The following is a 144,179-nucleotide window of genomic DNA, read 5'->3' as shown; positions in this document are numbered from 1 at the left end:
GATAAGAAGAAGAAGAAAGAGGAACACAGCTAAAAGAATAAAATGCCAATAAATATGTACCTATCAGTAATCACTTTAAGTGTAAATTGCTTAAATGCTCCAATCAAAAGTCATAGGGAACCTGCACTGATAAGAAAACATGATCCACGAGACCCATTTAAGAATGAAAGAAACACACAGCCTAAAAGCAAAGGGATAGAAGATGATATTCCATGCAAATGGAAAGGAAAGAAAAAGCTGGGGTAGTAATACTTATATCTGAGCAAATAGACTTTCAAACAAAGGCTATAGTAAGAGGCAAAGAAGGACATTACAGAATGATAAGGAAGCAATGCAACAAGAGGATATAACCCTTATAAACATTTATGCACCCAACAAAGGGACACCTAAATATATGAATCAAGTCTGGATGGACATGAAGGGAGAGATTGACAATAATACAGTGATAGTAGGGGAATTTAACACCCTAGTGACATTAATGCATAGATCTTCCAGACAGAAAATCAATAAGGAAATGGTGGCCTTAAATGACACAATAATTAGATGCATTTAATTGATATCTTCAGAGCATTTTACCCCAAAGCAGTAGAATATACATTCTTTTCAAATGCACATGGAACATTTTCTAGGATAAACCACATGTTAGTACACAAAACAAGTCTAAATAAATTTAAGATGATTTAAATTATATCATGCATCCTTTCTTACCACAATGGTATAAAACTAAAAATCAATCACAAGAAAAAAACCTGAAAAACACACAAAGACATGGAGGCTAAATAACATGTTATTAAACAACATATGGGTTAATAATGAGATCAAGGAAGAAATCAAAAGGTACCTTGAAACAAATGAAAATAAGAACACAACAACCCAAAATCTATAGGACACAGCAAGAGCAGTCCTAAGAGGGAAATTTATAGCATTAAAGGCCTATCTCAAGAAACAAGAAAAATCACAAATAAATAATTTAACCCTACACCTAAAAGAACTAGAAAAATAACAACAAACAAAGTCTAGAGTAAGTATAAGGAAGGAAATAATAAAGATCAGAGTGGAAATGAATGATATAGAGACTAAAAAAAAAAATACAGATTAGTGAAACCAAGAACTAATTCTTTGAAAAGATAAACAAGATTGATAAACCTTTAACTAAACTCATCAAGGAAAAAAGAGAGAGGATGCAAATTAATAAAATCTGAAATGAAAGAGATGTAGCAACTAACATCATAGAAATACAAAATATTGTAAGAAAATACTATGAATAACTATATACCAATAAATTGGACAACTGCGCAAAATGGATAAATTCCTTAAAACATATTTCTTCCAAAAGTGAATCAGAAAGAATCAGAAAACCTGAATAGACCAACTACAACTAATGAAATTGAAGCAGTAATAATAATAATAAAAAACTCCCAGCAAACAAAAATTCTGGAGCAGATGGCTTCACAGTTGAATTTTACCAAACATTCAAAGAACAAACACCTATCCTTCTCAAACTATTCAAAAAAAAATTCAAGAGGAGGTAGGACTTTCAAGCTCATTTTATGAGGCTAGCATTATCCTAATTCCAAAACCAGAAAAAGGCACTATAAAGAAAGAAAATTACAGGCCAATATTCCCAATGAACATATATGTTAAAATGCTCAATAAAATATTAGCAAACCAGATCCAGCAATACATTAAAAGATCATACAACATGATGAAGTGGGATCTATTCTGGGCATGTGAGGTTGGTACAATATTCACAAATCAATAAATGTGATACATCACATAAACAAAACAAAGAATAAAAATCACATGATTCATATCAATAGATGCAGAAAAAGCATTTGATAAAATCCAGCACCCATTTTTTTTGTTAAAAACTCTCAGCAAAGTGGAAATATAGGGATCATACTTGAATATAATAAAGGCCATATATGACAAACCTACAGCCAACATCATACTCCGTGGGCAAAAACTAAAAGTATTTTCCTTCAGATCAGGAACAAGACAGCGATGTTTGCTTTCATCACTCTTATCCAACATAGAACTGGAAGTCCTAGCCAGAGCAATCAGACAAGAAGAAATAAAAGGCATCCAAACTGGAAAGAAGGAAGTAAAACTATTATTATTTTCTAGATGACATGCTATTGTACATAGAAAACCCTAGAGACTCCACAAAAAAGTACTAGATCTAATAAACAAATTTGGCAAAGTAGCAGGATACAAAATTAATATTTAGAAATCCATGGCATTTTTATACACCAATAATGAACTATCAGAAAAAGAAACTAAGCAAACAATCCCATTTACTATTATAAGGAAAAAATAAGGTACCTAGGACTAAATTTAACCAAGGAGGTAAAAGACCAGTATTCAGAAAAGTATAGGACACTGAAGAAAGAAATAAGTGGAAGCATATACCATGCTCATGGATTGGAAGACTTAACATCGTGAAAATGCCCATACTGCTTAAAGCAATATATAGTTTTAACACAATTCCTATTAAAATACCAATGGCATATTTCACACATTAGAACAAATACTCCAAATACTTATAAGGAACCAAGAAAGACCCTGAATAGCCACAGCAATCTTGAGAAAGAAGAACAAAGTTGGAGGTATCACAACACCTGATATCAAACTATACTACAAAGCCATTGTAATCAAGACAGCCTGGTACTAGCATAAAAACAGTCATGTAGATCAATGGAACAGAACAGAGAGGCCAGCAATAATACCACGCCTATATGGTCAATTAATATTTGACAAAGGAGATGAGAGCATACAATGAGTAAAGACAGTCCCTTCAATTAATTTTTGCTGGGAAAATTGCACAAGTACATGCAAAAAAAATGAAACTAGACCACCAACTTCCATTATACAGAAGAATAAACTAAAAATGGATAAAAGACTTAAATGTAAGTTGTGAAATCATAAAAATCCTAGAAGAAAACATGCAGTAAAATTTCTGACATCTCTTGTAGCCATATTTTTACCATTATAACCTCAGGGCAGGGGAAACAAAGGGAAAAATAAACAAATCATATTACATCAATAAAAAGCACAGCAAAATAAACCTTCAACAAAATGAAAAGGAATCCTACGCTATGGGAAAACATATTTGCCAGTGAAACATCTGATAATGGGTTAATTTATATATGAATAACTTATGTGAAGATATATAAAATATATAAATATATAAAGAACTTATACAACTCAACACCAGAAAGACAAACAAACCAATTAAAAATGGGCAAAGAACCTGAATAGACACTTCTCCATAGAGGATATACAGATGGCCAATAGACATGAAAAAATGCTCAACATCACTAATCATCAGAGACTTGCAAATTGAAACCACAATGAGATATCAGCTCACATCCATTGATGATGGATTTCATCAATTAATCAACAAACAACAAGTGCTAGTGAGGATGTGGATAAAAGGTTCCCCGGTGCACTGTAGGCAGGAATGCAGACTGGTGCAGCCACTGTGGAAAGCAGTTCGGAGTGTCCTAAAAAAATTAAAAATGGAACTGCCTTTTGACCCAATGATCCCACTTCTGGGTATATACCAAGAATCCCAAAACACCAATGAGAAAGAATATATGCACCCTCTATGTTCATTGCAGCATTATTTACAATAGCCAAGATTTGGAAGCAGCTCAAGGGCCCATCAGTAGATGAGTGGATAATAAAGCTGTGGTACATTTACACAATGGAGAATACCCAGCTCTAACAAGGAAGGAAATCTAACCTTTTGCGACAGCATGGATAGACCTGGAGATTATTATGCTAAGTGAAATCAGCCAATCTGAGGAAGACAAATACCATATGATCTCATTAATATGTGGAATCTAATGAACAAAATAAACTTATAAGCAAAATAGAAATAGAGGTGTGGATACTGTACATGGAACAGGATGACAACTGTTGGAGGGATAGGGGTAGGGCAACTGGATGAAAGAAGATGAAGGGATTAGCCAAAAATCATATATATAAAATACATAGACAACAGTGTGGTAAGAGCCAGAGGGAAAGGGAATGGGGCCTAGGTAGAGGTGGGCAAACTGGGAGACAATGGGGATGGAAAGAGACTTTGGTGGGTGCATGATGCAGCATGCAGATGTTTATTGAAACCTGTATGGTTTTGTGAACCAATGTCACCCAATAAATTCAATAAAATAACTCAAAATGTTTGAAAACTGACTTACATTGAGGGCTCCTCATTATGAGATTTCAGTATATTGAGGACAAAGAAGATCATACACACTTTTATAAAGACAAAAAGTAGGCCACATCCGAGTCTCCTCAGAAGCCAATCATTCTGCACTGTCAATACCCCGTGCTGATGTCTGGTGGTGTTATGGGGGACCATTACTTGCAAGCTTGCCCAGCAATTGGAGCGGAACTTGCACTCTGGTACAATTGGCTATCCCTTTCACCTTGGCATATCATCAACCATTTTCAGCGGATAGATTAGAAAGAAGAGAGAGACTCCAGGGGGCTCCTTTGACCCCTATGTTTACATATATTCCATTGGGGTTCCAAGAGGAGACCAAAATGACTTCAGACATACAAATTCTCAAAACCATTTTCTTCCCACATACGCTTTCTTAGGAATCAGCTGTTAGATGTGCTCTGTAAAAATAAGGGTATAAGAAAGAAAGAGGAAGATATGAGACGCAGGAAACTGGGAGCACAAGGAATCCCCAGGACAGTAAAGGGAGACACCAGGAAGGCAGTGAGTGTAGCAGCCACTGAGAGACGGGAGCAGATCAGAAAGCTCCGGGACACACTTCTTCAGGAGGATGAAATTAACAGAGTATCCCATGAATCAAATGTTTTGAGAAGAGAGTTAGACAACTATCAAAGGTAGGTATTAAATTGATGATAGACATGTACAAAATCAAGTAGATGAAGACAATAGTCAATTGTTAATTCCAGGAAAAATAAAAGCCGTACAGAAAAGGAAAAGTAATTATAGATATTACATGGCTCATCTGTGACTAGTATTTACATAGTAATGATATTATAAACTCCAAATATTGGTCTATCTAAAAGTATGAAATTATAATTATGTTGGGAAGATGAAAAGATGGATAAGGTGCATGAGTATAGTGGGATGGAAAAAAGAAAAAGAATAAAAGCTTTATACTTCAGAGTAAGAAGTCAATAAATAATGCATAAGGCTGGAAGAAAAAACAACAACAACCAAGTAGTAGAATACAAAAATGTTATTTAGAGACCTAGAGACCAATTTCATTTAATTGGTGAAAAGATGTGAAAGTAATTACCTCATGAAAGGGGGAAATGCGACCAAGGGAGATAAGAAACTACCATCTTTTTGTAATATACATTGTAGAATTATTTGACTATTAACTTTAAACATGCATGTCTGATTAAAATATTAAAAAAGAACAATAAAAAGAAAATTAATTAAATAATTTAAAATATGCATACACCCCAGGCAATCATTGCTAAGCAGTTGGAATTGGCAAACAAAGCAAAAGCATCCTTATTTGGGCAACATGAAAACTATGAGGGTAGGAAAATCATTTTGAGTATTATGAGAGCTTTGCTTATTATGTTAAAAGACTTGTGGAGTTGGACTAATTATTAATTGCCACCCATCATATCAAGGTATTTGGGACACTATCTTCAGCATAGTTTGATCTTTTCATTGTGGGCAGAGATGAGACAGGAGCAGACTTTAGGTTGAGACAGAGAAGGGGTCCACTCTAGGGGAATCAGCTAAGGCAAGCACTAGAGATCCGGGCAGGTGGCATCCAAATGCTGCATAGTCAGAGACAGGAAGAGGGGCATCAGAAGGCAGACCTCAATTCGGTTCCTAAGGGCAGGGGGTTCAGAACTTGTGGACTGTTTGATATTGCTTGCCATGTATAGCTGTTCAGAGCCCAGAGCGCGTAGAGGCATGTAGACATTCTGCTTTCTGCCTCTGTGTTTCATCTCTTACGGTGACAGCTGGATTCCTTTACCTTTATCTGTGTGCTTAGCCCTGCTCCAGAATCTGAGCCCAATCCTACATCAGCATCTCCTTCCCTTGGCATCATCATTCTTTCAGGTCACCCTCCGATGTTGGCTGTGCAACTGGATTCCTGTCTTGTACCTCAAATTTCCAGTATCTGGGTGCCTTCCTCTGAGCTCTAGACTCCCCTGACTGTTCTGCTGCCTGATCTCCTAAATGCAACCACGTGGTAAATGGCCGCAGCACCTGAAAACTTGTTCCTGGCTGAGCAGAAAAATCTGTGCCACAGACCTTACGTTCACCTCTTCCCAGTGTATTATTTGTACCTTCTCTTCCTTTTCACTATGTAGACTGACCATCCAGCCTCAGGCCAAGCTTTATACCCAGGTCTTTGCTTGTCAGTCCCTTAGTCCAATAAGGCACAAGTCTTGACCTTATTTCTATGCTAGGAATTTTTTGTTGTTGTTAATCCTCACCCCAGAATATTTTTTCCACTGATATATATATATATATATGTATATATATATATATATATATATATATATATATATATATATATATATATATATATATATATATTATTGATTTCAGAAAGGCAGGGAGAGAAACATCAATGATGAGAGAGAATCAATGATCAGCTGCCTTCTGCACTGGGGATTGAACCCACAACCTGGGCATGTGCCCTGACTGGGAATTGAACTGTGACCTCCTGGTTCATAGGTCAACACTCAACCACTGACTCATGCCGCCTGGGCTCCATTGATTTTTAGAGAGAGTGGAAGGAATTTACTGAGCAACCTATGTGGACCCTCCAAACACTGTACTTTGCATATTTTACATGGATTACCTCATCTACCTGAGGTTGTAGCCATGATTACCAACACCATTTTATAGATGATGAAACTGTAGTTTAATTATATGAAGGGACTTGAGCATTGTTGCGTATGAAGACAAAGCGGTAATTCAAACACAGGTCACCTGGTTTCAGCATCAGGCTGTGATCACAAGGCTCATTGCCTCCTGAAGTCTTTGTTCAGACTTCAGATCTACTTCTATTCCCAGATCCAGCCTTCCCCGGCTTAATTTGTCTCAGAGTCATATGAGAGAGGCTGTAAGTCAATGTTCTTGAAAGCTAAAGAAAGCTAGAATCACACACTGATGCTTTGGTGTTACTAGTAAATGCCCAGATCTCTTCTTACAATTTATGTTATGTCACCTATAGCTGTTATAGTTGTTAGACACATCTTTATGGTAAAATAGTAGCCATCACAGTACTTTTCAGAAGTTATATATGAGGAAGTGGATCGAGGCTGAAAGCTGCGACTTGCCTTATTCTTAGAACAATATGATGCAGTTGTTAAATTTAATATTTTTTCTTTTTATGTAGTTCAGTGATCTAAATATAAAAAATAACATCTACCCATTCACTGATCTTCTTGGCATTTAGCCTTAGTTGTTTCCTACTGTTTTCTAGTTTGTACCTTGTCTACACATATTGGGGTATTTGACACCTGCTCCACACCGGGGCGAGAGTGGAAAGTCAGGGCTGCTCTGACTTTGGAAGAGCAAGCTTGCTGATACTGCCTAATTCCATTCTGAGTAGGGATTCCGTGATTGATGATGGGGAAGAGTAAATAAATTTCAGTAAGTACACACAAGAGTGGATCAGGACAGTAAGTGCTTACTATGTACAATCAATGGGCATTATTTTACAGGAGATTAAAATTTCCCGGACTTAATCCTCCTGCTAGAGCAGTGTTGGTGGCAGAGAATGAGTTACTGTTTTCTCCAGGGAGATCACAAGAAGAGCATCTGTGCCTTTTGAGTAAAAGCATGTAGTAAAATAAGCATTTTAGAAATCTGCTCAGTTTGGAACTCAATTTGCTGATAAAATATGTGTTTGCAGTATATGATGTGGAAGAAGGTAGTTCTGGACAGAAATGTCTGGCGATTGGAAGTGGCACAGCTTTATTTCTTCCTGTAACAGTCTTAGGCATTGTCATGGCCTCTTCATTTTACAATGTACATGATAGAGTCGGGTGCCTGTTGGAGGTTGGCGCTGGGTCTTTGAGCATGGACTTCACTCTCTGCACTCGTGAGATGCACTGATGCAATAGCAGCTCTTGGCTAAAACGTGAAACCTAATTGTCTACTAAACTTGATGATTTTGTTTTCAGAAGCTGGAAAGGTGATCGCTTAAAATTTAAGACAGTGTCCACTTCCTAAGAGGCGAAAGCTTGAACTTAGCTTTGGGACTACTTTTGTTCTGTCCATTGTTTGGGAGGAAAACTGAACTCTACCTCTTCCTGACAGTAGATGTTTAAATATGACTAATGTAAATTATGTGCATATTTTAGTGAAGTAAAGATTTCCAGACATCTTTATCTCTTTGTGAATAAACGTTTCTCTATTAAGATTTAAACTTCCCTATGCCTTTTATTAGGGGGTGGCAAACTATGGCCTGTGGTATAAATCTGGCCCACTGCCTGTTCTGTAAATAAAGTTTTATTGAAACATAGCCATACTTATTCATTTGCATATTGTCTATTTTTACCTTCCCACTACAACAGCAAGTAGTTGAAACAGAGACTGTATGGTTTTCAAAGCCAAAACTACTTGTTATTACACCCTTACCCTCTATTATTGCTTACTCTTATGTGTCCTTTCCTCAAAAAGTTGCTCACAGACATTGGAACTAGAGATCATAAAATGACAGGAAAGGTATGCAGGCCTGAACTTCATGTCATACTTGTGAAGAGACTGTGAAAATGACTTGAGTGTGGCTTGGCATATGTTGTACTAGCTGCACTGTGCTGTCTTGCACATGATATTATTCCCGGCTGAATAACCCTGACTGAACTGATATTGAACTATTATTTTTTTTTATTTTTTTATTTTTATTTTTATTTTTTTATTGCTTAAAGTATTACAAAGGGTATTACATATGTATCCATTTTATCCCCCCGCCCTAGACAGTCCCCTAGCCTCCCCTATCACCCAGTGTCTTATGTCCATTGGTTATGCTTATATGCATGCATACAAGTCCTTTAGTTGATCTCTTACCCCCCTACCTCCTGCCCCCCAACCCTCCCCGGCCTTCCCGCTGCAGTTTGACAATCTGTTTGAGGCAGCTCTGCCTCTGTATCTATTATTGTTCAAAAGTTTATAATGGTCTCTATTGTCCATGAATGAGTGAGATCATGTGGTATTTTTCCTTTATTGACTGGCTTATTTCACTTAGCATAATGCTCTCCAGTTCCATCCATGACGTTGCAAATGGTAAGAGTTCCTTCCTTTTTACAGCAGCATAGTATTCCATCGTGTAGATGTACCACAGTTTTCTAATCCATTCATCTACTGATGGGCACTTAGGCTGTTTCCAGATCTTAGCTATGGTGAATTGTGCTGCTATGAACATAGGGGTGCATATATCCTTTCTGATTGGTGTTTCTGGTTTCTTGGGATATATTCCTAGAAGTGGGATCACAGGGTCAAATGGGAGTTCCATTTTCAGTTTTTTAAGGAAACTCCATACTGTCTTCCATAGTGGCTGCACCAGTCTGCATTCCCACCAGCAGTGCACAAGTGTTCCTTTTTCTCCACATCCTCTCCAGCACTTGTCGTTTGTTGATTTGTTGATGATAGCCAGTCTGACAGGTGTGAGATGGTACCTCATTGCTGTTTTGATTTGCATCTCTCGGATGATTAGTGACTTTGAGCATGTTTTCATATGTCTCTTGGCTTTCTGGATGTCCTCTTTTGAAAGGTGTCTATTTAGGTCCTTTGCCCATTTTTTGATTGGATTGTTTATCTTTCTTTTGTTAAGTTGTATGAGTTCCCTATAAATTTTGGAGATTAGGCCCTTATCAGATATGTCATTGGCAAATATGTTTTCCCACACAGTGGGTTTTCTCGTTGTTTTGTTGATGGTTTCTTTTGCTGTGCAGAAGCTTTTTATTTTGATGTAGTCCCATTTGTTCATTTTTTCTTTAGTTTCAAGTGCCCTAGGAGCTGTATCAGTGAAGAAATTGCTTCGGCATATGTCTGAGATTTTGTTGCCTTTGGATTCTTCTAGAATTTTTATGGTTTCCTGTCGTACATTTAAGTCCTGTATCCATTTTGAGTTTATTTTTGTGTATGGTGTAAGTTGGTGGTCTAGTTTCATTTTCTTGCATATATCTGTCCAATTTTCCCAACACCATTTATTGAAGAGACTATCTTGGCTCCATTGTATGTTCTTGCCTCCTTTGTCAAATATTAATTGAGCATATTGGTTCGGGCCGATTTCTGGGGTCTCTATTCTATTCCATTGATCTATATGCCTATTCTTGTGCCAGTACCAGGCAGTTTTGAGAACAGTGGCTTTGTAATACAACTTGATATCTGGTATTGAGATCCCACCTACTTTGTTCTTTTTCAGGATTGCTGCAGCTATTCGGGGTCTTTTTTTATTCCAGATGAATTTTTGGAGAGTTCGTTCTAGATCTCTGAAGTATGCCGTTGGTATTTTAATGGGAAGTGCGTTGAATTTATAGATTGCTTTGGGTAGTATGGACATTTTAATGATGTTGATTCTACCAATCCATGAACACGGTATGTTCTTCCATCTGTTTATGTCTTCCTCTATATCTTTTTTCAACGTCCTGTAGTTTTCTGAGTAGAGGTCTTTTACCTCTTTAGTTAAGTTTATTCCTAGGTAGCTTAATTTTTTTTGGTGCAATGGTAAACGGGATTGTTTTTATAATCTCTCTTTCTGAAAGTTCACTATTGGTGTATAGAAATGCCTCAGATTTCTTGGGGTTAATTTTGTATCCTGCTACATTGCCAAATTCATGTATTAAGTCTAGTAGCTTTTTGATGGAATCTCTAGGGTTTTGTATGTATAATATCATGTCGTCTGCAAATAAGGACAGTTTTACTTCCTCTTTTCCAATTTGGATGCCTTTTATTTCTTCTTCTTGCCGAATTGCAATGGCTAACACTTCCAGTACTATGTTGAACAGGAGTGGTGAGAGGGGGCATCCCTGTCTTGTTCCTGTTCTTAGGGGAAATGGTGTTAGTTTTTGTCCATTGAGTATGATGTTGGCTGTGGGCCTGTCATATATGGCTTTTATTATGTTGAGGTATGATCCTTCTACTCCCACCTTGCTGAGAGTTTTTATCAAAAATGGGTGTTGAATTTTGTCAAATGCTTTTTCTGCATCAATTGATATGACCATGTGGTTTTTTTCTTTCAATTTGTTTATGTGATGTATCACGTTTATTGATTTGCGGATATTGTACCATCCTTGCATCCCTGGGATAAATCCTACTTGGTCATGGTGTATGATCTTTCTGATGTACTGCTGGATCCGATTTGCTAAGATTTTGTTGAGGATTTTGGCATCTATGTTCATGAGGGATATTGGCCTGTAATTCTCTTTCATTGTGTTGTCTTTACCTGGTTTTGGTATTAGGGTGATGCTGGCTTCATAGAATGAGCTTGGAAGTGTTCCTTCCTCTTGAATTTTTTGTAGTAGTCTGAGGAGGATAGGTTTTAGTTCTTCCTTGAATGTTTGGTAAAACTCCCCTGTGAAGCCGTCTGGTCCTGGGCTTTTGTTTGATGGAAGCTTTTTGATGACTGCTTCAATTTCTTCCATAGTTATTGGCCTGTTGAGATTTTTAGATTCTTCCTGATTGAGTTTTGGAATGTTGTATTTTTCTAGGAATTTGTCCATTTCCTCCATGTTGTCTAGTTTGTTGGAGTAGAGCTGTCCATAGTATTTTTTAACAATCATTTGTATTTCTGTGGGGTCTGTTGTTATTTTGCCTCTATCGTTTCTGATTTTATTTATTTGGGTCCTCTCTCTCTGCTTCTTGGTGAGTCTGGCTAGAGGTTTGTCAATCTTGTTTATCCTTTCAAAGAACCAGCTCTTGGTTTCATTGATTTTCTGTATTGTTTTTTTGGTCTCTATGTCATTTATTTCTGCTCTAATCTTTATTATCTCCTTCCTTCTGCTCACTCTGGGGTTTTCTTGTTGCTCTCTTTCTAATTCTTTGAGTTGTAGAGTTAGATGATTTACTACCATTTTTTCTTGTTTTTTGAGATAGGCCTGTAGAGCTATAAACTTCCCTCTCAGGACTGCTTTCATTGTGTCCCATAGGTTTTGGATTGTTGTGTTTTCATTGTCATTCGTTTCCAGGATGTTTTTAATTTCTTCTTTGATCTCATTGGTAACCCAATCAATATTTAATAACATGCTATTCAGCTTCCAGGTGTTTGAGTATTTTGGGTTGTTTTTATTGTAGTTTATTTCTAGTATTATGCCATCGTGGTCTGCGAAGATGCTTTTTATGATTTCAATCTTCTTGAATTTGGGGATACTTTGCTTGTGACCCAATATGTGGTCTATTTTTGAATATGTACCATGAGCACCTGAGAAGAACGTATATTCCCTGGCTTTGGGGTGAAGTGTTCTGAAGATGTCTATTAAGTCCATCTGATCTAGTGAGTCATTTAGGATTGCTGTATCTTTGCTGATTGTTTGTCTATAGGACTTATCCAGTGCTGTCAATGGTGTATTTAAGTCCCCTACTATGATTGTATTGTTGTCGATCTCTCCTTTGATATCTTCCAGGAGTTTTTTTATGAATTTGGGTGCTCCTACATTGGGTGCATATATGTTTACCAGGGTTATATCTTCTTGTTGTATTGATCCCTTTAGTATTATGAAGTGGCCTTCCTTATCTCTTGTTAAGGCCTTCACTTTGAGGTCTATTTTGTCCGATATAAGTATTGCTACCCCAGCTTTCTTTTCCTTTCCATTTGCCTGAAAGATATTTTTCCATCCTTTCACTTTCAGTCTGTGTGAGTCCCTTCTAATGAGGTGGGTTTCTTGTAGACAGCAGATGTATGGGTCATGTTTTTTTATCCATTCAGCCACTCGATGTCTTTTGGTTGGAGCATTTAGTCCGTTTACGTTTAAAGTTATTATTGAAAGGTACTTGTTTGTAGCCATTTCTTTTTGTGTGTGTGTGTGGCTGTTTTCTTTCTGAGCTTTTGATTTCTTCTTTTTATACCAGTCCCTTTAGCATTCCTTGCATTGCTGGCTTGGTGGTGACAAACTCCCTTAGCCTTTTTTTGTCTGTGAAGCTTCTTATTTCCCCTTCAAGTTTGAATGATAGCCTTGCTGGATAGAGTATTCTTGGATTCAGTCCTTTGCTTTGCATCACTTTGTAAATTTCAGTCCATTCTTTTCTGGCCTGATGTGTTTCTGTTGAGAAGTCATTTGACAATCTAATGGGAGATCCCTTGTATGTAACTTTCCGTCTCTCTCTTGCAGCCTGTAAGATTCTCTCTTTGTCCTGAACATTTGCCATGGTGATTATGATGTGTCTTGGTGTGGGTCTTTTCGGGTTCACCTTGTTTGGGACTCTCTGGGCTTGTGTGACTTTTTTCTTCCCCACCTCAGGAAAGTTTTCTGATATTATTTCTTCAAGTAGGTTTTCTAATCCTTGTTCATCCTTCTGTTGTTCTGGTACTCCTATTATTCGTATGTTGTTTCGTTTCATGTTGTCCCAAAGCTCCCTTAGGCTCTCCTCCTGTCTTTTAATTTTTTTCTCCAATTGCAGTACATTTTGGGTGTGTTTTGCTTCCTTGTCTTCTAATTCACTAATTCGGTCCTCCGCTTCTCCTAGTCTACTGTTGATACTTTCAATGGAGTTTTTCATTGCAGCTATATCACTCTTCATTTCTTCTTGGGTCTTACTTAAGTTGTTGATTTTTTCATCTGTTTCTTCTAGCTTCTTCCATATGTTATCGATTTTTTCATCTGTTTCTTCTAGCTTCTTCCATATGTTATCGATTTTTTCATCTGTTTCTTCTTGCTTCTTGAAGAGGTTGTCGATTTTTTCCTCCATCCGGTTTATGCACTCTAGGACCCTTATTCTGAATTCTTTATCTGTCATGTTGCATGCCTCTGCATTACTTAGCTTCTTTTCTGGAGAGTCCTCCTTCTCTTTCCTTTGGGGGTTTCTTTGTCTACCCATGTTTGATCTCACTGACATATCTAGATGTTGAGTCGTTCAGTGGTTGCTCCCTGGGTGGCAGTGACTCCTTGGTCTGTGGTTGCTCTTCGGGCGGTTGCGGTAGCTGCTGCTCTTCAGTTGTCAGCAGCTCCTCTGGTGGGTGCTGTTCACAGCTGTGGTGGCTCTTCTGGCTGGTGGGGCGAGGTTTCACGTACAGCTGCTGTTCCTCAGCAGAGGATGTGGTGCTCAGGAGGTTGCTGTTGCTTGGATCTGCTGCATTGATTTAAAGGCACAAAATACAACACAACAAGGCACCACGTACCAGGCACTCTACACAAATATATTCACGATATTAATAACTCCAAATAAAGGTGACCACCTGAATTAAGAGAATTAGGGGATAAGGAAGAAGGAAGAGAAAAAGATAAAAGAAAAAAAAGAAAAGAAAAGTAGGGACCAAAAAAAGGAGTGCAAAAATGAAATCGGGAAAAAGGAGGGGGGAAAATAAAAGCGAGAAAAGAAAAGAAAAAAAAAAAAAGAGCGAAAAGAGAGAATGAAGTGGAGGAGGGGAAGAGACTTTTTATATGAGGAGAATACTCCTATAGAACAGCCATTAATCCCAACAAATTCCAGCAACAGCTCCCTGGATATGAATGCAAACTAGAAACAACCAATAATATAACAATGAAAATAGAATGGAGAACACTAATCCCAAAATAAAATAAAGAGAAAATAAAATGGCACTTTAAAAAATGGTAAAATGGTAGCAGTAATAATACTGGTTAAAAAATAAGAAGGTAGTAATTAAAAGGGTAAAATCAGGTGATGGAAAAAGAAAAAAAAAAAAGAACAGAAAAAAAAATTGATTTCTTAGTTAAAAAGTGAAAAAAGAAAAAAAAATTCAGTAGTGAAGGTCCTTCGGTTATTCTATTCTTCAGTGTGGCTCGCCTTAGACCTTCCAGGTATTCAGGAGAGTGTTGAGTTTCCCTGCGATATACTGTTCCTCTGTGTTGTGAACCACAGTCTTTATTTTAAAGCATGTCGCATTTATTTCCCAGACTGCCTTATTTTGTGTTTAGCAAAGAGTCAGTTTGTGGGTCAGCCTCTGGGTGGCAGTGTTCTGGGGTTGGCCTCTGGGGCTATAGGGCCTCTCTTTCCAGTGGAAGTTCACTGCCCAGAGCTGACTGTGTAATAGTTAGTTACCAGCGCTATGTTGTTGCTGGGATTGAAAATCCCTCTATAGGCCAGACCCTGTTAACTCCCAGGGACTGATCAGGTTATTTTAATCCTTGATCTCGTACAGGGTGGAATCTGGGTGTGGCTGTGCTCCTTGCCTGGGGGCCGGGGGGAGGAGCCTCACTCTCTGGAGAGAGTGGCTGCCCCAGTCTTGGGCTCAGGGGTGCCTCAGCACTCAATTCGCTGCCACCTCTCCCGGCTCCCCCTCTCTCCCCAGTCTCTCCCCAGATTCCACTCCTCAGCACACTCTCCCTCTCTTCAGCATAGGTGAGTGTCTGTATCCGAAATGTCCCATGAACAGGATTCAGTGAAAACAAACAAACAAATGCCGGCCGCGGAAACGGGGAAGGCTTGGTTTCTGTAAGCTTCTTCTCTTACCGGGACTGTATGGTCAGGTCAGCTCTTCAGGCTGCCCCCTTTAGGCTCAGTCCTCCGCGGTCACAGAACCCAGCTCTCAATTTCCCTGGCGGCGCCAGGAATCCCGCGGTTCTCCTTTCCCCTGTCAGGGGCTGTGCCTGTCCCAGGGGATGCGGCTGTCTGCCACGCGGTCTCCCTCCGACTCTCTGGGCTCAGAGGTCTGGCAAACTTTCCTGCCCAAATCCCTGGTTTTTTTTTTTACCTTTCCAGGGGAGTTCTGCTCTTCCCGGCTGCAAACCCTCTCACCAGCTGAGCAATTTCGCCAATTCGGTGTGGGTGTTACTAGTTTCAGCTGTTCATTCCATTTGCTCCGGGACACGACCTGGGACGCATCTGCCTATATCGCCGCCATCTTGGTTCTCCTGAACTATTATTTTTAATTTTTATTTTTTTGTTAATCCTCACCCGAGGATATTTTTCCATTTATTTTTAGGAAAAGTGGGAGAGAAAGGGAATGATAGAGAGAAACATCAGTGTGAGAGAAACACATCGATTGGTTGTCTTCTGCACGAACCCTGACCAGGGCCCGGCTGGAGAGGAGCTTGCAACCAAGGTACATGCCCTTGACCAGAATCAAACCCGGTCTGCAGGCTGACTCTCTATCCATTGAGCCAAACTGGCTAGGGCTTAAATTATTATTTTTTGATGTGATTGTCTCATGAGAACCACAGAACCAGACTTTACTCCATGGCTTGTGGGTGGGTGCAAGTAAAATTTATTTTGAATGGAGTGGAGTTTTCTCACTGTCAATCATCTTGGGAAAAGGGCAATTCTGGAATAGAAAAGATGACTCAAGAAGCATGCCCTAGACTGAGTAAAGAGAAAATCCTCTGCTATTCACTGAATTATGTAGGTTGGGTGTGAGACTGAGGAGACCAGGAAGGCCAGAAAGACCTTCTTTTGTGGGGAGGTGGTTGCGTCATTGCTTCTTGTGCACACATGAGATGGCATCCTGGGGGGTCGCTCAGATATCTGAGAGACTTTGGAGTTGGTGAGAGGAGGTAGATGTTGGGAGTATACTGATGAGAGCTCATATCATTGCTCAATACTATCAATGGCCTATGCAACAGCTAACACCCTATTTTTTTCTTCTGGTTAACAGCACTCTGATTATTTCAGATATTGGGTGATCTTCAGGGCAGGGCAGGCCCTACCTCAGCTCCAAGATGAAGGATGAATTTTGATTAGTATAAGTCCATCATGGTAATTGCATCCCTCTTGCTGATTAAAAAAAAAAAAAAAAAAGGGCATACAATACAATTCTGGCCAAGAAACAAAGGGAAGTTTTCTGAATCACTTGTAAGAAAGGTTTCCTTGTTCTTAAAAATGAGAAGCAACAAGAAAAAGGTGTTGCCCTGTCTCCGATGTGGCTTAGCTGGTTGGACACTGACCTGTGGACCGAAAGGTTTCCAGTTTGATTTCCGTTCGGGGCACATGCCGGAGTTGTGACCTCAACCCCAATAGGGGGTATGCAGGAGGCAGCTGTTGGATGTCTTGCTATCACATCAATGTTTCTCTCTCTCTGTCCCTCTCCCTTCCTCTCTCTAAAAAAATCAATAAAAAATCTTAAAAAAAGAAAAGTATGTTTTTTTCTTGCTTTGAATGTGGTTGTGAAAGAATGTGATTCCAAAGAGCTAACACAGCTCATCTTGCAACTAAGAGAGAGATTTGCCATTGTGCTGAGTGAGATAGAGCAGAATATGGAAATAACCTGAGGCCTGGATGGCATCATAGAACTACTGAGTTACACAGGTGTGGAGCAGATGTGGAACTTAAAGAGTTGCAAGGAAATAAAGTCTTCTTATTGTTTAAGCCATTTTTCATTGGCTCTTCTATTACTTATAGCCAATCAATACTCAAATATTTAATGAAACATGATTTCTTTGTAATTACAGGTGAATCAGTGGTCTTCCCGTGTGCCTTCCCCGAGGCATATAAAAGGGCCTCTTAGCTGTGCTCTGTGCCCCCAGAGTGACTCTGAACTTTATTTTTGTTATCTCATCAGTTTTTAATTTTTTCTTCTGGTTGATTCTCAGTTATTCCTGTCTTTCTAGATTCTGCAAAGACTTGTTATGACACTTAAATAGTGTTTGGAGAACTTCTAAAATCATGTTTGTTTTTATGCCGAACCTCTGGGTTGTGTGTATTGAAAACACATTTGTTGGCAGGTAGCAAGTGAGAAATGGGCTCCGAGTCTGTGGAGAAAACTAAGTGATACTTGTTTAGGCTTCTCAGTTGTAAACCCTCCACTCTCCCCGGGGACCTGGCTGTTGGTGTGGGGACCACCTGGTGGACAGGGTTATATAAAATGTGTGGTCACTGGGCTCTATGGGCGTTGAAATTTATTTTAGGTATTAAGGTGTTTGCTTCCAGTAACTCAGGAACTAAGCCATTGATGTTGTTGGGGGAAAAAAATCCCTCAGCAGCAACCCTAAATTGTTTGGGTCTTAGTGCCTGAAAATTAACTTAAGAAAAAAGAAAATTTTCATAAATATGTGAAGGCTCTTACCTTGCACTTAAAGGGGAGAAGGGACTCTAAGGGCAGGAAAGGCACTTCTCACACTGCACGGGTATTCTTGTCTCTCCTGCCTGTTCCCCAGGATGAGAACCAAACGGGAGTACCTGGTGGGGAGCTGAGTCTCAGTTCTCTTTAGCAGCTGATCCTGTGGGTCTCTATTTGCTGCTTGGCCCTCGCTCCACTTTTTCTTGTTAAAGTAACCTTACTTGCTTTTCTTATCTTGGAGGTATATCTTGTATCAGGATATAGACTTTGTCAGTGAGCTCTTGCCAGTTCTCATCCCATCGCCCAGAATTCAATGACTTGGTCTCAGGTCTGACTTTCATAGGTAAAACCCCTAATAGAAGCTGCAAATTTTTACAGTTGCCCTTGTCAGCACCCCCTTTCCCTTTAGAAAGTGCCAGTAACAAGGTCATTGGGCATCAATTTAGGGTCTGAGTGGGCAGCAAGCCTCATCTCCCTGCACTGCAGTCTATGCAGCTAGTTGCAGGGCCCTGGGTGATATCCAGGGTGACGATTTTCAGAACTTGTCATGTTATGGAAATCGAATTTTGGGTTCTGTTATATTGGAAATCTACCGAAGTGCTCACAGGGAAAATGTGGTACACAGAAAGGAATATAGGCTTTTAGAGTCAACCGGACATGGAAGGCCCCAGCTCCGCTGAGAGATCATATAGTCAAGTGGTTCAGGACAGGGCTAAATCCAAGTTTCACTATTTACTCAGTATCTAAAATGGGTTAGTAATAGTGCCCTTTTCAGTGTTGTTTTGGGGATGAAATGAGTTAAAACATGTTAAAGTGTTTGGAACAGGGCATGACTCAATACTATATTTGCTATTTTTATTATTGTTATTATTATATTACTGACTGTCATCTGGGGCTAGTAAGTCAACTTCTCTAAGCCCAAGTTTCTTCACCTATAAAACCAAGATAGTAATAACAATCTCATATGGTTCTTGGAATTGAAGTATATAAAACTTCTAGTCCAATTTCTGGTATTTAGCTCTACTTAAGGATATTTAATTTTAATAAATGATTAATAACCTCTACCTGATTTTCCTTGTTATATTGGGGGTCTTGCAGGAGATGTAAAAGCAGAGGTAATAGCCTGATTATTACGGTGCTGGGACACAGAACTGAAATGGTCTCTGAGGCAGGGTTGCTGCTCTGCAAGTGAGGTCCTTGCTCCCCGAGCTCATTAGAACCCCCATTCCCAGCCAGTCTTGAAGTTCCATCAAATGTCTCCTCCTGGAACAAGTGAGTCTGACTCAGGTACTTGCTCCCGAATCTTTGTGATCATGAAAGAGAGAATAAAAGCCAAAGCTTCTTTTTAACCAGGGCTCCAGGAGCGACCTTTGTGAACTTCGGGACCCAGTGAGAGATCTTGACGATTTCTGCTAAGATCCTGTGACTGGCTGTATTACTCTAACCTGGGCAGTGACTAGTAACATTTAGCCCTGAAGCCTGGTTAGTGTGTGATAGTCACACCATTAGCTCATGTTGCTGCTGTTCATAAAATCCTTTCCTTGTCACTCTGAGATCTCTTGTCTCCTGCCCTGACCCCTCTCCATGTACATCTGAAATATTATTCATTATTCCTCTTAAGTTTGCTTGTTATTTCTCTGAACAACTTGGTCAATCTCTTGCCATTTCCAAAGCATGCTATTCTGTTTGCCCCACGCTGCCTCACCCTCCTCCGGTGCGTTCCAGATGGTTTTGTACCAAACAGAGCATATGCCTCTTTCTTCCCCTTGATTACTCTTTGCATTTCTTTGCTCCTCAGCATCGTCCTCCACTTGATTTACTTCTGGAGTATTTATTGCTGGGGTGACATGCATAATGAATACCCTTGGGCGTTCATTAAGTTTAGCTTTGAACAGTTTCTATTTCCCCTCAGTGTCCTTAATGTCTTATGCTTCTGGTCACTTGCTCTTATAAACCTCACAGTTTGCCAACATTTACTCGGAAAAAAATTTATACCTCTCTTTTTAAGGATATGCTGTGTTTTTTTTTTAAACCTCATGGAAATCCTTAGTTAAAAGTCATACCTTACTGATGACTTTTAGGATTTCCCTGTTTGTCCCATTCTGTGTAAAGGAATTGCTCCAGGAATCTGTTGCTGTGTTTAAACCATCTACAATCTTAGTGATTTAGAACACAATTATTTTCCTCTCTCACGGGCTTTGGGTTGGCTGGGCATAGCCGGATGGTTTTCACCTGGGGTTTCTCCTGCAATTGCAGTCAGATGTTGGGTGGGGCTGCAGTCATCTGAAGATGCGAAGAGGCTGGCCCCCCATCAGCCTCATGTGGCTGGCAGTTGGTGCTGGCGGAAGCCTCAGCTGGAGCTGTCCCACTTAAGTGACGACACAGCCTGTCCATGTGATGACTTGGATTTTGCAAAGCATGGTGACCAGGTTCTGAGAAGGTACATCCATGAGTGAGCGTTTTAAGGTGAGAGGTGAAAAGCTTCTTACACCTTCGTCTTGGAAGCCATGCAGCATGACTTTCATTGCGCCTGCCTGGTGTGAGTGGACGACAGAAGGGAGTGCAGGCTGAGGGGTGTGCTGCATGGGGGGAGACTAGCTACCACAAGAGTGAATAGTTATTCTGTTATTTTCATTGGTCCTTATTTTAGAATTAAACAGACTCTTTTGATGTTGGTTTTTCTCCAATCTTTTCTGGTATAGGCGGTTTTCCCTGCTAGCAAACCCCAGTTATGGCATTCCAACGCCATCTGCACCACCCATCTACTGCCAAAGTATCTATCTTCCTCTATGTGACTCCTGGTTAGCAACCCTCTGCTAAGCTAAAGAGGTGAAGTACAAGGCCAAGAGCCCTAGACTCGACCTTAAGAGACTTGTGTGTTAGTCCTGGCTTTGGAGCAGTGTGACTGACCTTGAACAAGTAACTCCATTTCCCTAGACTTGGGTCTTTTCTGAAGTCCCCCATATGCTCTGAAATTCTATAATTCTATGTAGCCTTGTAGGTGCATCTCTCTTGGTTGAAATGCTCTACTTCAAACCCCTGAGTCCGTCAAGCCAGATTTCGGGACTGAAAGAGGAAGTGTCACTGACCATCACAGTCTTTGCACAGAGTAGGCGTTCACTAAAAAATTGGTGGGGATGTAATTTAAATCTAGAAACCTAGATAATATCATTGTTTTGAAGATCTTGATGGTAAATATTGCCACATTATCTATTATTATTGTTTTATTTTGAAAGAGCATAACCTTGCCTATGTAACGCTTTGCTGTTAGAGCTTGGAACGTGTTTAAAAGGATCTCTACATGTGTCCCTCGCCATTTAACAGGCAGTTCTTTGTTCCTGTTGATAGATTGATATTTTGCAAGTAACCCTCATGCCCTTATTCTGCCCATGATTATTTCAAGCTGTAGCAACTGGAGGGATGCCAAGGGTGTGTGGTCATCTGAATTTGTGTGGTCATATGAATTTTTTTTTCTTTTTTAAGGTGCTGGGCTATTGAAATGTTGATTTCTCTCCCTTTGGGATAGTAGAGGGGAAAGAAAATAAATAAGGAAAACCTGTGGGAGGGGAGGAAGACCAGGTCAAGTGTAAATGAAAATATACACCCTGGCCTCCCAGCGGAGTGCGTCAGTTCCTAGGCTCGCTCCAAGTGGAAGCTGACCTTGGGTTTCCTGCCCTCAAAACCATTTAATGTTTGAGAGAACAAACAAAGGGCTTCATCAGGAAGAGGCTTAACCCTGTTAATAGCTACAAATCATTGCCCTGGAGAGCTGGCCCTGGAGAGTTGGGGTTCAGAGGGCTCTTTTGCTTTCTTTTTATTTTATGGGAATCAAGTTTCAAAGAGACTAACTACCCAAGCCTCCAGGGTCTCCTGATGGTCCATGAGGTTTCCAGGCCTCAAACTGGCCGGTTCCTTCCTTTCTTAAGATGACAGTTCCTTAAAGGGAAAACATAGCTCAACTCCAAAAGATACTTGGGATTTATAGAAAGACACAGTATCAAGTGGCCTCAATGGAAGGTTTTTAAATATTTTTTTAATGACAAATACATGAAAAGAGAAAAAGAAATCATCCTCAGTTGGCATAATTAAAATAGGCTAACATTCCCAGCAATTTCTTAAAAGCAGAAACAAACAAAAAAAGACAGGCGTTTTTGGGGGTGGGATGGGGTGGACTGTGGGCATTACCTCACCCAAGGGCTGTAGCTAAAAGACCTTTTGTGATTTGCTCGGCTCCCATCTTCACCCACCCCCTTGCCAGTCAATATTATTTGTTTTTGTTTTCAATGGTAGCAAACATTTTTTGTGTCGTTTATGCTTAATTAAATAAAATCTGAGCTGGAGGAACGCTCTGCCGGGCCTTGCTGAGCCCTGGTAAGCAGCGTGGTTCCAGCTCTCAGGCTGGAAAAGGCCTCTTTGACAGACAATGTTAATGGTTTTAACCTCTGAGGTCAAGTATTTCACCAAAAGTCCCTAATGTAAGAGGGAAAAACTAGAAAGCTGGTCCCTAAAGGTAAACTTTGACCCCCAAAAAGAAAAAGGGGAAGGGTAGAGTAATTCTGCTGAGGTAGGATAATCTGTACACTACAGGGTGAAGATAAAAACAAAAAAGAATTCACCTTTTCCCTAATGACTAAGAATTATTTGCAGCCCTGTGGTCTGCAGAACTAGAGCACAGACCTGGAGCCTGGAGGACAGAGGACGGATGTGTGGGAGCAGCCCTGGCTGCCCAGATGAAGCAATGTAAGGTTGGGGGTTTTATTTGCCTGGTGCTAGCAGGTGGTTAATTAGCATCTTGGGTCACAATGGACCTCTCTTGGGACCGCTGGAAACAGTTTCCCTCACCTCCAAAGTGTTGTAAAGCCCACCTGGAAACCTTGGGTATTCATCTCATCAAGAAATCCTGGGCGTGCTCTCCAATTTGCTCAAAGGCTCGAGGGAATATTTTTATTTTCTGTCTACCAGCTTGAGTTAACATCACCTAAAGGCCTTTCCCTTTGTTTATATTCTAGGGAAATCATTCCATCACAGAATAAATTACAAGACATTTCCAATAAACTCTTCAGTATTTTTTCAGATTGGAGGAAAGGTAGAGTGGGACGAGGATTGAGAAAGACAAGGCTGACTGGAATGATATAAATAATTTTAGTCAACAGTTTGACGGCATTTATTTATCAATGTCTCAGCAGCCAGAGCTAAGCCTCGGGAATAAATTTCTATCCAGAAACCTGTTTATGGCCAGCCCTTCAGGCCCTCACAGGCACAGTACTTCAAACCTTCCACCAAGTGGTTCAGCCCAGACCCGACCTAGTAATATTTACAAAGCTCCGTCAGTCACCACCAACAGGTAGGTAGTCTTCTACTTGTCTGCTCATTTAGGGTATTCCTGGGGTATATCTTACCCGGGACCCCAGCTACTGAAGCCCCTCCCCTCAACTCCATTGAGAATCTCCAGACAAGATAATGATGCTGATGAGGACATCTAGTTTTGAATGTTTCCTCTGAGTTAAAACACTACATTAAGTGTGTAATATAATTTGTTGTCATTTAATCTTTGCAACAACTTTGTGAGGGTAGTTATTGCTATTAATCCTGAAGCTGAAGAGATTAAGTAACTTTCCCAAGGTCATACAGTAAGTAGAAGTGTTGGGACCTGCAACCAGGCCTAACTGGTCCCCAAATCCATGCCCTTAAACACCATGTTATATTGCTGGGCACTTTCTTGATTTCTTTATCTTTACTCCACTTCCCATTAGGGGCTACCCCCTGCCCTGAACCCAAGACCATTTGGTTAGAGCCTTACTTAACTCTTACCAACTTCTTTCCCAAGAAGAGGATCCCACTATTGGCCAAGGACTCGTTCAAACTAGACTGACTTCCATAGAACCATGATTTGTCCACACGGATGGTTAGAAGAAATGATTATTTCAACCAGAAGCATCTGATACCACATCTCACCCACCAGATTAAACCTCTTGGGTAACATTGCTGGTCCAAATCAGATCCAACTTCTTTAGACATTGTGATTTAAAGTGTTGATCATTTTGTGGAAGCCAACACTATAGCCAGGTTGATTCCCAGCCCTGCCCATTCCTGATGTACTTTCTCTCCAATGCTTTGGGGCAGCTGGTCTCACTGGGAAGTCTACTTGGGCTATGGCAGACTCTGAGCTTTGCTGATTCCAAAACTCAGTTTATCAGTTTACGTGGGGCAAGTCATTTTTGGAAAATCTGGTCCATTCTAACCACTTCAGAAAAAAGATTATGACAAATAATATCAGCTTATTCATTTAGAATGGTTTTCCGTTTCCTTGTCATTTAGCCTTGTCCAGTGCATCCCATTTCAGAATTAGAACTCTAAGTCAGATTAGTCATCAGAAAGCTGCTTGATAAGACCAGAATTAAAGCAAAGAAAATACATTGTCTTAAATGATATTTCATTTAGACCTGTTTCTGACTTCTTGCTATGTCCAGTGAACAAAACCCTCTTCATTGCCAATAAATCTGAAGATCTAGTTCAAGTCCAGGATCAGCCATTTATTATTTTGTTTCATGGTCAGTAAAACGGAAGTAATAATGTTTTCTGTATGACTCACAATGTTTAAATCAAGGTTAGAAGTAATAATAGAGCTAAGTTGATTTTTTATTCTGAAACCTTGGGAAACCAATTGCTTGCAAGTTACTAAACTGATCATTCTTCCTAATCTGCCAGTTTTCTAGGGAAGGCTGTGGTTGCTTCACAAACTTTAATGTGCACATGGGTGGGTCAGGGGGTCTGCATTTCTAAGTGCCCAACTCATGGAGATACTTCTGGCCTTACTTCAAAGCAAGATTTTAGATGTTTTGCCAGGTTTCTATGACAATACTTAAAAGACCATGTATTTAAAGACCAATGCGACTTCTAAAAAGCCAAGTCCCAAGGTTACTTTGTGTACTCATCTGAGATGACTTCAACACTGTTGAACTTCCATGCTCTTTCTTTTTCCTTTGCCTTTCATGGCTTTATTATCTCTTTGTTTTCCTCCTACATTTCGGACTGCTCCTTCCCAGTGTCCCTCACAGATTCCCCTGGGTTTATCCTAGAAAGCTGGCAGTGTAGGAGTTTGTGTTGTTTCCTTGGGTTCCATCCTTTGCCTTCTGATCATTTTACTCTCCTGGATGATTCCAAGAGTTTTCTCCTGTGTAAAGTCTCCTTGTCTTGCCCAGGCCAACTTAATAGATCCTTCTCACACACTCCCATTGCATCTTGTTATAAGATTTGCGTTAGCATATGGTAGTTTTTATTTTCTGCATAATTAATTTTTCATGGTCTAGAGTTACTTTTTTGAGAGCAGAGGGTGCAGCTTTCCATCTTTGCTTCCTTTGTGCCTAGCACAGTGCTCAGATTCCATAAATGTTTGAACAATAAACAAAAGCAAACCCAGACTTTGGTGCAGATGTCAGAAACAGCCATCTGAGCAGGCCAGATGGCAAATGTTAGCATTTGGACACCCTGTGAAAACACAGCGTGCACTTAAATTCTGTTGTGGATGCATATATGTGTGTGTAAATTACCTTTCTGGATAGTCTCAAGATACCAATAGCAGCTGGTGAAGACACCTGAGCTACATTTCCTCTGTAAATTATTTCTGGGCTCCTTTTTCAGACTTAAACAATAGGCTGTCAAATTGTCAAAAAGAGGAAGTGTGTTTCTTATGGGAAAAATTATTTCTCATGCTCTTCTATTGTAATAAAACAAAGTAAGCCCTTTCAGAGAAGGGAGGTTGTAGTGTTGCCAAAACTGTGGTTTCCAAGGAAAGTTCTACTACACCCGCCCTCAAAGAGGACTCAGAAGACCAGGTAAATGACTTCCAGCAGGTGAGATGTTTTCAGTTCAAATCCGCATAGGTTTGGATTCAATATAATCCAACAAACAATATTCAGTAGATATTTTCTTTGCATCAGGCATAGGGATAGACAGGTGAGAAAGACATGGCCCCTTCCTGCAGAGAGCTCCTACTCTAGTTGAGGCATGGATATTTAGACAAATAAGAGCAGTGCAATGCGATGAGTATTTATTAAATATGTAAAAAGTACTATGGATCAGGAAGGACAGAAAAATTGGAAATATAGAAGAAAAATATTTGGGGAAGGTTCTCCATCTCAATATATCATCTTTTGGACTGCCCATCAAAAATTAAACTGCAAGTATTACCTTCCCCTTACTCATGAACACAAATCAGTTTTAAGTTAATGTTTTTAGTGCCTATAACAGTGATGGCTAACCTTTTGAGCTCGGCATGTCAGCATTTTGAAAAACCCTAACTGAACTCTGGTGCTGTGTCACATATAGAAATTTTTTGATATTTGCAACTATAGTAAAACAAAGATTTATATTTTTGATATTTATTTTATATATTTAAATGCCATTTAACAAAGAAAAATCAGCCAAAAAAATGAGTTCGCGTGTCACCTTTGACACGCGTGTCATAGGTTCGCCATCACTGGCCTATAATGTGACCATCATGCCCTCAAGAGGCTTTGGATGTAGCCTCTTGTACATAAGATTTAATAGAGTAAAAATGACAGGTCGTTAGCGGTATAAACAACATATATAGAGTGGACAGCAAGAAAATCTGACTGGAGATGTGGAAACCCTACCAGGGCATACTGGAATTTAGGATGTTTCAATCCATGAGCACATAGTGGCCAAGGGGTCTGCACCCATGTTTGTATGTGATTTTGGATCTTCTTGGTCAAACCTTATGAAATCAAAATTCTTAGGGGAGATGGCACAATGTTAGGGCATTACATTTTTCTGGAAATGTAGAATTAGGGCAGCTGAATGGTAGCTTTGTTGCTGGGAAGACATGAAGGAGGCTGGTAGAGCCATGTCTGGAGCTACAGGTTGTGCACTGTACCAGGGTCCATATCTAAGGAGTAGATTTACATATTTATTATTAAAATTTTCAACAGATACAAGTAAATGTCTTGGGGAAGGGATACTTCTAATTCTTAAAAAGGTCTGGCATGTCAGCAGATTGGCCTGAGGCAGAGTTCAGATTTCATTTTTCGTTCCCTCCATCAGTTTGAAACTATGGCTCCCAACTTAGTCTGGACTACGTGGTCACACTTGGAACAGCTGGTATAGCCCTGCTCTTTATACCTGTTCTGGAGCCCAGCAATAAACAATGGCTGAATTTTTATTAACCCCAAAGGCTCAGGAATAGCTGCTGCTGCTTAGACCGATTTCTAAACTAGCTCAGTAATCTGAGGATCTGCACTTCGCCAAGTCTAAGGAGGGTGATGCCTGAGCTACAGAAGGAGGCATAAAGGTATGTAGCAAGGAAGATAGGCAAGAGGGAAGTAAAGGTGAGCAGCTGGCAAGGGTAGAGCTGCATGTCTGGTAGACTGTTGTTGATTCTCACTGGGCCTTGAGGTGGAGAAATAACAAGCAGAGACACTGTCACAGTTAGCATGAGACCAAAACCACGGGCACGCCCTTCCTACCGAGAGATTTCCGCAGGATTTTAACTGATTCACACAAAAAATGCCAGAGAAATTCGGCCTTTGCTATGGAGAGCGCTGCTTCCACCCCCTCATCCTTTCCCTCAGGCACTAACCAGGCAGACGTGTTCTCACCCCTCTGGCCACTGCTTGTCAGCTCAGTTGGGGGAATGGAAGCAATCCTGTCGTCCAGTTTGGAGAAGTGATAGTTTAGAGCCACGTGGCTGAACAAATGGCTTATTTTAGCTAAAACTTGTCAATGCCCAGGAATAGCTTCCCCCCTTGCTACTGGATTCAGTCCCTGAGCAACTGGCATGAGAGGCTGAAATGCCCTATTTGATGGAAAGTTTGCATGGGAGGAGATTGCTGAGAGGCGTTCTCACCACATTTTTGTGGCACAAGCTGGTACAAGCCAGCACTGGGGAAACCAGGCTGTAGGGAGAGTGGTGACAGATCTGACCGGTGAGTGCTTTGTATGTGGGAAAACATACATTTTCTTAAAAGTAACCTGATCTGAAGAGTATCATAGAGAGTTGCTGTAGCTGTAACACCAGGGAAGCCTTTCCCTCTTGAACAAATAACCCCACACTTCACTACAGAAGGGAGCCGTTCGCCTCCTGTGTCCCTTCTGGCTGGCCAGCCTTCCCGCTGCGCCTCCTCCCCAACCAAAAAAACAAACAAAATCCCTGGAAAGCCACAGCTCACAGCCTTCAGGTCTTGACGTGCAAATCCGTACCTGGCTGGAGCCCTATCTGAGAGAATAGCGGAGGCAATATGGCCTACTTTCTCAACTGTTGCTCCTGAAGGGGCTGAATCACGGCAAGCGAAGTGTTTCCAGCGACCCAGTCAGGGAATTCAAAGAATGCGACTGTGATCAGACACTTGCTCCTATAATCTTGGATGACCACCTCGGTGAACCCGCTGTTTTGGGGGCATGTGGCTGGGTTTCCCAAGTGGGATGGGACAGACACTTCATCACTGTTCCCTTATGTGGGCAGCTCGGGACATGCTGCTTTGGTATCGAGCATGTGGCTTGGTTGTTGGTGACATCAGAGTTGGAGGCAAAGCTTCTCTAGAATGTGATTTCAGAACTCCAGGCAGGAAGCCGCCTGGGTCCACGGTGGTCAGGATGCCTCGTCCTTCAGTCTGGACCACTTCCCTCCCAGAACCAGGATTCATGCAGCCTCTTGCAAGAAGAAGGCTCATTTTGGGCTGTGGACATGTGCTATGTGACTCCAATGAGTGGAGGCAGAGCCATGGTTGAGAGGTGGCCGGGGGAGCCCAGAGAGCCCTTCTTCCTCACGCTTGCTCGCCAGCTTGCAAAGTGTAGAAGTCCACAACGATTTCACAAACTGAAATGAAATTTGGAAGCCTTTTTCCTGTCTTCAAATATGTCTTTTTATATTAGGGGGCAGGGTAAGTAGATGAACCCCATGGGACAAAAGTCCAAGTTCTGCTGGGGAGAGGGGGAAAGAGGCAAACCTACATGGAGTAAATTCTATAGACTTATATTCTTTGAGCCAAAACCCTGCGAAGTCTCTTGGGCTGCAAAGTCCAATTAAAACAGAGGCTAACAGGCGTGCATAATTGTGAGAACCAGGATTTTAGTAGGAAAGGAAAAAAAAAAAAAAAAGCCAAGGAGAAGCCAAGGCCAATTATCAGAACTGCTAATTTTTACCAACCTAATCATTAATGAATACCATGTTTCTGAAAAGAATGTTAAGAGACTAATTGTATTTCAAGGGCTTGAAAACTGCTAAACTCTGAAGTTGTACAATTTGTGCAAATTAATATGATAAAACGAGACAATTAAGTTTTATAATTAACAGATAAATACAAATGATCTGGTGAAGACAATCTGAGTTTCTGCTCTGTCTTACGAAGCAGTGTAATTGATTTTTATAAATGCTAATTTACAGTACATGCTCTGTTAACCATTAACACAAGGCAAAGAACGCGGAATAAATGAAAGTCAAGGGGAAATGCGAGCCAAGCAACTAACACACAACATCAAGCCCAAGGAGAAGAAAAAACATGCCAAATGTTGGAATGTGACTTTGAACGGGGACAGACACCATCCAACAGCAACCTTCCTCCAGTCTCCCCCTGATCATCCACTCTCTTGGGGCAAAAAACAAAACAAAACACCCCCCCCCCCCCCAACCCTCAAAAACCTATACAAATGCAATTAAGTTTTTCTCTATTTTTCTACACCATTCAGATTTGGCTAGCTGGATTTTCCTGCAGTTCACAGGCTGTGTACTGGTGGGTGGTCTGACTCAAATACAGGCCTTATGTGAAAAAAAAACAAAACAAAAATGAGCAGAGATGAGTTTCTTAGGGAAGGGCAGCTGAACTGTCCTGAGAGAGACATGCGTCCGGTCTGATCCGGAGCAGCCTGCCATGCGTAATTAGATGCTGTAGGCAGGGGACACCCACAGCGAATCACATGTGAGCTGCAAACCGAGTGTCACAAGGGCCCACGCTGGACTCAGGCAACGTGGGGCGGAGCTTCTTCTCTCACAGGCAACTCCTGCGGGGCGCTCCAGCCTCAGCACCGGCGGGGGCTTGGCTACTTAATGGTGCCTAAGGAGCCTCTGAGCCGCGCCGAGGAGGCCAGTTCACAACAAAAAACATTCTTTTTCTGAAGAGGAAGGGATGAGGGTGAAAAGAGCACAGGGAAGTAGGAGGGCACTGAGGGAAAAAGAGGATGGGAGAGAGGGAGTGCTCTGGAAGCGTGGCGTGGAGGTGTACACGTCAGACTGCGTGCCTCCTGCGGACAGGGACTGTGAGCCGCACCTTTGGTGCCTGGCACAAGGTTCTTCCTGCGATTGTAACTTGGAAAAGATTTTTTTTTTATAATAAATGCAGAGGTCTGCTGATTTATATTTTTGATAAAAGAAGTCCTGATAATATGACTTTTTACTTTGGCAGTACAAGAGCCTAGAGATTTTACCTGAGTTTGATTTTGAGTTTTTTTTATGGAAAATTTTATTTATTTATTTTTTAATTGCTTAAAGAATTACAAAAAGTATTTACATATGTCTCCTTTTTTTTTTTTTTTGAGTTTTTAAGGTGAAATCAGCCATGAGGCAAAAAAAAAAAAAAAAAAAAAAAAAAAAAAAAAAATGGCTGAAGAGGAGCATTAAAGGAAGTCTGGAGAGCAGCATCTTTGTCCTGACTCAGGTTTGGTAACATTGGGATTTGACTGTTAGTTACTGTTCCTTGTCGCATGCTACCATTAACCTGTTCCTCCAAGCATTTCCACATGCCACCTGCTGGTAACGTGACATCTTCCTTGAGGCTCCTGAAATTCCTGCGATGGAAGTGGCCTCAGTCTTCAAGTTTAGAGGTGATATTTTCCAGAATACCTTTCTCTGATCGAGAAGCAAAGGAGCATCTCCCTGGTAAAACAATACGCGACAACAAAAGACACAGAGTTGTCAACACAGCAGTACCAGCATCACACATCAAACCTGGTGATAAAATAAATGCTTTTGTAAAGCAAGTGGGCATTGCGTCGCCTCCTCTAAAGTATATGATAGAACTGAGACTCTCAATCTCAACTCTTGAGGACAATACTGCTTCTTGGGAACGAATTGATGGACTGTAGCTTCTGTGTGCTGGATACAGGGGAAGCACAGAGGACACACAAGCCCAGCAAGGGCCGTGCTCCCAGGATAATAAACATGTAATTGATACTGTTCCAGAAAGCAATGGAAGTGCAGAAAAGATGAGGGGGAAGCTTGAAGAAGTAGATATTTTCTGGTAAATAAGCACACACAAAGAAGTTATTTTAGGTGGAGTGTTGTATAAAAAAGGCAGAGGCACGAAGTGCCAAACCTGTTTGGGGATAAGAGACTCTAGCTCGGCCAGAGTTTAGGATAATGGAGGGCAGAGAAAGGCGAGGCTCAGGAGCAGGCTGGGGCCTTGTGAGGGATCATGGCGCTGCTGAGAGTTCGGACTTTTCCTCTAGGCAACAGAGAGCTAGAGACAATGTACGAGGCACAAGGGCCGAAGCGTGGTGTGGAGGTGTACAGAGGCCTGAGGTGGGTCAAGGGCACCAGACAGAGCCCCGAGAAGCCGGTGCCAGAAGCCAGAGGAACATAAGGGAGAGGATTCAACAGATTATCGATTGGGCAGCAGTTTCCTGGTCTGATGACCGAATGACTGAATGGAAGGGTCAAGAGGAAGGATAAGCCATGTTCTGGCAGAATTTAGAATAATCCACAAATCAAGTTAAACTTTCTTTGGCTAGCTGAAAATGAATCACGCTGGCTCTCAAAGTCCAAATTGCCAAAGAGCTCCACTTTATTTAATTAAGTCTTCAGAATCATATAGTTTCACACCATATTGGAAATTACTTGATCCATAACTTACTTTAACACAAATAATATGCCTTGTTTAAATGTCGACTTGAATCCCAGCTTGAGGCGCTCACAAAAGTTAGTTACTTTCTAAATATCACTAACGGTGCTAAAAGGTGCATACAGAGAGGTGATGGGTTGGAATGGTCACAGCTCAAGGCCCGGTGTTTCTAAGTCTGTTTGCTCTGGATCAGACCTGTGCTAATGATTGTAGGTGGCACATAGTTCTCCAAAGCATCTCATGTTCTCTGAAGTGATTTGTTTTTATTTCTTAAATTAATTTTATTGGGGTGACATTGTTTAATAAAATTATATAGGTTTCAAGGGTATGATTCGATGACACATCACATGTGTAGTGCATTGTGTGCCCACCTGCCAAAGTCAGATCTTGTTCTGTCACCACATATTGACCCCCGTTACCCTTTACTCCCCCTTAATCCCCCTTTCCTCTGGAAACCACCATACTGGCGTCTGTGTCTATGAGTTTTTGTCTGTTTATTTTTCTTGCTTGTTCATTTGTTGCTTTCAGTTTTATATGCCACAGATGAGTGAAATCATATGGTTTTTGACTTTTTCTACCTGATTCATATAGCCACTATGAAAAACAGTATGGAGGCTCCTTAAAAAATTAAGAATACAGTGATCATATGACCCAGCAACCCCTCCTCTGAGTATCTACCTGAAAAATTTGCAAACACTTATTTGCAAAGATATATGAACTCCTATGTTCATTGTAGCATTATTCATAGTGGCCATAACATGGAAGTGTTCTTTGATAGATGATTGGATAAAGAAGATGTGGTACATATATGTAATGGGTACTACTCAGCCATGAGAAAGGATGAAATGCTGCAATTTGTGACAACATGGGTGGATCTGAAGTGATTTTTACCATGTATTGTACAACATCAGCAAATTTTTCAGGTAGATACTTAGAGGAGGGGTTGCTGGGTCATATGATCACTGTATTCTTAATTTTTTAAGGAGCCTCCATACTGTTTTTCATAGTGGCTATATGAATCAGGTAGAAAAAGTCAAAAGTTCAAAAGTCGGGCAGGCAATGCTTTGGGTTGTAATTTTCTTCATGAAAAATAGAAGAGATTTAATTTGGTTTCCAGAAATCTCTGTAACTGAAGCTAGTGCTATGACACAAAAACTTCATCAGTCTTACCACTGGACTAAATTACTGGAGCATGCGCTGGAAGGAAGGGTGAGCGAAGGTCCCACATGCTCCATAGAAACCTCTCAGCAATGAGCATTTCTACAGATTCACTGGACGCCTTTAAGATTTTCAATGAACATGTTTTATATGTTAACATTGTTAGATTATTTTAGGCAGCATGGACTGAGTTTCACTTAATTGCAGCCCCTCTGGGGATCTGTGCCCAGGTACCATCTCCACTAACCACAGAGGATGACCTGATTGTGCCTTTAGTTTCCTCTTAATGCAACCTATTGATTTCCTTTCTCCCACAGGAATCAGGACGATCTTGGTTATTCCAAAGCAATTAGGTAGAGTATTTGCTTGGACTCTTCTTCAACCTTGAAGGATTCTATTTACTCTCCTCCATTATAGCCTTAAAGCGTTAATCCTTTACACAGCCAAGAGTTGCTTTTCTGCACCAGTAAGCAAAAGCATTACACTATTAATAAGCCTCGGCCACGGGTTTAGCCTCCTCACCTTCCCATGCTTGGATGATTTCCTCTGTATTTGAAGTAATCAATAGTGGCCTGAAATTCATTCAGGCTCTCACACATTCCATGAAGTTTCCAAAATAAGCCTGTGGCAAGCACTTAATTAGCTCATTTTGTTTCTGCCAGGGCAGAAATGCAGACTTGAGGAGTCCCAGAACTGGCATACAATAGAGCTGTTACAGAAACCTTCATGCCTTGTCAGTAAAGAGGAGTGGAATTCAGAAGGCTACACTTCTGCTCTTACCACCCCCTCTGTGGCTTTGGGCATGTTTCTTTGCCAGTCTTTCCTTTGGGTAAAAAGAGTAGGTGCCATTAGTCTTTCAGAGAGGTTTCTCCCAGTAGTAGAGTCCATTGTAAGTGCCATTCACCGTGCCAGCGCTGAGGATAAAAGATGCACAAGTCACAGCTACAGATGGTGGAGAGTACAGCGGGGTGTCTGCAGGGCTGTCCCTGGCACAGGAGCTGTGAGGCTTCTGCTTTTCCTGTGGTCTTCATAGCAGGGCAATATTTATTTTCTTCCCCATGCCCAGTCAACAATATTTATTTCCCTGCAAAGCCTCTGATAAAAAGAAGTGTCTTTTAAGATGCTTTTGTCAGGCTTTTTGCTGAAAGCTATTAGTGGTTTTGAAGTCATGGCACTTCCATCAAGATGAGCCAATAATGAATCCGATGCACACACAGGAAGAGGCTGCGGAGTTTTAAGTGGATAGGAAAGCGGGTATTAGATGGCCTGGCAAGGCCTCCAACTATGGACCAGCAGGAAAGCCCAAAAGGCTTTCAGTGTGGGAATCTAACCCATGTTTCCCCTGTGGAAAAACATCACACAGACAATAGGGCTCTGTTCCCTGCATCTAGTCCCACCTCCTCTCCTTCTTAATGTTCTACTTATGCTTCACCTTGACTCAGAGAGTAAAACAATGTACATAAACGCATACATAATAAAATAAAACAAAATAAGGAGGTACTGCTGAAGTATCTGTATGATTGCTGACTCTTCCAAAGTGTCCATGCCTTTTGACTTAGCAATGCTATTTCTAGAAGTTTATCACAAGGATAATAATTAAAGCCTGCTCAAAGATTTCTCCTCGTATTCCATATACCTGTAACTTAATTTCTCTGCTTTTAAATTGTGAAATACAGTGGGTCCTTGACTTACGAGTTTAATTTGTTCTGTGACGGAGCTCGTAACTCAAATTACTCGTATGTCAAATCAATTGTGAACAAGTGAGACACGTGATGCTGGGCTGATGTTGTGGCGTTCACTATGACATTCGCTGCGCCAACTAGCGGTGGGGTATCTGAAGCTGGCTCGTAACCCGAATTTTAGCTCACAACTCAAAGCAAAAAATCGGCCGAGAGACGGCTCGTATCTCGAAAAACTCATTAGTCGGGTCACTTGTAAGTCAAGGCCCCACTGTCTAACAATCTAAGAGTGTAAAAAATGTATACGTACAGTTAAGATAATAATAACGAAGCAAACACTTGAGTATCTACCATTCAGGTTTAGATAAAAAACACTGGTGGTGTTTTAGAAGCACACTTTGGACCTTCCTACAACTACTTCCCCACCCTATTCCCTACCAAATCTCTTTTACATGTGCGATAATGTTAAATTCAATTTTGTGACAACCATTCCATTGCTTTGCTTTTAATTGATACTACTTATAAATAATCCCTTCGCCTTTTTTTTTGAATTCTGTGATTGGCTTCTTATTCTAAATATGATGTTATTGAGATTTAAATTTCATTCATTTTCTCTGTTCTAGAGTATTTCATTATTTGAATATACCACAATTTATTTACCCAGTCTACTATTGATAGATATTTAGGTTGTTAAAGTGTTTGCTATTATCAGCAATGTAGCTATTACTATTATTGTATATAAAATATTGGAGTCTATATAACAGATTCCTTTAGGTACACACTTAGGAGTGAAATTGATGGGCTGTAAAGCACATGGCCAACTGTACTAGTTATGAAGAGACAAGTGTGATTGTCTGATAAATGCCCCTGAAAGTTCAGGTTGCCTAGCACCAAGACAGCTGGGATCAAGAGTTCCTCCTTCCCCTTAAGAAGGGGCTACGCTCCCATCCAATTTCCCACAAGGTCATGGAATGCTAGCAGTGGCTTTGCCAGCCAGCTCTGTAAATAGCTGGCATGTAAATTCAGATAGCTTGACACTAATCCCTTCCTCCCCTCTTTTACCTATTAGTAAGGCCATTCTTTTGGAGTCCTGCCTGTGGAGTAGAGCCCCATGGTATATCCAGCAGTAGTGCTGGCCCTTCACATTTCTTTGTGGGAGACTGAGCTATCAGTGAATCATGCATGTTTTGCGGACCCTCTGCTTTAAGTTTCCACAACAAAGCCTGTTCTGTGCCTACACATAATGCTCTTGCTTGGCTTTACCACCTTTCTATTTTAGATAATGCCAAACTAGTATTTGCCAAAGTGATTGCTTCAATTTAGCTCTCTGCAGTGCGTGAGGAATCTTTTTGCTCCATATCCTCAACAATGCATGTTATTTGAAAATTTAAATTTAAGGACTTTTACATTTTGTCAATGTTTTTAAAATATATATATTCTTATTGATTTCAGAGAGGAAGGGAGAGGGAGAGACAGAAACCTCAATGATGAAAGAGAATCATTGATTGACTGCCTCCTGCACACCTCCTACTGGGGATTGAGCCCTCAATTTGAGCATGTGCCCCCACCAGGAATTGAACCGTGACCTCCTGGTTCATTGGTTGATACTCAATCTCTGAGCCATACTGGCCAACATTATTTTGTACATCTTGTGACTATAAAATTGTAACTCACTGTAGTTTAATTTGTATTTCTTTAATCATTAATGAAATTGAGCGACCTTTCATTTATATATATATATATAAGAGGAGAATATGCAAAGTGTCCCCTCAGGAGTTTGACTGGGAGACCTGGAGTTCAATTGCTCGCTATGACATATGCTGACCACCAGGGGGTGGCATGGAATGAAGGAAGGCCCCAGCCGGCAGCTGGAAGGAAGGCCCTGGCCAGCAGCTGGAAGGCCCCGATCAGCCCTGATTGCTGGCCAGATCTAGGGACCCTACCTGTGCATGAATTTCATGCACCAGACCTCTAGTGTGTTTATAAGTCATTCATACTTCTTTTGTGAAAATGTCTGTTCAGAGCTCTTTTCTGAGTTGTTTACCTGTTAAGAAATTGATCATGTGAGTTATTTATATATTCTGGTTATGATCTTTTTGTGGTTTATATAAATTGCCAAGGTTTTCTCCAGTTTTATGACTTGTCTTTTCTCCTTTATTATGGGATATCTGATAAACAGAAGTTCTTAATTTTAATGCAGTCAAGTTATTAAACTTACCTAGTTTATGCTTTTGGTATTATTTAAAAACTCATTTTCGCCAAAACTGGTTTGGCTCAGTGGATAGAGTATCGGCCTGCAGACTGAAAGGTCCCAGGTTCAATTCCGGTCTAGGGCATGTACCTGGGTTGCGGGCACATCCCCAGTGGGAGATGTCCAGGAGGCAGCTGATCGATGTTTCTCTCTCATCGATGTTTCTAACTCTCTATCTCTCTCCCTTCCTCTCTGTAAAAAATCAATAAAATATATTAAAAAAAAACCAAACTCATTTTCTATCCATGGGTAATTAGTCTATTCTACATTTTCATCTAAAAGTTTTATATTTTACCATTTGCTTTTGGGAATTTTTTTTCTTTTAAATATATTTTTTATTGATTAAGATATTACATATGTGTCCTTGTCCCCATGTTACCCTCTACTCCCCCCCCCCCCCCCCCCCGCTCATGCCCTCACCCCCCCGTTGTCCGTGTCCATTGGTTAGGCCTATATGCCTGCATGTAAGCCCTTTGGTTGATCTTTCCCCCTTCCCCCCACCCTCCCCTACCCTCCCTCCAAAGCCCGACAGTCCAATCAATGCCTCTCCGTCTCTGGATCAGTCCTTGTTCATCAGTTTATGTTGTTCATTATATTCCACAAATGAGTGAGATCCTGTGGTATTTATCCGCTCTCCAGTTCCATCCATGCTGTGGCAAATGGTAAGAGTTCCTTTTTCTTCTTCCTCTTCTTAAAGAATACCTTTCAGCATTTCATATAATGCTGGTTTGGTGGTGATGAACTCCTTTAGCTTTTTCTTATCTGTGAAGCTCTTTGTCTGACCTTCTATTCTGAATGATAGCTTTGCTGGATAAAGTAATCTTGGTTGCAGGTTCTTGCTATTCATCACTTTGAATATTTCTTGCCACTCTCTTCTGGCCTGCATGGTTTCTGTTGAGAAATCAGCTGACAGTCATATGGGTACTCCCTTGTAGGTAACTGTCTTTCTCTTGCTGCTTTTAAGATTCTCTCTTTGTCTTTTGCTCTTGGCATTTTAATTATGATGTGTCTTGGTGTGGTCCTCTTTGGATTCCTTTTGTTTGGGGTTCTCTGCGCTTCCTGGACTTGTAAGTCCATTTCTTTCACCAGGTAGGGGAAGTTTTCTGTCATTATTTCTTCAAAAAGGTTTTCAATATCTTGCCCTCTCTCTCCTTCTGGTACCCCTATAATTCTGATGTTGGTATGCTTGAAGTTGTCCCAGAGGTTCCTTACACTATCTTCATATTTTTGGAATCTCTTTTCTTTTTTCTTTTTCGGTTGGGTATTTTTTGTTTCTTTGTATTTCAAATCTTTGACTTGATTCTTGGGATCCTCTTATCTGCTGTTGGATCTCTGTAAATTATTCTTAATTTCAGTCAGTGTATGCTTAATTTCTAGTTGGTCCTTTTTCATGTCCTCCATGGTCTCACTATACTTATTGGGGGATTCATTAAATTTATCGGCGGTTTCCATAAAATTCTTGAAAAATCTTATAAACGTGGCCTTGAACTCTATATCCAGTCATTTGCTTTCCTCCATTTCTGCCATTTGTGACCTGTTTCTTTGTCTCCGCATTTTGGCTGCTTCCCTGTGTTGGTAGAGTGGCCCTGCGCGCCAGGTGTCCTGTAGGGCCCAGTGGCTCAGCCTCCCCAGTTACCTGAGGTGGACACTCTTGGTGCCTTGGTTGTTGTAGGATCACTGGGAGGAATTGACCTCCAAGCCAATTGGCTGTGAGAATCAGCTGTGTCTGCAGTGGGAGAACTTCTGTGCTGAAGACACCCTTTTGGGGCAAGACTTGCTTCAGTGGGGCTTTGGTGCTCACTGAGTCTGCGCCCTGAGTGTGTCCCTTATGGATCTGAGGGGTTGCAATCTGGATGGTCCCCCTCTGACCACTGGGTACAGTGGCTCCTGGATCTAAGGAGGTGCTAATTCAGCCTCTGCCTGAGGCCACACAGCAGGAGCCAGGAAGAGGCTCAGCTGTGAAGCAATGTAAGCCGCTGCGGGGCCTTGGGCCTTCTCTTGGAAGTTCCGGGTCTGCCTGGCTCAGCTGCAGTTAGGTAATTATCAGTTTGCAAAGGGCCGGTACATTCACATGCAAAAGCCTCTGCCGCAGCCTGGGTGGGGCGGGGTCTCAGGGAATCAAAAGGCGTAGCAAGCCTCTATGGATGATTTTCCGCCCAGCCCTAAGGAGTCCCGCGTCTCAGTGACCCAATAATTACTGCAAGCACCTCTGAGGGAAAGCCGCCCTCAAGTTCGCCTGCTGCCCAGCAGTGCAGCTTCTCCCCGTATGAGTCCTGGGTCCCCAGAGACTTCCCGGAACCAGAGTTCAGAGCAGTTGGGAGCTTGTGATTCAAAAAGACAGCCACGTCCTCAGGTGCCACCCCCTTTCCGCGCGAGCAAGCCGCCGTACCTCTGCACTTCACCTCCGCAGCTCCTCTGGCTCTCAGTGTGCTTTTCTTTCCTTCTAGTTGTATAATTTACACTCAGCCAGCATTCCTGTTGTTCTGGATGATGTCTGCTCTGTCCTTTGTGGTGTTTTTCAATTGTTGTGGGAGGCAGCAATTTCCCGTTGTTTATCTATGCCGCCATCTTAGTTTCTCCCCTGCTTTTGGGAATTTAATCCTGGAGTTGATACTTGTGTGTGGTGGGAGTTCAACTTTATATATGGATAATTGTTTAGGACCATTTACTGAAAAGTCCTTTATTTTTTAAAATGATTTACAAGGTCAACTATGTCAGACATCAAACATCCTTATGTGCATGAGAACATTTTTGGAGTCATTATTTAGTTCCATCAATCTATTTGTCTATTCCTGCACAAATACTACACTGTACCAATGTCTATAGTTTATACATAAAGTCATCTAGTAGAACAAGTTGCCTCATCATGTCCTTCATCAATAGGATTTTGTCTCTTCTTGGCCTTTTATTTTTCCATATAAATTTTAGAATTTGTGAAATTCCACAAACAAGTAAACAAAAAATTTTGGTTGAGATTACCTCAAGTTGGAAAACATTGACATCTTTAAATTATTGAGTTTTGTCGTCCATAAGCATGGTATATCTCTACTTCCATTTATATTTTAAAAAATGTCTTTTATTAAGGTTTATAATATTCTCCAGTAAGATCTTTTTAAAAATACTATTGAGAATGATATCACTTAAAATGTTTTATTCTTATCTATTTTGTTGATATGTAGAATACAATTGATTTCTGTATATTGACCTCATTAATTTTAGTAATTTACCTGTAGAGTTATTTTCTAGATATACAGTTATATCATCACCAAATAATGATTGTTTTACTTCTTTATCTTGACTTTTTCTGTTAGCCAGGCACAATATAGAGCTGAATAGAAAGGGAGATAATGGGTAGCCTTGTCTTGTTCCTGATCTTAAAGGGAATTTTTTCAACATTTCATTATTAATATATTGTTTGCTATAAATTTATCTTTAAAATACCTTATTAATAAAAGGGAAGGAAATTCCGTTCTATTCCAAGTTTGTTAAATTTTTTATTATGAATGGATGCTATATTTTATTATATACTTTTTCCTTAAATGGATTCAGATGTTTATATATTTTTTTCTCATTTAATTTGTTAATATTACGTTATTCACATACGAGGGGTCCAGTGCACGAATTCGTGCACCTTGAAAGGAACTGTGGGCTGTGAGGCTGTGGTGGGCACAGGGGCGGGTCTTAGCCCATCCTGCCTGGCCCCTCCTGCCACAGCCCCTTGTCTGCCAGCAGCCCCACTCCCGCTGCTGCTGCTCCCATGCGCTTATGATGCCAGCCTTGCTCGCACCCACTGTCAGTGTGGAGCAATTGGGGCTGGCACCAGCAGCGGGTGTGAGTGGGGCCGGTGCGAGTGGCAGTTGCTGCCCTGATCACCCCTCAGGAGCAGGGGGAGGTGGAGAAGCTCTCATGGGTGATCAGGGCCGGCAGCCGCTGCTTGCAACTGCTGATGGTGCTGAATGATGGCAGCAGGTGCGAGCGGCAGCTCTGGCATTGGCTGCAGGTGTGAGCGGCAGCTCTGGTGCCGGCAACAGGTGTGAGCGGGGCTGGTGTGCAGGAGCAAAGAATTTTTAGTAACCACCAGAGGCTCGCCCCAATGACAGCGACTGGCGCCCCGCCTTGGTCTGGCACCCCTGTGCACCTTCTCCACCATCCCACTGTGGCTGATGCCTGCCATGTTCTGCACTCTGCTGCCTGCTGCCAACACCTGCCATGTTCCGCACATGCCCACTGGTGATCAGTGCACATCATAGCGACCAGTTGTTCCACCATTCAGTCTATTTGCATATTAGGGTTTCATAAATATAGATTTTGTAATGATAAATCATCAATCACATTCTTGAGATAATTCCAATATGAGTATATGTTATTTTTTATACATTCCTTTAATCCATTTGCTAATGTGTTAAAAATGTATCTGTGTTCATGAGTAAGACTTGCTTATATTTCTTTCTTTACTGTTCTTGACAGGTTTTGATATCAAGCAAGCATTATTTTTATGAAGGGATAAGGATAATGGGACAAAGGAAAAATAAGAAAACATAAAGGTTAGGTTGTGATGCAAAATTTGTGCCATAAGATCTCTTACAAGGCTAGAAATTTGGCTATGAACTTCCTAGCTAGCAATGGATTAAAATAAATTTTATGATTCATAAAAATCAATGAGGCAAAATCAAGCTGTTCAGGAGCAGAACAAATTTCTCCAGCGGCAGTAGAGTTGTGGTTTGGAGACTATTCCTTGGATCTGGACTACCTAAATTCCAATCCTAACTATAACTTACCAGCGACGTAAATTTGGACAAATTACTTACTCTATTTGTATTTTAGATCTCATCTGTAAAACAGAGATAATTATGATATGTATTTGTAGAAGTGTTTCACAGGTTAAATGGATTAATACACATAACAGACTTTGAAGAGTGATGGGTTCTTTTTTTTTTATTGCTTAAAGTATTACAAAGAGTATTACATATGTGTCCTTCTCCCCCCCCAACCCTGGACAATCCCCTGGCCTCCCCTACCCCCCAGTGTCTTATGTCCATTGGTTATGCTTATATGCATGCATACAAGTCCTTTGGCTAATCTCTTACCCACCCCGCTCCTGCCCTCCTGCCCTCCCCGGCCTTCCTGCTGTAGTTTGACAGTCTGCTCGAGGCAGCTCTGCCTCTGTATCTATTTTTGTTCATAAGTTTATAATGGTCTTTATTATCCAGAAATGAGTGAGATCATGTGGTATTTTTCCTTCATTGACTGGCTTATTAAGTGATGGGTTCTTGATAGCACTCAATAAACATTAACATTTGTTATTATTTTGGATAGTGAGATCAGAAAGAAAATTTCTCCTTGAATCTATTTTGAGAAGATACTGTTTAATGAAAAGGACAATGACCCTAACAAAATCTTTATAGGATTATTATTATTATTTAATCATTTTTAGGAGTGTATATGCTCAGGCAAACTTTTATAAGTAATGCTTTTCTAGTTGAGTTTTTGATAAGTTTTGAAAGCATGAGTATGAGGTGATGCTCTGAGCAATACCTAGAATAAAGCCATTTATACTTACATAGTTTTATGTAGAGAAGTATAAATAGAAGACCACCTTGCTTCCACATGGGCCAAGAAACACTTGTGGGCATGTCCAAGCGTATTTTCTTGAGTAGTTTTGGGTATGTAGCAGTGCACATTAAAAAGGGTGGTCAGTGTCCCAGTGGCTGAACTAATTTTAGCTTGGGAAGAATTAAATTACATATTAAAAACTATCACTGTGGCCATAAATTTGTTATTAAAAAGTTTCTAGGTATAGATGCCTAAATGAGTTAACTTACTGTACTGGATAAGTGACTATACTGTACTGACACTGAGTTATTATGTGCTGCTGTACTGTTCTAAGCACTTCACATATACTAACTTATTTAACTCTCAGAGCAATAACATGAGGCAGATACTGTTATCATCCCCATCAAACAGATGAGTCATGCAACTAGTAAGTGGCAGACCTGGGACTGAAACACAAGTAGATTGGCTCCAAATGTTAGTGAGATACCTACTCAAAATGATGACTTTATTTTAGAATAGTTGACTTGTATGTAGACCTTCTTTGTGGCAGGAATTTTATAGCAGGCCATTATATTCTAAATGTTGAAAGAAAAGGATCTGCCTGTGAGAGTGTTTTTCTTTTTCTATTCGATGACGAGGTACATATGCAGTCCAGACAAGAATGGTAGGATCATACAAAGTAAAAACAATTGTGATATCTTTCATATAATTTCTATCTGATCAGTTTTAGATCCTAATTCTGACAGTGGGTTAAGGAGCAGGTTCTCATTAAACATCAGTAATGAGGATCAATAGCATATTGATCTTGTGATTTCCATCCATAATTCATTCCCATCTTCTGAAATGTAAAGAAGGTATCTAAAAAGAGTACACACAATCTTGTGTAACTCTGGAGATATTTCTTTACAAGTTAATACAGAGTTAGTCAATGATCAGTAGTGGAATAACTACATAAAGGTCACCTTTTGCCTATATAATTGGCTTGCTGGGCCTACACTTGCAATTTATCAAGAAGGAAAGAGCCATGTTGCTGTTTGTGGAGTCCTATCTGCGGTCACAACCTGAAGTTCTTTTTTTAGCTGGGTTCTTCCAACATGCAAGTTTTCTGTGACATTAGCTTTTGATATTGTAGTAGCATAACACTCAGCTGCAGCTGTCGAATAGGAAGCTTAAGTAGTTGTGATTGGTTGGGAGTAGTTGCTGGAGAGCAGCGGGAAACCTGGAGACATTTTTTGCTTCTCTTCAGTTACTTGGCAGTCAGTGTTGGGGTAGTTCTGCTGCAAAGTGGAATCCTTCTAGTGGTCATTGCCCATGTATCTTTCCAGGGTCTCATTAATGATGCCCAAGAAAATGGCCTCCTCCTTGACCTTGAGACATTATGCCTAGAGAACACCTTCATCTTTGGGTGATAATTTTTGGGCTACCTTTGCTAATACTTGGATTCTAAAATTTGGGAATGGTAAAGCTGCCTTTTATAAACTGATGGAGTTCACAGAGGTTTTAACTAAGTGATAGTATACTTGTAGAGATAATAAAGTTATTTACAAACAGGGGCCTGAGCATACCCTTCCAAACAATTTTTTTAATAGTTCTGGGGGCAGGAAGTGTCCTCAGGTACTTTGTTTGGTTACATTTACTTTTACAAATATGTTATTCAATATAAGGAAGCACTACATAGACCCAGCAAGAAAGCAGCCTGGAATCAATAAAGTTACTTGTGTTTACAGAGCTGGGAAAGTAAACTTCCTACAGTGAACCAAGACCTGGACTTCTAAGACCTCATTCATCAAATTCATAGCTGTGATAACAATGCCCTAGAATCTGCCCTCATTTCCACATCTAATGGTCAAATTCAGATCTTATCACATAGATTAATTATAAAGTATTTTTAATGTGATAAGAAGTTTATAATAATATTTAACTTTGGAAACCTCCCAGATTCTTCTGATTATTATGATGTAAGTTTTATAGTTTTGTTTGTTTGATTTTGTTTTGGTTTCCTGCCTAGCAATCCCTGGTGCTCTTTAGTTTATAACTAATGGGTACTAGAAGGGAAAGTCCCGTATGGCTGGGACCCAGTGTGAATGAGGCAAGTTTAAGTTATTAGCAACTAATTGAAAGGAGGGAAGCAAAGACATTTTATCCTTTTGAAATTGAAGCATAGGTTTGAAAGGTCATAGGATGGCAACAGCCCATCAGTGGAAGTTGAAGTCCTTTAATTTATTCTTGATTCACAGACTTCCTAAACAGGCTAGAAAAATATGAGTGCAGACTGACTCTTGGATGAATATACTTAGACTTAAAAGTTAGGCTCTTCCCATCTGGTCCTAAATGTTAGCTCCAAGGATAATAATAAATAAACAAGACCTCACTCTAATATAATATTTGATTCTAAACTTGAGGGCAGATATAGAACAAATTTTTTCTTTAAGTTTTCCCATGAGCTACCACTTAGTTCTACCAGATTCTATTCATAATGAAATTTAGTGAGTCTCTAAAGGAATGCCCTTACCTGGTAGGAAATTAACCCATTTATTCTTAAATGATGCCTGGTAGAGTCTCATTGTATTCACTGCAAATCCTTGTGTTTAGCATCCTAAGGATAAGCAACTTTGCCATGGAAGACACAGAATAGTTTGAGATTTAAATAACATCACAAAAGACCATGTGGGATCCAACTTACCTTCTCCCAGGTCCAAACTGCAATTATAACTAAATTATAAAATAATGCCTGGCCAGCATGGCTCAGTGGTTGAGATTCGACCTATGAACCAGGAGGTCACGTTTTGATTCCCAGTCAGGGCACATGCCCGGGTTGCGTGCAGTGTGGGGAATGCAGGAGGCAGCTGATCATTAATTCTCTCTTATCATTGATGTTTCTAAATCTCTCTCCCTCTTCCTTCCTCTCTGAAATAAATAAAAATATATTTTTTAAAATTATAGAGCAATCAACCTGAAAACTAACTAAAGACTAGCTGAACAGAAGTCTTATAATGAATGATTTACAGAAGAAGCCACATTGAGACTGGTAGGAAGGGGAGAGACGTGAAAAGGGCTGCCTCTGTACTCATGTGTGGTGGTTGAGAATTTGGAGGGATATATCAGCTTCAAAGGCCTTCCCTGAGGAGCATAGGGTCTCAACTCTGTGCTGGGCTCCCTACCCTAGAGCAACAGAGCTAAGAAGAGGAGTCCATATAACATTTGGCTATGAAAATCCGTGGGGATTCTATCTGTTAGAGATAGACAGATGTCTGTAAGGAACCCACGCACACTTTTCAAGGGCCAGCACACAAAATCTCATTAGTGGCCACTTACCCTGGACTCCAGCAGAGGCAGAGTGAGAATTTAAACAAAATGATAGATTTAAAAGGACATCGAAACCATAAAAAACAATCAATCAGAAATGAAGAGTGCATTATCTGAAATGAAGGATACACTCGAAGGAATCAACAGCAGGTTAAATGAAACAGAGGATTGAATCAGTAATTTAGATAATAAGATAGTAGAAAACACCCAAGCAGAGCAGTGAAAAGAAAAGAAAAAAAAAGAATTTTAAAAAAGCCCAGCTGATGTGGCTCAGCAGTTGAGCATTGACCCATAAACTGGGAGGTCACAGTTCGATTCCCAGTCAGGGCACATACCCGGATTGTGGGCTCGATCCCCAGCAGCAGGCAAGCAGGAGGCAGCTGATCAGTGATTCTCTCTCATCATTGATGTTTCTATCTCTCTATCCCTTTCCCTTCCTCTCTGTGAAATCAATAAAAACACGTTTAACAAACAAACCAACAAACAAACCAAAGAAAGCCTAAGAAACCTCTGGGACAAACTCAAGTGTAACAACATTGGCATCACAGGAATACAAAAAGGATGAGAGAGAGCAAGGGATTGAGAACCTATTTGAAGAAATAAACTTCACTAACCTGGCAAAGGAAAAAAAGACACATGAGTCCAGGTGAACAGAAAGTCCCAAAATAGATGAACCCAAAGAGGCCCACACCAAGATACATCATAATTAAAATGCCAATGATTAAAGACAAAGAGAGAACCTTAAAAGCAGTAAGAGATAGACAGTTACCTGCAAGGGAGCTTCCATCAGATGATTTCTCAGTATAAACATTGCGGGCCAGAAGCTATTGACATGAAATATTAAAAGTAATGAAAAGCAATGAACTAGGACCAAGACTATGCTACCCAGCAAAGCTATCATTTAAAATGGAAGGAGAAACTTATTCAACATAGTACTGGAAGTCCTAGACATAGCAATCAGATAAGAAGAAGAAATAAAAGGCATCCAAATTGGAAAGGAGGAAGTAAAACTCTCATTATTCACAGATGACATGAGATTGTACATAGAAAACCCTGAAGACTCCACCAAAAAACTACTAGATTTAATAAATGAATTTGGTAATGTAGCAGAATACAAAATTAAAACCCAAAAATTGATGGCTTTGTTTTACATACCAATAATGAATTCTCAGAAAGAAACTAAACAATCCCATTTACCATTGCAACAACAAAAAAATTAAGATATTTAGAATTAAACTTAACCAAGGAGGCAAAAGACTTATATTTGGAAAACTACAGGACGTTGAAAAAAGAGATAGAAGAAGATATAAACAAGTGGAAGAATATACTGTGTTCATGCATTGGTAGAATCAACATTATTAAAATGTGCATACTACCCAAGGCAATCTACAGATTCAATGCAATCCTTATTAAAATACCAACAGCATATTTCACAGATCTAGAAAAAATACTCCAAAAATTTACATGGAACCAAAAAAAGACCTTGAGAAAGATAGCTGCAGCAATCTTGAGAAAGAAGAACAAAGTTGGAGGAATCACAATGCCAGATATCAAGTTATACTACAAAGCCACCATAATCAAAACAGTCTGGTACTGGCACAAGAACAGGCATATTGATCAAAGGAAAAGAATAGAGACCCCAGAAATTTACCCAAGCCATTACATTCAATTAATATTTGACAAAGGATGCAAGAGCATACAATGGAGTAAAGACAGTCTCTTTAATAAATGGTGTTGGGATAATTAGAGAGATACATGCAAAAAAAAAAAAAAAAAAGAAACTAGACCAGCAACTTACAACATATTACACAAAGATAAACTCAAAATGAATAAAAGACTTAAACATAAGTTGGGAAATGATAAAAATCCTAGAAGAAACCATAGGCATCAAAATATCGGACATCTCTCGTAGCAATATGTTTATGGTTACATCTCCTAGGGCAGTGGTTCCCAACCTTGGCTGCACATTAGAATCACCTGGGAATCTTTTAAAAATGCTGATTTCTGGGCCTCATCCTCCAGAAATTCTGTTTCTTTGTTATGGGGTGGGGCCACAACATTAGTAACAAAGAAACAGAATTTCCGGAGGATGAGGCCCAGAAATCAGGATTTTAAAAAGATTCCCAGGTGATTCTAATGTGCAGCCAAGATTGAGAACCACTGTCCTAGGGCAAAGGAAACTAAGGAGAAAATAAAGAAATGGGACTACACCAAAATAAAAAGCTTCTGCACAGCAAAAGAAACCATCAACAAAATGAAAAGGGAGCCTATGGTATGGGAGAACATATTTGGCAATGTTACATCTAATAAAGGGTTAATATCCCAAATATATAAGGAACTCATACAACTTAACAAAAGAAAGATAAACAATCCAATTAAAAATGGGCAAAGGACCTAAATAGACATTTCTCCAAAGTGGACATACAGATGGCCAAGAGACATATGGAAAAATGCTCAAAGTCACTGATCATTCCAGAGATGCAATTTAAAATGACAATGAGGTATCATCTCATACCTGTCAGATTGGCCACCATCAACAAATCAACAAGTGACAAGTGCTGGTGAGGATGTGGAGAAGAGGGAACCCTAGCACACTGCTGGTGGGAATGTACACTGGTGCAACCATTATGGAAAACAGTATGGAGTTTCCTCAAAAAATTAAATATGAACTCCCATTTGACCCAGTAATTCCACTTCTAGGAATATATCCTAAGAAATCAGAAATACCAATCAGAAAGGATATATGCACCCCTATGTTCATAGCAGCACAATTTACAATAGCTAAGATCTAGGAACAGCCTAAGTGCCTATCAGTAGATGAGTTGGATAAAAAAGCTGTGGTACATTTATACCATGGAATACTATCCAGCAGTAAAAAAAGATGAATCTCTTACCCTTTGAGACAGCATAGAGGGACCTGGAGAGTATCATGCTAAGTGAAATCAGTCAGTTAGAGAAAGACAAGTATCACATGATCTCACTCATGTAGAATCTAATTAACAAAATAAACTGATGAATGGAGTGGAGCCAGAGACATGGAAGCATAGAACAGAAGGTGGACTCTTGGAGCAAAGGTGGGGGAGGGTTGGTGGATGGAAGGTAATCAATCAAAGGCCTTGTACACATATATGCATAACTCATGTATGCAGACAGTGGGGTGGTGAGGGCATGGGGTGAAGGATGGGATGGGCTCGAGGGGGTTGGTGGGGGAAAAAAAGACATGTAATACTTTCAACAATAAATATTTAAAAAAATTAATTAGAAAAATAAATAAAATGGGAGGAAAAATAAAGTGCTTTCCAGAAAAGGAGAAGTTAAGGAGTTCATCACCACCAAATCAGCATTATAAGAAATGTTAAAGGGACTTCTTTTAGAAGAAGAAAGCAAAAAACAACAGAGGAATCTATATATACTAGAGCAGAGGTCCTCAAACTTTTTAAACAGGGGGCCAGTTCACTGCCCCTCAGACATTCCACACATGCGCACTGCAGGCCTGGGACAAGTCGGCTGCTAAACAGGACAGGCAGCAGCGGCAAAAACACCCGGCGGGCCGGATAAATGTTTTCGGCGGGCTGCATGTGGCCCGCGGGCCATAGTTTGAGGACCCCTGTACTAGAGGCTCAGTGCACAAAATTCGTGCAGGGGATGGTGGTGGGTGTCTCTCAGCCAGGCCTGCACCCTCTCGCAATCCGGGACCCCTCGGGTATAATCCCGAGGCCTGGCCGGTGATCAGGGCCTATTGGGGCTTTCCTTCACCTGGCTGCCGGCAGCTGTCCCCACCCTGTCTGCTGCCACTGCTTGCCATCTGTGCGGCGCTGCCCCTGAAGCCCCCACCACCGGTTGCCTCCCTCTGCGGGTGACAGGCATAGGGTGGGATTGTTCGGCTGGCCTGGGCCTCCCTCTATGAGGCAATTGCTGCCCGGACCTGCCCACCCACCACAGCGTTGCCAGCCAGGCGGCCTGGGTCTCCCTCTGTAGGGTGATCAATCACCGTGCAGAGGGAGGCCCTGCCCACCTGGCCAGGGCTCCAAGATCGATCACTGGCAGAGGGTGGCCTGGGCCTTCCTCTTTGGGGCAATTGATGGTGGAGCCCCCACAAAACAAGTCTCAATAAATTTAAGAAGATTGAAAGCATATCAAGCATCTTCTCTGACCACAATAATATAAAACTAGAAACCAATCGCAAGAAAAAAAACTGAAAAACACAGAAACATGGACGCTAAGTAGCATGTTACTAAATAATGAATGAGTTAACAATGAGATCAAGAAAGAAATCAAAAGTTATATTGAGAAAAATGAAAATAAAAGCACAACACCCAAAATCTATGGGACACAGTATATATAATCCTAAGAGGGAAATTCATAGCATTACAGGTCTACTGCAGAAAACATGAAATACCTCAAATAAACAATCTAACCTTACCCTTAAAGGAGCTTGAAAAAGAACAACAAAGCCCAAAGTGAGTAGAAGGAAGGAAATAATAAAGATCAGAGTGAAAATAAATGAAATAGAGTAAAAAAGAAACCCAATAATACAAAAGATCAATGAAACCAAGAGCTGGTTCTTCAAAAAGATTAAAAAACACTGGCTGGTGTGGCTCAGTGGGTTGGAGCATCATCCTGTACGCCAAAAGATTGCAGGTTCGATTCCCAGTCAGGGCACATACCTCGGTTACAGGTTCGATCCTGGTTGGGGTGTTATGAGAGGCAACCAACTGAGGTTTTTCTCTCCTTCCTCTCTCTAAAATAAAATACCCCCAAAACATATCTTTGGGTGAGGGTAAAAACAACAACAACAACAACAACAACACACAAACAAGATTGATAAACCTTTAACCAGACACATCAAGAAAAAAAGAGGGCCCAAGTAAATAAAATAAATGAACAAGAAGTTATAATTGGCACCACAGAAATACAAAAAATTTTAAGAAAATATTATGAACAACTGTATGCCAACAAATTGGATAATGTGGAAGAAATAAATTTCTAGGAACATAAAATCTTCCAAAACTGAATCAAGAAGAAACAAAAAACCAGAACAGACTAATTACAAGTTATGAAATGAAAGAAGTAATAAAAAAGTTTCCCAACAAACAAAAATCCTGGTTGGGATGGCTTCACAGGTGAATTTACAAAACATTCAAAGAAGAACTAACATCTATGTTTTACCTGTTCCAAAGATTCAAGAGGAAAGAAGACTCCCAAGTTCATTTTATTAGCCAGCATTATCTTAATTCCAAAACAAAATAAAGACACTATAAAGGGAGACAATTATGATGAACATAGATGCAAAAGTCCTCAACAATATATTAGCAATTTGAATTCAGCAATACATTAAAAAAAGAACACACTCCATGATCAAGTGGGATTTATTCCTGGGATGCAAGGTTGGTACAATATCCACAAGTCAATAAATGTGACACACCACATAAACAAAATGAAGAATAAAACTCACATGATCATATCAATAAATGTAGAAAAAGCATTTGATAAAATCCAGCCCCCAGTTATGATAAAAACTCTCAGCAAAATGGGAATAGAGGGAACATACCTCAACACAGTAAAGGCCATATATGACAAACTCGCAACCAACATCATACTCAATGGGCAAAACCTAAACAATTTTTCTTAAGTTCTGGAACAAGACAGAATGTCTGCTTTCACCACTCTTATTCAATATCATACTAGAAGTCCTAGCTACAGCAAAAAGACAAGAAGAAGAGCCAGGGATTGTCAAGGGCGGGGGGTGGGGGGTGGGGGAAAGGACACATATGTAATACCCTTTGTAATACTTTAAGCAATAAAAAAAAATAAAAAATAAAAAATAAAAGATAAAATAATAAAAAAAGAAAGTTGAAAAATGACGAGAATACTGATAATATTTACAATTCCGGCTACTTTACTTGGCGTTTTCAGAAGAAAGTGCTTTCAAACATTACGAATTCCGTTTATAGAGCTCAGAATTTGTGTATAAAGCCTTTAAATGAGGAGAACACTGCTTATATTTACAATTGAGGCTGAATTGGTTGGCATTGTTTGATTAAAACAGTTTAAATCCTGAAGACTCTTGTATATACTTCTAAAAAGACTGTTAAATTTTGGTAAAACTCTTAAAATACACAATGATATTCCTGGGAAATGATTATGAACGTGTAAGAAACACTTGAAATACAAGTAAATAGAGCCATACTATCTTTATGGCCGTGTTCAATCCCCGTGATTTCAGGTAGAAAGCTGAAAAATGACGAGAATACTGATAATATTTACAATTCTGGCTACTTTACTTGGTGTTTTCAGAAGAAAGTGCTTTCAAGCATTATGAATTCCTGTTTATAGAGCTCAGAATTTGTGTATAAAACCTTTAAATTATGAGAATTCTGTTTATATTTACAATTGAGGCTGAATTGGTTGGCATTGTTTGACTAAAACAGTCTAAATCCTGAAGACTCTTGTGTATACTTCTAAAAAGACTGTCAAATTTTGGTAATACTCTTAAAATACACACTGATATTCCTGGGAAATGATTAGGAATGTGTAAGAAACACTTGAAATACAAGTAAATAGAGCCGTAAACAAAACAAAACAAAACAACCCCCCCCCCCCAAAAAAAAACCAAATTGAAAAGGAAGAAGTAAAATGATCATTATTTGAAGATGACATGATTCTGTATATAGAGAATGCTAAAGATTTCACCAAAAACTACTAGAACTGAAAAAATGAATGTAGTAAAGTAGCAGTATACAAAATAACCTTTCAGAAATCAGTTGCATTTCCATACACCAAGAATGAACTATCAGAAAGAGAAACTAAGCCCTAGCTGGTTTGGCGCAGTGGATGGAGTGTCAGCCTGCGGACTGAAGGGTCTCAAGTTCAATTCCGGTCAAGGGCACATGACTAGGTTGCGGGCTTGATTCCCAGTAGGGGGCATGCAGGAGGAAGCTGATCAATGATTCTATTTTATCATTGATGTTTCTCTTTCTCCCTCTCCCTTCCTTTCTGAAATCAATAAAAATATATTTTAAAAAATAAAATAAAAAGAAAGGGAAACTAAGAAAAACAATCCCATACTTAACTGCATTAAGAAAAATAAAATACCTAGAAATAAATTTAACCAAGGAGGTAAAAGACCTGTACTCAGAAAATTTTAAGATACTAAAGAAATAAGTTGGTAAAGATACAAATTAATAGAAGCATATACCATGCTCATGGCTCAGAAGAATTAACATCACTGAAACGTTCATACTACCCAAAGAATCTATAGAGTCAATGCAATTTCTATCAAAATGCCAATGACATATTTCACAGAAGTAGAACAAATAATCCAAAAAATTTACATGGAACCACAAAAATCCTGAAGAGTCAGAGCTATCTTGAAAAAGAAGAGCAAAGTTGGAGGAATCATACTACCTGATATCAAACTATACTACAAGGCTGTTGTAATTAAAACAGCATGGTACTGGCATAAAAATAGATGCATAGATCAATGGAATACAATAAAGTGCCCAGAAATGACCTCAGAACTATATGATCAATTAATATTTGACAAAGGAGAAAAGAATGCACAAAGAGAGTTATTCAATAAACCTGTTGGGAAAATTGGACAGATACATACAAAAAAATAAAGTTAGACCATCTTTTTACACCATATATAAGAATAAACTCAAAAATGGATGAAAAACGTCAATGTAGGCCAGGAAATCATATATCTCCTAGAAGAAAACACAGGGAGTAAAATTTTCAACATTCCTCTTAGCGATATTTTTTTCTGATACATCTCCTTGAATAAGGGAAACAAAAGAAAAAATAAGCAAATGGGACTACATCGCACTGAAAAGTTTTTGCATAGAAAAGGAAACCATGAACAAAGTGAAAAGACAGCCCCCTAAATGGGAGAACATATTCGCCAATGATATATTTGATAAGGGGTTAACATCCAACACCAAACAAACTATCCAATTAAAAGTTGGGAAAGAGACACTTTTCCAAAGGGGACATACAGATGGCCAATAGACATATGAAAAGATATTCAATGCCACTAATCATCAGAGAAATCCAAATTAAAACCACAATGAGATATCACCGCACACCTGCCATGATAGCTATAATCAATAAATCAATAAACAACAGGTGTTGACGAGAATGTGAAGAAAAGGGAAACCTCATGCACTGTTGGCGTGAATGCCAATTTGTGCAGGTATGGAAAACAGCATGGAAGGTCCTCAAAAATTAAAAAGGGAACTTTCTTATGACCCAGTGATTCCACTTCTGGGTGTACATCTGAAAAAACAAAAAATACTAATTTGAAAGAATATATACATCACTATGTTCATTGCAATAGTCAAGATATGGATGCAACCCAAGTGCCCATTGATAGATGAGTGGATAAAAACATGGTGGTACATATATACAATGGAATATTACTTGGCCATAAAAAAGAATGAAATCTTACCATTTGAGACAGCGTGAATGGACCTAGAGCAAGCATGTCAAACTTGCCGCCCATAATGAATATTTTTGCAGCCCAGCCAATATAACGGTATGTAAAAAATGCTTTAATAAAAATTTCATAACTTAACTTTTACAATATCCTGTTATACATCATTATTAATAATGAACTATAATGTTCGCTAATGACTGGTAACTATAATCATGTTGCATTCATTTCCCTTACGCGCCTTATGTGCAGGCGCACCATTTCTCTCCACTAATACTAGCAACGAATATTTTAGCAGCCGATTGCCATGTCATTAGTCTGTACCGACTTGTTTGGTGTGCGCAACAGGAAATATTTCGCTTTCGAAGAACAAGAAAAATAGGTTTATTTGCGTTACACTTATTAATTTGTGCAGTTATTCAGTGTCTGGTAAGTTAATGTTCAAGAAACTATTAATTTTTATTAGAATGTTCTATTATTTTATGTAACAATTACTCATTCATTTCAGCATGACATGAATTCAGCATGTCTCTATCGAAATAAACCTACGTTTCTATGAAAATTGAAGCTTTTGGTTTTTTTTTCGGCCCACATAAACTTAAACCTTGTTTATGTGGCCTGTGTTAGCCTTTGAGTTTGACATGCTTGACCTAGAGAGTATTATGCTAAGTGAAATAGGTCAGTCAGAGAAAGACAAATACTTACATGTGGGATCTAAAGAACAAAATAAACAAAATAGAAACAGACTCAGATACAGAGAACAGGCTGATGGTTGTCAGAAGGGAGAGGGGTTTGGGGACTGGGTTAAAAAGGTGAAGGGTTCAAGAAGTACAAATTGGTAGTTAAAAATAGTCAAGGGGATGTAAAACACAGCATAGGGAATATAGTCAATAATATTGTAATAGCTAAGTATGATGTGCCAAGTGGGTACTGAAATACAGGAGGGAGCACTTTGTGAGGTATATGATTATCTAACCACTACGCTATAAACTTGAACCTAATACAAAATAAAATTGAATATAAACTGTAATTGAAAAACAAAATTACCTCTCCTCCCCCCAAAGACCATATAGAGGGCAAACAATGTGAACTTTTGAGGTAGGTGTTTGGGAAATGTGTTAAGACAAATTATATTCAGCTTTCAAAGGAATTACTGAGGATTGAAGATGGAAATCAAGATCAATTCAGAAGTAGGTGGAAGGAGGGTCTTACTCATCCTTATTTCTAAACTTTATAGGAGTGTTATTGTATTCTCCCCAGAACATCATGTCAGGAGGCACATGGCATGAGTTGGTATTCTGCAGCTGTCTCCATTGTAAAGTTACAATTTTTCTCTTTATAATTAGTAAGTATTATGTGTGGAGCAATATTTTGAGGTTATTTGTTTGTTTTTCCTCCTCTAACAGTTTGCCAACCTTAAACCACTAATATAGAAAGGTTAATGTCTTAAAATCCAGGTTTCATATAGATATTAGAATCCATATTAAAAACCAATATATTCAATTCCTTGTTTGCCACATTCATATTTCTAGGAGAAGATTCTTACTCATTCAGGGACATACACCATGAATCTTACCAAACCCAAAGAAAAGCAACTGAAGACTTAAGAGAGTATCACCCAGGTAAGTTGTTTCTTCAGGTGACCTGGCTTTCCCCACATCTAGTAAGTCAAGCTCATCCAGTCCAAGGTGGAGCACCAACCAATTTCTGGAATTAAAGGAACACTTCACTTCAGACTTTTTGGGGTCAGGACACTGGTACCAGGGTGGAGCTCAGTGATGAGTCATTTAATAAAGGAGTCAAGAATTTCCCCAGAAGATGACATCTGACACCATTAGGTTTGGGTGGCCTACAGATCTCATTTCTTAGTCAAGGAAGAATCAAGGGGAAAATCTCTTTCTGAAACTGGGCATGACAGATGGTACAATGAGCCTCACTGGGATCTTACAAAAGGATCTAATGAAAGGTGGGGAGGAAAGGTGCATTGTTACTAAAACCAATGTTCTGAAGTATGATTGGTTTGTCCATAAGATCCATCTATTCCATAACATAATCTTTTTCTCCTTAAAGAAGCCAGATAGAGGATCTAAGACAGCCTGCCTCAGCTACCATTTTCTTGTACGCTGAGAAGTATTCTGGGTATTACATTGGCGTACCATCTGGATTAAAACAGGCCTTGCTGATTTCCTCTATGGATCTGCATTGCATAATAGAACTGACCAGAAAAGGCATAGTTGATGATGCTTTTTAAACAGTTGAAATTATCCCCATTCTGTCCAGCAATAACTCTGATAAAGAAAGCAGTGAATTTTATATGAGTTTGACTTTTCCTCCTTTGACCTTGATGAAGGGGGGCGGGCAGGGAATAACTGGAAAGAAATATATTCATAGATGGCTATAGTTCAAAAGAATCCACCACTGTCTTCTTCCCACAAGAATGAAGTGAAGTGAAGAGTCAATGCCGCCTAACCTCTTCCCACTAGCAATCTACCTTCTTTTCATCTAAGCACTTCCTGTTGGTACAATTCATTCCCGCTTGCTATGTCTTTTGTGTGCGTGCTGTCACTCACACACCCTTTGAGTGTAATTCTACTGTAAAAAAGGACTTTCCATTTTCCTTTACGTACTTATTTATATCTACATGGATTCATGGATTTCTCTTTCTATTCAGTGAATTATAATTCATTACTATCATTGTTTATTTTGATGCCACCAAAGTCCCAGATTTGGCTCCTGAGGTATTATAGACTTTATTCCAAGATTTTTCAGTGCATACTTTTAAAGAACCAAGTCATTCTTTTACATAATCACAATATAATAATAAAAATTGAACATTTGACATTCATAAATTATTATTATGTAACCCACAGTCCATGTTAAAAATTTTCAGTTGTCCAATAGTGTCCTTTATCACTAACTTTTCTCTTGGGGATCCAAACCAGGATCACACAATGCATTTAGCTATCAAGTCTTTTAAATATATTTTACTCTGGAGAACCAAGATGGCGGCATAGGTTAACGCCGGAGTTTGCTGCTTTGAACAACTACTTCAAAAGTGAAACCAAAAAACGGAAGGGACATCACCCAGAACCACAGGAACGCTGGCTGAGTGGAAGTCCTACAACTAGGAGGAAAGAGAAACGCACACGGACACTCAGAGGAGGCGCGGTGCTGAAGTCAAATTCTGAGGTGCGGAGTGCTGGCGGCGGAGGGCGAGGTTGTTGTTTTCAATCGGGAGGGAGTCGCAGACTCTGAGCTCCAGATACAGGCGAGTCTTTGGGGACCCAGACTCAGACGGGAGAGGCGGGACTGTCTGGCTTCGGTCAGAGCGAGTGCAGCTTTCTCTCCGAGCTTTGCAGCGGGTGCTGGGACTCAGAGAAGCAGAGCCCCTGGGGACAGGACTGAGAGCCAGCATAACTGCTCTCTCCGGCCCACGCTGTTGATCCTGTGCGACCCGCCCTGCCCAAGCCCTGCACACAGGCATTTGCTGGATAGCCTCAGGCAAAGGCTAGATTAGCACCTCCCTAGAGGACAGAAGTTCTCTCACTGCTGACACAGCTGATTCTCATAGCCACTTGGCCTGGAGGTCAAACCCTCCCTGGAATTAGCTACAACAATCAAGATTTAACTATAAGACTGCGAACAAAGACCACTAGGGGGTGCACCAAGGAAGCATAACAAAATGCGGAGACAAAGAAACAGGACAAAATTGTCAAAGGAAGATATAGAGTTCAGAACCACACTTTTAAGGTCTCTCAAGAACTGTTTAGAAGCTGCCGATAAACTTAATGAGATCTTCACGAAAACTAATAAGACCCTCGATCTTATATTGGGGAACCAACTAGAAATTAAGCATACACGGACTGAAATAACGAATATTATACAGACTCCCGACAGCAGACCAGAGGAGCGCAAGAATCAAGTCAATGATTTGAAATGCGAGGGAGCAAAAAACACCCAACGGGAAAAGCAAAATGAAAAAAGAATCCAAAAATGCGAGGATAGTGTAAGGAGCCTCTGGGACAGCTTCAAGCGTACCAACATCAGAATTATAGGGGTGCCAGAAGATGAGAGAGAGCAAGATATTGAAAACCTATTTGAAGAAATAATGACAGAAAACTTCCCCCACCTGGTGAAAGAAATGGACTTACAGGTCCAAGAAGCGCGGAGAACCCCAAACAAAAGGAATCCAAAGAGGACCACACCAAAACACATCATAATTAAAATGCCAAGAGCAAAAGATAAGGAAAGAATCTTAAAAACAGCAAGAGAAAGAAACTCAGTTACCTACAAGGGAATACCCATATGACTGTCATCTGATTTCTCAACAGAAACTTTGCAGGCCAGAAGGGAGTGGCAAGAAATATTCAAAGTGATGAATACCAAGAACCTACAACCAAGATTACTTTATCCAGCAAAGCTATCATTCAGAATTGAAGGTCAGATAAAGAGCTTCAAAGATAAGGAAAAGCTAAAGGAGTTCATCACCACCAAACCAGGATTTCTTCACTGGTTGAAGAAATGCTGAAAGGTATCCTTTAAGAAGAGGAAGAGGAAGAAAAAGCTAAAGATACAAATTATGAACAACAAATATGCATCTATCAACAAGTGAATCTAAGAATCAAGTGAATAAATAATCTGATGAACAGAATGAACTGGTGATTATAATAGAATCAGGGACATAGAAAGGGAATGGACTGACTATTCTTGGGGGGGAAAGGGGTGTGGGAGATTCGGGAAGAGACTGGACAAAAATCGTGCACCTATGGATGAGGACAGTGGGTGGGGAGTGAGGGCAGAGGGTGGGGCGGGAACTGGGAGGAGGGGAGTTATGGGGGGGGAAAAAAGAGGAACAAATGTAATAATCTGAACAATAAAGATTTAATTAAAAAAAATATATTTTACTCTGGAACAGTTCCTTAGCCTTTCTTTGTTTTCAATGACCTTGGCATATTTGGAAAAATGCAGCCATTTATTTTATAGAAAGTCCTTCAATTTGAATTTAGTTGATTTTACCACATGATTAGATTCAGATTATGTATTTTAAGTAGCAACGTTATAGAAGTGATGTATTCTTCTCACAGCATCAGGGGAGAAAACACATGGTTTAAACTGGTGTCCTCTAGATTTCCCCACTGTAAAGTTACTACTTTTCTTCTTGATATTTAGTGATTTGTAGCCCAGCTGGCATAGCTCAGTGGTTGAGCATCAACTTATGAACCAGGAGGTCAGGGTTTGATTCCCAGACAGGGCACATGCCTGGGGTGTGGGCTCCATCACCAGTGTGGGACATGCAGGAGGCAGCTGATCAATGATTCTCTCTCATCATTGATGCTTCTATCTTTCTTTCCCTCTCCCTTCCTCTGTGAGATCAATAAAAATATATTTACAAAAATAACACAAGAGATTTGTAGAGAGTTGTTTTGAGGCTATGTATATATTTTGCTTCTATCAACCTTTTACCCACTAGTTTTAACATTTGTTAATGGTTCTTGTCGGAATCAATTATTCCTATGATAGGTGCAAAATGGTATTTTCTAACTATCATTTTTCTACATGTATTAGTTGGCATTCTACTTCTAAGGAGGAGCTTTCTATCATGTATGTATGTATATAAAGATTCATAGGTTCTTTTATAATTTATTACTCTCATTATTTATTTTGATGGTCAAATGTCCCAAATTTGGCAACTGAGTCTAGGTGACATGTCTGCATCATTATTTGAACTTTCTTTTGGACACAACAATATTTCAGGTTCATCTTGTGCTTTCCGTGCTTTAGTCCTAGAAGTAATCATTGATTTCTCCAAGGGGATTGGTTCCTTTCAATGAAGAACAGTATTCAGAGACCAAGCTCTGGGCATTAGGTGTGCTCATTGCTATTGAGGTCTTGTTGCTTTGTCATCAGACAAACCTATGCAATAAATATATATGTGTGATTATGAACATGTATATCGATATTATATATTTCATATATGTGTGTATATGTAAATATATGTGTGTGTGCATATGTACACATATGACATGAGTTCATACTAATACATCTGATTGTAATCTAGCATCATGATGTTTATACTAGGTTTCCCTTTCCATATTTGTAACTCCTTTCATGAGAGCTGTGTTTTAAAAGTCATCCTTAAAATGAGGATAATTTTAAGGGAAAGTCAGGGGTGGTGGTAGGAAGCCAAAGGGGAAAAGGCCTTCAAAATAGATTTATGAAGTGAGCTCTCCCCTGTTACACTTCTTGTTGACTAATATTAAAACCAATGAAGACTTTTAAATAAAGGTAGAGTAGAAATTTAAGAAGCTGTTAAAAAAAATAGAGTGTTAAGCATAGACCTATGAACCAGGAGGTCACAGATCAATTCCCAGTTAGGGCACATGCCTGGGTTGCTAGCTTGATCCCGAGTAGAAGGTGGCAGGAGGCATCCAATCAATGATTCTCTCTCATCACTGATGTTTCTATCTCTCTCTCCCTCTCCTTTCCTCTCTGAAATCAATAAAAGTATATTTAAAAAAAAACATAGAGTGTAAGGTAAGAGAAAAAAAGAGGTAAAGAGAAGTAAAAACTAAGCTCAGAAGTCCAATAAAGATAAAAAGTTAATTTTAAAAAAATAACAAAAATTCTAGTGAAGAATTCCTACTTCATCTCTATGTCTTCATCACCTTTGCTAGAATCTCACCTGGGTGAGATTTAAAGTAAAAGATCATCCTGGCCAGTGTGGCTCAGTGATTGAGCATCAACCCAAACACCAAGAGGTCGCTGGTTGGATTCCTAGTCAGGGCACAGGGCTGGATTGCAGGCTTGATCCCCAGCAGATCAATGTTGATATTTTTCTCTCCCTCTCCCTTTCTCTCTCTAAAATCAATAAAAACATATAAAAATATGCTTAATCTCTCTGTTCCTCAATTTGCTAAAAAAAGATAGATCATAAGCCAATGAGGTTAAAGCAAAAAAGATAAAATCTTTAAGATAATATACATATCCTTCATGGACCAGAAAGTTAAAATACCAAAAGGAACGAAAGATTAAAAATAAGATATATGAAAATAAAAAGATAAAAATTAAAAATATCAAATAAATAAAAATATTAAAGAAATATATTTATAAAAACAAAAAGTTGAAAGACCAGAAAGCTGATTAGGAAGGAATAAGAGAAGCATTGTATATAGGATGAGGAAGGAGGATCCATGACCAAGTTCATGAGGTTCTGCTTTTCTTTAGGGGTAGTGTATCCTCTTGTTGAAATTCAGTTGCAAGGGGTGGGGGGGAAGGAGAAATATGTAATACTCTTTGTAGTACTTTAAGCAATAAAAAAAATTACAAAAAAAAAATTCAGTTGTCCTTTATGAAGCTAGAGCCAGCATTTCCTCTCACTACGTTGTTTTGGGGTGTGGGGGTGGGGCGTGCCACTATAAACCCACTATTAGGAATCAACAGCCAGCAGGGAGTGGAGGGTGGATGGATGGGCAGTTGGCACAAGCAAGGGCAAAGCAGCCTCTGAGTATTAGGAGTCCCTGTTCATTTCTCCTTTTAGAACTGCAGTTGGAATTGTCTACTCTGAGTGGATATGGCTTAAAAGTGGATCCGATGGTGCTTCCTACGAGTTCAGTGAGGAGCAGGAGGAAGAGCAATGGCTTAGAAGCCATTTACTTTCCCAGGAAATTGCATTTGTTTGTTTATTTGTTCTGTAAAAGGAGTTTTACAATATTTTCCTGTCAATATTAGGCCACAGACAAGGAAAATATAAAAATGTCCACTGTAGATTTCTAGATCCAAATCTTTTATCAGAGATTTGTGAAGAGAGGTGAGAATAAGAAGAGAGGTATAGAAGGCACTGAGCTGTCCCCAAAGGGGTAGATGGGAAAAGAGGTACATACGGTGCAGTAAAATGTTTGACTCTGCAGTTCTCAAACCTGAGGTTGGAAAGAATGGCGAAACTCCTGAAACACTTAGCTTCATCAGATCTTTCTTTTTTTTAATGTCAGTAAAACAAAAATTCAGTTGGGAAAGCCCAAGACTCCAGCCAACAAGGAAGAACTTAACGAGCCTGGTAATTATCTAGGTTATAAAGTTAAAACAGGAAGCAGAGCCAGTTCTATCTGACATGTAATCTGAAGCTGTAGTCACTGCATTCGTGTGAAGATGCTTCTAACTGGCCCGCAGCCAAGGGTGTCATAGTAACCACGGGTGTGTGCGTGACTGATCTTCCCTTTCCCACATCATGTTGGGCATCAGATCAACACACTAAGGCTCTCTCCTCTGTACACTAGAATTATGGGGTCATGAAAATGAGGGCAACAGAATTGTCAACCTCCCAGACACCAAGGAAGGTCAGGGTAGCAAGCGGGGAACATCAGAGGAGCAGGGACCCAGCTCTGTTGCCATCTTCTCTTCCCTCCTCCCTCTATCCTGAGCTTGCCTCTGGCTGAATTTCCCTGGTTCATCTTCTTGTTTGTTTTGGGTTTGGTGTTTTTTGTTTGTTTGTTTGTTTTCTTAACTTATGTGAGGAAATGGTGGGAGGAGAGTGCAGGCTGGGAAGAAACACGAGCTATTTCTCCTGTTGTTATTTGGCTCCAGAATTCCTACTTCATCTCTGTGTCTTCATCACCTTTGCTAAGTCCCCTAATGTCACTTTCCAGTAGTATCAGTCAGAGGCCTTTACAGGATGAGAACTTCTTTCCTTTCTTGTTTTTTTTCTGAATCAAGCGTGCCTCAGTTTTCCTATGAATCACTCCTCACTCTACCCTTCAACAAACCTACTTCTCTTTTGGAGACTGGAAAGGAGTAAAAGGTGAATGCAGACCATCTAAGAATCTGTAGACCATCTACTTACTTTAGCACATTTTTGGTGATGACCACATTGGGCAGGAGCTGGGTAATGTAGTGGATAATCTCTGCTTTTCAGAGTTTGCAATCTAACTGGGAAGATAAAAAGCTTTTGTATGAAGAGTTGAAAACAGGAAAGTTAATACCAATGCCAGGTGACACAAGACAGGTTGTGAATAATGTCCAGTGAATGACATAGATTTTGAACATTAAACAGTTTAGGAGAGTCGGGGAGAGTTTCCTGTGTGACACACCTGAATCCTGAAATGGATAAAATTCAGTTGTGGTCATTTGTATGACACTACAAAGTTTACAAACCACATTGCCTTATTTATTTATTTATTTATTTATTTATTTATTTATTTATTTATTTATTTATTACTTATTTATTTTTTAAAATAATATTTTTTCAATTACAGTTGATATGGGCATCAGATCAACACACTAAGGCTCTCTCCTCTGCCCAATAATTTTTTTTCAATTACAGTTTAGGTGTACAACATAGTGATTAGACATTTATATAATTTATGAAGTGATCACCCTGATAAATCTTGTACCTATCTGACACCATACATACTTATTAAAATACTAGAGGCCCGGTGCACAAAAATTTGTGCACTCGGGGGGGAAGGGTGGGTCCCTCAGCCCGGCCTGTGCCCTCTCACAGTCTGGGACCCCTCGGGAGATAATGCCCTGCTGGCTGAGGTCTGCTCCCGGGTGGCAGAGGGCAGGCCCAATCCCTAGGTGCAGCCCCTGGTCAGGCTCAGAGCAGGGCCGATTGGGGAGTTGGGGTGCCACCCGCTGTCATGCACAGAGCAGGGCGGATTGGGAGGTTGCGGTGCCACCCTCAGTCATGCTCAGGGTAGGGCCAATTGGGGGGTTGGGGCACTGCCCCCTGTCACAGTCAAGGCAGGGTCGATGGGGAGGTTGCGGCGCCACCCCCTGTCACGCACAGAGCAGGGCCCATCAGGGGGTTGGGGAGCTCCCCCCTGTCACTCACAGAGTAGGGCTGATAGGGGAGTTGGGGCACCGCCCCCTGTCACACACAGAGCAGGGTGGATCAGGGGGTTGGGGCGCCGCCCTCTATCACCCACAGAGCAGGGCCAATCAGGGGGTTGGGGCGCCGCCACTCTCACACTCAGGGCAGGTCCGATGGGGAGGTTATGGCTCTACCCCGTCACACACAGAGCAGGGCCGATCAGGGGGTTTGGGCACTGCCCCCTGTCACGCTGATCCCAGTGCCAGGAGGCATATTACCCTTTTACTATATAGAATAGAGGCCTGGTGCACGGGTCGGGGCTGGCCGGTTTGCCCTGAAGGGTGTCCTGAATCAGGGTGGGGTTCCCCACTGGGGTGCCTGGCCAGCCTGGGTGAGGGGATGATGGCTGTTTGCAGCTGGTCATACACCCTTCAGGGTGGGGGTCCCCACTGGGGTGCCTGGCCAGTCTGGGTGAGGGGCTGAGTGCTGTTTTCAGGCTGTTGGGTGACTGAAGCTCCCAACTGCTCCTTTTTTTCTTTTTTCTTTTTTTATTCTGGGCCAGCTTTAGCTCTGGCTCCAGCTCTGAGACCTCTGCTGCTGAAAGCAGGTATCTGGTTTGTTTGGGTTCTATAATCGAAACTCTGTATCAACTCCAGCTCTGAGATCCCAGCTCGCTGAAAGCAGGTTTCTGGGGTTTTGTTTAGCTTCTATATTTGTTACAATGTTTCAAACTGCCAGCTCAGAGGCCGGCAAGGCAGGCGGGGAACGTTGGAGTCCTCCGTCACTGAAGCAAGCAAGCCTCATTCATGTTCGCTTTAAGCTGCCTGGCTGCCGGCCGCCATCTTGGCTGGCAGTTAATTTGCATATCTTGCTGATTAGCCAATGGGAAGGGTAGCGGTCATATGCCAATTACCATGTTTCTCTTTTATTAGATAGGATTATACTCTATATTCTCTAGGCTATAGTTTACATCACCATGGCTATTTTGTAACTGCCAATTTGTACATTCTAATTCCTTCACCTTTTTCACCCAGCCCACCAACCCTGCTCCCATCTGGCAACTATCAGTTTGTTCTCTGTATATGTGAATCTGTTTCCATTTGTTCATTTATTTTGTTTTTCATATTCCACAAATAAGTGAATCATAGTATTTGTATTTCTTTTTCTGACTTATTTCTCTTAGCATAATACCCTCTAGGTCCATCTTTGTTGTTGCATTTGGCAGCATTTCATTATTCTTTATTCCACTGTATGTATGTACCACTTTTTATCCATTCATCTATTGTTAAATACCTAAGTTGCTTTCATATCTTGGCTATTGTAAATAATGTTGCAATGAACATATGAATGCATATATCTTTTTGAATTACTATTTTGGGTTCCTTTAGATAAATACCCAGAAGTGGAATTACTGTGTCCTTCTTTGTCTTGTTACAGCCTTTGTTTTAAAGTCTATTTTGTCTGGTACAAGTATTGCTACCCCAGCCTTTTTTGTTTCCATTTTTATGAAATATCTTTTTCTATCCCTTTGCTTTTAGTCTGTTTGTGTCTTTCGATCTGAAGTGAGTTTCTTGTAGATAGCTGGTAAGGGTATTGTTTTGTTATCCATTCAGCCACTCTGTCTTTTAATTAGAGCACTTAATCCATTTAAATTTAAAGCAATTATTGATAGATATGTAGCTATTGCCTATTTATTATTCATATTTCTAATCTTTATTTTTCCTTCTTCATAAAGAAGTCCCTTTAACATTTCTTGTACTTCTGGTTTGGTGATGATGAACTCCTTTAGCTTTTTCTTCTTTGGAAAACTCTTACCTTTTCTTCAATTATAGATAATATCTTTGCTGGATAAAGTAGTCTTGGTTATATATAGTTCCTTGCTTTTCATCACTTTTAATATTTTATCTGAATTCCTTCTAGCCTGAAAATTTTCTGTTGAGATATCAGCTGACAGTCTTCACTTTTTTCACCCAGCTCCCTAGCAAGTAACTAATTGCTTCTCTTGCTTTATGTTTAATTATTGGCATTTTAATTATCATTCACGGAAGAAATAAATCCTAGCCTCCTCAGACTATTCCAAAAAATTCAAGAGGAAGGAACACTTCCAAGCTCATTCTATGAAGCCAGCATCACCCTAATACCAAAACCAGATAAAGACAACACAATGAAAGAGAATTACAGGCCAATATCCTTCATGAACATAGATGCCAAAATCCTCAACAAAATCCTAGCAAATCGGATCCAGCAGTACATCAGAAAGATCATACACCATGACCAAATAGGATTTATCCCAGGGACGCAAGGATGGTACAACATCCGCAAATCAATAAACGTGATACATCACATAAACAAATTGAGAGATAAAAACCACATGGTTATATCAATTGATGCAGAAAAAACATTTGACAACATCCAACACCAATTTTTGATAAAAACTCTCAGTAAGGTAGGAGTAGAAGGATCAAACCTCAACATAATAAAAGCCATATATGACAAGCCCACAGCCAACATCATACTCAATGGACAAAAACTAACACCATTTCCCCTAAGAACAGGAACAAGACAGGGATGCCCACTCTCACCACTCCTGTTTAACATAGTACTGGAAGTGTTAGCCATTGCGATTAGACAAGAAGAAGAAATAAAAGGCATCCAAATTGGAAAAGAAGAAGTAAAACTGTCCTTATTTGTGGATGACATGATATTATACTTAAAAACCCTAAAGACTCCATCAATAAACTATTAGACTTAATAAAAGAATTCGGCAATGTAGCAGGATACAAAATTAATTATGAAGTGTATTGTTGTGGGCCTCTTTGGGTTCACCTTGTTTGGTATTCTCTGCAGTGCTTGGGCTTATATGTCTATTAGCTTTGCCAGGTTAGGGAAGTTTTCCATTATTATTTTCTCAAATAGATTTTCAAAAAAATTTTTTCTCTCTCTCTTCTCCTTTGATATATCTATGATGCAAATGTTGGTATGCTTGATGATGTTCCAGAGGCCCCTTAAACTATCTTCATTTTTTTAAATTCTTTTTTTCTTTTCTAATTGTGTGTTTTATACTACTTTATCTTCCAAATTGCTGATTTGATCCTCTGCTTTATCTAATCTACTGTTGATTCCTGTAATGTATTTTTCATTTCAATTATTAAATTCTGTATTCTGACTGGTTCTTTTTTTATGTTTCTATTTCAATTTTTATGTTTCCTATCTCTTTGTTGAACTTCTCACTAAGTTCATCTACTCTTCCCCTAAGTTCACTGGACATCCTTATAAGCAGTGTTGTGAACTTTGCATCTGGTAGATTGCTTGTCTTCATTTTGTTTAGTTATTTTTCTGGAGTTTTGTTCTGTTCTTTCATTTGGGACACTTTTTTTTTTGTCTCTTCATGCTGGCTGCTTCCCTGCATTTGTTTCTATGTATTAGGTAGTACTGATACATCTTGGTAGAGTGGTCTTTATAGTAGGTATCTTGTGGGGTCCAGTGGTGCAGTGACCCTGGTCACCTGAGCCAGATGCTCCAGGTTTATCACTGGTCTGGGTTGTGTGTGCCCTCCTGTTGTAGTTGAGCCTTGATTACTGTTTGGAGGGATTGGCCCTCAAGATGACTGGCTGTAAGGACTGGTGGTGACTACAGTGGAGAAACTATTATTTGGGGGCTGACCCTATTCAGCAGGTTTCACTCGAGTGGGGTTTTGGTGTCTGCCAAGTCTTCCCTTTGAGTGTGCTATTTGTGGAGGTGGTTGGGTGATGCTCTAGTGTGGTCTGAAGCTTGCCACTGGGAGCGTTGGTTTTGAGGCTTCTTGGGAGGTGCAGGCCAAGGTCGGTTGCTGCCTGTGTCCTGCCCGGGGCCCCTTGGTATGAGCTACAAAGTGATCTGAAGGTGGTTGCCACTTCTTATAGGCTTGGAGGTGTCTAGGAGAGGCTAAGTAATGAACCGAGGCCAGCTGCCACTCTTGCTGGGCGTGGGCCTGCTTAGCAAGAGGTATGGGTCATGCTGAGGGCAGATGATGCTTGTTTGAAGGGTTTGTAAACCTTTGAGAGATTTTAGGAAAGTTTACAGCATGAGCCAAGACATACCATTTTTATGGAAAAGCCACTGGAAGTAGCTTAGATGAGGTGGAGTCTCAGAGAATTATCAGGGCAGGGGGAATGGTGTTAGCTATGTTGATGGAAACTCAGATACGGTGCCCACCTGTTCATGCAGGTGTGGTGAGGGGAGGACTCAACAATGAAACAGTGGCTTCTTTCAGCAATTCTGTCTGGGAGCGAGATGGCCTTCTAGTCCTCACCTTGAAGCCAGACAATTCAGTTCTTTCCCTTCTGATTCTGGTGCCTTCGGAGTTGCTGCCCCAGTGCTGAAACTCAGAGCGAGTGAGTCTGCTACCGAATAAATCCATGCACAGGCCTTTTAAGGGCCACACTTGGGACTCTAGATGCCCTCCATTTCACACAACCACACTCTCAGCTGGTTTTCACAGCCAGAGTGATGGGGACTTCTCTTCCTGGCACTGGAACCCTGGGCTAGAAGCCTGATGTAGGCCTGGGACTCCTTGCTCCTCAGGGGGACCTCCACAGCTGAGATATTTCTTCAGAGTTTTAGTCACCACATCTGGGTGTGGGACCAGCATGTTCTGCATCTCCTTCCCTCCTACCAGTGTCAATGTACTTTTCCTGATATCCTTTATTATCAGACTTTTGTTCAGCTAGACTTCAGGCAATTCTCAATGGTAGTTTAGTTGTAAATTTGATGTCATGGGAGGAAGTGAGTACAGCATTTACCTACTCAACCATCTTGAAATCAATTTAATGTTTGAATCATAAGTCTCAGCTGAGGAAACTGAAGCTTAGCCAGGTTATAGGGGTTCAGTGAACCTAGGTCTCCCCACCACAGGACTGGAGCTCTTTGCACTAGAGGAGCCTCCTCCGAAAAAGGTGGACTGAGCAGTGAGCTGTGAGAACTTCAGGATTCAGACCACCTCAGGCAGTGAAGTGAATCTGAAGGATCTTGAATGTAGAGGTGGGCTTTTCTGTTAGGGAAATAATTGGCTCAAGCAAGGATAGCTTTATACCTGACATTCTCTCAAATTGGTGGCCCAGGGACCAGATTTATCCTAAAGACATATTTGTTATGTCTGTACTCTGGTTTAAAATGTGTGCATTTGTTGTCCATGTTAAAACAAAGGAGGTGATTTTTCTTTCATACACACGTCAACACATTCAGATTGCTAGCATCTCTTGAAAACTGGAATCCCTAATGACACAGAACCCCTGTTCTCATGGCAACTTTGAGTGGAATTGTGCATCAGCTGCCTCTTTCTATGGAGCTTGTGCTCTGCAGGTCTCTGGGCTCCACATGGCTTGGCCCCTGGTGGCTTTTGACTTTGTGTCCTTGGATGTAGTTGTTGAGCCTGTAAGGGAATGTGATAATTATTGCACTGCAATAGTCCCTAGATTTGAGTATTCTATTACAAATTTGAGAGATGATTATAATATAGCAGAAAGGTGCTGAAAGCCTGCATTCAAGCTCAGCTCTGCCATATATTGATTGTGTGTTTAGCTAAAAAGTCCACCTCTTCCAGTTTCAGCTTCATGATCTTTCAATTGGGCAGGATGATACCCACCAGAGGGTGTGAAAATTATGAGTTAATGAAAGTGTAAGGGCCACCTATATTGTTTTAATGCTTATTTTTGGAAGTATTCAATCCAAAATGCATAAATTCTACTGGATATTTCTCAAAATAATTTTGGAATCTTTGTGTTAAAATGTCAGCTTTAGGAGAAGCTGCAGTGAATCTGTGTAACTTGATGGGTGTCATGGACACAGGGTAAGGAATAGCAGAGGGGTATTGAAAGAGGGGATTGCCCCCTCCCTGACCAGGTCATAGTCCTGTTGATCATTCCAGCCACATCCCCCCATTTTGCCATTTGAACAGGATGCTATCTATTTTTGTATATCAGAGAGAGGATCAGAATAATAAAGAAGTGTAACTTGACCATGTTTGAAATTTGCCTTCAAGGTAGGAGAATATTTTAGAAAACCCAAACTCGGCCAATAGGGAAAGATAAGCAAACCACACACCTCTCACCCCAGAGACAGCTCCAAGTGCCGACTGCACACTGATTTTAAGATTGTGACAATAATTCCGGCTTTCTTTAAAGATGGCAGCATCCTGATAAAGCTCTTAAAGAGAAACATTCACATGTCAAGTATTTCAGGCCAAAATGCTCTTTGGACCCCACGTTTTGGTTTACCTTTTGTTCTGGCTCTTCTTCCAGCTCACTGAGTGGTTATTATGGCCCTGCATGTGGGCGAGTGATAAAGTGGTTGCAAAGACAAGTGCTTCCCGACCCTGTGTTTAGGTATATAATTCTATTCCTCCCTCCTTGCCATCCTCCACTCCTACTCCATCTTCCCCAACCCTGTCAAACACTGCACTTAAAATGTCATTTTGTCTTTTCATTGTGACTTTTGTGTGAGCAGAAATCGGAGTGACCACATAAATGCTGCCCGGAGACATCTGTCATCTCTTGGCTCAGACAGAAAACCCACAGCTACATGACTGTTGAGCACTGGGCCATGTACACTCAACTGCCCAGACACCTGGGAGCTCATATAACGCAGTGTTTATAAAGCTGCCATGCATTCAGGCAAGCCTGTTACCCTTACTTGCTTAAAGATTTGCTTCCTGAAAACTATTACTGAGAGGGACGCCGAGGAATATGAGAAAGTAATAGCTTTGGGGACTGAGTAGGTAAGTTTGCATCCTCGGGCCACAAAGCAAGTATATGTTTTCTCATTTCCGAGGAAAGATGCTAGACAAAAAGTAGCTCAAGTTTTCATTATTATATTCTTAAAATAGTCTGGGCTCAGGCTCCTTCACAAAATGCTAGTCCTTGGACTGAAGCCAAACATGTAAATCTCAGTTTCAATAAGTGCTTAATAGGAAAAGCAAAGGGACAAACCTTCCAGGCTCCGCTGAAGGCCACTGGTGGCCTTAGCTCTGTGTTGCCATCTCCATTGTTGCATTAGTTGCCCTGTTTTCCTGCAGAACTGCCTTGATTAGGTAAGCAATGCTCAAGCAATGGCAATGAGTCTCTTGCTGTGGGAAGGGGAAGAAACCTGCCCAGCCATCCATGAAAATGCTAATGAGCTGAGATGGCCCTGGGCTTTTAATTCAGATGTCCTGTAATATTTGCTTTCCTGATACTGTTGAAACATATTTTTAACATTACTTGATAAGAGGGAGGTGGTGAAATGCAAATCCTACCAAGCTGAATTGCTTCCCTTTCTTCTCTGGTTGCTCTGCACTGACCCTGATGCTTTGCATCAGAGATGATGGAAACAGTTTGATTCTGTTCTGGAGATTGGCCTCAGGCCAAAGTAGAAGTTCCCTGTTGGCATTTCTCAATGCAAACAGCCCTGTGGTGTGGCAGGTAGCAGCTCCATTAGGACTCCCTGTTTCTTACTTTGGGTTTGTACTTGAGCAAGTTGTTCTGCTTGCATTTGATTGCCAGGGAAACTGAGGGCAGGAGGGGAGAGGATGGTAATGCTTTTGTCTTCCAGACTGCTGTTTTTCACACTCTGGTTTTTCCTGGTATCTGAGGAAATGTAACTTATGTCAGGAATCCAATGCCTGCTAGGGACTCCAGAGAATGGCTTATTTGGGATGAGTAGAAGGTACTATTCATGGTCACTACCAAATTCTCCTGAGGAAAAGTGCTCCTCTGGAAAATACTATTGGATTACCAGTCTAACTTGTAAGATTCACAGTCTATATAGTTTGAATGAAAAGTTTAAGAAAATAGGTATCGGATAAACAATAGGACAATATAGAAAGAGAAAAACATTCTTAAGCAATGCCGTTGGAAAAAGGCAAGGTATTAGTAGAACAATGACCTGCATGTCTCTTGCAGATGGAACTGAGAGGCCTCACTGAGCAGTAGCTTTCAGTCTTCTGTACCATAGATCTGGCCAGTCATTCTAAAATTGTGAAGTTGTTTGGATGGCATTAAAAATCATGTTTGATCTCATTATCAAACAAGCCACAGATATAGGAAAAGAACTCCTGGGCTGAAGGAAAGGGCCCATCCATCGAGTCTTCTTGCTCGGCATCCCAACATGCCCTTTGTGTAGTCATCAAGGATGAGTTCCATGACCTTCTGCTAGCTCAGGTTGACTTCCACATTTGGCTTTGGACTAGGATAATGGAAAGGACAGAAACACAAAGAATAATATTTGACAGGCAGGTTGTATTCTTGCTGGTAGAGAGAGAGAGAATGAAGCATCAGGAGATATGAAAAGTACCCATTGGTGTGGGTAATCATGTAGGGCCTGCTAATACTTGTAGGTGCATATGGGAGTAGGGGAAGAAGAGGCTTCTAGGCATTTTTATGAAAACCCCATGTCTCTCTGAGATAAAGGTGGTAAACACTAATGGAGAATGCCCACTGAGAAAAGTTCCTAGAGAGTGACCTCATTCACTTATTTTTTTGTTCAATAAAAATATACTGGGTATTATTATGAACAAGGCACTGTAGGTCAACAGAAATACCGGTAGAACACCAATTTCTTGGCTCTCAAAGAGTATCTGGTCATCATAGTGATATAATCTTTTATGTTACTTAATGTCACCCCCTGTGTGTGTTCTTCCTTGAGATATAACTTTTTGAATTTAATCCCAAGAAAACATTGACTTCTGTGAGAAATGGTCTATATCTTCTTTTTAGATATGAGAATTTAGTAACTTATCATGTTTCTATTTCTACTCTATGAGTAAGCTAGGGTTCTAGGCTGCAAACCATAGAAATCAATTCTAGATGTCTTAGGCAAAAAAGAAGAATTTGTTGAAAAGATATTTAAGTAAAAAGATGTACATTTCAGACTGGTTATATCACTGACTTGCTTAGGGTCACTGGACAAGTCATTTATTCTTTTCATATTTCACTTTACTTGCCGTTCAAGGTATGTTGCACAATTAGAATGGAGCACCCTAAGTAGAGGGAATGCCCAAAGACCAAGTTTGGAAAACAGATAGGAATCAAAGGTGCTCTGTAAAGTGAGGTCACAGACACTGGTACTCATGCTGCTGGGCCAAGGTGAGTAAGATGTTCAACTGCCTCCATGATGACGGATCACTCACTTGAGATTTAAATCTGAGAGAACCTTCTGAATGGTCACGCTTACCCTGATTGACCCAGTCGCCTCCCACAGAAGGAGGCCAGAGATAGCAGCAGCAAAGGGGTGATGGGGGTGGTGTCTTCCCCTGATCGGCCAATCGCCTCCCACAGAGGGAGGCCAGACTGTGGCTTAGGCATCAGTAGGACATCCCTTGAGGGCTCCTGGACTTTGAGAGAAGGCAGGCCATGCTGAGGGACCCCCTGCTCCCCAGTGCATGAATTTTCATGCACTGGGCCTCTAGTATATAATAAAAGGCTAATATGCAAATTGACCAAATGGCAGAATGACCGTTGCTATGAAGTGCACTGACCACCCAGGGGCAGATGCTCAACACAGGAGCTGCCCCCTGGTGATCAGTGTGCTCCCACAGGGGGAGCACCACTCAGCCAGAAGCCGCTCTCATGGCTGGCAAGTGCAGTGGTGATGGCAGGAGCCTCTGTGGCAGCGCTAAGGATGTCTGACGGCCGGTAAGTGGGCCTAAGCCATCAGTTGGACATCCCCCGAGGGCTCCTGGACTGTGAGAGGGTGCAGGCTGGGCTGAGGGACAACCCCCCAAGTGCAGGAATTTTGTGCACCAGGCCTCTAGTATACATATAAAAATGAAATAACCAAAATAATAACAGCAGGAGGGACAGCCACTCTTAAGAAAATGAGGCAGTCTCCAAAAGGAAGATTAGCAAACCAATAGAAAGGATGGTTGGGCTGAATAGCAACAGAAAGAGAGGGCAGGAAATACAGAATCAAATTGATATTCAAACACAGAAGCACTATCAGTCCTCATAAGGAACTAACTTGTTCTTCCTGCCTTTTCTTGGCTCTGATTTTTCTTCCTTTCCTTTTTATAATTCTTATTGTACATCATTCCTTGAATGACAAGTAAAGTGAGATTTTAAAAGGATAAATGACTTGCTCAATGTTCCTGAGCTATTAAATGGCACAGCAAATCCTAAATTTATATCTTTTGATTCCAATTTCAGTCCTGTTGTCTTTCCTATGAGTTGCTACAATGCAAAGTGGAGAGTGATAAATGTCCCAAAAGATACCCCCAAAATGTTATGGTTGCTCTGAAGAGGAATATTTCTTCAGGTTTGGAGAAGTTTATAGGTTCATTAACAACAAATATTTTCCTAACTGAAGGAAGGGAACATCTGTTCTCTCTTGAGACACAACAACAACAACAAAAAGTATTTTCTGGGGCGGGGGGTGGGGGGGAACTACACACTAATTGTAGAAAGTTTGGATAATATATAAATGAACAAAAATACCAAATAACCACTAAAAACTCCACTGTTATTATTTTGGTTATTTCATTTTATATGTATACTAGAGGCCCGGTGCACTCAGAGGGGTGTCCCTCAGCCCAGCCTGCGCCCTCTCACAGTCCAGGAGCCCTCGGAGGATGTCTGACTGATGGATTAGACCTGCTCACCAGCAGTCAGACATCCTTAGTGCTGCCGCGGAGGCGGGAGAGGCTCCTGCCATCACCACTGCACTTGCCAGCCATGAGAGTGGTTTCTGGTTGAGTGGTGCTTCCCCTGTGAGAGCACACTGATCACCAGGGGCCAGCTCCTGTGTTGAGCATCTGCCCCCTGATGGTCAGTGCATGTCATAGCAATGGTCGTTCTGCCATTCGGTCAATTTGCATATTAACCTTTTATTATATACTAGAGGCCTGGTGCACAAAAATTTGTGCACTCGGGGGGGAGGGGGAGTCCTTCAGCCCGGCCTGTGCCCTCTCGCAGTCTTGGACCCCTTGGGAGATAACGACCTGCTGGCTTAGACCTGCTCCCGGGTGGCAGAGGGCAGGCCCAATTCCTAGGTGCAGCCCCTGGTCGGGCTCAGAGCAGGGCCGATTGGGGAGTTGGGGCGCCGTCCCCTGTCATGCACAGAGCAGGGCGGATCAGGAGGTTGCGATGCCACCCTCAGTCACGCTCAGGGTAGGGCCGATTGGGGTGTTGGGGCACCGCCCCCTGTCACACTCAAGGCAGGGTAGATGGGGAGGTTGCGGCACCACCCCCTGTCACACACAGAGCAGGGCCGATCCGGGGGTTGGGGCACTGCCCCCTGTCATGCACAGAGCAGGGCCCATCAGGAGGGTTGGGGCTCCGTACCCTGTCACGCACAGAGCAGGATCAATCAGGGGGTTGGGGCGCTCCCCCCTGTCATGCACAGAGCAGGGCTGATCAGGGGGTTGAGGAGCTCCCCCCTGTCACTCACAGAGTAGGGCCGATAGGGGAGTTGGGGCACCGCCCCCTGTCATGCACAGAGCAGGGCGGATTGGGAGGTTGCGATGCCACCCTCAGTCACGCTCAGGGTAGGGCCAATTGGGGGATTGAGGCACCGCCCCCTGTCACACTCAAGGCAGGGTCCATGGGGAGGTTGCGGTGCCACCCCCTGTCACACACAGAGCAGGGCCGGTCAGGGGGGTTGGTGCTCCGTACCCTGTCACGCACGGAGCAGGGCCCATCAGGTGGGTTGGGGCTCCATACCCTGTCACGCACAGAGCAGGGCGGATCAGGGGGTTGGGGCGCTGCCCTCTATCACCCACAGAGCAGGGCCGATCTGGGGGTTGGGGCGCCGCCACTCTGACACTCATGGCAGGGCCGATGGGGAGGTTATGGCTCTACCCCATCACACACAGAGCAGGGCCTGTGGAGGGGGGGTTGGGGCGCCACCCGCTATCACCCACAGAGCAGGGCTGATCAGGGGGTTCAGGCGCCGCCACTCTCACACTCAGGGCAGGTCTGATGGGGAGGTTATGGCTCTACCCCATCACACACAGAGCAGGGCCCATGGGGTGGGGGTGTCGGTGCGCCGCACCCTGTCACACACAGAGCAGGGCTGATCAGGGGGTTGGGGCCCCGCACCCTGTCACACACAGAGCCGCAGGGCGATCAGGGGGTTAGGGAGCTCCCCCCTATCAGGCACAGAGCAGGGTTGATCAAGGGGTTGGGGCGCCTTCCCCTGTCACGAACAGAGCAGGGTGGATAGGGAAGTTGTGGCCCCGCCCCCTGTCACACACAGAGCTGCAGGGTGATCAGGGGGTTTGGGTGCTGCCCCCTGTCATGCTGATCCCGGTGCTGGGAGGTATATTACCCTTTTACTATATAGGATAGAGGCCTGGTGCATGGGTGGGGGCTGGCTGGTTTGCCCTGAAGGGTGTCCTGGATCAGGGTGGGGTCCCCACTGGGGTGCCTGGCCAGTCTGGGTGAGGGGCTGAGGGCTGTTTTCAGGCTGGTGGGTGACTGAAGCTCCCAACCGCTCCATTTTTTCTTTTCTTTTTTTTCTTTTCTTATTCTGGGCCAGCTTTAGCTCTGGCTCCAGCTCTGAGGCCCCTGCCACTGAAAGCAGGTATCTGGTTTGTTTGTGTTCTATAATCGAAACACTGTATCAACTCCAGCTCTGAGATCCCGGCCGGCTGAAAGCTGGTTTCTGGGGTTTTGTTTAGCTTCTATATTTGTTACAGAGGCCTGCAAGGCAGGTGGGGAACGTTGGAGTCCTCCGTCACTGAAGCAAGCAAGCCTCATGTTCGCTTCCAGCTGCCTGGCTGCCGGCCACCATCTTGGCTGGAAGTTAATTTGCATATCACCCTGATTAGCCAATGGGAAGGGTAGCGGTCGTACGCTAATCACCATGTTTCTCTTTTATTAGATAGGACTAGAGGCTCAGTGTATGAAAATTCATGCACTGGGAGGGACGGGTCCCACAGCACGGCCTGCCCTTTCTCACAGTCTGGGAGTCCTCAAGGGATGTCCTACTGACGGCTAAGGCTCAGTCTGGCCTCCCTCTGTGGGAGGTAACTGGCTGATCAGGGGAAGGCACCACCCTCAACACCCCCTCACTGCTGCTACCTCTGGCCTCCCTCTGCAGGAGGCGACCGGTTGATCAGGGGAAGGCGATGCTCCCATCACACTGCTGCTGCTGCCATTGCTGGCCGCCACAGCTGCCTGAGCCTTGGCCCTCGCAGCTACCACAGCTTTCCTGAGCCTCGGCCCGGCCCTCGCAGCTGCAGCCTCAGCCGCCATCCACAGCTGCGGCTTTGTCCGGAAGGACATCCAGAAGACGTCTGGTCTAATTAGCATATCACCCTTTTATTAGTATAGAAGGATGTGGGTACATACATATTTTCCTTTTTGAAAATAGAGATTATATGATATAACAACTCTTTTGATATCATTCTTTTATTACATGATGTAATCTTTTTTTGTTTTGCTAATCCTCACTCTGGGATATTTTTCCATTGATTTTTAGAGAGAGTGGAAGAGAGAGGGAAAGACAGAAACATTGATGTGAGAGAAACATTGATTGGTTGCCTTCTGCATGAGCCCTGACCAGGTCCTGGGCTGGGGAGGAGCCTGCAACCAAGCTCTGTGCCCTTGTCTGGAATCGAATCTGGCTACAGGCCAATGCTCTATCCACTGAGACATACCGGCTAGGGCTAGAAGACATAATCTTTTTAAAAATATATATTTTTTTAATTTTTACAGAGAGGAAGGGAGAGGGATAGAGAGTTAGACATATCGATAAGAGAGAAACATCAATCAGTTGCCTCCTGCACATCTCCTACTGGGAATAAAGCCCACAACCAAGGTACATGCCCTTGACCAGAATTGAACCTGGGACTCTTCTGTCCACGGGCTGACACTCTATCCACTGAGCCAAACCGGTTAGAGCTGACATAATCTTGTGAGCACCTCACAATAAGAAATATTTGGCACTTGAATTCTTAATTAAATTCAATAAACTTGCATTCTATCTTGGGCTCACCACTGTGGATCAGAAATCTTCCTTGTCCTCAAGGAGCCACATTCTCCTCCACCCTTAATCTAATTAGGGAGGAGGAAAGGGAAGAAGCAAGGAATCAGACTCAAGAGGGCAACCATGACTGCAGACTGAATATTATCTTTCTGTATTAAAGGTATCAAGGAGTTTATACTGGTTTGGTTCAGTGGATAGAGCATCGGCCTGCGGACTGAAAGGTCCCAGGTTTAATTCCAGTCAAGGGCATGTACCTTGGTTGCGGGCACATCCCCAGTAGGAGGTGTGCAGGAGGCAGCTGATGGATGTTTCTCTCTCATCAATGTTTCTAACTCTCTATCCTTTTCCTTTCCTCTCTGTAAAAAAAAAATCAATAAAATATATTTAAAAAAAAAGATATCAAGGAGTTCAAAACACTTCCATATTTTTTGAAAGTAGAGGCATGTGACTTTGTTTTTGCATGGAACCACATCAAAAGCAACAGAGTTCTACAGAAGTGCCACTAAAATATGTTATTTTAAAGACTTAGTTATTTATCGGATCTCTCTAAGAGTACTAAACAGGATCCAGTTCGTAAGTTCCGTGGATGAGACTTACTTGTCTCCATTTCTCTCCAGTCCTCCAGCGGCTGGAAGCTACTCTGGACCATCTCACACCACCTCTCCCCCCCACCCCCCCAGCTCTCTCCTTTCTCTTCTTTCCTTCCCCTCCTCCCTTTAGTATATACATCACTTAGCTTCTTTTGTAGAAAGTAAGAATCCTTCCTTTTTAAGAGGGAGGAGGAAGGGCGAAAACTGTAGGAATTCAGGACTCTCTATACAGCAAGGAGTAGAGACACTGTGAGTACTGACTTCTTAATCTTCATATCTTTTTCAATATCTTGCCTCTCTGTTCCCCGAAGTGACCAGTACTGGCATGGGCACCTTGAGGAGCTGGGGACACTTGTGCTAAATAGAATTGACCCTGAGGAACCAGGCGCAAGGCACAGTCGGGGCCAGCAAGGCACATTTCACACATAGGCCATCGTTTGGGCTGGGGTGGGGGCAGAAGGATGACAGCAGAGGGTGTCCCTGAGGCGTCCTTGATCCTTTTCACATCACCACCCCCCTGCCCCAGCCCCCATGCTGGTGGTGGCCTCCAAAGAAGGACTGGGAGGCATTCCCCTGACGGAGCATGAAAACTCTGGCAGGAGATGGGTGTGGGGCTAAGATCAGAATTTAAGCTCTTATCCTAGCAGACTGGTGGCTCAACTGTAAGAAGCTGCTTGCTTTTGGCTTTTTTTTTTTTTTTTTTTTTTTTTTTAGCTCACAGAAGTCAGATTTATGGAAGAATTTCAGAGAAACTTGGATTTCTGCAGTCACTTTTTTAGAAAATGGGCTCATTATTTTGTAAATGGGAGGAGCACGGGCTCTTTCAGGAACTTTGTTTCTATCTTTGTTGGTTTCCTTGGCCTCCCTTCTGATTTTTTTGGAGAAATCATGGTCTTGCCTCAGTTTACCCACATTCAGCAGTGATTGTGTTGTGCATGCTCCCTTGAGCCTGGCGCCGGGCCTGCCCTGGCTTGTGTGCCCAGCTGGGGCGACCCGTGAGGAGGGCAGGGAGGCGGGTGCAGGACCTCAGGGGGAATGAGTCAGCAGAGGCCATAGTTTGTGTGCTGCCGGCTGCATGAGGAAACATACATTAAGTCCCAGCTGCTACTGGGGAAATGGGGGTTGGTTTCTGAGTTGAGACTGTAGAACTCTCTTGGTTTTTACTTCCCTAGAAAGCCAGAAAAGAACCAGAAACAAATAGGTGAAACAAAATGACCAGAAAGCTGGGGATCATGAAAATGCATTTGTTCATCCCTAAATTCTTTCAAGAACTTTTAAGCAGTTGGCCTCCAGAGACAAGCAGACTTAAATCTGAAGCTTGTTTTTGCCACTAGTCAGCTGTGTTTTCTTGGGCAAATGAGGCTGCAGGTTCTTTAGGTGGAAAGTTGGGAAAAGAACAGCCATCTCCTCCAAGGATGTTATGAGGAATACGTGAGAATAAAAAAGTGCATGTAGAGCCTTAGTTCTGTGCTTGCTGTGTGGTCTCAACTCTTGGCTGGTGTTATTTTTCTTGAAAACACCATCCCAGAAAGCCGTGAGGGTGGTGATAAAGGTAAGCTGACACATATCCTGCCCCGAGGTAGCTTATGATGGTCAATCATGACACAGGACGTGACAGGAGCCAGGAGAGAAGAACAGGGTGAAAGGGACACGTAACAAATGGAATCAACGTTTCAAAAAGAGAATCGATGGGCCGGTTAGTTGTTCAAACATGGTGGGGCTCTGAGGGAAAGCTGAGTGTAACAGGGCAACTGTGCTTTCTGACTGAGCACACTGGGCGAAGGCAGAAGAGGAGCCGAGGGATGATTAAAAACAAAATAAGCGAGCAGGCTTGTCACCAGGCTGACAGGACGGAGAAGGTAAGCGAAGGGGGAGAAAGCAGAGTGGGGTAAATAAATGAGTAACCACTGTAGTAATGAAGGAAGCCCTCCCAGCCGAGACAGTGCCAGACAGCTTGTCACAGAGTCTAGAATTGGGCTTGAGATGAAAGACCACAAAGAAAAATGTATGCAGACTCTTACAGACTTTCCTAATACCTTGATTGCTTTCCTCCCACAACACTGCAAAATGCACCTGGATTTATTCTCGGGAAGGAGGCCAGGGAGCCCTCCTCGCTCCCTGACATTGCCTCGGAGATTTCATAGTGAGGTTCTGGGGATAGGATGGCTGGTTCAGTGAGTGACAGCACAAGATGCTAAATTCCGGGGACCCCGACTGGAGCAGATGCTAGCTGTGCAAACTATGTCTAGACATGGAAATTGTGCTCCTAATCTCTCAATCTTGCTTTCTCTACATTCTCTAACAAGGCGCCATCTCTGTTAAACATTCTCACCACAGGAACGGAGCTGGAAACACATGTGCAATCAGCAGCCGCAGCAGCTACAAAAGGGAATTATGAAATCTGCTCAAAAATAGCCTACTTGCCCCATAGGCATGCAAAGCAGCCAAACAGCCAGGGCGGACGTGTCAGGCAGCAGGGTTCGCTCTGCACTTCAAGAAGCCACGCTTAGGTGCAAAGGAGTTCACTGCTGGTCAGAAATGTCCGGAGGTGATCCGGGCCTGTGGACACGAGTCCCCAGCATCAGTTTCTGCCCCGGTGGAGCCAAGCCCAGCCTCCCAGGAGATGCCAGGGCTGAGTCTTCCTCTCCTACTTACCCTGAAATTTCTTAGTGCTGGCAACATTTATTCGGATTAAAACTTTGACCCGAATGTTACAAGAAGGTAAAAGTCTGGCTCCCCTTAGAGTCTACTAAATGCATCAGCCAGCTGGCCCCCTGCAGGGTCAGGATGGTACATTTTAAACAGGGGGAGGGAAAGGTTATCTGGCTGGGTGCTCAGAGGACCAGGGAAGACGGGGCTTGCAGAGCTGCCTGCAGGGTGAGAGGTGAGGCTCGCTGTGATCTGGGGGTGTAGTAGCTGTCTGCCACCTTTCATCTCCGGCTCCAATGGATTTTGTGACCTTTGGCCCAGTCACTTCAGACCTCTTGCTCCAGCTGGCTCTGCCAAGTGGGAAGGTGTTCTTTCCTCTATAATTTACTCATAAAGGGGAGAGGAGTCAGATGGTTGTCCTTCACCATGTGTCCTTGGAGCTGGATCTCAGTCAGCTCAAGAAATGATTATAAATATTCTGAAGGAAACTGCAGAGGTCCTGGGATGCTTTTGTTAACAGTGTCATCTATGTCCTGGTGGGAAAGCCACTGGGCTAGGAGTCAGGAGACCCGGGCTCTGGGCCAGCTCTGTCAGGTTGCCTTGTGTGAGTTCCTGAACCTCTCTTGACATCCCTAAGTTGAGCAAGACCAGGACTTGTAGCCGAAGAAAGAACACTGGGCAATCCCAGGAGCTGGGCTGGGGCAATAGAATGTGCCGAGAGCAGCGTGGAGGACACGGCCTACGCACAAAGAGGCCAGCTCTCTTCTTCATGGGAGTTCAAAATGAACCCTCCTTCCCCTCTCCTGCCTCACGTCCACCCCCGCTGCTTCCCTTCCCTTTTACAGGCAGCGAGGTGGCCTTGGCCCAGACTGGGTTTCTGTTTTGTCAGACTGACTCCCGGGTTTCTGCTGGGAGGAGAACACCATTGGGAGTAGCATGAACGCAGCTTTGGTTTTGGGGTGGAACTTAGGTTGCTGATCCAGGTACATCATGGCTTGGCTTAGACCATCCACTCACTAACGTGCTGTACTTCACACCCTTTTATGGGAAGCACACAACCTTCCGTCCCACCCCAGATGTGGACTGGGTCAGCACGACCCAGGCAAAGCATTTGTGGCAGCCGACCCTATTGGTTGGGTCAGGCAGGGGACTCCATTGACTTGAACCTTATAGTTGAGTCCACACTTATTTCTGAGGAATCTCTGAATTCAATGACCTTCACTCTTTCCTTATGGCCATCTTAGGGCAAAGGGGAAAATCAGGCCTGGTCCTTTAGTGACTTGAGTCATATCTTTAAAGTCAAACTTGTCCCCCATCTTGAGTCCTGCTCTAGGAGTCACAGTTGTTGCCCGGGCTGGGACCCTGAGCAAGAGCCCACCATATTCTGCATGCTGATTTCTCCCCTTAGCATCCTGAATATAAGTATACAGGATGGGGACACCCTAATCCAGGGGTGGGCAAACTTTTTGACATGAGGGCCAAATGGGTTCTTAAACTGGACCGGAGGGCCGGAACAAAAGCATGGATGGAGTGTTTGTGTGAACTAATACATGTTAACACTGCTGCTGGTGAAGGAGCAGAGGGGAGAGCAAGAGAACCCTCCGCTCTTTCGGCTCCGCGGGCCGGATAGAACAGCCGAACGGGCCGGATCCGGCCCGCGGGCCGTAGTTTGCCCACGGCTGCCCAAATCGCTGCCCCTCCGTCACATTGGTACTTCAGCAAACCTGTGTAAGACACAACCTGCTAGTGGCTCCTTCTAATGGGCTTTGACAATAAGGAAAATGTCTATTTGTGTAGGGACATCACTGACGTGCAGTATCTGAAACTCCGATTTTCCAAAAGCTTTGACCTCCTCAGATGCTCTCTTCATGCTTCACACCAGGCAGCATGGCCAGAAAGAGCCACCTCCACCAACCCGGCTGTGAAGATCTGGCAGCTGCTCAGGCTGAAAATAGTAGTTGCTCTGAGTTTTAATCGCAGCACGAGGAGGGACTCACGTACACACACGCTGACTTGCAAATGTGGGCTTAGAGGCAGTTCCGGGCAGCAGGGCTGAGCTCACAGGTGGGTGTGGGGTGAAGCTGGAAAGGCACTCTGGTAGCCAAGAAGGCGGATGAGCTGAGGGCTGCTTTCATGTGGGGCTGCCACTTCTTTCCTGCAAACAGTACATGAAAGGAGCCACCCGAGCCTCAGGGGCCAAGCATCTTTGCACTTGCAGCTTGGGACAAACTTTAGGAGGAAGAGGAAAAAGCATGTTTATTTTTGTTTTAAGCAAAAAATCTAGCATTTTACCTTCAGCTCCAAATGCTAATCTTTAAAGTGCTTAATCATTATATGAAAATGAAAACCTGAGAGCAATCTGTGAAGTAGGCTGGCCATGCTGGCACGGGAGGGCCAGGATCTCCTCTCTGGCATGGTGCTGGGTCACCTCGATCCAGTTTTCCTCTCACTTCTTGGCTGCTGTTCCCAGGGCCTGTCTATGCTCAGACCTGGGCACTGACCAGTAGCTATTAAAACATAGGACATGTCTTCAGATATTTAAGCCATCTATAGAGTGTTCCAATCAATAGCTACACTGGCTGTCTGTCTCTGCCTCTATCTCTGTCCTTCCTTCCTATTTCTGAGAAAACAGTTTCGTTCGGAAAGGTCACTGTACAATGCTTTAAGAAGATTATTATTGATCTCTATTCATTTTCCTATAATGTCCCTCATCTAGGAGGCTTAGTGGACCAGTAGGAAGTCCACAGGCCTGGGAGAGAGATTGGTTTGGCTCTGAATCCCAGTCATGCTATTTGCAGCTGTAGAACCTTGAATACTTTGCCTAAATTGAGAATAATCCCTGCTTTGCAGGGCTTCTGTGAGGTTTCAGTGAGACATTTTACACAAAGCACCAGGAATATATCAGCACTAGTGAACGGTGACTGAATTCATTGAATTATTGCATTCATTTTTGAGGCTCCTAATGAAAAGCAAACACTGTGGAGGTACAAAGGACTGACCCAGGCATGGCACACACCATGAGCTCATCATGTCCAACCAGTTTGACCTTGGGTCACTAGCAGATGTCTCCACAGCAGGCTACATGTGGGAGGGAACTGGGCTGCATCAAGATTCACTTATGTCAACTTGAATCTCTTCCCAGACAGAATTGGGACTGACAGTGCAAATTTTGCTAAAGTCCAAAGTTGAAGAGGAAGTTGCTGAAACAATTTCTGTAATATTTATACAAAGTGTTATGAATGAAATAAATTTAACAAACGATTCAAAAGACATGGCAAGCTCATTACTTACTCTGTCTCCAGGGAGTGTCAGCCATTTAAAATCTTCCCTCACAGGTACAGATAGAAGCAGATGGCATCTTGTGGTCTAGAGGAGAGAGTCTGACTAGGAACCTGGAGACCCAAAATCAAGCCTCAGCAGATGACCTTGAGTATGTCATTTGCTTTCTTAGCACCTTAGATTCCTCATCTGTGAAGTAGGAGAATGATGGTAATAATAGTTCTATATGACACATCTATCTCACAATAGTAAATAAAAATCAACTAAGATCACGCATTGTAAAGTCTTCTGCAAAGAGCAAGCATAAGGCAGGTTGTCTCACTTGGCAGGAAGGTCTGAAATCCTCTCCAGCAGCCTTTCCACAGTAGCAGGTTTCTGGTGCTGCTTTATATGCTTGAAAAAAGGTATAGAATCTGTGTAGGCAACTCTTCTAACACAGGCTTGGAGGTAGTCATAGGAAACAGGCTTCTCAAAGGGCAGGGGACGTTAGGTTGAGAGGGCCAACTGTTATGTCAGGGATAGACTCAGATTCCTTTAGGCCTCGGTAACTGGAAACCATCACATTTGCATCCCAGTTAGAAGAAAGAAACAAATTAGAGAGAATCATTGATCAGTTGCCTCCTGCACACCCTGTTCTGGGGATCGAGCCCACAACCCGGGCATGTGCCCTGACTGGGAATAGAACCATGACTTCCTGGTTCCTAGGTCGATGCTCAACCCCTGAGCCATGCTGGCCGGGCTCCAGAAAGAAACAAATTAGAGCAGAACAAGCAATTTCCAGTTTCACGGGAGGTATAATTACCTTCTAGAATTTTGACCTGATGTTTCTAGTATTTCTAATTTAATTCTAATACAATATTTTTTTTTGTTGTCGTACACATGAACAATTCAAACAAAACTTTTTTTGCATGGAGTGGCAGATATCCTGCTCTTGCTTTCACCCTTGCTCCACTCCCTCCTAGAGACACACAATTGCGTCATGAGGCTGATTTGATTTTATCTGTGTATGCTCTCTCTCTTTCCAAAGCACTTTACAAAGCATGAGCAGGAAGTCTTTGGAGAGTCAGGTTTTCTCCACACTTCTTAGATTCCTTCTCTGCCAGGATAAGATTCAAGGAGATCCACAAGCACTCAGTCAGTCAGTGGACAAATAGCATCTGGGAGGATTAAGGCTATACTGAATGCTGGGAGGACTACAGAAGATAGAAGACAGCAGTTCCTTGTGAACATGCCCCTCAGATTGAGGGCACAGCCTGCCTTAGGGAGTGAAGGCCTGACCTAATACTTCCTGAGGAGTTGAAATGCAAATGAATCTCCATGCCAGCAGGATATTTGCTCAGGCAGCTGAGCAAATCTGGTATTTACATCCCTTCGCATTCTTCTGGTTTGGGTTTTCCCTACAGGACTGGTAAATACTGTGTGCAGGAAGCAGGAGCCTGGAGAAAACTCCAGGTGTGGCAAAATCAGCACCTGCAGCTGTGCACTGGTACCAACTCCACAGGTGAGCCCAATCTCTCTGTGGTTCCAGGGAGTGGCCACATGAACCTGATGCTTCCCTATTCCCTTAGTTCCCCAGTGACAGTGACAGGACTACAAGCTGATAAAACTGTGCTGAGTGGAGCAGTGTTGGACAGTTTATATTCTGAGTTCTAATTTGTTTTGCTCAATTCCCCTGGTGACCTGATCCATCGTACACACACAGTGGACCTGAGGTTAATGTTAGATGAATACAATAATCCTATATAATAAAGAGGTAATATGCAAATTAACCCTCATGCCCTCACAAGATGGCTGCCTACGACCAGGTCAGCAGGGGGTTAGTGAGGGACGACCAAATGACTGAACAGCAGGCTGCATGGGGCGACCAGGCTGGCGGGGGGCAGTTAGGAATTACCAGGCCAGCAGAGGTGGGCAGTTGGGGGTGACCAGGCTAGCAGGGGGGGGAGTAAGGGGTGACCAGGTCGGCAAGGGGGGCAGTTAGGGGCAATCAGGCCAGCACACAGAGGCAGTGAGAGGCAATCAGGCTGGCGGGGTGGGGGGGCAGTTAGGGGCCATCAGGCAGGCAGGTAGGTGAGCGATTAGGAGCCAACAGTCCAGGATTGTGAGAGGAATGTCCAACTGCCGGTTTAGGCCCGATCCCACAGGTCCTGGATTGGAGACAGTGCAGGCTGGGCTGAGGGGACCCCCCCCACACACACACACCATGCACAAATTTCATGTACCAGGCCTCTAGTTGCTATTATAGTGAAAATGTATTGAGTACTTACTCTGTCATGCACTATGCCAAGTTCTTCATATTGATTATCTCATTTTATCTTTGCAACTATTTATGAAAGTTATTATTATTAACCCCCTTTTTGCAAACAAGAAAAATGAGGCTCAAGTTCACGCTTCTGCTTAGTGGCAGAGTCAAAATTTGAACCCAGGAATCCATTATTGTACATGCCACCTGGATGAAAACTCTAGTAATTAAAGCCTATGGCATTAGATTTCAAAGAGTCCTAATGTAGTTTTAGAAAACAGGTGTGCCTTAATTTGTTCAATCAATATGCTCCTGAAAAATTGAATAAAAAATGAATATAAACATCCTAAAGGCAAGGGCCATGTCCTTGTTCCATCTACAGTATTTAGCATTGTGCTTGGTACATAGAAGGCCTGAAACAAACATTTGTTAAGTGAATGGATGGGTGAATACAATGCTACCGCAAATTCCAAGCGGCAGGAAGACAGACAACTAGGCACTCGGAAGATTCAGAAAATGCACTTTTTATTACAGGAAGCACCGGTGCTGGCTCAGGGGAATCGGTACCCAAAGCTGAGCACTGAATGCGGCGGGGCTTTCCCTTTTATCCCCCTAGTTTCTTTGTTTCCCAAATATGGACTAGGCTTCCGGACTTTTCCCGGGCTTTTGCAGCCCCTGTGATGGTTGTAAGGGGGGAAGTGAGATAACGACCAAGACCCCATCTGGCGCTGGCAGTCAGACCCCGTTGTTGGGTTGTGTATGGTTTATGGCTCCTGTTAAGGTAAGCATTCAGGGAAACAGGGTTTGCAAGGCTAGCTAGGACCCAAGTGGAAAGGGGTTTGGGGCTTAATTATAGGCTTGTATGCATACACACTAGAATGCAGGTTTGACTGGGCACAGGCCTAGATTGCCACCCTGAATTGCCTTCACAACAACAATTGTAGAAGTGATTTTATTTTATTTATTTTTTTGTTAATCCTCATTTGAAGATATTTTTTCCATTTCTTTTCATAGAGAGTGGAAGGCAGGGTGGTGGGGGGAGAGAGAGAAAGAGAGAGAAACATCTAGAACACACTCTGACCAGGACTGGGGATTGAATCTGCAACCCAGGTATGTGCCCTTGTCCCTTGACCCTTCGGCCCACAGGGCCAGGCTATGGAAATAATTTTAAATGTACTCAGTAAAACTGAGTATTTGAAGGGACCTGCAGAGTTACCAGAGTCTCCGTGTTGTTCCAGTATGTTTAAAGTTACCTATAAGGGGGCATTAATACATAGAAATATGACTTGAGGGATGATTCAAAATGGACTTTTTCCTTCTTCTTAGACTTTTTTGTATTGTTGTTTTTAAAAATTGAGGATGCAGCTGTCTTTTTCTGGGTCCCACTTGCAGCTGAGCCCAGGGAGGAGGACTTGTGTAGTTGATTTGGAACATGATCCAAGGAAGAGGAATGAAGGAGTAGGGAGAGGGAGACAGGGAAGAGCAAAGTCCACATCAGGGCGTGTAATGGGAGCTCCTTGCCATAAAGACTTGTCCGAAGGCCAGGAGACTGAAGCAGTAATCCACTGGCCCTCATCAGCACAAACATCCTCAACCTTTCCAGGCTCTACTGGTGCAGGTCTGGTTCCTTGTAAACATACTGGAAGACAGAGAATCTGTGCAGAAAGTGTTCTGGGGAGCACTCTGGGATCCACACCTATAGGAGAAGCAGGACTGAGCATGGGGAGAAACTGGGCTGGGATGCAGCCACAGCAAGGCTTTAGCTGAAGCCATGGCGATCTCTGAAGCTGGGATGGCCCTGCAGAGTTGTCCTGAGTTGGGTGAAAATGTTGGTCTTGTAAAGCATGAGTATCCTTCAGTCACTGGATGCTTGATGTCCAGGGGAGGAGAGATACCCTTGAGTGAGGCAGCTGAAGGCAACCGCAGGAGATGACTGAGAGCTGAGACCTGCCAACTGGGTAATGGGGTTCTGGGCAGCATAGCATAGTACAGTGAAGGCGAACCTTTTGAGCTCGGCGTGTCAGCATTTTGAAAAACCCTAACTTAACTCTGGTGCCGTGTCACATATAGAAATTTTTTGATATTTGCAACCACAGTAAAACAAAGATGTATATTTTTGATATTTATTTTATATATTTAAATGCCATTTAACATAGAAAAATAAACCAAAAAAATGAGTTTGCGTGTCACCTCTGACACGCATGTCATAGGTTCACCATTGCTGGCCTAGTACCTACTGCATGGGGCTTTTAGCAGATTTGCCTTTGAACATCTGGACCAATCAATACAATTGAAAAATTCACACCTGGGAAAAAAAAGAAAAACTTAACTTAATAGCAACTCTCCTTCCTCTCTGTGGCAGACCAAACTGAAAAGAGATGAGGAGTAAGACGAGATTATTTTCTCACATGTCAATGAAGACTATGGGCTAGACCAGGAATTAGGTTGACTCTGTCTGCAGAGTCTTTTATTTGCATGAATAGTTTTCACATTGAGGTTTCTGGCTTTTCTTTAAAATTTGGCACAGCGGGCCCACATTCTTTCTCGGCCAGGATCAGCTAGAATGGAGTACCAGGCAAGTCCTTTAGCCTCTGTTCCCCCAGCATGCTTCAACCACATATGTTACTGCCTGGGCCCTGTAACCATTTCAGTTTGTGAGCTCTGATCTAAGGTTCACCTAGCTCTGGTGAGGTGAGGTTCCACGGGGATAGTCTTGCATATTGCCAAAATAGGTATTTGACTTCCTAACAACATAGTGACAGCTAGAAACCTTTGACTCCTTGTCAAAGATGCTTCTCTTCCTGGATAGTCTTTTTGGGAAAGTCAGACCATTCATTGTAGGCTAGCTTCCTGCCTTTGCAAAATGATCTCAGTGACCCTGATCTTGACTGTGAGCACAAAGCAAAATGCTTCTGGTGGCTGTGGTAGGGGCTGTGTGGGATTTCTTAGCCACTAGAATATTACTTAAGCCTCACATCTTGTATTTATAAAAATACAAGTTCTCAGGTTCTTGTAGGCCCCTCTGATTTAGTAGATCCAAGCCCAGCAGGTAGGGATCTTTATTTTTAATTGGTTTCTCAAATATCTTGGTGTGCAACCATATTTGGGAACCTTACTGACTCTTAGTTGCTCCTTGTATTTAGTTCTTGGTTCATGTATTAGAAGCTTCTGAACTCCCAATGCACAGGGCTCCTTTCTTATTCATCTTTTTATTCATCCCCATCCTTTAGTGCTACCACCAGCACAGCGCTCTGCTAGGGACTGTCTAGTGAATGATGGATTGAATGAATGAATAAACATTTCCAAAAAGCTTTCTTTAGGAGGTGAAGAGCACAAACCTCCAAAATCATATGTTGACAATCATTTGATTTAGAGAATTTATTTTATAAATATAGTGTCAAATAAGTCAGAGAGGGGAAGAGTCCTAGCTTTATCTTGGGAGGTTTTTGCCTTGGGGATGTTAAGAAATAAATGATTCCTTCTAAAAGAACTTACGCTTTTCATCAAAAGATAGATTATTCACCCACCAACACAGTGTATTTGAGTTATTTGTACAATATTTCAAAACAGCAAATTGACTCAATAGAAAAGGAACTTTCTAAATTATGCTGAATTTTTGCCTTGAAATAGAAACCTTTAAAGAATAAGACCAGGAGCGTCTTTCCTACTCGGAGACAGATGCAGTGATACAAGTTTAATTTATCATGTTATGGTTTATTTATCAGGTGCTCTGCTTCCAACAAGTTCAAAAAGCCTGTGTTTGCAGAAGGAAGGCGTGGAAAGTCCCCCAGTTAATTTGGATTTTGAAGGGGGAAAACCCATACAATTTTGGCTCAAAAGAAATTTTGGAGCTTGTTGGGATGTTTTCTCTGATTTCTGGGATTGGGTCCCTTCCAGAGGAGGAAGCCTTAGGATTCTGTGGATGGGTGAGATAGAGAATTGATTGCTCTGAGCTTAATTGATTGTGGCCTACTAGGCCCAAACCAGCAGCCTTGGACAAGGTTGGTAGTCTGTCTAGAATGCTGGGAATTAGAAACAGGTTTTTTTTTTCTTTGTTTTTTTTCTCTCAAGTGCTCAGGAGACTCTTAGCTGAATGTTATGAGTTTTTTTTATTTTTTATTTTTTTTTGGCATCACTAATAATTTCTATCTTGAACTAAATTAGACTAAGTTTATAAAATATGTGCTTTGCATCACTGGCACTTGCATTTTGTTTTTCATTTTCTTCTTCTTAAACAAACAAACAAACAAACAAGTTATTATATAGTAAACCAGTGGTTCTCAACCTGTGGGTCGCGACCCCTTTGGGGGTCGAACGACCCTTTCACAGGGGTTGCCCAACATCATCGGAAAACACATATGTAATTACATATTGTTTTTGTGATTAATCACTATGCTTTAATTATGTTCAATTTGTAACAATGAAAATAATCCTGCATATCAGATATTTACATTATGATTCATAACTAGCAAAATTACAGTTATGAAGTAGCAATGAAAACAATTTTATAGTTGGGGGTCAGCACAACATGAGGAACTGTATTAAAGGGTCGCGGCATTAGGAGGGCTGAGAACCACTGCAGTAAATCATTCAAAGGCGCCAAAAGGAAATCATTGGTGGGTTTGCTGTAGCTCCATGCAATACCTTGAAATGCCCACTGTCAGCTGGAAGTCCAAAGGCATGGTGTGAAAGATGAGTGTGAATGTCAATTTTAAAAAGACACATTTCACAAAGGATGCATTCATTGAAGTGGACCATGGACTGATTGGAATATCAACATCAGCATCAGCCAGTTGTTGTCTGTGAAGTTTGGAATTATGGCTGCTCATGACATGGCCATTTTGTGCCCTGATTTCTGTGTCTGTTAATAGCTCCTGTGATTACTACCGCTCATGCTCCTTCTGCCAGCACTACCATCACTTCTTGTGGCTGTCCCCCATCAGGGGGCCTTGAGAAAACCTGAGATTTGTCATGGGCATACATCCCAGAACTATGACTAGATTTGGGCAAAGCCATGAGAAATTTGATCAGCTATTAATTAAATACTTCTGACGTTTGTGACCTTACCTGATGACAGTATTCAAAGAAGGCAGGATTTCATCCAGTTCAAAGGTCTGTAGAAATAAGGAAGACTTTTAAAAATCTTTAGAAGCAAAGAAAAGCATGACGGGTAATGCTACAGTGGTGCTGCAGACTTCCTGGGAAATTGGGCAATGTGTTACTTCAGTCTTAGGCTTTCAGTGGTGAGACCTTCCCATTTTGAGGGTATTGATATAGTCACTCTAAATGGGGCTTTGCACATCCTATCAGGGTTATGGACAAGAATCCAGTTAGTGTCCTGGCCAGGGAGCTCTCTGGTCATTAAGAAACCTACCCCGCTAAGGAGGTGTCTCCAAAATTGTTAGAGAAGAGACCTCAAAATAATTTTGGATGATTTCTCTAATGGGATAAAATTGAGATATAATAAAAAAATTAGTTAAGATGCTTTTCATTTGGATCTTTGGGCATCTTATAATTCAAAGCAAAAGTTATCAAACGTTCCATTTCAGTTTTTGAAGGACCAAATATGTCAGCCAAAGATAAGACACTAATCAAGCTGATTGTTCATCTTTCATGTAGTTAGTCAACCACATTTATTGGACATAAAAATGTGCTAAGCACTTTGAGATATTAAGCAAGGAAGATGGAGGTCTTATCCTAGAGTGTAAGTAAATGGACTTGTCTCTGAGCTTTTGTACAGACTTTGGTCCATCTTGGGCTCCTGGATTGTAAGTTATTTGGGAAGGAGGACCTTTTATTCCATCTCCACCAGCATTTACCCTGTGCTCTGTGGAATGTCACTTTCCTCAGGGAAGCCAAGCTATCCATTCTTTCTTCATTGTGGTGTAGGAGCAGATATGTCTCTCTCCATTTTTCTTATAGCAAAAGTGAAGCAAAATAAATTGTGACGGTCACGTCAGATAAATTCATCTGACTCAGAAATCTTAAGAGTTTGCTCCAAGTTACAGAAGGAAAAGGGTTATAAACAATAAGTATGAGGTATATTTAATATTAAATTCTTGCCTGGCTGGTGACTCAGTAGCTGAGCATCAACCTATGAACCAGAAGGGCATGGTTTGATTCCTGGTCAGGGCATATGCTGGGTTGCAGGCTTGATTCCCAGTCTGGGGTGTGCAAGAGGTAGCCATTCAATGATTCTCTCTCATCATTGGTCTCTCTCTCTCTCTTTCTCTCTCTCTCTCCCCCTCTCCCTTTTCTCTTTGAAATCAATCTATAATAATAAAAGCATAATATGCTAATTAGACTGGACAGCCAAACGTCATTTTGGACGTCCTTCTGGACGAAGCTGCCCTGGTGGGGGCTGAGGCAGAGGCAGTTAGGGGCGATCAGGCAGGCAGGGGAGCAGTTAAGGGCAATCAGGCAGGCAGGCAGAGGCAGTTAGGGGTGATCAGGCAGGCAGGCGAGTGGTTAGGGGTGATCAGGCAGGCAGTCAGAGATCGGGCCTAAACCAGCAGTTGGACATCCCTCAAGGGGTCTCAAATTGCAAGAGGGTGCAGGCTGGGCTGAGGGATGCCCCTGCTCCCCGCCACCCCTCCCCCGCCCCCTGCGCATGAATTTCATGCACCAGGCCTCTAGTAAAAATATATTTTTAAAAAATATATTAAGTATTTTTTATTGTCATAGCTGTGCTTCCTAGAAGAGTGTTGAGAATGTGTACAGTAGTGTTTTCATGCAGTTATGAAAAAGAGAAACATTAAAGAAATTGATGAAACCCCATATCTCTCCTGTGACAAAAGAGAGACCCCTGACTTTTCACAGTGAGTTTAAAAAGAGTCATGTATGTACTACCTTGAAAGCTGTAGTAAAAGAAAAAAACAGTCCCCTCAGACAATAGACATATTTGGTGGAATCCTTGCGAGGGATGTGGTAATTTTATAACAGAAAACAAACATAAATATTTAAGGAAAGATAAGCTCTCCCAGTGGAAATCTCTTTCCTTTTCCAACATGGCATGTGACTGCCTGCAGGCTTTTCTAGTCAAAGAAGCCACCTGCATCTCTTACCTGGTGAATATTCAGGAAGACTCTCAGCTAACTTATGTCTGCGTGATTAAGATCGTTACTGGAAAATTGTGCGACATCAGGCCAATAAGCAGGGACTTTGGAATGGTAGTAAACACTCAGAAACCCCTCAGGTGGAACGAATGTGCAACTCAAAGAGAACACACATCCCTCTGTCAATTAGGTTTTTAGGTACCTGGCCTGAGAAAACAATGAAATCAGCCAGGTATTTAGCAATGGGGAGTATAATACAATAAAATCTCTCATAATGAATTTAGTTCAATTCACCTGGAAAGCAAAGTGTAGAGGCCAAGAGAAAGAGAGAATTGTTGTCTAGTTCAAAACCCTCCAAGAAATTATAAATGGATTTATTGACTAGGTCTCAGAACAGTCACCTAGAATGTTTCCTTCCAATTGTACAATAACCAAGGTCTTAAAAAATAATTGGGAGTAGGATTTGAATGAAAAAGAAAAAAATTCACATATATATTCACATTAATTTTGGACATATCTTTGGACCTTCACATCTGGTTTCTAGCTTATCTTGTTTTCTGAGAAAACCTACATATATCCATTCCCAACTGGAAGAGGGTGAAGGAAATGTTTACTTTCAGTCCTTTACACTTAAACCTGTGGATGGAAGACAAATCCTTTATATAAGACTCAAAGACTAGAGACACGATCTCACCCCCACCCCATAGACTCCCTTTTACCCCACCCAGTCACCTCCCGCCACCTTACCTGCACTGGCAACAGGTCCTGAAGTGTTGCTATGGCTTGACCCATACAGTAGCATCCTTTTTGTAGTTGGCTATACAAGGGGAGTGGAATAATGCTGGAAGGGCCTCCAGGGAAACCCGAGCTTCCTGTAAGTGTTGTGCCCCAGACCCTAACTGTGTTTCTGATATTTCCCACTCCTCTGTGCAGCATGAAAAAAGCTTTGAGTTCAGAGATTCCTGAGGTATTTTTATTTCTACGAGTTATATTCATACAGGCCACCAGGCCATTTTAGCACTATGAATGGATACAATCAGTAGGTGGCCCACATGGGCTGTCAGGAAAACCCAAAGAGAAGTTAGGGAGGTGCTATCCGAGGATCAGCAAAGGTGGGGACCGTGTATATTGGGCTGGTGCACATTGTCTTTAGCCCAAAAGGTTGAATAGAGGCTTATAAAATGCCTTTTTCTTCACAGAAGGGAATACGAAGACTAAGGGAATACTAAGACCAGATATTGTAAACAGTATTCAGGGAATTGCAATGCTAAATGTAGGCCAGCTTCCCTATTCTATATATGGAAACAGCTCATCAGGCATTGATGAAGCTGATTGATTCTCTGTATCAGTTCATCTCCATTTTGAAAAGTGCTGCTTGGGGGCTAATGAAACTTGACTACCTTTAAGTAGTAGGAATCAGAGATCTTGCCAGTAGTGTGCTTGAGCCAACGTATACCTGCTTGGGGAGAGCCAGTTTTGCATGTATCTTCCCAACTATGTGTTCAGTGACATCATGTTGGTAGCTTGAAATGGGCAATGGGCCCTGGCCAATGTTGCTAAGTGATTAGGGTGTTGACTATGGACAAAAGGGTCTCAGATTCAATTCCTGCTCAAGTGCACATACCTGGGTTGCATGTCAGTCCCCTGCCTGGGTCTGGGCGAGTATGGGAGGCAACCAGTCAATGTGTCTCACATTGGTAATTCTCTCTCTTTCTCGCTCTTCTCCTCCCTCTCTTCCACACTTAAAAGCAATGGAAAAAATATCTTCAGGAGAGGATTAACAAAACAAACAAACAAACAAACAAACAAACAAACAAGAAGAAATGGGCCATGGAGGAAGTATTTACACCATAAAAGTTGTCCAAGTCTACAAATCAGATCTAATTGTGAAACATTTACCAGCACACCACTGTCTTCAGTGTCCATCTTGAATGAACAAAGTACTTTGGACTAAAGAATTCACTTTTCCCTGAGTAGGTCTGCCTTTTGCTTCACAGTCTTGCCACTCAGCTCTACTTCTAATGCCACTCCTGTTCTGTTTGCTTCTGGTTAAAGCTCTCCTCCCTCTTGATTCCTCCAGCATTTTCCATCTGCAACACTTCTTGGACATTCACACCTTTACTTGGGTTTGTTGTTGTGCTGTTTTACTGTATTCCCTCCAACTAGAATGTGAGGGTGAGGAGAGTGGGTACTGTTTAGAGGCATCAGCAATGGTGATAACAATGGCAGATAGGGTTGGTTCAATAGAGGGTTTAAACAGAGAGGAAAGTAACTTGAAAGGTATATTAACATAATTTAAGGTTTGGAGGTAACAGCCATTCAATATAAATGACATAAGGAAGAGGACTTTGTGGGTTTTCTGAAGATATTTAAATGTTCTCATAATGTGTCTTCCTTATGAGGCTTGGTTAGTGATTTTTTTTTTTTAAATAATCACTGTTGACTCCCAATTAAAAGGGCTTAAGGAGTATCTTACTCTATGGATAGGAGAGGAAACTGTTCAAGCAGTACATTGGAGCGAGAAACTATCACTACCCACTTACTGCACATCCCAGAAGATTCTTCAGGAGAGTTCTGGAATGGAAAGGAGGAGGGAGTAGTAGCTAGCTCTAACAGCCTCTGTTTACCTGCCATGTGTCTGTTCTGAGGAGGTTTTCCTCCTAGATTTGTCTACATCATTCTTGTCTCCATCCCCACTCCTATAGGCAGCTGGGGGCTTTTCTCCCTGGTGCCCAGAGAATCCCGATTAGGTTCTAGCTCTCCCTCTTCTGTTTTCAGAACTCATGGTCTTCTATCCCAGGAGGCCTTCTAATGAAGAGATCCCACATGAAGATAACCTATGAGAGAGAATCATCCATCTAGTTTTTAGAAGCAATTTCAAAGTGGTCCCTAGGGACCCTGATGGAGGAGGTTCAGGCAACAAGATAGGCAACATTCCCGTTGAGTTACACTAAGAGACTCGTCAAAGTCTGACTTTTCTGGTGAAAGTGGGCCTTTGGGGAGGTGGGTTGTCTTGATGAATGGGTCAATGTGTGTGTGTGTGTGTGTGTGTGTGTGTGTGAAGGTGGAAAAGATGTGCAGGAGAGGAGAGCCTAGTATAGGTGCTGCCAGCACCCTGGGACTGCCAGTTTTGGCTCACAAAGGCCCTGGAAGAGGTTGCTGCTTTTGTTCTGCCTCCCAGTCATACTGGCTGAGTTAACCAAGGATCCCCTAATACTAGTATGTGGAAGACTTTTTGAAGACAAGAAGACGAGTGAGGGGAATAGTAACAATAAAAAAAAAGTGAGGACAAAGGAGCAGGTTTATTTTAAACATATTTTTCTTGCACCGAGGAGCCTTTTTTGTCGACCTGGTGTCCTACACATCTGGTACTGAGATTTCTTTTTTAAAAACGAAATACTGTCTGCTGTGCGATGTCAATACCTCTCTACATCACCGCTTCAATGTGTCAGTAAATTACACTGCTCACCAATGTGCTTCTGCAAGTGGAGGTTTACTTTGAAAATACTCAGAGAGGAGGATGAGAGGGTAGTTGATATGTGAGTTATAAACAGACATTTAAATTTTTTTATTAATATCAAGTCAGGTTTCCTACATCCACTAAATAGATGCTGAACAAATAGTAAAAGTATATTGGTGAAAGGGATGCTAATTTATTAGTTTATTCAGGGTACCCACATTTCTTACTTGGCCTTGTGAATGAATGAATGAATGAATGATGGTTTGGCATAATCATCACTACTGTCAGCTATTCCAGCACCTAAACCTAGAGAGGAAAAAATCTCTAGTCTTTAGATGAAGGTAGGAAAATTGTAGTGTGTGGTTTACATATTAATAGACCAATATGTCAAAATAGTTGCTCCTCTCTTTTAAAAAAAAACCTTGTAAACTAAACTTAATTTTGATTTAGTTTAGTCTTTTACATCTCGAGGGAGGAAAGATCAGAGGGTCCAAACTGAATGACCAATTATGTGCTAGGGAAGGAAAGGTCAGCCTGGGGACAGATGTAAAGTGCTCGGGTAGGCACAAGGTCAACTCTCAATAAATGGGAGTTATCACTATTACTATGGTAACCCTACAATTGTCCTTTGCTAGGCAGCAGGGACTTTCCACCCTGGTGACCCTCTGTACCTGGCCCGTCATCCTTGCTGTGCTCCTGTCTGTGTAACTGCCTGCCACAGTTTGATTGGCTGACTCTCCCTGCCCAGCCCTAAAGCTCTGTTCAGGACCAGCTACAGAATTTGTGAGGCTCATTGCATTACTGAACTAAAGAGGTCTGTTCACCTGTGTGCATCAAAGCCCAATCAAACACGAACAGGAGTTTGCCTCAAAGAAAGTAGAGGTTTATTAGTTGAGGAAATGATGCCAACCCTGGGATCACATGGAAGCTAGTGCTAAAAGACCTGATGGCTTCCAGGACACGGGCTCTGTAGGGGGAAATCATTAATCACGGTGGCTAAATGAGTTGGGGTCGTGGGCTCTACTGATTCGGTGGGGCCAGGGTAAGGAGTAGTTTATCATTGGGACATCAGGTCCTAATGTCAGTCATGGTATTGTTAGGTCTAGTTTCCTGAGGGTGTGGTCTGCCTGGTTTCATGGGCCTGGGGCTGAAAAGCAACTGAAGTCAAGATGTTATCTTTAGCTTGACTGAAACTCTGTTCCTGTGGTCAGTAGACCTGAGGCTGTGTTCTTAGATAGTTTGATATTGACTAGAATCCTAAGGACTTAATGATTAAAAAAGGGAGTGGAATGACAGGAAGGAGAAAGGATCATGTTAAAGAAATGGAGTCTACAGAGTTACAGTTATTACCGGTCAGGGGATGTGGCCCTAAGCAGGGCTGCCTAGGGCGAGCTAGTAGGGTGTGAGTTCTTGACTTTGTGCAGGAAAAATTTCACATGAGTCCAGGTGAATTTCAGAGGATGTTTATTAAAGCTGGGGACAGTGAAACAGGGAAGGGCCGAGGATAACAGGAGAAGGACTAGTTAGGAAAATGAGCCAAGGCCAGTGATGGCGAACCTTTTGAGCTCGGCGTGTCAGCATTTTGAAAAACCCTAACTTAACTCTGGTGCCGTGTCACATATAGAAATTTTTTGATATTTGCAACCATAGTAAAACAAAGATTTATATTTTTGATATTTATTTTATATATTTAAATGCCATTTAACAAGAAAAATCAACCAAAAAAAAATGAGTTCGCGTGTCACCTCTGACACACGTGTCAGAGGTTCGCCATCACTGGCCTAGGCTGTGCTGCTTTGGCTGACTAAGAAGTCAGAGAAAAGGGGCCTTTGGGTACAAGTTAAGTGTTTTCATGGGACAAACTGCCACTGCTCATTGCTCGTGGTTGCAAGCTTCCTTGGGTCCCTTAGAACGTAGGAGATGCAGGCCTGTGGGGGAAGAAAAGAGAGACGGAGGGGAAAGGCACGGTGTACTCCGAGGGAGAGTGCACACTGGGACTTTCATTTTAGGGCTTTAAAGGCTGGGAGTTCAGGTGGGGTCTCAGGGGGAGGATTTCAACAGAATACTCATTAGCTTTATGCTGATGTTCCCAAATCAGATTCCTTAATTTTATCTGTTCTTGGGTGTGGTTGGCAAATGGCACTAATTGGATTTCTGCCATCTATCTCCCCAAGTAGGGTGAGTTAAGCTATTTACCCTCTGGTTGGTGAGAAGAAGTGCAAACCATTTACTCTTAAGTATCCTTGCTTTAGGGAAGATAGGATTTACTAGTTGGCTGAAAACTGCTTGGCATCTAGATTTATTAGATGGCTGCAAACTACTTGTTTAATTCTCTATCTCAGTTTCTCTATTCCACTTGTCCTGGCTTACTGGCCTGTCTCACAATTACAAAATAGAAAGGCAGGGCCCCTTGTTAAAAAATTAATAATAGTTCCAGGCAGCATAGCCGAGCAGTAAATGAAGCATGGTACTCTCTTAAGCAAGGGGCCTTGAGTGACTCACAGGTCACAGGGCTCTGACCTTCCTAAATAAGAAATTCTTCATAGGCTCCGAGGAGAAGGGCCTTAACCCTCTGCAGCACGATGTATAGCATGTGCCAAATGCTCGCTGGGAAGAGCTGATGTTTCATTGAGGGCCCAGGGATTCATTCCTCCCACCCTTGGTGAATGGTAGACAAAGAAGCCTGGGGTGAGGGACTGAGTTGTCTCGAAGATTCCTTTTAATCCACAGAGTATATTACTTTGAAGCCCTTTTCCTGGAGGAACTCTAAGTTGTCACACTTTTCTTTATTGCTCTTCACAAATTGAGAATTGCTATGTTACCACTTATTAACAGTTTTGACTTGGGGCTGGTGATTTGTCATCTCTGCGCCTCAGTTTCTTTGTTTGTAAAACAGAGATAATACCTACCTCCTAAAGGACAGATATAAAGTGCTCAGGAGAGTTCTAGGCACATGGTCAACTCTCAATAAATGGGATTATCACTATTACTATGGTAACCCCTTGTGTTTGGAGAAGTGTGTGTGAGAGAAGCTCTCTTTGTGACGACCCACTCAGGCCCCAACTGACAAATAGTTGAAGGCTTATGCTACCCCAGTGGGGCTTCTCTGACTCCTTTTTTCCCAGCCTCCTCCAGCTTAACTCTTTTCAAATGTAGAATCTTTTGAATATGATGAAAGTCCACACACTAACCAAGCCACTGCTGCCAGCAAGGTCACCCAAGGAGAGGCAGTCTTGTCCTCTGGGCTTGTAGAACAACATGCATTTATTCAGACGCTCTGGAGGCTGGCGGGGCTGCAGTGAGCCCTGTGCACATTCTCACAGCCTCTTTCCAAGCTGGGCAGAGGGAGTCTCTTAAATTCTTGCCTCAGTTTGGAGGGGTTGTGAATTCGTGTGTGGCGCTGTTGGTGACATCAGGTCCTTTCACAGGCCGTGTTCTGACTGGGGCAGTTCGGAGGCACTAGCTTGCTCTTTCTAGAGATGGAGTCCCTGGCAGTCATCACTCCCTCCTCTAGTCTCACGGAATGGGGCTGGGCATGGAGCCACTGGTCTGAGTCAGGTCTGTGCATTTTAGGGAAGTGGGCTGGCTCTGTTTGAAACCTTTCCGATACCCACACTTACTCCCTCAGGACTGAAGGAATCTCTTAGACCAGTGGTCGGCAAACTCATCAGTCAACAGAGCCAAATATCAACAGTACAACGATTGAAATTTCTTTTGAGAGCCAAATTTTTTAAACTTAAACTATATAGGTAGGTACATTGTTATTAACTTAATTAGGGTACTCCTAAGGCTTAGGAAGAGCCACACTCAAGGGGCCAAAGAGACACCAAGGAAGCATAACAAAATGCGGAGACAAAGAAACAGGACAAAATTGTCAATGGAAGATATAGAGTTCAGAACCACACTTTTAAGGTCTCTCAAGAACTGTTTAGAAGCTGCCGATAAACTTAATGAGATCTACACGAAAACTAATAAGACCCTCGATCTTATATTGGGGAACCAACTAGAAATTAAGCACACACGGACTGAAATAACGAATATTATACAGACGCCCGACAGCAGACCAGAGGAGCGCAAGAATCAAGTCAATGATTTGAAATGCGAGGAAGCAAAAAACATCCAACCGGAAAAGCAAAATGAAAAAAGAATCCAAAAATGCGAGGATAGTGTAAGGAGCCTCTGGGACAGCTTCAAGCGTACCAACATCAGAATTATAGGGGTGCCAGAAGATGAGAGAGACCAAGATATTGAAAACCTATTTGAAGAAATAATGACAGAAAACTTCCCCCACCTGGTGAAAGAAATGGACTTACAGGTCCAAGAAGCGCGGAGAACCCCAAACAAAAGGAATCCAAAGAGGACCACACCAAGACACATCATAATTAAAATGCCAAGAGCAAAAGATAAAGAGAGAATCTTAAAAACAGCAAGAGAAAGAAACTCAGTTACCTACAAGGGAATACTCATACGACTGTCAGCTGATTTCTCAACAGAAACTTTGCAGGCCAGAAGGGAGTGGCAAGAAATATTCAAAGTGATAAATACCAAGAACCTACAACCAAGATTACTTTACCCAGCAAAGCTATCATTCAGAATTGAAGGTCAGATAAAGAGCTTCACAGATAAGGAAAAGCTAAAGGAGTTCATCACCACCAAACCAGGATTATATGAAATGCTGAAAGGTATCCTTTAAGAAGAGGAAGAGGAAGAAAAAGGTAAAGATACAAATTATGAACAACAAATATGCATCTATCAACAAGTGAATCTAAGAATCAAGTGAATAAATAATCTGATGAACAGAAAAAAAAAAAAAAAGGGGGGGGCCAAAGAGCTGCATGTGGCTCGCGAGCTGCAGTTTGCCGACCACGGTCTTAGACCCTGTAGCCCTCCCTGAGGCAGGCTAGTAAGCCAGGACAGGTGGAATAGGGAAACTGAGACAGGTAGTTAAATAACTAAGCAGTTTATAGCCACCTAGTAAATAAAAAAAATCCTATTTCTATAACCAAGGACACTTAAGAGTAAGTGCTTTATACTTCTCCCCCTCCAGAGGGTAAATGGTTTAAGTCACCCCACTCAGGGAGATAGAGAGCAGAAATCCAATTAGTGCCATTTGTGCCAACCACACCCAAGGACAGATGAAGTTAAGGGAATAAATCTTTTATGGCACACCAGCATAAAACTGATGAATATTCTATTGAGATCCTCCCCTAAGCCCTCCCCTAAAATTCCAGCCTTTAAAACCTCTCAAAATGAAGGTCCAAGCGCATGTCCACACCTTTCCCTTCCCTCTCTTCTTCCCCCATAGGCATGCATCTCCGAAACTCTAAGGGACCCCACAAGATTTGCAACCAGGGAGTAATGGGCAGTGGCAGCTGGACCTAGCCTAACCCCCAGAACCTGGCCACACGGCCCCCTTTTCTCTGACTTCTTAGTGAGACAAAGCTTGTTTTCCCACTGAGTGCCTCTCCTGTACCTTCTACCCTATGCCCGTCCTTGTTTCAGTCCTCCTCTTTAATAAACATCCTCAAAAAAACCAGCTGGACTCACATTGTGAAATCTTCCCTGCATGAAGTCAAGAACCCACACACTACTGGCTGGCCCTAGGCAGACCCGCTCAGGGCCTGGTCCCCTTTCTGGTAACATCCCCACCCCTTCCCCAGATTTTTATTTCCTTGAAAGCTTAGCCTGACCCCTACCATTCACTCTTTGTAGGATCTGATTTCTCTGTCTCTCCTTCTTTAGGATATGGTCCTTCTCTCCAGGGAAGAGGGCTCTATTTCAGCAAATTAGCTTTATTGCAACAAATATTCTGTACCTTTGCTCTGTCTTGGAGCAGATGGCTGCGTTGGAGGATGTTTTGCCATAGCAGATTTGTCAGAACAGAAAGGAAATTAACATTTGTCAAGCACTTTCTGGGTTCCCAAGCACTAATATGGCTGCTGTTATTTATTCTGGGTAGGTGAAAATTACCTCATTTTTTTGGTTGTTGATGAAGAAACTGAGGCTGTTTCAATATGTTGCCCAAATGCACAAAACTGGCAAGTGGCAGAACCTGCATCTAAATTCAATTCTGAGTCACATTTACCTCAGCTATTGTTTGTTGCCTGACCAGACTAGCATCCTCAAATGGGAACGTTTGTCCTAACATGTGGGTGTCAGCTGTGAGACAGGCAACGTTCTGTACGTACAGGCAGGGAGGAGCCGGGAAGGCCGAGCTTGCTGGGGTGTCTGCTCTAGTGACAGGGATTTCTGGAGGGCACAGAAGTCCCCAGGGGCTGTCACTGGCACTTGGCTCTCATTAGAAAAGAGTGAACATGGGGCACAGAGACCCTTGGGTAGTGACTAAACATGTAGTTTCCCCCATGATTAGTTATAAGTAAAGAAGCCACTAAAAGTAAATATGAAGAAATAATACCCAGACACATGGCAGGAAGAGTTCCATAGAGTCCTGTAGCACATCGACTCAGCAAAGGTATAGAAACCAGCTCTTTAAAAATGTAGATGAAGAGCTAACGCAGATACCCCACTGACATCTCGGCAGCACTGCCTTTGAGGCATCCTAGTAGATGGGGTTGGGACTCCTAGGTAGAGTCCTTGAGCAGCTTGGCAAGGCAACTGGTAGATGTCATAGAATGCCTGGCCACGCCACCATGAGACAAGGTTCACTCTGCTTTAGAAGAAACCTCCTACCAACACCCACTCCAGACCCCTCCCATTGTGTCCCAGAGCTCCTGATATCTCAGGATGGGTTGGTTGGACAAGAGAGCTGAACATGAAACCCTCATGTTAATTCTTAAATGTAGTATTTCTAACTTAGAAGTTAGATGGATAGGCAGCCATTTTGTGTGTCTTAAAATAATGGGCGTAGTTAAAATGTTATACTAGTATATCAAGTATATCAAGTGATTGCTGTTGAATGTTGCAGGTGAGATGTGGTTATTTTAGTTTATTTGAAATGTCAAATAACTGAAGTGGGTGGAGAGGGGGGAAGCAAATATTTGAAATTTGGAAAATCCTAAACCTTTTGGTAAGAAATTGTAATTTTCACTTACATTTTTTTAAAGGATATAAAAGGCTGATACTTGTAGTTAAATTGAACCATAACAATTGCTGATCATGGCACAGATAATTATAGCCTGCAATAACAGTTATAATCTAAGAATTTTTAAAATTAGATCCTGAAGTTTTTGTTTAATTGCAACAACTTCTGTATTTATATGAATTTATAAACTGCAATTAGTTTTGAAAGAAGTTAATCTTATCTAATATAAGTAAATGAGTCTTTAGGCTGATATCCCCAAACAGTACCTGGAATTGTGTTCTTAATGGCTATAGTATTGGTAAAACACTAATATGCAGAAAATAAAAGAATTACACAGTGCAAAAAAAATGTCCTGGAAGTACTAGAAGACAAGAAAATGCTTCAGAAATAGTTTCAATGCTGCCTTTTCTGAATCTGCTGATTAAGTGTATGGCAGATACCATAAGTATCAGAATCCCAGGTAAGAACCCAGAAATCACTCTTTTGCAATGTCATAAAAACATAACTTTGCTCCTTCATTCCTTGCTAGAGAAATATATTTGTCTTTAAATAAAATGAGGCATTGGGGCAGTAAATATTCCCCCTTTAAAATTTTTTTTTTTTTATTTCAGAGAGGAAGGGAGAGGGAGAGAGAGATAGAAACATCAATGATGAGAGAGAATCATTGATCAGCTGCCTCCTGCTCGCCTCCCACTGGGGATCAAGCTCGAAATCCGGGCATGTGCCCCTGACCGGAATCAAACCTGGGACCCTTCAGTTCGCAGGCTGATGCTCTAGCCACTAAGCCAAACCAGCTAGGACAGTAAATATACCCTTTTGCTGTGGCCCTGGGCTTATACAGTTCCCTTTTGAAGGCCTGAGAGTCATCAGGGAAAAGCCAAAGAAAGAAGAATAGATCTTCCAGCTCTGTGTGGGATCCAAGGTCAAGGCAAACATCTTGGGAGGCTGAGAGCAGGAAGATTTGGAGGTTGTTTGTGTGGTTTGAAGGGATCTAAAAGGTTAGCTAGACTAAAAATACCCATTTATTAGCCTAATTGCAGGTTCTTTGGGGGTTAAGTTGACTGTGGAGAAACTCCATAGTAGTATAAACATTTTCCTGGGTGAGGTGGGTGTGAAGCCATGCATACCCAGGAAGCATGAATTATTTTGATAAGTTAACCAGCTGTTCCTGACTGAGCAAAGATCTCCCAAAGGCCAGAGGAAAGCGATAGGCAAACTTAAGAGGAGATTGGAGAGTGGGAAGTTTGGAGGCTGGTGGGATTAGGGAAGAGAGGATTTGAGGGTGGTAGTCTCATGGAATATTCCTGAGGGGTCAAGTAGGAACTTGGCAGAGAAATGTTGCCAGAGTCCCAGAAAATGCCTGGGTACAGTGAAACGGGACATTTTGAAGGGGTGGGGGGTTTAAAAAGAGAATATTCCAAATATGATTGGGTGTAGGTAAATCAAATCTATACCTTGAGAGAAGCATTAATAAGGAGCTGGCTGCTCTACCCCATGCTGGATGGAGCAAGAGGAGAGAGCAGTTATTGGAAGCTGGAGAGGGTAGCTGTAGGGGAGACCACTTTTCAGTTGTGGTGGATTAAAGATGGTCTAACATTCTTTGATACTCCTTATGTCAAGAGGGGGCTTGTTATGCAGCTAACAAGATACAGAGCCAGGGGAGACCTTGGGAGCATGGTATGCCTTTATGTCCCATCAAATGCACATTTGTGCTTTCAGGGAAATTGGAATAATGTGGTTAAGGAAGAGAGGGCTGGAAGCCCCAGATAGAAACTCTCTGGGTGACTTGAGTCCCCTTTGACCAATGGAACGTGGCAGAAAGGATGCTGTGCCGGGTTCTAGGCCCAGGCCCGGGGAGGCTGGCAGCTTCCCTGGGATCACTCACTTTGCTGGGAGGACGTCTAACAGTGCCACGGAGAGGCCCTCCTGGAGAGCTGAAGGCCTGGCCACCAGCCTGACAGAGCTCACCCAGGTGATAGCCAGCACTAACTTGCTAGTCATTTGGAAGTGGATTCTCTAGCACCAGTCAAGTGCGCAGCTTATGTCACATGGCTCAGAGATGAGCTGCCACCAAGCCCTGTCCAAGTGATGAGTTCATCAATAAAATTAATGGCTATTGTTGAGGTAGTTTCTTACCCATCAACAGATACCAGGATATATGCATTATCGGCCCAGTGGAGGGACACAGATAACCCATGATAATCTGGCAGGACCATGTAACTTGTCAGGACAAATGCTCATGCCTCTCTCCTCCTGCCTGCTTATTTCCTGCCAGTAGCCTCCATTGGATGAACCCAGTGAAAGCCAGACAAGGGACCTGTTGATGCTGCCCTTGTAGGCCAGCCCCCGGGAAGAGTGTGAAGGGGATACCCCATCTGGAGGGACAAATGGAAGACATCCAGCGCTGCCACCAGGCAATTTGAACTTGGTGTCATGGCATTGATCCCATTTGATAAAACTCAACTGCTCAGCACAGTAGAACACAAACCTTAAGTGACAAAAGCCAGCATCAGTTTTGGAAGGTAGCCAGGCATTCTACACTAATAAAAGAGAAAGATGCAAATTAACCATCACTCCACCACTTTGCTACACCCACAAGCCATGCCTACCAGCCAGTCAGGAGTGAGTATGCAAATTAACCCAAGATGGTGGCGGCCATGGAGCTGGAGTGAGCAGGAGGCTTGGGTTGCTCCTGGGGATGGAGGAAGCCAAGCTTTCCACCTGCCCTGGCTGGCCCTGGGCTCCACTCAAGGCTACAAAGTTTCAATTATAGAAGATAAATAAATCACAGATACCTGCTTCTAGCCCACCCTGGCCTCCACTCAAGGAGGTGCTGAAAAAAAAAGAAAAGAAAAAAAGGAGAAGCTGGGAGCTTGGGTCGCCGGGGGGCATGGCCAACCTGAAAACGGCCATCATCCCCTCACCCAGGCTAGCCAGGCACCCCAGCGGGACCCCCCCCCCAAAGGGGATGTGGGCAGCCTGAAAATGGCCCTCAGCCCCTCACCCTGGCTGGTCACACCCCCATGGGGTGAGGGTCCCTGCTGGGAAGCTTGGCCAGCCTGCAAACAGCCATCAGCCCCTCACCCAGGCTGGCCAGGCACCCCAGTGGGGACCCCCACCCTGATCTGGGACACCCTTCAGGGCAAACCAGCCAATCCCAACCCATGCACCAGGCCTCTATCCTATATAATAAAAGGGTAACATGCAAATTGACCCTAACAGCAGAACGACTGGGAATGACTGGTCACTATGACACACATTCACCACCAGGGGGCAGACGCTCAATGCCGGAGCTGCCCCCTGGTGGTCAGTGCACTCCCACAGGGGGAGCTCTGCTCAGCCACAAGCCAGGCTGATGGCTGCCAGCACAGCGGTGGTGGCGGGAGCCTCTCCCGCCTCCTCAGCAGCGCTAAGGATGTCTGACTGCAGCTTCGGCCTGCTCCCCGCTGGCAAGTGGACATCCCCCGAGGGCTCCCGGGCTGCCAGAGGGATGTCTGACTGCCAGCTTAGGCCCAATCCCCTGGGGAGTGGGCTAAGCCAGCAGGTGGACATCCTCTGAGGGGTCCCAGACTGCGAGAGGGCACAGACCGGGCTGAGGGACTTCCCGAGTGCACAAATTTTTGTGCACTGAGCCTCTAGTTGATTAATAAGCCAGAAAGGAGAAAAAGGCACCTTATGGTAGGCTGTAAGATGCAGTAATACCCTATGAGTGCTGGCCCCTCAGGAGCGGCGTTAGGGCTGAGCTCTCCACTCCCCAATTTCCCGAGTGGCTGTCTGAGGAGCATGATATGCCTTTACATCCCATAAAATAAATATTTGTGCTTCCAGGGAAATTGGAATAATTTGGTTAAGGAAGAGAGGGCTGGCAGCCTGAGATAGAAGCTCTCTGGGCGACTGGACAGAATGAAGACTGGTGTTACCTTGCTTGTCAGAGGCTGGTGGCAATGAACCCACTAGTATCTGGAAGAGATCCCTGGAGCGGTACACACACACACACAGAGGAGCCCCTTCAGACCTGCCTTTTGCAGGGCAGCAGGGCCACTCCCTGGGCTTTCGGGCCAGCCTCAAAGCCAAGTGGTGCTCATCCATGTCCAGGAGGAATTTTGCAAAACCTACTGAGTGCAAGTTTTGGAAACTTCCCTGGCTTACAGGGTGGTGGGATTGATGATTAGATGGTTATTAGAGCTTGGGTTCAGGACTTTAGCTACCTGGACTCAAATTCTGGCTCTGTATCTTATCAGCTGTATAACCTTATTTAACTCTTTTATGACTTAGTTTTCTCATTAGTGAAATGGGAAGACTAGTACACATGTGCAGCTTTTGTGAAGGGTAATGAGCTCATAATGAGACCAGTGGTTCTCAACCTTGGCTGCACATTAGAATCACCTGGGAATCTTTTTAAAATCCTGATTTCTGGGCCTCATCCTCCAGAAATTCTATTTCTTTATTACTAATGTTGTGGACTCACCCCATAACAAAGAAACAGAATTTCCGGAGGATGAGGCCCAGAAATCAGGATTTTAAAAAGATTCCCAGGTGATTCTAATGTGCAGCCAAGGTTGAGAACAATTTCTCTGGAGCCAGATGGCTAGGGTTTGAATCCTGACTCCACCGCTGACAATATGATGTAGGGCAGTGATGGCGAACCTATGACACGCATGTCAGAGGTGACACATGAACTCATTTTTTGGTTGATTTTTCTTTATTAAATGGCATTTAAATATATAAAATAAATATCAAAAATATAAGTCTTTGTTTTATTATGGTTGCAAATATCAAAAAATTTCTATATGTGACACGGCACCAGAGTTAAGTTAGGGTTTTTCAAAATGCTGACATGCCGAGCTCAAGAGGTTCGCCATCACTGATGTAGGGCAAGTTATTTAATTCCTCTGTCTTGGTGTCCTCTATTATGGGGGAAATGGCAGCACCTCTTTCATTTGGTTGTCACCAAGACTAAGGAGTTGATCTATGTAAAGGGTTTAGAGTGGGTGGTGGCTGCACTTAGCGAGCATGAAGCCTGCTACATCCCAGCGTGGGTGTTTGGTATGTAGTAACCTTGCCATAGTATCGCATTCTGCTGGGAAGGAGAGACCAACATGCTCAGTTCAGATGCAGAAGGAGATCCCCGGACTGCCCTGCCTCCAGGTTGGAGGCTCCGTGGGTAGTTGAGCTGTCTGTTCCCACAGGTGTGGTCATACTGGCCTCTGGTTTTTGTTCTGCTCCAGTCATATCTCAGCTTCTGGGCGCGCACTAAAGACAATGTCTCCCAACCTCACCGCCCCCCCTCTGCCCCCACCCCCACGTCCCCCAGCGACACTCTCAGACCCAGCCAGCTGAAGGCTGCCACTGTGATGTGGGGTGACTAATGGCTCACCAGGAGCTGGGCTTCCCTTCTGCCCTGCGGCCTGGTTGTGAAATAAAGCAAGTGAAAAATGGTGGCAATAAAGAAGACTGCTCCTGGTTGACAATGCCTCTTTGTTTCCAGGTAAATGATAAGGCTTAGGCCTCAGATTGTGGAATCTGAGCAACCTGGTCCTCTTTCCAGCTTCTGGAACCCACTTGTGACATTGCTAAACCACTGAGCCTTACAAAACTCTCCTCATCATTTGCCTGTTCGAGCCTGGCTTGCTCCATCCGCTAGTCAACGGCAGGGGGTGGGGGAGGCGGCTGAGAGCCACAGCAGCTACTGATATATATCTTGGAGCACCGCCCAGAAGGAGAGAAAACTCTGGTCTTGGCCGTGCTGACAGGCTGAGTGAAGTCCCACTAGTACTTTTAAGCTCCTTGAGCCTTTTTTTAAAATTTTTTTTATTGCAAAATGAAGGCAACATTAACTGAATTGGGGAGTATCCTGAGACTAAGGGGATCCTTGGAGAAAGTTAAGGAACAGCAGGTGGTGGCATTTATTGTGTGGCAGAGAAGGGATGCTCCTCGGATCCTCTGATGCTAGGGCCTGGGGGGCACCCTCGGGCAGATGGCTCTTCTTCCTGCCTCTGCTCCTCTCTCCCTGGCCCCACCCTTCTCCAGAGACCAGGAAGATTCTCAGGAATATCTGCCTGGTACCCTCAGCTGGTAGAGGAGCAGGAATTCTGGGAAGAAAACCATTCAGAGCAGCTGGTGTGCTCTGGGAACACTGCAGGTTTTCCTTTGGGGGTGAGTCCTCTGAGAACCCAAAGGGCTTCTTCCCTCATCTTCCTCACACAGGATGACCTGGAAAAGCCGCAACCCACGGATCATGGCCTGTTTTTTGGCTCTGCCCTTTCCATAAGGTACCATTCCCCCTGAGGGGCCAAGCTACTGTGCCAGGCCCACTTATCCTGTGATGAAAGAAGTGATACAAAGCACAGCAAATAAACTTACAATTTTTAACATTCGACTTAAAGAGCCCCACTGCACAATCAAGCCATTCTTGTGAAACTACCATTTTTGCAGGTAAAATGTTTAGTCCGCCACCAGAGGGTGCCCATGGCACTCTCTGAAAATGACCAAAACCTGAAGAATCAGAGGAGAGAGAAAATTTCCAGTGCATGTAAGACCACGACAAAATATAGCTCACCCGCCTGATGCGAACAGATGCGCAGGCCATTTAAGGAGCTTGAGCTTTCAGGGGAAGAAGAGCCAGGGTGGGAGCAACAGAACTTGCCTGAATTTTAGCTAAACAAGTTTCTTCTTGAGTTTAAATTGGCAACTGCAGTAGCACTTTGGGGATTGGCCCAGCGTGCATTTTCATTCCTTGGCAAAACTCCCTTCCCCATCCTTTCCCAACCCGTGTGTACAAAGAAAATGCAAATACATGTAAATATTAGCCTAAGCCGCAGGCTTCTTGGAAGGTAAGGCTCCTGCCACTCCTGCTGCTGCTGTAAAAATAAAATCCTATAATGCAAGTGGAAGGACGGAGATTTTCTGAGCCACTGCTACTGCACTGGGGTGAGGCCTCAGAAAGAAGAAATGGAGAAGCCATGGTTCTCTGAAGAGATGACCTTGTGTGGAATGTGACTGGAAAGAGAGGAACAGAGGGACACTCCTACCCCGTCCCCAGCAGGACTATCTGTCAAGCCTGTATGTCAAGGGCCTGGCACAGGGACTGACACACAGTAGGAGCCTAAATGTATGTTGAATGAATTAACAAATGAATGGGAAGTGAGCTGGAGTGGGTGGGGCCCTGTCTGGGCTGGCTGGGAGTTTTCACCAGAGTGAAGGGAGAATTGGGAAAGGGCTGGGTGAGGGTGGAAGGGTAATCTTTCAGGGAGGAGAGGTCCAAATCCCATCTCGGTTGCCTATGCCTTAGGCCCTTAGGTGGATGCCCGTGACTCCAGAACAAAATGTTTTGACTTTGTCCTAATGTTGGTCAAACTGCCCAGTGGCCCCATTCATTCATATGGTCCACTCATTCACAGCTACTCAGTACCTGATGGGGACCCTGGCAACTATCTCTGATCCACATGCAGGGGACCCCAGTCTCCCTTAGGTATTCCTCGTTGAACTAAGGGTGTAAATGAAGACGTGAACACATTATTAATAGTGGTCAGGGGTTTCAGCTCTCTAGAAATCTAGCCAGCGTGGAACTGGGCTTAGGCACGGGTTGCTGGGCAATGGAGCCATTCATCTCTCTGGACAGGTGCAGGCAATATGTGTGTATACGTTGTGTGTGTGTGTGTGTGTGTACACAACTGTGAGTGAGGGTTACAATAATGTCTTGCCCTTGCATGGGGTTTACCATTTCTACAGCCCTTTGACAACACCCAGGACTCTTACATATAAAGAGGAGAGGAGATTATTAACATCTACATTTAGAAACAGCTGTGGTTTGGGGACAGAAAGTATTTGACTTAGGTCTCTGCACTTCTAATTCATCACAGAAGGAATTATGATGTCTGTGCCTTACAGGATATAAAGCAGTCTCTACATGCTCTCTATCTAATATTTCTCCCTTGGGGTGGCGTTAATAGTACTTTGTGAGGTCTTTATATGAGGCAAGAGGGATTCCTGACTTGGAAGAAAGAGAATGGTTTCAGAAATTAGCCTCTCTCTCCTCTGCTGCCCATGGCTAAGTCTGTCCATGTGATTAGCACTGTCATGATCATTTTCCTCCCACCAGACTGACAGCATGGTCTCTCAGGCTCTGACCCTTTGGTATGCGAATCTCATTCTGATGAGGCACTGATGGTTCCTGGGTCCTCTCTGCGTGGTGGCCCAGCAGGGTCTTCAGACTTTGTGAGATCTCTGACGACAGAGGTAGGTCTTTTAGCCCCTTTTTGTTTCTGATTTCCAACAGGCCCTAGCACAGCCCTGTGTACTTGGGGAAGGTTAAACCCCAAAGAGAGGCTATGAGGAAAGGGCCTCAGCACAAAGGAAATTTCTAGAAAGCTAAAAAGGCTCCTAAAAGAAACTTCATCAGATTGTTTTTGTCAAAATAAAATTTTCTCTGGGGGAAAAAGAATGCATTTTTTAAAAAAGGAAATTAAAGGAAACTATTAACTACAGGCAGAAAAGATGGTCCAAATAGCCTCTTTGTGTGTCAAGGAGGAACTTAATGCGGCCAGAGTATGGAAGTTTGGACACCAATAGAGAGAGTATAGATCAGGGAACAATTTACTTTGGAGACATGGATCCTGGACCATGGTGAGGTTGTGTGGATTTATGAATGCCATTTTGATAAAATATATAGAGATAGACTGCTTGCTATTTCCAGTCTTTTTGCTATTTCCAAGAATGACCTAAGGCAGGGGTGGGCAAACTTTTTGACTTGAGGGCCACAATGGGTTCTTAAACTGGACCGGAGGGCCGGAACAAAAGCATGGATGGAGTGTTTGTGTGAACTAATATAAAATCAAAGTAAACATCATTACATAAAAGGGTATGGTCTTTTTTTTTTTTTTTTAGTTTTATTCATTTCAAATGGGCCGGATCCGGCCCGCAGGCCGTAGTTTGCCCACGGCTGACCTAAGGGAAAGAAGTCAACTTTAAAATTACCACTTTGTCAAGAAAGAATAGAGCAAGCAGTATAAACGTTTACCGTTTTCTTGGTCTGCTGAATAGATGCAATTCTATAAAGCACAACTAATTAACTTTAATTAAACAAACATCTTGAAATATCTATATGGTCTCAGGCATTGAGACCCATATTCAGTGAAGACTTATGAATAAGAACAGAACAAGACAATAAAACTTGAATTTCCTGACCTCAAGGGATTCACAGGCAGGAAAGGGAGGCAAAAATGACCAGATTACATCAGAGAGGCTAAGCTTTAACCATATTTCTGCGGCCTCTCCAGGGGAAGTCTGGCCCATAGCCTGCGGAAGGGGCAGTGCTCCATGACACAGGCTCCACCTCTCGTGTGGGATAACTGGGCCAGAGATGGTGGGCATCAATAGCCGGCCAGGAGTCCAATCCTCGGGTTACTCTAAGCTGAGCCAACCCAGTTTCTTGTCTGAAAAACCTATAATCAGGATGCTGAAAGACCAAGTCAGTTAGATGTGGGAGTGAGCTTCAAGTTAATAGAGACTTGGGCTATCTTGATGAGCCATGTCTACCCAGAGAGCATGTAAAACAAAGGAAGCCAGCCAGGAGAGAGGGTGAGAAAGGGGAAGGAGCGACTCAGAGAGACTTTAGGTGGCTCTTAGAAATGGAGCGTCACTTCCCTTCCCAACCTTGGTTTCCAGCTCCAGAAGCAGGAGGCTTACCTTTGTGTTCTGGGAGATTGCATTTTAAAAGAAATCTCTCTCTTCCTGAACTAACCAGAGTGGGTTTCTTTTCCTATGAGCACAAGTTGCCTGATTTTGATTCAAATATAGAACAATGTACTAGTTTCTTAGGGATGCCTTAACAAATTGCCACAAACATCATTGATGCTTTTATCTCTCTCTCCTCCTGCCTTCCTCTCTGAAATCAATTAACAAAAATAAAAATAAATAGGCCATGAATCGAACCTCCATCCATCCAGTCCCCTCATACACTCTTGTCTTCGCACCCCACCCCCACATACACACACTCTGCTGGGGTCTGTAAAATGGGTTAGGGTTTCTACTTCAATCAAGGATGATGCTTCTGCATGGCCATCCTTCCCGCCCATGCCCATGTCTGTCCTGTGGGATCTTTCCCTCCCTCCATTCCATCTAACTTGGTGGGCCCTGCTCTGCCCCTCCTCCTGTGACCACCTGTCTGTAGCCTCCCCCTTTCTCCTCCAGGGGCAGAGCTCCCCAAAGGCTATGTGGGGTGATAGCTGGGAGGATAGCTGGGGTGATGGGTCATGAAGAGGAGGAGGGGGAGGGAAGGGAGGGACGTGGAGCCTGTCCAGTGGGAGAGGCGCCGGGCTCCTCGGTTGCTCCCACCCAGCAGCTTTTCTAGGCCCCTGTGCAGCTGTCGCCCTCTGCACCTTGCTGCCTCCTGCTTCCTTTCAAGTTTTGGACTCGGTTTCTCCGACTCAGCCCCATCCCCCCTCTCTGTTTCATCCCCAGGAGCCCAAGGCCATCCATTTGTAGCTCTCTACCACCCTCAGGTAGAGAGTTGCCAGCCCTTATGCCCCTCCCCTCCAGTTGCCATTCCCACTGTTCCAAGGTCAAGCTATCTGCCAGGGATTCCTCTCTATGCTTCTGTCTTCTTCACACCCAGGCTGGAACACTAAGGTTATGGAATCCTACATTCCTCTGGTGGGCACAATTGATGACTGCAATTGTTTGTCTGAGGGTGGAGGAGTAGTTGAGACAGTTTCTTTTGGAAAATTAGACTAAGGCAGAAGATGAAGCAGGTCAAAGTAGAGAGTTTTCATCTGTAGAGCATGTAATAGAGTGGGTGAGAGGAAATTGTAATAAATTATAGAAAGGAGGAAAACCACCTACTGGCCATACTTCAGCTGAATTTTTCTCTTGCTAGAGTTCTATAGTTGATGCTTTATTAACATCAGAGGGGATTTGATGACTTGTCATATTCAGTCCTGACTATTGAAATGAAAAGGAGAGAAAATGAAAAGTATGGAAAATGAAAATCAATTGCATTCTTTAATTTTAGTCTTTCCATTCCTGGAGCATATTGAGTACTACTTTGGGTTCTTTCATCGTTCAGGTTATTAATAACAAAGAGCCAAGGTATTTCACATTCCTAAAGAGTCTTTCATCTCAAAGGAGCCGGTGTAATTCACTAATTCAGTTACCTGAACTACATTTGATAATTATTTGAGGATCACTTCACCCAGGGGTGAATTTCAACGAGTTGTGTGACACAGCCAACAATCACTTCATTCTCCAGTCAGTGAGAAAGAAAAATGAATAGCTAATGGGGATGTCCTCCTAAAGGATTTGCCCAGTGAAAACTTCAGGGAGATGAATGCTGAAAGAATGTAATTAACTACCCAAAATTAATACCTGCAACTTTACTCAAGGTTTCCTGACCTCTTTACTCGAGTCAAGATGGAGAACCTCAGAACTGGCTAAAAGACCCATGGACAGCACTCACTCCATTGCTATATTTTTTGATGATTATGAATGATGTTATATTTTAATTTGTTTCACTATTGGAATATAGAAACACAACTACTTTTTCTCTTATTACAATTGATTTTTGTATGTTGATCTTGTATCTGCAACCTTGCTGATCTTACTTATAAGTTCAAGAAATATTTTTTAAGATTCCTTGGGATTTCTATATAAACCACAGTGACATATGCAAGGAAGGGGCAGTTTTAATTCTTTCTTCCTTACCTGTATATCTTTATTTCCTTTTCTTGCCTTATTGAGCTGGTTAGATTACAGTTGAAGAGCAGTAGAGAGAGCAGACATCCTTGCAGACATCTTTACCTTGTATCTGATCTTAGGGAAAAAGCATTCAATCTTTTACAATTAAATATAATGTTAGCTGTAGATTTTTTTGTAAGTGCCCTTTGTCAAATTGAGGAAGTTTCCTGCTATTTCTAGTTTTCTGAGAGTTTTTAAAATCATGAATAGTTGTTGAATTTTATAAAATGCTTTTTTCTGCATAAATTGATACAGTCACATGATTTTTCCTTTTTAGTTTATTAATATGGTCTGTTACATTGATTGCTTTTTTAGCAATGAATGAACCCTCCATCCTGTGAACAGTAGTCATTTAAATACTATCTGATTTTAAAGTTCATTTATAAGGAATAGTGTCTCAGTTATTTGGCCCTATTTTGGGGGAATAGGTTAGTGGGTAAGAAACTGGAACTCTTCTAGCCAAGGGCATGTGGCTTGCTCCATCTTACTGAATCCAGTAAGACTTCTTTCTCTCCTATCTATTCTCAACTATTACCCAGAGGTCAGGAAACTGTTGCCAGAATGACAGCTGCCCAATACCCATGAGATGGGCCATCAGACAGTGGAGTGTAGAATCTTGGCCAATGGCAAAAGGTCATGTTTGTGGGAGCATGCTCATCAGTCACCACTGCCCCAGAAAGAATGACCTCCACTTCCTTCTGTATGCCAGATAGCACATGAGTACATTCTAATGGCAGAAGATAAATCACATCTAAAACCCTAGCAGAAAAGGAGTCAGGAAAATGTGGTTTTGATCCTTCCAGCCTCCATGACCCATAGAAAGAGGTGGAAATAGATGCTGAGGGCCAAGAGACAATATTTAGTGCTTCCATCTGTCTCACTGAATCCAACAGAAAACAGAACCTCCAATCTACTCTACTCTCTAAATTCTTTTTCTTGATTTTCAATGTCATCTTTCCTATTTTATTTCTCCCATCATCATTCAAAAACCCACTCAGAAGGATATATTTGCAGAGGTCAAGTTGGAGTGGGAGAGAAGAGTGGAAAAAGAAAGAGGTAATTGCAATGCAAATAAAATATATTCTATTTTAAAGATCTGCTTGAATGAACTGTGTTTGGGTAGAGATGTTTGAGAACGTAGAAAGGGAGGCAGACAGAGCTTGATCATCCACAGAGAATTTGGATTTTTGCAGCTGGGAGTGAACAAAATAGGCATGTATGGGATGGAGATGGGGTACAGAGTGAGCAAGGGTTAAAGACAGGGGCTCATGAGGGAGTTGTGGCTCAGGAAAGGGCCATGACCCCAACAAAGTGAGAGGAACAGACAGGCAGCGATCATGCTCTGAGAAACAGAGTCAAGGGCTTGAGCAGAACAAGCTGCAGCTTGATTGGCAAGTCAAAGTTGAAATCCAAATTGGTTGGGAAAAGAATTTGGAGTTAAGGTCTGGGATTGCTCTAGTGGCTCTGACTGTATGGACACCAGTCCTCAGCCCTAGGCAGTTTCTTATTTGAGTGGTCATAGTGTACAGGGCAGCCTTCTATAATCAAAGGGCCCTGGGTGTATCATTTTCTGGGGGTATGAAGCTATCCCTGTGGATTGTTCAGGGGTTCAGCTAGACAAAGGCTGATTTTCAAGGCCCCAGGATATTTGTGGTTTATCTCTTTCCCCAGGTCCCAGGTGAGATGATCTGCTAAGAGATACCTTGAGTAGAAGTCAAAGTTATGTGAAAGGCCCAGAACTTTTTTCTTTCTTCTTTTCTTTCTAAAAATACCAGATGGGAACTTTTCCCATATGGAAGGCTACTGACCTCTTGGGTAAATAAGTACACTGAGTCTGATGGGTCAGAGAGGTCAGGGCTATTGGAGGTGACAAGAGCCACTGAGTGAAAAGATAGTCCTGCTCTGTAGGAGTGTCTCCTGCACAGTAGCTCTCCCACTGTAGTTGCAGCTGGTCCTCACAGCCAATTGACCTGAAGGTCAATTCCTCTCAGTGATGCCAACAGCAATCAAGGCTCAACTACAAGACTGTGCACAGCCCACACAGGGGTGCACTTAGAGTGCCCAGCTTAAGTGACGGGAGGCTGAGCCACTGGGCCCTATAGGACACCTACTACACAGAGCCACTCTACCAATTCCAGGAGACATAGCAGCTCTACCTAATGCATAGGAACAAACACAGGGAAGCAGTCAAAATGTGGAGACAAAGAAACATGTCACAAATGAAATAGAAGCAAGCAAACTACTAGGTATAGAGTTCAAAACCATGAGAGCTTACTCAAGGGACTTAGTGAGACTTTTAAGGATCTTACCCAAGGTTACTCAAGGATCTTCATGAGAGCTTCAAGGGACTTAGTGAGATTTTCAAGGATCTTAGTGAGAATGTCAAAGACATGAAAAAGGACCAGTCAGAAATTAAGTATACAGTAACTGAAATAAAGAATAATTTATGTGAATTAAACAGTAGAGCAGAGGATTCTGAGAATCAGATTTGGAATATGAGGAAGCAAAAACCACCTAATCAGAAGAGCAAAAAGAAAAAAAAAGAATTAAAAAATATAAAGATAGTGTAAGGAGCCTCTGGGACAATTTCAAGCATACCAACATTCAAATTATGGGGGTGCCAGAAGGAGAAGAAATAATGACAGAAAACTTCCCCTACCTGGTGAAAGAAATAGACTTACAAATGCAGGAAACACAGAGTCTCAAACAAGAGGAATCCAAAAAGGACCACACCAAGATACATCATAATTAAAATGCCAAGGGCTAAAGACAGAGAATCTTAAAAGAAGCAAGAGAAAAGCAGTTAGTAACCTACAAGGGAGCACCCATATGACTGTCAGCTGATTTCTCAACAGAAACTATGCAGGCCAGAAGGGAGTGGCAAGAAATATTCAAAGTGATGAATAGCAAGGACCTACAACAAGGATTACCAAGAAAAGCTCTCATTTGGAATTGACGGTCAGATAAAGAGCTTCACAGACAAGAAAAAGCTAGAGTTCATCACCACCAAACCAGTATTTCATGAATGCCGGGGTCCAACCCCAGCAGGTCCAGGGGTCCCCAAAGGTGTGGACGGAGTCAGCGAAGAAGGAATGACACGGAGATAGCGTTCAGTTGATCAGCAGCCTAGCCAGGATCTCTAGCCCGGATCTCCAGCCAAGTTCTGGTCTGGATCTCCAGAGAGGTTCTGTGTCCATGTTCTCTTGCTAGGTTCTCCAGCCAGGTTCAGTCACCAGGTTCTAGTCAGGCTCTCTTGCCAACCTCTGCAGTCAGGTTCAGTCCAGGATCCCTTGCCATGTTCTCTCCAGCGAAGTTCTTCTGTCTGTAGGTTCTGTGTAGGTTCTGTCTGTAGGTTCTCTCTTCTTAGTTCTGTCTCTTTCTGTCTTGTTACATCTGTATTTATACCAGTTGATTCAATCTTATCAATCTCTATTACAAAGGTTAGGGCATTTCTTATCTCCATTCCAGGGAGTAAAGATTATGTAGCTTAAGCATGATTGTTCGTAGTTAAAGTGATTAATTACCCGCCTGGCACTTAGTTAAGAGGTTTTATTCCCTCCCTAACTTCAGGGGAAAATCCCTACCTGGGGAAACAACCTTTCTCGGAGAGGTGACCTTGGTTAAAACACAGCGCCAAGGGGGTGAGCAAACATATTAAGAACCGTATGCCATATATGCCAGGTCCCTTGAAACAGCAAGCATGGACCGGCTCCCGGCACATGAAATGTTGAAGGGTATTCTAGAAGAAGAAGAAGAAGAAGAAGAAGAAGAAGAAGAAGAAGAAGAAGAAGAAGAAGAAGAAGAAGAAGAAGAAGAAGAAATATGAACAATAAAATGGCAATAATTACATATCTATCAAAAACTGAATATAAAAATCAAAATAAATGAACAAGAAATCTAATGAACAAAATAAAATGGTGAATAAAATAGAATCAGAGGCATGGAAACATGCAACAGACTGATGAATCTCAGAGGGAGGGGGGAGGGGGGAGGGGCCAGCAAGAGATTAACCAAAGATCTTACCTATGGACATAGACAATAGGGTGGTGAAGGCCTGGGGCGGGTCAGGGCAGGAACCAGGTGAAGGATGGGCAATGGGGGGAAAAGGGGGATCATCTGTAATACTCTCAAAGATAAAGATTTTTTTAAAATGTTATCCCCTAGCCAGTTTTGCTCAGTGGATAGAACACCGGTCTGCGGACCTAAGGGTCTCAGGTTTGATTCTGGTCAAGGGCATGTGCCCAGGTTGTGGGCTTGATCCTCAAAAGGGGGCATGCAGGAGGCAGCCAATCAATGATTCTCTCTTGTCATTGATGTTTCTATCTCTCTCTCCCTCTCCCTTCCTCTCTGAAATCAACACAAAAATATATAAAAAAATAGATGTTTTTTTTTTTTTTAAAGTTACCTTCCTAATGGACACAGCTCCCCAGACTCCTCTTCTCTATTTAGCACTTCAGAGAGCAGCTGTACACAACTCTCAGGCTCATTAGTTATTCTTTAAGGGGTTAGAGCACAGCATGAAGGCAGCAGGATGACTAATTCTATTCCTGAATGGATCAGGACACTTGGCACTGCTCAGTGGCTCCAGACTGATCCCATAGGCTGGATTACAAATGTGGAATATTGGTCTCAAGAAGGATTCAACTGGCATCACCAGGTCCATGGACAATGTTGGAAAAATGTAATTTCAGAAGCAGTGGTATGCCCCAAGTGTCCTTCTCACATATGAAGGGTTAAATGTTTCTATGCCAGTGATTTTCAAATTATCTTAGCCTTTAAATTATTTTTTCCCTTCAAATGAAATCTTACTTGGAAGCTCAGTATAAAAATAAAATAGAAAAGGAACTCTTCTGATTCAATATTGGTGGAGTTCAGATACCCATACATTTACCCCTTTAATCCTTTGAACTACCTAATCCAAAAATTTCTAGGACTTCAGTAAACAGAATTAGAAAACCACTGTATTATCTCTAAATCTGATTAATATTCTTACTCAATTTGAAAGAGTAAGAAAGTGAGGCACAAAAGGGCTAAAAAACTTACGTTGCCAAGAACATGCCATGAGTTCGTATCAGTCAGGAACTATACTTGGCTGATCTAAAAACTGGTGTAAGTTTGACAGGGCTTTATTTTCCTCTCCTCTAACAAGATGTCCAAAGGTGGGCTGTGTAGGGCTGGTGTGGTGATGCCATGAGGTTTTGGGGACCCAAGCTCTTTGCAACTCACTATTCCACAGTTGCTAGGATAGACCCTCACCCATGTTTATAGTCTGTTCTCGGGAGTGCTAGCCATTTGATCAGCATCTGGAAGATGTAGAAAAGGGACAGAAACACCTGCCAGTCCCTTTAATGGGGCTTTCTGGAAAGCTTCAATGTCTTTTATGGTACTTCCATCTCACCTAAGTCACTAAAATAAAAGGGGGGAATCCTGTCACTCCCAGCTGATATAGGAGCTCTTCCAGTGAGGAAGGAGAGAATCGATTCTGGATGGGAAACTAATGGTCTGCCACAAATATGATGCCCGTACCCTCCAGGTGAACACAGGCCCTGGATTTGTCCCAATTGCAAATATTCTGCCTGTGCTCCTCATTAGCCCCACAAAGTCAATATTTCAGCACCTAAATCTGTGTTTTTCCTATTCAGAGAGGCTCAGATATCCTTTGTCAGATTCATGGGTCCTGACTTTTGTTAGAAAATGAAGTGTTCAAATAATAAGCTAATTTGTTATTTGCTCAAATTGCTTGACACACATAATTATAAAACATACTTTCAAATTCTCTTCAGGTGGCCAATGGGAAGGTGCAGGTTAGCAATCTGTGGGGTTTGTGACCAAGAGTAGGACTCAGATTATCCTTCAGGGAACACGGAGCCCCACCTTTTGACCCTTTGTCACACAATGGTCTTTACTAATTTCTTTACTAATTAACCCTGTGCCAACGTGCTTTCCCGTCTACCTGACATGGGTGATGGGGGCACCACTGGGACTTGGTGAGCCACCACTTCCTGTGGTGTGGTGTGAAGGATGAGTACTGAACGTGGAATAAAAAGATCTGGACTGAGCCTGGTCCCTTACCAGGAACATAGCCTGACCCTGAGATACTTCATTTCTTCAGGCCTCAGTCTCTCCTCAGAAAAAGAGGGGATTAGACTAGACAAGCTCTGTGGACACCTCCAAGTTAAACATTTAAAAAATTTGTTTTCATTTTTTATTGTTGACAGTATTACAGATGTCCCCTATTCTTCCCTTCCCCTTCCACCCCAAGTTAAACATTTTGATATTGTCTCCTACTTCTGTCCCCTTTCCTTTGACCTTGCTTGGTTTGGAATGTGATATACAAATGCTGCCAGTCACTGGGAAAGGATTTTTTTTTTTTTAGAATAGTTTATTGATTTTTAGAGAGGAAGGGAGGAGAGAAAGAGAGAGAGAGAGAGAGAGAGAGAGAGAGAGAGAGAGAGAGAGAGAGAGAAACATCGATGTGAGAGCACATTGACCGGCTGCCTCCTGCATGGCCCCCACTGGGGATTGAGCCCACAACCCAGGCATGTGTCCTTGACCAGGAATTGAACCAGAAACCTACTGGTTCTCTGGATGATGCCCAACCAACTGAGCCACACCAGCCAGGGCTGGGAAAGGACTCTGAAAAGTCACCTGTCTCTTTTCTTCCACCAGGAAGAATTATGATAAAAACTAGCCTCTTTAAGTTTTACTGAAGATTTGCTTTCCAGATCTAGATTTCCTAATATAGGTCTTTAACTAAAATGCCTCCCGTTGCAATTTACTTCCTGTTCACTCTTGCCCTGTTGATTGTATGATTCTTGTCTGGTTGTTCATAGCAAAACTTCAGATAAAATGAAAATTGCAGTAGGATAAAGAACATTTTCCAAAACAAAGTAAGGGATCCAGATTGCTTACTGTCTAGTCATAAATTCACTTATTAACTCTTTCAGTCAATGAAAAAACTGGTGCCTGCTATGTGTAAGTTACTGCATGGAGAACATGAGCCTCCCACAGTGCCCGGGTCTATACTGCACATAAAAGTGCCACTCTGTGCCACACTGTTCCATGTGCATCACACTCTCCTTTCATCTTCACAACAACCGTGTGATGTAGGCACTGGCCATGGAATTCTATGCTTTTGTCTGCCCCCTATTTTGACTGGAGAGCCTTCTCAGTACCCTTTTACCCAATTATTTATTTACCTAATTTGGGGGAGCACCTATTATGTGCTAGACACTAGGGATAGAATTAAACAAGACAGAGTTTTCTGACAGGCATGTCAATCTGTTAATCACAGTGTCCTGCCTGCTCCTAGGCACATGACCCAAGCCTGACTCACGGTGAATCTTCACATCTTTTTTTTTTTAAATTTTTTTTTTTACAGTGATTAGGCCAGGGTTGGAAGCATGACCCAAATTAGGGCTAGTTAGAGTCCTTTTATGCCATATGATCCAATTTTGCACATTGCTGGAAGGAGAGAGCTTCTCTTAAATCATTTGAGCTCGAGATTCAGGTGTGTGTACTACTTGATACTTTTCAATTTCATAAGCTAATAAAATCTCTTTTAGTTTAAGCTATTGGTTTGAACCATATGAAATTACCATTTTTGCAGATTGGATGCCAACAGTTTCATCTGGTTTAACCACATGGTTTGAATGTCTACTGCCTGCAATTGAAAGAGTCCTGACTAATATGATATTGTTTTCTCCAATTTAGATGAGGAAAATGAGGCTAGGAGTGTTTATTCGCCCAAGGTCATTCAGCTACTAAGCATAGCAAGAACTGAAACCCAGGTGATTTCAAAGCCCATGCTCTTGATTACTCTGATACGAGCCCCATAGAGTCAGACAAGGTTTGAAGAGAAGGACCGCTGTTCAGGGTGGTCCATAGGCAGTTTTCTGTGAGTAAATTCTTTGCTACTAGTCCACGAGGAGGTAAGAAGTACTGAACAAGAATGTAAACCAACTCTGTCATTAAGCACAGTTTTTGGTTCCGCTGACATTTTTTAAAATAGCAAGACTGCCAATAAAGTAAACAGTGTGCTGATTTAGATTCTGGTGCAAGCTCCTTATCCTGGACTGACATCAAACTGTTTTTGGGACTGGTACTCAGAGGGGCAGTGATACAGAGGGGTTCGCTGCCCTGCAACAGCTGTCCTCCAGCCTCTGGGGACTTCTACAAAAGCCGTGTCATACCATGTGACCCAGACCCCTTTTTCTGTTAGTCGTAACTGACTTGTTCAGGTCATTTGCTTGAGCGAAGCTGGACCAATCAGATTTTCTTATCTAAGAATATGGAATCTTGCCCTAACCGGTTTGGCTCAATAGATAGAGCATCGGCCTGTGGACTCAAGGATCCTAGGTTCGATTCCGGTAAAGGGCATGTACCTTGGTTCTGGGCACATCCTCAGTAGGGAGTGTGCAGGAGGCAGCTGATCGATGTTTCTAACTCTATCCCTCTCCCTTCCTCTCTGTAAAAAATCAATAAAATATATTAAAAAAAAAGAATATGAAATCTTAAAACAAGGAAACAAAGGAACCAGGAGATATTAGTTGCTGAGCTACAAAAATAGCAGAATAAGTCCAAAAACTTTTGTTTTTATGTCTCTGGAACTGCCGTGGTTCTTGTACTTCTGAGGTGTGGCTGTTCAAGTCTTTCTTACATTTTGTAAGATAACTAATAATTTAAGAAAATTTCTTTTTGTATTAAGCTAGCTAGAGTTGGTTTCAAAACAACTTTAAGTAATTCTAAAGAAAAATATAGGGCAGATCACATGTTCATGATTCATAATTCTGTATATAATTTCATTATTTTATAACCTATATGAGGATGTCTCCCACAAATCTAGGTAACAATAATAGCCAGAAACATTGCTACCTGAGCTGGAGGCCCCACTTGGAAATGGAAATGAAGATATACATAATTAATTGCCCTTGATTAATAAATAGTCTGATAAAGACTAAACGTGCTTTAGCAAAAAAAATAATCACCCTTCATTTGTTCAACTATAGATAGATAGATAGATAGATAGATAGATAGATAGATAGATAGAAGCCACATGAATGAATGAACTCATTGCTAACATTAGTAACATTAGTACTTTGGGGCTATCGCACCAACATCTGCCCATCTGACTTTAAAAGAATGACCATTTGCTCTGGGAAAACAAACAGCATCTCCAGCAGCTAAATTCAAACAACAGGTTCTTGAATTCAAACTTATATTTTAGGAAAACTATGATGGAGACCCACCCTGAATCCTCTTATGACTTGGCCATATCTTCGTAGAAGCAAGATTTGATTTTTTAACATACTTGGCTGTCTTCCTGAGATCATCTCATTATTTGCAGGTTCCAATAGAGGCAGTTCCTTCCAACTCAGCGAAGGAAGCAGTGAAAATAGAGGTTCCAAGATGCACCCTTAGCAACTGGAAGGGACTTCATCCAGTGATAGCAGAAGGGGAAAGGAACGAGCCCAGGGTACCTGCTGCTCTCACTTCTGGGGGAAAAGAGCAGAGCTGAAAGGTGTTTGGGAGGAGTCACAAGCTTAGCGCTTTCATCATTATTTCTGAATTCCAAAGAATTGTCTCCTACATGCTTACCTGGAACTTCTGTGATCTTGTTTTAAATGGGTTGACCTATTTTTAAAGGGTATACAAATGCTATTAAGATAATTCTTGCATTCCTTTGCTTTTTCTATTTAAAAATTAAAGTGCTTAGAGTAATAGATATCTCTGCCAATATAGCCAAGAGGATCACCTACAAATGCTCTCTGAATAGAAAATAGTTTGAACCTGAGATTCAAATATCTGTGCTTATAATTTTCCACAATTAAAACCTCTTCTTAGACTGTCTCTGTTTCAAATCTGATGATTTAGGTGCAGAGTTCTTTTTTTCTTAATTGTATTGCTGGACATATATTAGGCATAATCTATAAGACTCAACATGATATCATATATCCAGTATTTTTTTATTGTACTAAATTTCAGGGCTAATTTAAGTTTAAACTCTTTATTTTAGAAAATCAGTAACAGCAGCTAATTAGCACATCTCATTCTGGATGTATTTGCCAACCAATTTCAGAGACTCATTTGCCTGTTAAGAGATTTTATTGAACACCAGCACCACAGACTCTCCTTTTTCCCTAGTAAACAGCTCATGCTTATTATCTTATTACAGGAATGCCACTGGTTAAATCAGGCTCTGAATATAAATAGCCATATTACTGCCATCAGGCATCAATGTTTATTTAGTGGCTGTGAGTCATGCATACCTCTTTGATCGGGTTTGGAATGAGCTGTTGCAGTTTTTGTTCAAAAAGGTTATTTGCAAAGGCTACAGAAGTATCAGTTAGATTAAACATGAAATTAATTAGTGTGGAATTTTATCAGCCATTTCAGCCACCAAACACCGGGTGTCAACATCATGTGCAAATGAGGGCTGAACATAATGAAGCAGGGGGACAGCTTAGTAGGGAGGTCAGAGAAATTCCAAGAGGTCTACCATGCTCAGGGAGGAAGATGGAGGGAGTAAAGGTGGAGAGAAGAAAAAAAGGAAGGAAGAAAGGAAGGAAAGGAGAGAGGGAGGGAGGGAGGGAAGGAAGGAAGAAAGAGAAAAAGGAAGGAGGGAAGAATAGGAGGGAAGGAGGGAAGGAATATTGAAGGCCTGTTGAATAGCCTGGTACTCTGAAAGTGTCACAAAGCATGTATCATTACAGAGTATGTGGAATGGGAGTCAGGTGACCTGAGTTAGCCTGCTCGATCTTTAGAAAACTAATCAATGCATACACATATTACAAAGGATACATATGTAACACATGATAAACTTGTGAAAAGCAAAAGAAAGCACACTTTCTGCCTCAATATTTCTTTAGACTAAAAATATCAGAGGGAGAGATCCAAGATAGCTATCATATGGTTTTAGCTGATGAAACTATGTTGGTGAAGGAGATGTGGCCCTTTAGCTGGAGGGCTCACTTAAATTGAGTCTGTTCATTCATTCAAAATTTAGTGGATACTCCAGTTTGTCAGGCACGTGTGCTTAGAGAGGCCTGTGAATAATTATAACATTCCATGTTTAGTGCCATGATGATCACCACTACAAATTTCTGTTGACCTCATTCCCAACCCAGCTCTTGTCACTACTCAGCATTTCTGTGGTGTTCCATGGGACAACTCTCCCTGCCATTGTCCCAGTGCCAATTCCTAATACTCTCCATTGTCTTCAAGGTCCTGACTCCTCAGCCTCTTCCTCTTAGTAGGTGATCTAACCTTTCCTACAGTAATAAATTTACCTACGGTCACACTCAACCTCTCCTGCTCCCTCATTCTCATCACAGGGAATGCTTTTCTCTTATAGAAGGCAATCCCTCCTACCTGTGATTTGGATCCCATTCCGCGCCCCCCCCTTCCTTTTTCCATCCAGAATCGTTCATTCTCCTCTCTCAATTAGTTCCTTCTCATCAGCAGATAAAACTGCTTAATCTTTGCAAATTAAGAAAAGACAATAGTGTGGTAAAGGCCTGGGGGAAGGGTGGGGTGTGTGAAGGATATCAATAGGTTAAAAAAAAGGGACATCTGTAATACTTTCAACAATAAAGATAATTTTAAAAATAAATAAATAAATATGAACTTTTTTTTAAAAAAAAAATCCTCTTTTTGATAGTACTCTTCTTTGGGAATCCTCCTTTCATGTTAAAAACAAATTTCTTGAAAGAATTGTCCACTTAAAATATGTACCATCCCAGGTTCCACTCTACCTTGGGTCAGGTTCTCTGGGAGACTCTGATACAGAGATTTACATGCAGCTGTTGAATTGTGGGGTGCTCTTAGAAACAACCTGAGAGTGGGATGAAGGAAGCAGGATTGGCAGAGGGGAAAGTTACCAATGTGGATGCATCCGTGGTATCCAATTCTAGGGAACTCCAGAGCTGGCATGGCCTTTCAGGCAGGCCATTGTAACATCACATCTACCAGTCATTATGCACACGTCAGGTGCATAAACTTGGGCAAGGCAGCTTCCTTTGATAATGGGTAATTCTAGAGAGGGATTCAGCCATGAGCCACCAGCTGGCAATAGTCCTGGCAGTTGGGGCCATGAACACTTCATTCCTAAAGCGGAGTTCTGGGTGGCACAGCCTAGCTCGCACTGTGTGCTCACTGCCCAGCCTACTTGAACCTGGTCTTCTCTGTCTTGAGCTCCAGATGTCAGCTACAGGATGAGGCAAAGTAGGTTGACAGCTGTGACTCCGCAAAACACAGAGTTTATTCTTGTATTATTATTTATTAATTGGTGTATTGTTTTTCATACAAACAGCTGTAAACCTACTTTTGCATCACCCCTGCATATTTAGCTGTCTATCTAGACATATCACAAAAGCTCATCAAACATATTCAAATTTAACTTATCATTTTCTACCGCTTCTCTCCTTCCTTAGGGTTCTTTGTCTTAGTAAATGGAAGATAGGAGGTAACTTGTGAAATAAAGTCCCTCTACTTTCTCTCTTTTGTGGTTTACTTCTGGGTAGGTTTGTTCTTTGCAACCCTTTGTGAAAGGGCGAGGACTACGCCCGCCATCTTATCCTAGATCCTCCATTTTTGGGCAGCCATGTGCTCGGCAAGGCTTCTTCCCAGAAGCCTAAGCCTCTGCTAGCCACACCCCGGACTTCTTTAAACTAACCAATGACAATCAAGGGACGTGTGTGCCATAGATATGACCACATCCTGTGTAACAAGATCCGACTAGCACCTGGCCAATCGGCAGGGCCCACAGTCATCTCTCCTCCCCTTACTCCACCCCCCTATAAAACTCCTCTTCCCACCGGGGCTAGCTCTCTCTCTGCCGCTTGCTGATGCGTCAGTAAGGAGGGTAGGGGAGCCAAACCCAGGTTTGAATAAAGACTCTTTGCTTTTGCATCGGACTCGGCTGGCTCCCTGGTGGTGGTCTTTTGGGGATCTTGAAATCTGGGCATAACACTTTGAAGGAGTCCCGTGTGATGAATAGACATCCCTACTGAACGACTCACTGTCTCTCTTGCCTCCTGTTGGTAAAACAGGAGCCAGGGTGGCCATGCAGCTCACTGCCTTCTTGCACAACTGTCCTTGGTCGCTTCCCATTTTCCTCATTTTCACTTCCTTGGGCTTGCATCTACCTAAAGAATTATTATGACCTTAACTCTGGCCTCAGGCTTTGCTTTTTGAGAACCTGGGAGAAGAAGATACTATCTTTTCCCTGTTTCCAGTAAGTCATATCAATTCTCACTTCTAAATAGCTCTTCAGTCTATCTTTTCCTCAACATCTCCATTGCCACCACCCCAAACCATGCACCATTAGTTTTAGGTGGATCATGATATCAGCCTTCTAATTGGTCTCCAGGCTTGCTCTCCTACACAGCTCTTCACCACACTGCAGCCTGACACATAGAAAGAACTTAGTTCTTAGTTACAAGAGTGAGTGAAAAAAAGCAATAGGTGTGTCACTGGGTGCTGTTTGTAATTGGGCTACTTTAGAAAAGACTGAGATGCTAAGATAAGAATGTCCTTCCTAGATTGTGGTTACCACACAACACTTGCCTTTTTCTTCTACGATGTTCTTTTATTTCTAAAATTTCATGGATTTTTAGAAGGCTTAAACAAGTTGTATATGTAAATCACTTAGAGCTGTGATGGGTACATACTGAGCACAAAATAAGTTTTAGCTGTCATCATCATCATCATTATCATCATCCTTGCATGGATTTTTTTCCTTCTATTTCCTTTCCCCCATCTCCTGAGGGTTAAAAGAGTTAAAACAAACAAACACCCAACCATTTAGTTCAAAATTAATTAAATTCCATTTTTTCTATCTAGTGCTCCTATTAAACAAAATCCAATGGAAATTTAAGTGGCCATCAGCCTAAAAATTGGTATTGTCAAGGTGAGTTAGTGTCTGTGCAATGTTTTTGTGGATACAAAATACTATTTAAAACCTTGAGATTTTAAAATTAATATTCAATTTGGAAAAGTTAAAATGTAAGTTTTACTTAAGCTTTCAAGTTCAAATTATAATTTTTATTTAATAAATAAATATAATTACCCCAGGGAATTGTTTGTGTAGTATAGTTTGATTGATTAACTGAACAGACCAAACTCCCTCAACAATCTGTCCTGTTTATGTCTTAATTCAGGGGTCCTCAAACTTTTTAAACAGGGGGCCAGTTCACTGTCCCTCAGACCGTTGGAGGGCCGGACTATAGTTAAAAAAAAAAAACTATGAACAAATTCCTATGCACACTGCACATATCTTATTTTGAAGTGAAAAACAAAATGGGAACAAATACAATATTTGTATTTGCATGTGGCCCGTGGGCCGTAGTTTGAGGACCCCGTCTTAATTTATAAATTTCCCTGAACATTTTAGGTGGCATTTATAAGTTGAATATATCTGATTTTTAAGGCACTTCTAACCTACCTATCAAAACCTTCCCACTGTAATAATTCTAATTAAATGAACAAATGTGGCCCATCTCAAGTTAATCATACCCATTCCAATTTTATTTACAAACTGCATAAATTTCTTTATCTTTCAACTGAAAATATAAGACTAAAATAAGTCACTCAGTTATACATTTCAAATTAGAATCAAAGGCCAAATCTATCAAATTCCCTAAAATCTCTTAACATTCCAAATACTTAAAGTATAAAATATACACAGATCATTACTAAGCATATGAACAAACTATTGGGCTTATTTAATCATCTCTGTAGTTAATTTTAAACATCCCAGAGTTGACAAATAGTTTCTACCATCTCAATAAATTGGGCTTGCTTTTGGCCAAAAGTTTCAGCAGGGATACAATTGTAAGGTCTGATGCCAGGATGCCCCTGTGCCCTGAAGGAGATGCTGACATCTTTTTAATAGTCAAACGGATAACAAGGAATTCCCTGTTCGTGTCCTAAAAACAGAGCTATTTTCACAGTTGACCTTCTGGTTTCAAATTAGACCATTATCCAGGTCTTCTAATTTTTGCCTGCAGCTCTGGCTAGTTTACCTCTTGATTGGAGTTAATTAATTCATTTACCACTGATTAATGTGGAATTTTTTTCATTTACTTTTCATGTTTGAATATTGGCCACAGTCCTAAAGATATTTATGCTATCAGGCACATTATTGTCATTTGTGGGAAAGGAAAAGAAAAAAAGAAATATCGATCATAACTTAGCATACTTTAGGTGCTTTTTACATGTCATTGTATATATATGTGTTATCTTATTTAATTTTTTTCATAGTTGTATGATGCAGGCACAATTATGTCCATTTGACTGATGAGGAAACTGAGACTCAGAAAATTAAGTAGGCATTAAGTTGCAGAGCAGAGATATAAGCTTAGTGTGACTCTATAACCCACAGTCTGGACTCTGTGTGGGAACTTCATGTAAGCGCCCTTAGATTTTAGCTAGGAAACAAGTTTGGCCATGTGTGCAAAATACTCTTGGGATTGTCTTCTTTAAAAATTATATTTCCTGCTATCTTTTTGTAACAAAGCAAAGTCATGAATGCTTTGAGGTCATGGCTATGAACTGTACATATGACATTCTTCCCTTCTGTGATGGATTACACATTAGTGGGCCAACTGGTGACGTCATAGACCGAGGCCTGAGAGTTTCAGGGTAGGAGACTAGAATTCTTTATGGCAGGCTCTTGCCTGAGGCTGCTTTAGGATCTCAGGGCTTTCCCACAACCCATTTGGTAATTATCAAGCTCCACAAAAAGCCAATACATAGCAGTTTTGACTCCTGGCTAGGGGGATGCCTGGGTGATTCCTTTCCTTTTCCTCCCTCCCTCCCTCCCTCCCTCCCTCCCTCCCTCCCTCCCTCCCTCCCTCCCTTCCTTTCTTCTTCCCTCCTTTCCTTTCTTTTTTCTTAAAAAAAACCTGTTTATTTTGAAATAATTTTAAATTTATAGAATGATTGTAAGAATAGTATGGAATCCCTCCATATACCCTTCACACAGATTGATCAGTTGTCGTTTTTTACCCTATTTGCTTTATTATGGTCTTGAACTATTTGAGAGTGTGTTGCACACATCATAGTTCTTTACTCCTAAATTCTTCAGTGTATATTTCCTTAGGATAAGAATATTTAATTAAAAACCACAGTTCAATGATCAAATCAGGAAATTTTGAAATCGACACAATGCTCTTATCTAATTTACAGCCCTTTATTCAAATTTTACCAATTGTTTAGCAATTTTGCTCCAAAATCCAATACAGGATTAAGTGTTATATTTACTTACTAGAGGCCCAGCGCACGAAATCGTGCGCGCGTAGCTCGCCACCGCTCGCCGCCCTGCCTGCTCGCTGCCATATATTTTCCAGAATAGCTCCGAGTTTGGGTTTGTCTGATGACCCCTCATGATTAGATCCAGGATATGTCTTTTTGGCAGGAATCCTACATAAGTGATATTGTGTCCTCAGTGCATTCTATAAGGAGATGTTTGAAGTGAGTTTGACCCATTATGGATGATGTTAACTTTGATCATTTGCTTAAGGTGATGCCTGCTAGGTTTCTCCACTGCAAAGTTGCTACTTTTCCCTTGGTAATTAATGAATAATTTGTGGTGAGTTATTTAGAGACTATGTAAATAAACTGTTTCTTATCAAACTTTATGCCACTAGTTTTGTCATTCATTAATGATTCTTACCTGAATCATTAATTATTATGACAGTTGCAAAATGTTGATTTTCTAACTCCATTTTTTTCTACATTTATTAGTTGGCATTCTGTCGAAAAGGAGAACTTACTGGCATCATTAATTATAAGTATGGACTAATGGAGTCTTATTTTTTGTTCAATGGGTTATTATTCATTACTATAATTATTAATTTTGATGCTCAAATTGTCTCAGATTTGACTAGTAGAAGCACCTTTAAGTTGGTTCTTGGATTCTCTTAACACATCCTTCTCATTTTTGAGCACTTGCTTACTATCTGACACAAAACAGTCCAGACTCATCTTGCACTTTCTCTGCCTGAGCCCTGGAATCAGCAGCTTCTCCAGGACCCCTGGTTCCTTTTAGTGGGGAATGGTATTTAGAAACTGATATTTGGATGCTACTGGAGTGTCAAAGCTTCTAGGCCCTTGTGGCAGAAAGCTAAGAAACACACACACACACACACACACACACACATGCCACAACTATTTGTAAATCTAATATATATTAAAGCTATAAATTCATACTACATACACATTCAAATATACACAAATATACTAGTATCTCTCTCTCTCTCTCTCTCTCTCTCTCTCTCTCTCTCTCTCTCTATATATATATATATGCATTCATATTATATCCTTACTTCAATTCAATAACATGGGATTGTTCCTAGCTTATGCCCTGTATATTCATATCTTTTCTCTAAAAATGAGAAATCTGGTTCCTAACATCCTCAAAATATTTATTTATTTGTTCAATCCTTCCAACACACAGAAAATAATTTCAGAATTATTCACCTATACCACTGAGAAAAATGAACATACTAAAGTAGATTTTGATATTTATTGTTCTTTTTGTATTTAGATCAAGGGTATATAGGCAAAATATTATGTTCTAAACTTATTTTTCTTCAGTGTACTTATGTTGTTTATTTGAAATATAGTAAGACTCTCTTGTTTCTGTTTGCACTCCACTTTTGATTTCTTATACACCTCCATTCTTGTTGGTTTACCTTTATGTTTTTGAGTAAATAAAATAGTAACAAGAACTCTCACTCCTTCCTTTTCTCTTATATCCTGTTTTTATCCACACCCTGTGGATAACCAAACTCATTTGTTTCTTGTTTATGTTTATTGTGTTTCTTTTTGGAAAAATAAGTAAACATATGCATATATTCTTATTCCACCTTTATTTTCTTACACAGGAGGTAGCCTACCACATATAGTCTTTGCCTTAACTTTTTAATCTAACTCTGTATTCTGTAAATCACTCCATATTATTTCATAGAGATCTTCCTCACTCTTTTTATAGCTATACCAGAGGCCCGGTGCACGAAATTCATTCATGGAGTGGGGGGTCCCTCAGCCCAGCCTGTACCCTCTCCAATCCAGGATCCCTCTCACAATCCAGGACTGCTGGCTCCTAACCCGCTCACCTGCCTGCCAGCCTGATCACCCCTAACCACTCTCCCCTGCCTGCCTGATTGGCCCTAACTGCTCTCCCCTACCAGCCTGATCACCCCTAACATCCTCTGCCTTGGCCCCCGCCACCGTGGCTTTGTCCAGAAGAATGTCCGGAAGGATGTCCAATCTAATTAGCATATTATCCTTTTATAAGCATAGATAGTACTCTTATTCTTTTTATAGCTATATAGTACTCCACTGAAGGGATATGTCACAGTTTATTCAACTATTTTCCAATGTATAAGAATTTAGATTTTCTGCCAAAATTATAAATATTGCTACTTTGAAGAACTTTGCTGATATATCTTTTCCAATGGTGAACTAGTAAAGGTGGGATTGCTGGGCCAAAAGTTAAACCCATCTGTAATTTAGTTAGATATTGCTAAAGTTCCCTGTATAAGAATTGTACCATTTTGCACCCCTACCAGGAATATACGAGTGTCACTGTTTCCCCACAGCCTTGCCAGCAGAATGTTTTGTCAAGGTTTTTATAACTTAAAAAGAAAATATACTTCAGTATTGTTTGATTTGTATTTCTTATTATTTTGAAGTTAAAATAATGTCATTTCTACATGTTTAGAATTGTTTTACATCTTTTCTGTAAATTATCTGTTTATGTTTTTTGCTATCAGATTTTTAGTCACTTATGCTTCAATTTTCCAGAGTTTTAGGTATATTAGGTACATATATGTATAGCTGTAATATCCCCAATATACAACTATCTCTCTGTCTCTCTTGGTCTCTATCTCTATCTTTATCTTTATCTATACCCCATCTACTTTTTAAAAAGGACTCAATTCTCTCTTTTTCTTTTTCTTTTTGTTTATATTTTTATAGGAGCATTGTTTGAGAGAGTCTTGATGATAAGAATCATTGCCTGGATAACTATTGGTGAACAGAAGTCCTTGAAAGATGATAGAAAATCACATTCACCTTGAACCTTGAGGTCTCTGCTAAATGACACATTGCTCTCCAGCAGTTGAAAGAAAAGGCCCTTTGGAAAGAAGGAATAATTTTAAACCAAGACATATCACTGGAACATGGAGCAGGCAGAGAGCCGTAGAGGAACTCGAGTGTTCTGCAGCAGTTTGCCTCCTCTGCCTAAATCCTTGGGTTGAGTCACAGGGCTTGTCTTAGAGAAGGACTAGAGATGAGTCTGTGAGATTCCAGGCCAACATCAGCAGCAGGGAACCCTGTGTGTAGCAGGTGAGAGTTGGTTAGATCATAGAGCCAAAGAATTTGAGGCCCATAGGAGCTTGTAGATTACCTGGTCTCAGAAACAATCTAACCTCATGTTATAGGCAGGAAACAAGCCCACAGAGGTAAGCAGCTTGCCCAAAGTCTTAGTCATAAACCAGTGCCACATAAGGTGACTTAAAACTAATGAGTCTTTTCAAAAGTAATCCATGTTGAAACATATACATTCAGATGAGTTTTCTATTTTAAAGTATTTTGATGGCATTATCCCGGTCAGATGTATATTTAATTCTAGCAAGTGCTATGGTCAGAACTTTTCTGAAATTCTCTTATCAAAGGGTAGTTGAAAATTTGCCTCTGAGTTCATTCTTTTTTTTTTTTCTTTCATTGTAATAATACTGACATATTTTTCTGATTTTTTTTTTCTATCAGCACTGGCTTCTTAATATTTTTAAAAATAGATCTCAGTGTAAATAATTAGGTCTGGTTTCTTTTAGTTACATTCTAGTTTTAAGGTTATATCCTAATTAACTTAATTGGGCTTCTGTGTTTCATAAGTCTCATAGATAACCTATTTCTATCTAGATTAATCCAATCTACTACATTCATGTTTCCCAAACTGCTAGTTACTGAAGGTGCTTGTTAGACATACATATTCAAACCCATCCGACCTTCCTAACCAGACTCTCCACATGACTGAAAATCTGAAATTTTAACAATTTAACACATATGCAAATTGTAGAAGTGATGATTCTGTGTTAGCTTTGGGAGTTTAACTCTCAGCTGGCAACTTCACCCCAAATCCTCTTACATGTGGATTATCCATAGGCTCTGAGGGTAGGGCCAATAAAACTTTGTGGTCTATGGCAAAATCATTGGAATAAATATAAAACTTCCTAACACAGGCGACTTATCAATATGCTCTTGGCTACCTGGAAAGAGAGAGAGCTGATCCTCAGGATGATGAGGTATGTGTATGCCAAGTCACGGCACCTCATAGTGACAGCCATTCTTCAGGAAATGCAGGAGGCAATGGATAGTCAGTTCTCCACGCTGCCGTTACAGAGTTAGATGACGAAGGCAGTCATTCCTTCAGTCATACAGATCTGTTGACCAGAGCCCTTATTCAAGTACCAGGGCTCATTCAATGATCCCAACAATGCTGATGCTGTTGGGCACAGACTGACATGCTGGTCAGAGCTGCTTATCATCACAATTGTCTACCATTCTGACCAGTAGGGTTGTCTGCTTCAGCATCTTTTGCATTTCATTCTTTGGATTTCCATCTCTCCATCTTGGAACATCTTGCTTTTCCTTCTTTAACACTTAAAATTGAATAAATGTTTACTAAGTGATTACTTTGTGCAAGGGACTGTGAGGTGGGGGGAGCAGGATGGAAAGCTACTGAGAAAAATAAATAGTCAGCCAAGTTGTCAAGGCTATAAAAATGCTTAAGCAACAGTTCTTGCTCTAAAGGGACTTAAGTTCACTAGGGTGGTAAAACAAATATTAAATCTTGGCAATGAGAATAGCCAAAGAAAGACAGGTATAAGGCAAGCATTTTGTGGCAGTAATTAAAACAGTTTAGAATAGATATATTGGTGAAATTATAAACAGAGAACACACAAGTAGATCTAAACATATAAAAAATTGATACTTGATAATAGTCTTATTTAAAATTGATAAGGAAAATACAGATTATTCAATAAGTTATAGTAGAACAACTGGCAAGTCTTCTAGAAAATAAATTAAGCTGAATATTTACTTCACTCCTCACACTGAATTAATTCTAAAGGGATTTATTTTATTTTTTTAAAAATTTATTTTATTATTATTTTTTGGATTTAAATGTAAAAAATCAAACCAAAAATATATTATGAAAACAAAGTTAAGAGGCTTTCTAATTTTAAGTACACAATCGTTTCCAAGCATGAATAAAACCTAGAGGCCTTTTAAAAGGTGTTGATTTCACTATAGAAAAGTCTAAAACATACCCTAATCAAAGTCAAAGTCCAATGACAATAGAAAAAAATATTTGGACCACATATGATAAATAAAAGGCTACTATTCACAATATTTAAAAAACTCAAGTCAATAGAAAGTCAAAGAACTCAATAGAAAGATAAAAGAAACATGAATTGGAAATTTATAATGGAAGAATTACAAATAGCCAATAAGCATATAAAAATACATTTTCATAATTAAAGAGAAGCAAATGAAAGCATTTTTTTTGCCTACTTGATTGAAAAATGTATTTTTAAATTGATAAAATGCCCAATAAGATTTGCTGTAAGTGGAAATATAAATTGGCATATACTTTCAGGAATAACTTGTCAACATTTGTTTAAAATGGAAATATGGATTCCCTGTGATTCAGAAATTGTTTTACATGTATAAAATGATAGGTTTACTCAAATAACTGTACTAAGGTTTATGTGCAAGTTTACTGAAGTACTGTTAATTACATGAAACACTGGCAACAGTTAATAAGGTTAAATATATTATAATATATCCATATGATAGGATACAGTAAAAACATTTTGATCTGATATAATCTACAATTAGTAGCTGATTAATTAAAAAAATTAAATGGGGAATAATAAAAAATAATACATAGACACCTTAAACATAAACATTTCACATAACCTATCTAAATATAGAAATACTCACCAATCTTTTGATGCTAAGACAAAACCCCTTGGAATAAGGGTTTGCTGAATAGAATTCTACTCAACTTTTTTGCATAAGCCACATCTACAATGTCTCTGCTGACCTGCCCATTCTTGTCTCCTACCTCTTTCCACCTCGCTCACACTGGCCTCCTCTCTGTCCCTATACTTGTTAAAATGTTTCCCAATGCATTATCTTTGTACGGGTTATTCTCCTTTTCTTTTCCTGCATTCTCTGATAACCCCCATATATCAGTTAGGATAATTTTCCTTGTAAGTAACACAAATTCCAGTTTAAATTTACTTATATTATAAAAAGGGAATTTATGGTCTCGCATAACTACTGTAAATAACCAGTCCTAGATCTGTCCTATGATTATACTATAGCTGTAATATAAACAAAATGACCAAGATTTGTTTTCTATTTTTTACTCTACTTCCTAGTGTTCACTTGCTTCTCCCCTTCTCTTAATGGCTGTCAGAAACTCATTCAAAGTCTGGGTATTGGGTGAAATACACATTGGCCTTGAAAGTCCTGATATGAGTTTTATGATCATTTGTCTGGACGCATATCTTCAGAAGCAGAGGCTGAGGTAGAAATTCAGGAGCCACTGGTAAGTGCTCTTCAGGAAATATCTGTGAGGGATCAGGATCTTTTCTGATCACAATGGTAGGAAACTAGAAATCAGTAACAGAAAAAAAAAAGAAAGAAAGAAAATTTCACAAATAAATAGAAATTAAACAACAAATTCCTGAACAACCAAACAGCTAATGAAGAAATTAAATGGGAAATTCAAAAAATCTTGAAACAAGAGAAAATGGAAGCACAACATACCAAAATTTGTGAGATGAAGCAAAAACAGTTTTGAGAGGTAATTTATATTTAAAAACACCTACATTAAGAATAAAGAAAGAACAGCACCCAAGATGGTGACAGAGTAGGTGGAAGTTACATTCACCTCCTCCCAGGACCAAACTGGAATTACAACTGAAATATAGAGCAATCAACCTGAATAACCAACTGAAGACTAGTTGAACAGAAGTCTTATAAGCAAGGATTTACAGAAGAAGCCATATCGAGACGGGTATAAAGGGCAGAGAAGCAAAAAGGGCTGGCTCCACTCCCACAGGTGATGGCTGAGATTCCAGAGGGATATCTCAGCTACAGGGGGGTTCCCCTGAACCCCATGCCAAGCTCCCCAGCTGCGAGAACCAGAGCTGGGAAGAGGCACCCACCTGACATCTGTCTATGAAAATCAGTGGGGATTCTGTCCACCAGGGAGAGACAGGAGTCAGCTAAAAACCCAGATGCCCTCTTAAAGGGCCAGAAAACAAAATTTCATTCACAGACACCGACCCTGGGCTCCAGGGGAGATAGACTGTAGTGAACTAAAGTTGCAATAGAAGAGACTGGGGTTTGTGGCTCTAGGGAGAGAGCTAAAGAGACAACTGCCAGGATCGCTGTACTGAGTCCCTCTCCCACACCACAAATACCATTTTTCTTGGGTGGAGCACTCTCCTCCTCATGGCATCAGTCTGAGGGAATGTAATAGCCCCACCCTCTGGACTTTCTGTTGCCACACACCCTGCAGAACTTGGCGCGTTGCTGAGCACTCAGCTGGGATGTAGAGGTCTGGGGGTGTCAGTGATTGGTTGTGTGGCTTGAGGGTGTGAGCCATTCCCCTCATTTTCCCATAAACCTAAGGAGATCTGCTAGCCTAACACGCCAGGCTTCCTGTGGCTCTACCCTCCCTTCTCTCTGTGCCCCTGTCCTGCTGAACTAGGGCTTCTGGTAGAATCTGGGACAGACTAAGTTGTGTGTCCCTAGGCTGGAGGCCATTTTCCCTCACATGCCTGACTTGTGCAGAGCCCACTGTCTGGGTCTGATAAACTCTGCTGATCTCACCCTGACAACTCCCAGAGACCTTGACCCACTATAAAAATCTACCCACACCCAGGCCCAGCAGAGGCAGCCACAAGCTATGGGTTACTTTGTAGCTGCAAGAGGTTGCCCAGGCCCAGTCACAGGAAGTATCTAATATTGACCTCCCAAGAGGCCCCAGAACCAAAAAATCCAGTGGCCAGTTTAGACATCAGAGCAGGATCCAATTAGCTTTACAATGGCACATCCAAAGGGAGATCTCGGCAGATACCAGACCCTGCTGAGGTGAATTCTGCTTTGTGTGGTCAGCACCTGCACAGGAGCTCATACACTGTGGTCAGGGTCAATCCTGACAGTCAGCCAGCCTGAGAGTCTACCCCACACTCCAATGGGCCAATGGCAATCAAGATTAAATTACAACAGAAGGGCTCACATAACTCACACAAGAGACATTCCTGGAGCACCCATCTCAGGTGATCAACGAGACTGTGCCATTGGGTTCCACAGGGCACTACTACATGAGGCTTCCCTAATAATACTGGAGACGTAGCAGATACACCTAATGCATAGAAACAAACACAAAGAGGCATTCAAAAATGAGGAGACAAAAATGCCTCAAATGATAAAAGAGGAGAAATCTCCAAAAACAAGAGCTAAATAAAATGGAACAAGATATAGAGATTTAAAAATGGCTATAAGAATGCTCAAGAAACTTAGTGAGAACTACAAAAGCATGAAAAAGGACACAGAAAATATAAAAAAGAACCTACCATAAGTGAAGAATACAATATCTGAAATGAAAAATTCACTAGAAATAATCAACAGTAAGTTAGATGAATTGGAGGATCAAACCACTGATTTGGAAGATAAGGTAGCAGAAAACACCCAATCTGAGCAGCAGAAAGAAAAATGTATTAAAAAATTGATGATATTTTAAAGGATCACTGGGACAATATGAAGCATAAAAACATCTATGTCACAGGGGAACCAGAAAAAGAGTGACAGCAAGAGATCAAGAAACTATTTGAAGTAATAATAACTGAAAGCTTCCCTAACCTGATGAAGAAAAAGACACACAAGTCCAGCAAGTACAGAGAGTCCCAAACAAGATAAACCCAAAGAGGCTCACACCAACACATCATAAGGTAAGCCCTGTTTGGTTAGCTCTGTTGGTTAGAGCATCATCCTGATACTTCAATGTTGTAGCTTCAATCCCTGGTGAGAGGACATACAAGAATCAATCAATGAATACATAAATAGGTGGAACAACTAATTCATCTCTCACTTCCTCCCTCTCTCTAAAATCAATAAATTTAAAAAAAAATAGTAAAAGTTAAAGACAAAGAATCTTAAATACAAGAAACAGACAGTTAGTTGTCTAAAAAAAACCAAAAAACCCCCAAACAAACAAACAAAAAAAAAACCAACAAAAAAACTCCCATAAGACTATCAGCAGAAACTTTACAGGCCAGAAGGCATTGGCATGAAATATTCAAAGTGATGAAAAGCAAGGACCTATGACCAAGCCTACTCTACCAAGCATGTTTAAATAAGCAGTTTATTATTTAAAACTGAAGGAGAATAAAGAGCTTCCCAAATAAACACAGCTATAGGAGTTCATCACCACCAAACTAGTATTACAAGAAATGTTAGAGGGGCTTCTAGAAGACGAAGATGAAGATGAAGAAGAAGAAGAAGAAGAAGAAGAAGAAGAAGAAGAAGAAGAAGAAGAAGGAGAAGAAAAGAGAAGAAGAACAGAGGAACATATTTTTAGAGAATAAATGGCAATAAATGTGTACCTATCAATAATCACTTTAAATGTAAATGGCTTAAATGCTCCAATCAAAAGACATAGGGCAGCTGAATATCAAGAAAACAAGACCCATATATATCTATATATATAAAAGGCTAATATGCAAAGTGTCCCCTCGGGAGTTTGACCAGGAGACTGGGAGTTTGATCGCTCCCTATGATGTGTGCTGACCACCAGGGGGTGGCGCAGAACGAAGGAAGGCTCTGATCACCGGCCAGGACTAGGGACCCTACCCATGCACGAATTTCGTGCACCAGGCCTCTAGTGCTGTTTATAAAAGACTCACCTCAGAATAAAAGATACACACAGACTAAAATAGAGGAATAGAAAAAAGATATTTCATGCAAATGGAAATTTTAAAAAAACTGGGGTAGCAATACTTATATCAGACAAAATAGACTTTAAAACAAAGGCTATAATTAGAGATAAAGGACATTACATAATGATAAAAGAATCAATTCAATAAGAGGATATAACCTTCATAAACATTTATGCACCCCAAATAGGAGCACCTAAATATATAAAGCAAATTTTGATGGACTTATGGGAGAGATTGACAGTAATACAATCATAGTAGGGGATTTTAACACCCCATTGACATCAGTGGATAGAAAGACAGAAAATCAACACAGAAATGGCCTTAAATGACATACTAGATCAGATGTTAATTGTTATCTTCAGAGCATATCACCCCAAAGCAGCAGAATATACATTCTTTTCTAGTGCACATGGAACATTTTCTAGGATAGACCACATGTTAGGACACAAAGCAAGTCTCAATGAATTTAAGAAGATTGAAATCACATCAAGCATCTTCTCTGACTACAATGGTATGAAATTGGAAATAAATCACAAACAAAACCCAACAAACTCACAAAAATACACAAACACATGGAGGCTAAATAACATGTTACTATAATGAGATCAAGGAAGAAATGAAAAGATACCTTGAAACAAATGAAAATGAAAACATAACAACTGAAAATCTATGGGATACAGTGAAAATAGTCATAAGAGGAAAATCTATAGTATTACAGGCCTACTTCAAGAAACAAGAAAAATCTCAAATAACATATCTAACTTTACACTTAAATGTAAAGAAAATGACCAGAAAAAGAACAACAAACAAAACCCAAAGTTAGTAGAAGAAAGGAAATAATAAAGGTCGGAGCAGTAATAAAGGAAATAGAGTCTAAAACAAACAAACAAAAACAATACAAAAGATAAATGAAACCATGAGTCAGTTTTTTAAAAAGATAAACAAGATTGAAAAACCTTTAACTAGGCTCATCAAGAAACAAAGAGAATGGACCCAAATAAAATAAAAAATATGAAATGAAAGAGAGACACCACAGAAATACAAAGGATTGTAAGAAAATATTACAAACATCTATATGCCAACAAATTGAACAATCTGGACAAAATAGATAAATTCCTAGAAACATATAATCTTCCAAAATGGAATCAGGAAGAATCAGAGAATCTGAATAGACAGATTACAACTAGTGTAATTGAGGCAGTAATTAAAAAAAAACAACCTCCCAACAAACAAAAATCCTGGACCAATGGCTTCACAGGGGAATTTTTACCAAATATTCAAATAAGAACTAGCACCTATCCTTCTCAAACTATTCCAAGAAATTCAAGGGAAGGGAAGATTCCTAATCTCATTTTACAAGATCAACATTATACTAATTCCAAAACCAGATAAAGACACTCCAAAGAAAGAAAATTATAGGTCAATATCCCTGATGAACATAGATGCTAAAATGTTCAAATGTTCAACAGCAAATTAGCAAACCAGATCCGGCAATACATTTAAAAAATCGTACACCATGATCAAGTGGGATTTATTCCTGGGATGCAAGGTTTGTACAATAGCTGCAACTCATTAAATGTGAAGTACCACATAAATAAAATGAGGATAAAAACCACATGATCATATTAATAGATGCAGAAAAATCATTTGATAGAATTCAGCACTCATTTATTTAAAAACTCTCAGAAAACTGGGAATAGTGGGAACATAACACAATAAAGGCCACCTATGACCAACCCACAACCAACATCATACTCAATGGGCAAAAACTATGAGTTTTCCCCTTAAGATTGGGAATAAGGCAGGGTTGTCTGCTTTTACCATTCTATTCAACATTGTACTGGATGTCTTAGTTACAGCAATAAGGCAAGGAGAAAAAATAAAAGGCATCCAAATTAGAAAGGAAGAAGTAAAACTGTCATTATTTTCAGATGACATGATACTGTTTGTAGAGACCCTAAAGATTCCACCAAAAAATTACT

This window comes from Myotis daubentonii, chromosome 1 (assembly GCF_963259705.1).
Source record: "Myotis daubentonii chromosome 1, mMyoDau2.1, whole genome shotgun sequence".
Lineage (NCBI taxonomy): Eukaryota > Metazoa > Chordata > Mammalia > Chiroptera > Vespertilionidae > Myotis > Myotis daubentonii.
Note: the sequence above shows the minus strand (reverse complement) of the source record.